Source organism: Dendronephthya gigantea, unplaced genomic scaffold (assembly GCF_004324835.1).
Source record: "Dendronephthya gigantea isolate DGI-Jeju-01 unplaced genomic scaffold, DenGig_1.0 000248F, whole genome shotgun sequence".
In the NCBI taxonomy this organism is placed as follows: domain Eukaryota; kingdom Metazoa; phylum Cnidaria; class Anthozoa; order Malacalcyonacea; family Nephtheidae; genus Dendronephthya; species Dendronephthya gigantea.
In genome coordinates, this window is record NW_021163258.1 from 1 (window position 1) to 116,094 (window position 116,094).

The 116,094-nt window shown below is 36.2% G+C and overlaps 10 protein-coding genes and 1 long non-coding RNA gene across 16 annotated transcripts; 7 read left to right on the forward strand and 4 right to left on the reverse strand.

Moving 5' to 3' along the window:
* Positions 1–25: 25 nt before the first annotated feature.
* LOC114540713 (abl interactor 1-like) lies at positions 26–7,913 on the forward strand. Of its 2 annotated transcripts, XM_028560838.1 has the most exons (6): positions 26–547; positions 5,309–5,471; positions 5,846–6,244; positions 6,679–6,735; positions 7,272–7,370; positions 7,470–7,912. In XM_028560838.1, the coding sequence occupies exons 1-6, from the start codon at positions 212–214 to the stop codon at positions 7,580–7,582; spliced, it is 1,167 nt and encodes a 388-aa protein (XP_028416639.1). In that variant the 5' UTR covers positions 26–211; the 3' UTR covers positions 7,583–7,912. The 2 variants fall into 2 exon arrangements, with proteins under 2 accessions (XP_028416639.1, XP_028416640.1); XM_028560839.1 differs by lacking the exon at positions 6,679–6,735 and having other exon boundaries at positions 7,470–7,913.
* A 752-nt stretch (positions 7,914–8,665) lies between these two features.
* On the forward strand, positions 8,666–14,369 carry LOC114540708 (endoplasmic reticulum junction formation protein lunapark-B-like). Its single transcript, XM_028560833.1, has 12 exons — positions 8,666–8,850; positions 8,973–9,014; positions 9,522–9,709; positions 10,134–10,192; positions 10,635–10,675; positions 10,914–10,997; positions 11,084–11,141; positions 11,576–11,740; positions 11,968–12,032; positions 12,612–12,720; positions 12,917–13,084; positions 13,244–14,369. The coding sequence occupies exons 1-12, from the start codon at positions 8,824–8,826 to the stop codon at positions 13,324–13,326; spliced, it is 1,089 nt and encodes a 362-aa protein (XP_028416634.1). The 5' UTR covers positions 8,666–8,823; the 3' UTR covers positions 13,327–14,369.
* Positions 14,370–14,443: 74 nt separating this feature from the next.
* LOC114540709 (INO80 complex subunit D-B-like) lies at positions 14,444–21,555 on the forward strand. The gene is given in 9 exon segments (XM_028560834.1): positions 14,444–14,884; positions 15,106–15,431; positions 15,606–15,931; positions 17,041–17,083; positions 17,086–17,139; positions 17,579–17,809; positions 18,582–18,697; positions 19,141–19,274; positions 20,106–21,555. Coding segments are annotated over 8 exon segments (2,463 nt in total). The 5' UTR covers positions 14,444–14,884; positions 15,106–15,162; the 3' UTR covers positions 21,396–21,555.
* A 772-nt stretch (positions 21,556–22,327) lies between these two features.
* Positions 22,328–47,496, forward strand: LOC114540700. Of its 4 annotated transcripts, none has more exons than XM_028560826.1 (17): positions 22,328–22,439; positions 23,301–23,545; positions 23,993–24,122; positions 24,389–24,587; positions 24,689–25,030; positions 25,312–25,473; positions 25,599–25,831; positions 26,028–26,369; positions 27,126–27,219; positions 27,353–27,483; positions 27,624–27,699; positions 27,958–28,041; positions 28,284–28,338; positions 28,469–28,546; positions 28,771–28,845; positions 29,379–29,486; positions 47,409–47,496. In XM_028560826.1, exons 1-16 carry the CDS (start codon positions 22,388–22,390, stop codon positions 29,442–29,444), a joined length of 2,364 nt encoding a protein of 787 aa, XP_028416627.1. In that variant the 5' UTR covers positions 22,328–22,387; the 3' UTR covers positions 29,445–29,486; positions 47,409–47,496. The 4 variants fall into 4 exon arrangements, with proteins under 4 accessions (XP_028416627.1, XP_028416626.1, XP_028416628.1 ...); XM_028560825.1 differs by lacking the exon at positions 47,409–47,496 and adding an exon at positions 31,555–31,630; XM_028560827.1 differs by lacking the exon at positions 47,409–47,496 and having other exon boundaries at positions 28,284–28,308; positions 29,379–30,018.
* On the reverse strand, positions 31,650–36,690 carry LOC114540701. The gene is made up of 3 exons (XR_003689097.1): positions 36,592–36,690; positions 31,909–32,148; positions 31,650–31,728 (listed from the first exon to the last, which is right to left on the reverse strand). It is a non-coding gene; the product is annotated as an uncharacterized LOC114540701 (long non-coding RNA).
* Positions 47,497–47,569: 73 nt separating the features above from the next.
* LOC114540699 (metabotropic glutamate receptor 7-like) lies at positions 47,570–51,643 on the reverse strand. The gene has a single exon (XM_028560822.1). The coding sequence runs from the start codon at positions 51,045–51,047 to the stop codon at positions 47,688–47,690; it is 3,360 nt and encodes a 1,119-aa protein (XP_028416623.1). The 5' UTR covers positions 51,048–51,643; the 3' UTR covers positions 47,570–47,687.
* A 1,495-nt stretch (positions 51,644–53,138) lies between these two features.
* On the forward strand, positions 53,139–58,224 carry LOC114540718 (ras-related protein Rab-18-B-like). Its single transcript, XM_028560845.1, has 8 exons — positions 53,139–53,668; positions 54,335–54,500; positions 55,341–55,396; positions 55,644–55,705; positions 56,253–56,325; positions 56,531–56,649; positions 56,985–57,110; positions 57,664–58,224. The coding sequence occupies exons 2-8, from the start codon at positions 54,433–54,435 to the stop codon at positions 57,778–57,780; spliced, it is 621 nt and encodes a 206-aa protein (XP_028416646.1). The 5' UTR covers positions 53,139–53,668; positions 54,335–54,432; the 3' UTR covers positions 57,781–58,224.
* Positions 58,225–58,893: 669 nt separating this feature from the next.
* LOC114540707 (steryl-sulfatase-like) lies at positions 58,894–62,650 on the forward strand. Its single transcript, XM_028560832.1, has 3 exons — positions 58,894–59,343; positions 60,556–61,260; positions 61,680–62,650. Exons 1-3 carry the CDS (start codon positions 58,938–58,940, stop codon positions 62,291–62,293), a joined length of 1,725 nt encoding a protein of 574 aa, XP_028416633.1. The 5' UTR covers positions 58,894–58,937; the 3' UTR covers positions 62,294–62,650.
* Positions 62,651–63,335: 685 nt separating this feature from the next.
* On the forward strand, positions 63,336–68,115 carry LOC114540705 (RNA 3'-terminal phosphate cyclase-like). The gene is made up of 11 exons (XM_028560831.1): positions 63,336–63,726; positions 63,960–64,132; positions 64,428–64,669; positions 65,072–65,210; positions 65,500–65,558; positions 66,057–66,198; positions 66,352–66,476; positions 66,572–66,630; positions 66,826–66,920; positions 67,093–67,197; positions 67,523–68,115. Exons 1-11 carry the CDS (start codon positions 63,438–63,440, stop codon positions 67,610–67,612), a joined length of 1,518 nt encoding a protein of 505 aa, XP_028416632.1. The 5' UTR covers positions 63,336–63,437; the 3' UTR covers positions 67,613–68,115.
* A 21,835-nt stretch (positions 68,116–89,950) lies between these two features.
* On the reverse strand, positions 89,951–100,083 carry LOC114540704. The gene is made up of 17 exons (XM_028560830.1): positions 99,979–100,083; positions 98,910–99,003; positions 98,109–98,262; positions 97,691–97,812; positions 96,860–97,068; positions 96,473–96,665; positions 96,041–96,135; positions 95,682–95,754; positions 95,351–95,575; positions 95,166–95,204; positions 94,546–94,671; positions 92,722–92,767; positions 92,508–92,515; positions 92,314–92,355; positions 91,713–91,785; positions 90,555–90,779; positions 89,951–90,264 (listed from the first exon to the last, which is right to left on the reverse strand). The coding sequence occupies exons 2-17, from the start codon at positions 98,979–98,981 to the stop codon at positions 89,951–89,953; spliced, it is 2,016 nt and encodes a 671-aa protein (XP_028416631.1). The 5' UTR covers positions 98,982–99,003; positions 99,979–100,083.
* A 5,436-nt stretch (positions 100,084–105,519) lies between these two features.
* Positions 105,520–115,234, reverse strand: LOC114540714 (ankyrin repeat domain-containing protein 13C-B-like). Of its 2 annotated transcripts, XM_028560841.1 has the most exons (20): positions 114,022–115,234; positions 111,577–111,981; positions 110,223–110,264; positions 109,992–110,096; positions 109,674–109,759; positions 109,307–109,352; positions 109,113–109,179; positions 108,913–108,995; positions 108,554–108,615; positions 108,210–108,256; positions 107,934–108,018; positions 107,503–107,570; positions 107,225–107,264; positions 107,063–107,116; positions 106,822–106,901; positions 106,682–106,751; positions 106,412–106,440; positions 106,063–106,163; positions 105,760–105,863; positions 105,520–105,572 (listed from the first exon to the last, which is right to left on the reverse strand). In XM_028560841.1, the coding sequence occupies exons 2-20, from the start codon at positions 111,695–111,697 to the stop codon at positions 105,543–105,545; spliced, it is 1,320 nt and encodes a 439-aa protein (XP_028416642.1). In that variant the 5' UTR covers positions 111,698–111,981; positions 114,022–115,234; the 3' UTR covers positions 105,520–105,542. The 2 variants fall into 2 exon arrangements, with proteins under 2 accessions (XP_028416642.1, XP_028416641.1); XM_028560840.1 differs by lacking the exon at positions 114,022–115,234 and having other exon boundaries at positions 111,577–112,144.
* Between the last annotated feature and the right edge of the window lie 860 nt (positions 115,235–116,094).

The window sequence follows — 116,094 nt, forward strand, 5'->3', positions numbered from 1 at the left end:
ATGGATTTTTCTTGCATAATTAATTTTGACTCTCTTTTGTCACATTGTTCGATTTATCATTGACTAAATTCTGAAAAATTGACGAAAGTCACGGGACGTTCTTTTATCAATTTGGGGATTGCATGGGATAACTCGTGTACACACCCAGGGTACACACGAATCCTTCGAAGTTCGAGCACCAAAAGTCCAAAACAACATCAAACCATCAAACATGGAGGAAGTGAACAGAAATATTGCAACAATTTTTGAACAGAACATTCCAAGTGGCAAGAAAGCTCTTCAAGATAGCCATAAAAATCTTGCTGAAATCGCCGATTATTGTGAGCGACAATATATATCGGTGAATAATACGTACAAAAGCAACGATAAGACGAAAGCTTTGGAAGAAACACGAGCAGTTTTTGCCGAGACGAAACAGTATGCGACACAATCTTTGGCCAGTGTCGCTTATCAGATTCATGCGCTCGCCGCAAGTGTCCTCGATTTGCTTGATAATCAAGCAAGTCAACTTAGTCAAATGAATTCTGATATCAGCTATATTTCCAATGTAAGTTTTTTCCAGTTTTGACGATTGCTTATTTATCATTAGAATTGAAATCTCATTCGAATTTCGATTGAACACCCGATTTTATAATACTCCTGATCATGAGTCCTGAATTAATCTCTGACTAGAAATTTTTTAAATTTATTTTATAGCAGTACGTTTTAGTGCGATACGAGCAACATTCAATACACATTACTAAAAAGCCAATAAATATGAAGCAACACAGCAGCTTTATTTGCATAATGTACAGTTGAATCACTTAAATGAGTTGATATGAATATGATAGTATGGTATAGCAAATATTGTACCTCACAACAACTTTTCCAATCATAGAACTTGTTTTATACCATGTGACCATGCAAATACCATGCCCTGGACAGCTTGTACCCTGGCTGTTTTCATTGGATATGGTATTCACTTAAATATTTACCATGCTGAGCAGAGTATTTTAAAAACTTTTGAATATTTCTCGGCATACTCAGTCCATTAATGTCTAAATTTATCAGTAAAAATGACAGAATCTGCAGTTCAACGGAAAGTAACCAAAGTCAAACAAGAAATAAATTAATATTAAACAATACTTAGGATGTGGCAAAAACTGCCATATTAGCTTCAGTATAATATACTAGTTATATTAGACCTTGTTCTTGGGACCTACTGTGCTATAGGTGAATTGTAGATCTGGATGAAAAGAGGAAAAAAATTACCACAGGTGGTAAGAGCATACTAAAATTAGTACAATTGGCATTTACATTTGGAGATGTGTAACTATATGTGATAATTTGTATATATACAAATTTTGCCAACTTTACATAAATATATTTTCCGTAATTTAAGACACTTATGCACAAGGCTATTAAAAGACCACATTAGGTATATTCCTCACCAGATGATTTTCAATATTCCTTCATTTCCTTGGTCTTTAGAGACCTAAAAGTTAAAACTGGTTTTTCAGATAAAAATTAGATGACATACCAACTATTGCCACTTTCCTTTATACAGTAAAAACAGCCACACCCGTCCTATTGTATTTTGGTACAGACAAATTACTGGTATTTTAGGGTGTTTAAAGAACTTTGCATTCAAGTATATCATCTGACTATTACATCTGACTAGCATGGGAAATGCAGTTTCACTGCTCTATTCCTAATGAAATACTCTATTTCAATTTAAAATATGATCGGTCTGATCATTTTGAAAAGCACGCTATGACATTCTTGCAAAATGCAATTTAAACCACTGAATGTCAGATGAAATATTAATACAAAAAAACCCTTCCATTTTACCTCTTATCCTCAGATACATATTTTTGATAATACCAACATGATGGTTCTGAACCCTATTAAATTGTCTGTTAATAGAACAGTGATACAACTAATGTCACCTCACTCTTCATGCAATAATCAAAACTTATATAGGGATTGTGATTATGTTAGGTAACAATGTCAATCTAAATCTAAATTAATGTAATGCAGTGTAACCAAGGGACAGTGTGGCAGTTATAAATGTGGTATTTAACTGCATAAGACTGGTTTTAAGTACCATTTCCCCCTAATTCTTGTTGAATTCGTTGTACTCCCCCCCCCACCCCTCTTACATAGGCTATAATAAATGTTGAGTGATCTCCAATACATCAATGGAAATCCAATCAATTGGATTGATTTAGGATTGTCTTTACACTAACCATGAGCTGTAGTATGAACATTTATAATTTGGATTTTATTTCCCCCTTTTTGCAATTTTATATTTATATTGGTCTCTGGAAGATAATGTTAACTTTTAAGAACTAATGACAGTGTCTACAGGGTAATAAAACACAATATGCAACGTCCTGCATTAATTGTTTTAAGACAATGCAATTATGAATACTGAAGTATGCAATTACTTTCACGCATCTCATTTTTTAAGAAAACGGGTGTACATACTTCATTATTTTATGTCACTTGGCACTCAAATCTTAGACCACACACCGATTTGAATTGTTAGATAAAACAAAAACTTCGGGATGTTGAAAAAAAAAAGAATAATAAATCGCGTGACCTGCGAATGTTTTAAATAAGGTATGCTAATTGCTGCAATACTTATAGCAATTAAAAGTGTTGCAGATTTGGCAAGATTGTATCCTTATCGTAGTTGTATTCTTGGGTTTCATGTGACGTCATAATTCCAATAGGGTCATCTCGAAATCGAGACACAGGAAATTGGAGTGAGTTAATTGTTCACTGTACGTGTTGCCTTTGTGGCAAATATACGCAATTTCGTATCATTTGCTCACTCCTCTTCAGCATAAAGGTCGAAGCAATTAAGGTTGACCCTACTCAAATCACTTTGAATACAATACGTGGAACCCACTAATTCAATCTTCTTTGGAAGCCCCTTTCCAGTCTCTCGCGCAGATTTGTCAAAATATCTGTCTGACAACATTATGAGAATTAATGGCAAGCTATGCGAATGGTTTTCCAGATTTATCCTATGATCAAGCTTTTGTAAAACCATGAGCGATCCCTCTGCAAATTAAGCCAAAGACGTGAAGACGTGTTATCTAAGAATGATTTAACAATAGTTTTGAAGATAAAGATCATACAAACTAGCAAAATTGTTAAAAATCAAACAAATACTGACCGTTTAAAGAACTCTTACATTATTCCGTCAATTACTGTCATAAAAAATGCAAATTTAATGACACGTTTTGAGGTTATTAGGAGACAAATCAAAGTCTGAACATAAATTGTAGATCATACACATGCACGCAAATGTGATCAAAATAATTTCGTGACACAAAATACTTTTCATATTCAGGATTATAATTCGGATTTTATGTTCAAATTTTTATTATTGTTATTGGTCTCCGGAAGATAACGTTAACTTTTATGAACTAATGACTGCAGTGTCTAAAGGGAAATGAAACACAATACGCAACGTTCTGCACTGATGGTTTAAAGTCAGTTCAATTATACATCTCATTTTTTCTGAAAAAGAGTGAGTATCAGTACTTCATCATTTTATATCACTTGACACTAAAATGATAAATCTAGGACACTTTAGACCACACCGATTTGTATTGTGAGGTAAAACAAAACCTTTCGATAAAGCACAACTTTAAGATGTTGAATAAAAATAAATCGCGTGACCTGCGAATGTTTTAATAAGGTATGCTAATTGCTACAATTTTTCTAGCAATTGAGACCAGAAAATGTGAGTGTTGCGGATTTGGCAAGATTGTACGTGTTATCTAAAATTTTCGTGTCAAATGAGGTGTAACAACTGCCTAAAATAGACAAAAACATTTCTCGACGTTTCGACCTTCCGTCCGGAACGAAGGCTTTTGGGTTGAAATATGGAGAAGTGTTTTTGCCCATTTGCCCATACCACATTTGTTTGTTCTGGTTATATTGGTACTTATCTAAGAATCGTTTAACTGTAGTTTTGAAGATTAAGACCATCTAAAGTGGCAAAATAAATCAAAATCTAACATTAAGAACTGACAGTTTTAAAAACTCTGATATTCGTCACCAAAAGTGCAAATTTAATGACACGTTTTTGAGCTATTTAGGAAACAGACCTGTATGTCTGAACGTAAACAAATGTGACACAAAATTATTTTAGCATTCAGATACCTCTGACTGAATAATAATGAATACTCTTTCTGCATGTTGCGAACGTTTAATTGTGTTTAGTATCGTGTATACAGCATTACGCATATAGCTTCACAGGGGGGTGGAGGGCGGTGAGGGACAAGGGGTCAATAGACAAATTAGGCATTAGCCATATATCAATATTGTACATATATCAATATGTTCCCCCTCAATCAACGTTCGATTGACGCCCATGAATTAAGGTAACATAGTCGATGCTTTTAGTTAGCCGGGTTCTAATACATGTTAAGTACATGTACAGTAGTTTATTCCTGACTCTTGATTTTGTCCTTAATATTATTTGACATATAAGTATCTACGGGGGTTAAAAATGGAAATACCACATGTTTCATGAGGGACCCATGTGGTATTAAATAGTTATCAGTACTAAAATTAAAGATTACAATTATTTAGAAAAACTTAGCTTCTTTCCGCGCCTAAGTGCGCATATGAGCAATTAAAACTTATAAAGAATATTTTTTTATGAATGTAAAGGAAAGTAAATTCTTCTGTATTCAATACTCAAGCCCCTTTCAATGTCTACTCGCACGATCCAATTTTGTTGTATCCACTTCACTTTTGACGTATGAAATATAGTCGGCAATTGATGAAACTGTTGTGCATTGATATACATTAATTACATTAATATACAGCTGATATACATTACAAGACAACAGACTATAGCCCCGTTTACACTACAGTCAATTTATTGGCACGGCGCGTACCCATACCCAATTTTATTAGTGTTTAGGCTATCAATACAAAGGCCGGGCACGGGTACCCATTTTAACCGTGCCGTGCCGATAAATTGAGTGTAGTGTAAACGGGGCTTATAAAACATCCATCAGAATTGAATTGGATCGTGCGAAGAGACCGTTACATTGCACTTGATTTATTGGCATGGCAAGGCTAAAATGGGACTATAAAACATCTATCAGAAGTGAATTGGCCATATTGTGAACAGACCTAACAAATATTACATGCACGATATACTTTTGACTTTCCCTTTTGGCACGCTGTTCTTTTTTCTTTACTTTTTTTCATGTTATTAAAATGCTATAGGTTTTTTTTGGGGCTCGACTGTTATTTGTGCTTTCCCACTATGCTATAAAAAGTAACATCCATTTAGGTCGTTCATGTGCACAAGGAAAAAGTAGCCCGTAGAGAGATCGGTGTCCTGGCATCAAGCAAGAACACAACACGAGGACACAAAATAATCGCTCCTTCACAGAGAGAACAACCCAAACGTTACCAAAGACAGCCGATTGACTACAATGCACTAGATGCAGTCGGTAGGTGGAATGTCTGACTACAATGCACGAGATGCAGGCGGTAGAAAGAAGATCATCTTGTGGTATAGTGTCTAGCGGAAATTGACAAGGACGCTTACATGTAAACAATATGAACTTATTTGTCAGTAATCTAGCAACCCTGTTTTATATAGGTCTATATTGCTAAAGTCAGAGTTTCCACAATAAAGAAATTTCCTTAAAAATGAGAGAGAGAGGGAGGGAGCAGTGTTGGATATATCATGCTATCTTTCAAAAGTTCTTTGTCTCTCTCATTGTCATTCTATCACCCTATGAGGACAGTCAAATGTAAATAGGTTGTGGAAACCGTGCTAAAGATTTAAAATTGAGCGTTATTTTTATTCATTCTATTTGAGGTCACGGTTCCAAGTCTGCTACAGCAGAACCAAAGCGGAATCCGTCTGTACGTAGCAATCAACGATCAACGGCTGTACCCAACACGCCTACAGCACCTCCCACCGCACCAAAGGCGGTTACTACAGGCACTCTTCGAGTTCGAACTAAGAACCAACCACCCCCAAGTGCACCCCCACCCCCACCTGAAGTTCCAAAAATCCCAAATGGGGGATACCCCCCTCCCTCTTTGCCAAATGTTGCCCCACCCCCGCCACCCATGATAAACCCACCAGGCTCCCCTGTTGACTTGCCACCACCACCCCCTCCAATACCTGCAGATTTAGAACCTATGTCACCAGGTCCACCACCACCTCCCCCTATGACGCTTGATGTGGATGGTAATCAAAATGCTTTGCATGGTAATGATTTAATTATGTTTTGGCGATGAATGATCGGGATTACCGGTAATGCCAATACTCTGACCTGAAATTATATTACGCTCACTATATACATCTGTACGATTTACTGATAGACAGTTGATCCGTACTTTCTTTAGTTGAAACAATAGATTAAAGCAGATATTTCATTACTTTCTGCCAACTATATAGTTGTTAGTTTGGGTAAACACCAACGTCAGATTGAAATTTAACAACTTATGTATTCATTCAATTAATCTACACTAAACCTAACAATCTTCGCGTAAGTATTCTCTTGATATATATCACTAGTGCTCTGACGGTTTCGTGTATCGTGAATAATCGCATCAACTAACTCAATAATCGCATCAACTAACAAACGTCAACTAACAATCGTACGTATATGCATTCACTCCCGTGTTACAATTTTTTTCCAGAGTTCCTTCCACCACCGCCTAGTCCTTTCGCAAATCAGGGAGAGCCGAGTAGCTCAGGTTTGATACAATTAATCAGCTGACGCCTAAAATTAGGCTGAATAATCCCTGTTTCCTCACTTTTACCCTTCATTCTTGTTGTACTATTACTCTTTCTATTCGTGGGATATATTGATATTTACAAATATTATATATAGATCTGATCCAGACCCTTCGATTACATTGACATAATACACAATTCCCACCAAAGCCCCGTTTACACTACATTCAATTTATCAGCACGGCACGGCTAAGAATATACTATGTATGATAATATCTAACATCTAAACCACCTACATGCATCTATGCAATTCATCTCTAATTATCGAATAAACCTATTTTTCATTTTTTCATTCAATTAACAAAGAACCATAATTGATTAATTTAGTGCCTCTAGGGTCATTTTCTATATGTTCTTTGTCACCATTGTTTTGCGTATTTCATTCTCTGAAATCTTTAATTCACGAGTGCTTTGCAAAGTTTCTCTGATGTATTTTCAGAGCAACTTGATTGGAAAACTAAACTTAGTCGATTAAATTGGAATTATTTTGTCGCAGGTGAATTCAGTCCATTACCACCGCCACCCCCACCGATGCCCGATGCAGATCCTGCGCCTGCCCTCCCGGCTTGGGTTCCTGAAAACTACGAGGAAAAAGGTGGAGTATATATGGATAGTTGTATCAATCCCTGTGTGAAAATAGGGACGATAAGTACATCAATGTTCTCAACAGTATATGCTTTTATCTCGTATATAGTTGTCAGTATTTATGATTACGAAGCAACCAGGGACGATGAATTGTCATTCAAAGAAGGGGAAATAATCTATGTGTTGAAGAAAATAGCGATGGATGGTATGAGGGAGTCTTAGATGGCATGACTGGGCTATTTCCAGGAAATTATGTGGAAATTACCCTATAAACGGTTGCAGTCATTCTATAATTATGCTCTAAATTAAATTCAATCTTTGTTTTAATGAACATGTTATCTATCAATCCACTAAACTCTTAAACTTGGCTGTAAATGCTGACTGAAGCGTAATACTTGTAATGTGATTTTGCATGATTTTTTATGTGAATTCTAGCTAATATACGAATTAGATTCAGAGTTGAGTTATGATGTTATAAAGCTATGAGTTAGATGTCATATGTATAGTTTCAATAAATTCTTTAGACAATTACTATATAGACTTTATATAGTGATTAAACCCAAGTTTAAACCTACCTTGCTGCCTATAGATAGTACCTTCGCAGTGCAATATTTGTCGAAATATCCTAAGCGAAAGTCTAAAGTAATGCTCACTACGAAACAAAAATGTACCAACACCCAATAGGCAATACGATTAAACCAGGAAGACTTTAAATGGAAATGCTATAGCAGGCCGGCAGACATAAGAAACTTTGTTTAAAAAGGTCTTTCAAACAAATTTAAAAATTTGAGGACTGGGAAGGCTTTGCAGGCCTGCTGCCGAAAGAGTTCTCGCTATACGATCTATAGCTGCGCAGAGCTTTGTTCAATATGAAGAAACATACACCAAGAGAAGGGTGGACACCAGCATTACGTTTGGCTGACTGTTGCAATATTTTGAACTATACTGCAGGGGTCGGTTGTATCAAGCCCGTTTAGCTTATACGGTGAATAAGTTCAAAATAAATGTTTTTGACCTTAATACAAAGATACTGTTTACAACTGAGGCCAGAACAGGCGTCTTGTTTAATTTTGACTTACCCACCGTTTAAGCTTAACGGGCTTGATACAACCGGGCCCAGCACTATACTGGTCCATATCCTGGTATATTCGACATTCACTAGGTTTTACCGTGTCAGTCTGTTTTTATTATATGGCTTTTTACTTTTTAAAACGGTTTGTACTTTGGTTGATTCTAGACTTCTAGTTTTCAATTTTTTCCCTGTGGAAAATGCCTGCGAACAGGCGGTAGCAACTGGTGCCGGAAATTGGATTATTGGAAATCTCAGGAAATGTGCAACATGGCGAATATTAGCGTCAAGAAGTGAAAGATCAAAGTGATATTAAATTTGAAAACAATGCTCGGACAGACAGGAATATACCCGTTTGGACATATTAATCTGTGATCGAGGTTTTAGCCAAATAATGGGTGCCATTCTCAAACGATGGAGGGTAAGTTAGAGTTTTTTTCAGTAAAATAGATTAAGCAGATCTACATTTGGTGATTTGGAGTGTGGCAGTGCTTGTGCTAAATTTTTAATCGTGTTTTTCACGTACCCTGTATTTGCTCACAGCGTGAGGAATCTGCTGAAAAAGAATTGGAGTCTTTGCAAGAGGTATTCCGATGCAATTGGTGAATTTGAATAAATATCTTTATTAACTTATATTGTAATATTTTGCTGATCTGTCATGAAGATGTCAGCCACTTGTCCATTAGTTCCCTTTCATCAAGTGTTTGCTTTGCTAAAATTATAAAATCATTCAGAAAAGACCTCTGCATGGTTTAATCGATATTTAAGAAGGCTGCTTCGAAACCAAATAGTATTTACTCATACTGAGTCATGCAGTATCATACACAGTAGTCTTTGTTTAGAGGCTTATTGTATGACTGGGACAATTTTTAACAAGTCTGTTTTGCCTTTGATAATACTGTAGGGCCTATAGCAAACAATGTGTAATGTAATATGCATAGAGAATGATATTTAATTTTAGCACATTTAAACTATAGATTCCTTTCATTTTCATTACTCGTTACTCAATATGTTATATGGGAAGTATATTGAGACTTTGACTATGTTGTTACCATCAATGTTGTTACATACTAACTATTCAATTGTTTATAGCAACTCCACAAACTCGAGTCTGCCAGACAAAAAGATGAACAGTTCTATCAACGATTCATTGGTCGTCTAATGTTTTACTCCATTATGCTGTACATTGTATCAGCTGTGGTTATGTATTTCTACTATTTTCCAAAGCAGTGGAAAGACAGAATTACAAGAATTCTCCCATTATTGATTTTCCCCCTAATGTATGTGCAAGTAAATGCAATCTTGAGTATAACTATTATTAAACAATGTGGCTTGCACTTGATATTCTAAAAGGCTAAAGACAGGGAGAAATATAGATTATAAATCTATATATCTTGTGTTTCAAATCGAAGGTGCCCTAAATATAAACCACATTAGTGGTGTCCTTGCAGCTTTGCATGGCAGTCAAACTATCCCTATACATATTTTTAGCTGCCCTTTTTATTAAGTGCCCCTTGAGATTGGTGCCTCCAATCTGTGGATGCTTCCTACATAAAAAAAGATAAACTAGATGTACACATTAATCTGTAGCCTGCATGGCAGGCGGTAATCCTATGCTGCTCTTTGGTCATACCAAATTAGCCAATTTGTGAAAAAACAACATCTTAAACTGGCCTCATACATGTTGGTCTGTTGTTTTCTTAGAATTTATGGAGTAAGGAGAACACTTATGTATGTGTTTAGTACAAGGAAAAAGAAAAATGGTTTGTTAACAAATTATGCATTTATAGTATAATATATCATAATCATATTTTTGTCTGCAAGGATGCATTTATTTGTATTTCATTGTAATATGATCAGGGCCATCCTCAGGATATTTTACAGGGGGGGTGTAAGGTGATCTAAACCGACTGATTGACGGACTTGTACCGACTACACTCTGGATGAAACTTTGTCAAGTTTATATTGGATCAGTCTATAGTATCAAAAATATTTTTGTCTGCCGACTAAAATAGCAATTTTACCGACTAAACCTAGGAATAAACTTTCTGGGGGGGTGTGACACCCCCCTAAACCCCCCCGTAGCTCCGGGCCTGAATATGATACTATGAATTATTGATAGGTAAATGTGCTTACTCATGATATGCATTAGAATATGCATACACTTTCTTATGTCAATGCAGTGATGTTGTTTTTTTCTTATAGCACAAAAGCTTGAAGAACTTCGATCTAAAAAGCAAAAAATTGTGAGTACACCACACTTTCCTTTCTCTACATACATATGCCTGAATAATTTTTAAAAGCTGACTCACACATACACAATTGTGAGCAATTACAATCATTGCCCACAATATCTTTTGAATTGATTAGCAACATGAAGAGAGAGACAGGAAGTACCATTTTAACCCCAATTTCATCTATAACTATTATATATAGATTGTCATTTTAAATATTGTTGTTCATCTCAATTTCATTGTTCTTAAGATTGAAGATGTAAAGGAAAAAGAAACCTACAAAAAAGCAAAAGAAATACTAGAGAAGTTTGACCCTGAAAACAGTCTTGTGAAGGTTAGTTAAATATTGTTCTATATATAGTGTTCATCAATGTCAATGTTAAATAATAACACAATATATGGTATGCTCTCATCCTGTAGAACGATGCTAAGCAAGACACCAATAACGGAAAAATGCCTTGTGTCACTCCAGGCACTGGTAAGAAGCATGCATAGAATTATATTATCAAATTCTAAATGAATTGAGCAATTTTTCTAAATAGCAGACCCAGTGTCATTCTTGAGGAGGTATGTAAATGCATACAAATATGTCACTTTAGGTCTTTTCCACCACAATCAAAGACTCTATTATTTAGATTTGATTATTTGTACTTATTCATTGCCAAAGGTGAGGTGAATATTGCTGAAATTATGAAGTCAGATGATTATTAGGTGATAATCATGCAGAGGTTGCTTGACCAATCAGTGCCTGCAATTTCCAATAATTTCTTTTGTAATTATACCAAAATGGGTTAACATCACGTTGTGTACATAGAGCATCCACTGGCCATTAATAACTATGTTTTGAATAAAATGCATAAAATTAATATGTTGTTTAAGCATAAAATATATATATATACTTTTCTATCATAGAAGTTAGACAACGAAATGTTCCCAGAGCTATGTCGACACCCAACTCGTCATTTTCTCAAAAACCAGTTCCCTTTTCTGCAACACCTAAAGTACAAATGATGTCCCCACTGCGAGGAATGAGTCCTGCAATGCAAAGGCAATTCTTCATCAATAACATGCCTCCTGGTACGTTTCTAAACCCAAAATAATCTAATAGTGAGAACTAGCACTATGAGACACAATACTGTCTCCTTAGCCCAGCATGTCCTCCGTTAATATCAGAAACTGAAAGAATTCTTTAATTTCCTTAGGTAGATTAGAAATTTAAAGTATTTGCTTATTGCGTGGTAAAAATAGATACAGTAGATCCGTTACAGGAATCCATTTTGAATATTTATGTGCATACTTCGTAGGAACTCCTCCTGGTCCACCACAGCCTATACCAGTTTTACCAAAAGAAAGAACGATGGCTGATAAGGTAGTTATGAGAAGTAACCGATTCTACAATTCGTTGACTAGCCTATCCCTCAAATCCAGAAGTTATGTTATCAGGAAGAAATAAAATGATGCATAATACACTAGCAAAAAAAGATTCAAAGACTTACAGTCGTCCAATAATTTTGTCGATACTACCTGATGATACTACCTGCCTGATGCCCATGCAGTTAAAACCATGTCGTATAAGTCTTTAAGAAAACAGCATTAAATTCGAATAACTAAAAAGGTGTACGACATCAAGTTTTCGTGTTCAAACATCTTTCCAATGATCTTAATACTCATTATTTGTGCTAATCTGGACTCTGCTTACGCGGTAGTGAATAAAAGTGGTGGCTATATATGTATTCTTTGTTTGCATGCATTACAATTTTACTTCAAATCTGCTTTTCAAGAGAAAAAACTAAGTTGTTCTACTTTTCTTGTTTATTTCTTAATTAACTTCTTACCATGTTTTGAGAGATCAACTAAGATGTTACTAATTGCAAACCACCTATATATTTATACAACTTTGCATATATTCCTATATAGTAAGTGTAAAAGTATATTCTGATTGAATTAGTTCGTAGACTACCTCGTTGGCGACGGGCCCAGCAATCGTTACGCTTTAATATGTAAAGCATGTCACTCGCATAATGGAATGGCGCTGAAAGAAGGCTTTGAATATACAAGTAAGAATTTACGTTGCTGTGTATACGATTCACAACGGTTGAAAGTCTCTCGCATCGTGACTATCCGAGTTACAAAAACATTCTAACACCACATGTTAGTAACTTAACGTAATCCTAATCACTCGACTTTTTGCGTTTTAAATTAGTCTTATGAAAACATAGAGACTTTTAAAGTAGACTTTTTCTCATCCCATAGCATTCCGTTGCTGCTATTGTTACCAACTGAATGAAGCGAAAAAACAACGTCCTTCAGCTCCACCACTGGAGGGATTTTCTACTCCAGAACGAAAATTTTCCACAGATGATACAACTATAAATGAAGAACCCTACCATGAGACAGAAAATGTTGAAGAAACGATAGAAGGTAAAAAAGGTCATTTTCTGTGTATTAGTACTGCAGTGCAGTGCAAAAAAGTCTTTTATTCAACACGTTTTTGATTTTTCGTCTCCAATAAACTCCTTTTCCAAAGAAGACATTATATTATAAAAAAAGTGTATTTTAAACATCGCAATGCATTTTCAGATAACTCTGATAAGACCCTCCCGGAATCTTGCTCTGAAGGAAAAGAAGCGGAGAATATCCAAGCAGTCCAAGAAAACCTTTAATATTCATGCTGTTAAAAATCCTCAACGTTGCCGTAACACTAGCTTCAATTACAATCTTAATCGCGCCGAAAAATTGTCGTGCCATAGGAGATTCGAGAGAGAAATTGCACAATAAACATTTCAGATTTTCAGTCAGTTATTGATATTATGATCTGCTAAGAAAAAAAGTCAATGTTCTGTTTTGCGAAACAAAAGGAAATTTCACAATGACCGTCAACCATGTTAATTTCCTAGGCTATAACAGCAGCACTTAGCAGTATGAGATTGAACGACTTCTGCTTCCTGATCCTTTTTTTATATACTAGTAGAAGCGAATTATAACTCAGAAGACAGTGGTGTTGGTAAAGGTCTAGGCCCGCCCAATTTCAGGGAATTATCTGTAAGAGGAAGCCCTGTTGGTTTCTTTAGCCATTTGGCATGGACTTTCTTTCGCCTTTGCAAAAGTAACTCTATGGACAGAAAGTCGAAGTTTTGTCGTTATCGACTATATTTCGTCATAATTTGGAATACTGGGGCCGGTTGTATGAAAGCCGGATTGCGCTATCCACCAGATAGCGATTTTTTACCCGTTCTAGAAAATTTCCAGCTTTTAATGGAACCAACAATTATTAAAGAGGATCCTCAATTTATGAATACTAAGATTTAATCAAACAACGGGCGATTTTGAGGGGGTTAAAAAACCACTATCCGTTGGATACCTCTGCTCGATTACATGATATATAGATATAGAGAGGCGGTCTTGACTTTCTGACGTGTACACATTGTGTGGTGTTAGTCAATGTTTTTTATTATTTTATGTTTAATTTTAAGATATGTGTATTCGAACATATTGAACTGGTTGTGAAAGATTTCCAGAAACTTTAATATGGGTACGACCCAAAAAGATTCACATTATGTTCTTAGACTTTATTTATTTCACGAATAAATTATAGTATATTATCAATAAATATATTTCAAACTTCTGATTTCAAAATCGGACGTGAATATATTGAAAAAATGACATACAATATTTTTTCGCAATTAATATTCACTGTATCATGGGCCAACGAACCAATCAGATGCTTGTATTTGTGTTGTTATGCCTCGCCCCAGCGTCCGCGTTGTATGTCACGTTCGCACTTCGTTCTGCCGGTTCGCGATTGACTAAAAATGCCAGTGTTTATTTCGCAGATTAACCTCGAAATCTCCCCAAATTTCTTCTGAAATCTGCTCCAACAATAAGAGCGTATTTTTTCCGATTCAAACGCATCGCTTCTGATATATTGTCGACGCATAGTTGCAATGCCTCTGCGAAGAAGGGCGATTTATGCGGCCGTAGTTTGTTGTCATTCAATACTATGCGTGCTTGCCCCAAAACGGGGAGTACAGCGCTCGGGTGTGATTCTTGAGCGCTTGTAGGCCGTGTAGACAATGCAAGCGCGGTAACCGAGTGAGCAGGTAGCCTTCTAGGCATTTTCACAACAAAACCTCGCTCATTTCTTCGAGGGAAAACGAATATGGGCGAATACTCGAACGAAAACAATAACTTAGGGGAAGAAATGAAGCTAAAACTATAAAAGTAAGTGAAGTATTTGTCATGTATTTGGCCTAATTTAATATCTATATGCATGGCTTGACCGCTCGCTTCGAGACAAACCACGCAAGCGATAACCAGCTGTTGAAGGGGATTTTTCACAAAGTTTCTTTTAAATTAAGGAATCCTAGTCGTTTCTTTTACGTTCCTGAACGATATTTTGTATTCATCAGTGTTTCTACAAGTATTATGTGATTAAATTTTAGACAGAGTCGCCCGATGGTTCGTGGGTTTCCACGTAATAGCATATTTAAGACATTGCAATGGCGTCGTCAACTAAGAACGAAAAAATCGAGAAAGAACGGCCAACAACGATGTTTGAGGGCAAAAATATCCACTCGTCGCCAGTGGACGGCAAGTTGTTATGTAGCTTTAGCGAGAAGACGTGTATGCAACGGCGTTTGAATCATTATGCTTTCTGTATTCGTCACGTCTTGGAGGATAAAAATTCCCCCTTCAAACAGTGCAATTTTGTCGCAAAATATAATGGACAACGATGCACAAATGCCATTCCATTGAAAGAGGATCGAATGTGAGTTTCATTGCAAACGTTTGGCCTATTTTGGTCCCAAATTTGTCGCATGAAATTTCATATAAAATGTGTTTTATACAATGTGTATATATCGTGTGTTCCTTTTATAAAGGACATCTGTTATCAGAATGATAGTTATTAAAAGTATTTCTCATTCGCTTCATTCTTGTTTAGATATTGCAATAGTCATCTGCAAGTATTAGGGCTAGTCCCGAAAAAAAGTCGAAAGAAAAAAGCCAGCGAGCAGAGCTTAAACACGGCCAAACCAAATCCAAAGCCTTCAACAGCGGAAATTTTACTGCCAAGTCATTGTGCCTCACAAAATATTTTATCAAAGCGGGGTGAAGGGGCCATTGGATGTAATGAAACTTCAAGACATTCATCAGAACATCGAGCTTCTAAGAAAGTTGAATTATTGACAACTAATCCGCTGTTGTCCAAGCTTGTTAGCACCTATTCTCAAGCCAATTTTCAGAAACGAAATTTGCTTCCATTCTATGGTAAGAAATATAGATTTTCATAATCAATATGATATAAAACAGAACAGATTTTTCATGTAAATTGCATATAATGTGAATTCAACCCAGAGTCGGAAGCTGTAGGAATCTGGTACTGTAATAGAAATTTAATACTGCATTTTTGAGAATATTTTTGAACAATCTAAAGGCAATCAGTCAGATGATTCAGGTTTTTAAGGAACATCACATGTATAACAGCTATATATATGGGATGAGCTTTAAAGGCTATTTGGGAATATAATCTATAAATTGGATTGTATAAACCTTTATTGTGCAGCCTGCTTAATGTGAATTACCTTAAAATATTTGGCCAATGCGCAGCACAGACAACCAAAGTTCTGTTTAATAAATCAGTACCATGTACCAGAATCTCAAGTGTGGACAGAAAATTGGAGTGTGTTCACATATTTGTATGTCTATACAGTATAAACTAAAAGTATGGTGCTATATCACCCAAAGAATGTTTATAAAAACCCATCAAATGATTCCCTGGTATCATACAAGCTTGTACTAATAGTATTTCCAGGGGTCGGTTGTTCGAAAGGCGTTTAGCTTAAATGGCGGATAAGCCAAAGTTTAAAAATACTCTCATACATCTTGCGAATGACTGAACCTGCATCTTATGCATTTAATATGTACTTCCATTGACAATTAAACTATTCACATTGAAATATTTCAGCTCAGTTGTTCAATAAATAGATAATTTGGTTTTCCATTTTGAACTTATCCACCGTTTAAGCTAAACGCCTTTCGAACAACCGGCCCCAGCACCCTAAAAGTCATCATGACACTAGGCAATTGTGACAAGTTTTGTATTTATTGGTGTCCTTTTAAAAAACTAAAAAAAAACTAAATTTACTGAAAAAATAAAATAATGGTTAAAGTGATAAACAGTGCTTTTAAAGGAAATTGGAAGGTAAACAAAAATTAATTACAAGGCATTTTCGTACAATTACAGTACATCCACTTTGGTCTTCCTGTGTTAGGCTCTGTGTGTTAATAGGGATGTTCAGGTTTCCATGCCTACAATGAAGACTGCAGGTGTCCTCATTATATTTAAGTACATTTTATATGTGTTTTTCCAATCAAAGGTATATCTAGTTCAGATGAAAATGAATCTGATGATAATGATGACATTTACAATTAAAGAAGAGGCAACTAAAAACTTGCACAGCCTCAGAAACTGAAAGGTAAATTTAAGATTTTTTTCTGTAAAAGTTAGTTATTGGCAGGACTGCAAAGTGGGTAATCTGGGGTATGGTCTTACCTGAAGATTTGAAAACTTTTAAACTATCAATCAGTATTAAATGCAAAACATTTGCATACCGGAAGGTATTAGTGTTTTCATTGTCTGAAATGCATAGAAATTAAACTGTGAGAAGAAAAACAAGATGAGATGAAAAATATTTGCAATGTGATCCAAAGAACACATTTTGACTTGTTTTTTAATCATTCAAAATATGTAAGCATCAAGGACACACTTAGATGGCCCTATTCCCATTGTTATATTATGTTAACCTTACAGGATTTGTCTATTTGCATATATATGTCATTTTATTTACTTGTGTAATATGGTATATATCCAGTACAAGGTGTTTGTTAATGAATTATGTTTATTGGTCTTTTCAGTTCAAGCAAAAAGCATTTAGCAGATGTCAAACAAAATTCCAGATCGGCTAAACTGCAACGATTACGCAAACAGTTACATGCAGAACTTCTGGGTGTAAGAAAAACAATCATTTCTCACAACAAAGATGTAAAGCAGTCTGATGAAGCCCTTCGTTTACTAATGACAGCAGTTAAAACCAACCCAGCTCTAACAACGTCAGCAATCCACAATGAAAACATTTATGTGATGAGGTGAGACAGTTATATTTTCCCCTTATCATTACAAAATTAGTAAATCAATAAATCAATAATCAATAAATATATATCCTAACAATTTATATTTTAGCTATTTCTGAAACAATTTGCTTGCAAACTAAAATAAACCCTACTACATGATATATTACTGTTATCTCCAACTTATCTAATTCTCCAGAAACAATGCCCTAACCCTTGAATTAAATTTAAAGCCCTTTGTCAATGAAATAATACCAAAAGTCAATACAATATAACAAAAACTTCAATGTCTTCAAATACTAATGAATATTTTGCCTGGTGATTTACGCCCTCCCTTAAAAATACAGTTGGACAGTGATGAGAATGAAGGATTTTTTTTGTGTGGCCTTACATATACATCTTTTGGGAAGATGCTTTTGGCTAAGAAATAAAACATATGCCACGTATATTAATCAATATTCTGAGTTGAAAAATATTAACAAAAGCCACCTCATCACAGTTAACAAATACATCAGCTATGTTAACAAAAACATTACGAAATATGATCAACATGCATGCTTGGTTGTTATGCGACCTTTTATTTTATGTCACGTTTTCTGAAAACAACCGGAAAATTTTAACAAGTTATGAAAATTTTTTGGTGCAGAATTCTTTGAGAAATATTTGGATTGTTGGATATAAATCTTTTTTGACAGTCTTCATCATATCACGTATTTCATCTATCGCGTGCTGTATGTATGTTGTTATCAAACGCTTTCGAACTTGTGATAACCGTTCTTTTGCTTCTTAGAAAACGTAAACGATCTACTTCAGCAAGACAAGATTTCGTGACTTGCACAGCTCAAGTACCAGGAAAAATGAAATGTGAACGACGCTCAATTCCTTACACGAAGTTTTGCTATCAACGTATCCTTGAATTAAGTCTTTTTTAAGAGTCGTGAAGCAATTTCGGTCGTAGCTAGGAATGATTTGTGCTATAGATATACACACGGCTGTATCCGATTATGTGTGGAAATTTTGTATGCATGTAAAAAGCATCGAAACAGATGTACAAGCCCAAATAAACCAGCTTCATCTGATAACAAGGGGTAAGAGTGGCTGTAATCCTCATATCCTTTCCCGTGGGGTCAAGAAGGGTCAGATTTTCAGACATAAGGTTTGTCCGAGATATCAAATACTGGTCTTGTTTTGTTCAAAAATCCTGCTTCCCTCGTCAAATACCTCTCCTGAGAAATCCCCAGTAATATTTTAAGGAAGTGTTTAATTGTGATGAAAATATACTTCCCAATACTACCCTAAAATTTACAATAAACAATTTTTACTCCTTATTTGACTTAACTTCTTTGAAGACATATTGAAAGACGAAAAACAGCAATTGTTTCAACATTGTACCGCCGATATCTCGCCGACGTCTAAATGTGCGCGAACCATATTAGATCTTCTTCACGATAGACCACTATGTCGCGAACATTCAACAGGACAGGTTAGTTTATCTTATTTTGGTCATTCATTCTAATGGTGAAAAAAAGTATAAACCATGCAAGTATACTTTATTATACCAATATAGAGAAATTATAGTTATTAGTGCACGTTTTGTAGACTTAATATTCTTACTAGGTTATGATATTCTCACTCCCTGCATGTTCCCTTTTAATGTTTTACATGTCCTGTTTTTATGCCCTCATTCACTCTCTCACATATCTATATTTTCTTTCTTTCTTCATAAATGTCAATCAAACTATTGTTATTCTCTTATTGTCCCAGCTAAATGAGCTAAATATGGTTATTACTGTTATGGCGTACAAAATTGCGAATATTATTACATCGGTCTTCTCCGTATAATCAGCAGCTCTATACTGCCATGGAAATTTTGGCTAAATATATATATACATACTGACATGTTTTTTTGAGGTTTGCTGACATCTCACAGGTTGCTGTAAATATATTTTTCTTCTATTCATGACCATCATAGAACTGTATGCATGGACCTATTATATTACTTTATACTTCTATAAATACACTGCAGTTCCATGCACTTATAGGCTTAGGCTAAACCTTGACTTTCTCATGAGCCAAACGCATTGAAAACAAAAGATAACAAGCAATAATGCATCGTTATCAATTCTTTTTATTAATGCGTTCGGCGCATGAGGAGTGTGACGTTTCACCTAGGCCCTTATTAACCTAATAGGTTTATCTCTTGAAGTTTGCATTTTTGGCATCTCTAGCCAGATACAAAGTATTTTCTCGGTCTGATTTGGCATTGGATTTATCCTTCCTGTCAATTTTTTTATAATCCTGTCTTTCTTTGAAGGTCGCGAGTCATCCGATGGCGCCGCCGGAACACGCAATTATTCCCCCGGTGCAAATACCTGTTCCAAAACCAGCAAAGAAACCAAGGAAAAAGCCACAAGTAAAGGCCGCCCCAGCTCCAAAACCTGCAAAATCAAGTCGTAAAAGCACGAAAAAAGATTCCAACAAGGCTGGCAAATCTGAGAGGAGCAAGAAAGGGAATAGTCAACCAGTATCTGGTAAAGTTAAACAGGAGCTTGTGCTTAACCGTACAGTGAAAGACTTAAATTTCCAGAAATCGATCTTTCCCACGGAAAGCTTAGAAAGAGATCAACAGCTGTCGATATACCCTATAAATGGGACCATCAAGTTAGAGCAGCTATCTTCGAACAAGAACGACATGTTTGATAATGACAGTTATAAGGATGAAGAAATGTTTGACGAAAATGAAATGGATGTAGACGATGGCCTAGATAACGATGATTTATCAGAAGATCTTGGTGATATTACCCCGACGGGATTACTGCGGGAGACCGTATTGAAACTGCCACCTGAAAGCCCTGACCCAATAGTTAGTTCACACACACAAACCCGTGTCTCGCCTGTCGAAGCCTTTTCTTTAAACTCTATTAACGAAGGCAGTTTTCACAAACCTATCGTTAGTGGCAACAGGATAGAGCTTCCGAGAAAGGATGGTCTATGCACAAACGATATTTCAACAAGAGTGAATCCTGTCCTACGACCTTCGCGTACTACTGTCATCACGTTACCAAAATACTCGAGTGCACATGCCGTTCCCTTAACGAGACAAATCTCCCCTGGGATAAACACGGACTACAACGCGTTCAAGCCGATCGGGCCGGCCGGTATTAAGTCAGAAGTTGGTACAAAGAAATCAGACCCCCGACCCATCGATGTAAACCACGGACTTCAGTTATTCCCGTTATCCTTCGACCCAGTTTTGAATTCATCAGTAGCGTGGGGCGGCGGGGGAAAACTTTTGCTAAACAACAGAGCACGACCTTTGTTACTGACCTCTCATCAAATGAACCCTATAACGTTTTCTCCACCCTCCTTATCCCCGCATGTCTCGCCTCAAATCGCGCTGGGAACGGCCTTTAATTTTGATCGGCCCACCGTGTTACAGCACTCGAATAGTCCCTCTCCAACATTGAGCCCCTTCAGCGCCCACTTACCAAATTCTCCGCACGGTAAGCTGGTCCCACGAACGTTGCGTTTGGAAAGTCGAGGTAGTTCAAATTCCAGCGACATTCACGATCCGTTTTTTGGTACGTCATTTGACAAGCCGTGAAGGTGTTGTAACGCATTTTTTTAAAGATTCCCTATAGATGTTAAGTATCATCTCTAAACTGCGACAAATTAGATTGTACATAGTTTTAGACAAATTCTTCTTGTATGCAGTATTAGAAGGTAAAATGTAAAACAATTTACAATAAATATTCTGTCAAATATTTGTGCAGTTACCTGAGATTGGACGGCTATATGATAATGGACAAGAGCAATTAAATAAAGATTACTTAGTATTGATAACGAGTAAATAAAGGTTCACACAAACGAGCCGACAATGACAGGCTTGCTTTCGGCTACAAAATATACAGCAATACAAGCTTATAATATCAAAGCAATCATTTGCATTCAGTTCCTATTAATGTTGTAAAGTTGTATGGGTAAAGACCATTGTCATGAATAAACCATAATACTTTACCATTGTCATTGAGATGAATAGGTTTATTTTTTAGGTAAAAGCCGAAAATGTAAGTCCCAAAAAAGACACTTGAACGGCAGTTTCAAATACTTCGTTAGAAAAATTTGCGAATCTCGTAGTATTCCTACTAAGGGGTGAAATCAATTACCAGACAATTCGCTTGTGACCAACAGGGCGTAGTTAAACTACACTTTACCGTACAGTTTTTTCGCACGAATGCATTTTTTAGCCCACAGAAAACAGGATTTTTATTTAAATTAATTAGGCAAGCTATGCATGTGTTTAAAATAGGTTTTTCAGTCATGAATACAATACCGGTAGTACGCAGATTAGGTGATCAGTTGGATTTTGTGATGGCTATAAAATATAATTGCCAAGAACACAATAGCTGAAACCCCAAAAGGACAATAAATAATCCTCTCCTTAGACAAGTGTGTTGTAGGGAAAAGCGATTTGTTGTCATCACTTATTATACGGTATGTATGTTATGTAAATCCAGCCTCATTTTAAAACTTGCCGGCAAACAATAATCTTCCTTGAATGTGCTTCGCTTGGTTCGAGAGCGTCCATCTACAATAATGGCAGAGTGGAAAAGTCGATTTCTGTCTCGCCTTTCTGGGAAGAAAATTAGTAAGTTAATTTTCAAAATGCTGTTTGTTGAGTTTCAATTATTTGCATGCATTCAAGCATGTTTTAACCACCACTTTCTTAACTTGCATCACTAGCGTGCTGTGAATACTTTACTTTAGAGGTTTACATACCAACTTGCTGGGGCAGCTTATTAACTATCTCAACTAAAGCTTTAACATTCGATATGCTATAATCCCCACCTAAGCAAAATTAGGCGATGGCAGATCGACAAAGCCAAAGGCAAAGGATAATTTCTTGGCATACGGCCCAAATGCTCGCAGTCCGGCCAAGACTGCATTTATACAATTTCAAGTTAGGTCAAGCAGTACCGTATTGAGGCAAAGAACTATCTTTATCAATATATAAAAACGAACGAAATATTGAGAGTAATGAAAAGTGGGTTTTTCTTTGGGCGATTATCCAGTCGAGCGTCATGCATGTATCTCCGGCGTCCCGGCTTTAACCTGTCTTTGCCGTTGTAAACTGATGTTCCCGCCAATAGAAAATAACTGTACTAGCCATTAAAGTGGCTCCCTACAGTAAGTTAGTATACAATTTTATTACGCAACAAATCAGATTCGCGTTCGGTCAGTAATTTGCAATGGTGTCGCTGAAATTATTTGGACTTTCAAATCCCCATTGAAGACTTAAATGCATTAGAGCCCAAAGGAATTTTTCAAAATATTTTTCAGCCGGTTAACCAGGATAACTTCCCTTAGCACGTTTTCTCGTAGTCGAACCCAGTTACCCAGAGTCGGCGAAAAGAAACTACTCGTCGGCAAAAGCAGCAATAAGAGAGCATTTGCGGGAAGCATTTACTAATATGCAGACTTTTTTATGCCGAATTACTGAATTTTATAGAAGATGAGACCGAAGGTGTTTGTTTTGAAAAAACAGCCACAGTGTACAGTGACAGCGTCATCATAGATGCGATACCTCAAAAAACAACATTGGTTGATGAAAATGACAATTATGTGAGGAAAAATACCAAAATAATCCAGGTGGAAACACAAGAGAAGCATCTGACCCGGCAAGAAGTGGTACATATGCTAAAATCTCGCTTCAAAGATGATCTTAGCCAATATCAAACTCGCAAAGATCAAATAGTGAGCAAAAATCCAGTTTTATGATACTCGTTAAGTATAACCATGCATTGTTTCTAATAAGGGCGTACACACTTGCAATTTTTGCTGCATGCGAATTTTAGTGCGATCATAAACAATCAAAGGGAATTCTTGCCTTTGATTGTCTATGCTGCGATTTACTTCTTTTGGCGGATGCAAGAAAGTGAATAGTTATGTTCTGTACATATACGTGCCATATAGATTCGTGCTCTAATCTGAACATCCGTAACTTGTCCACTCGATCACATCTACCAAATAGAAAATAACACCTAAAATCAAGTAGAAAACGATGAACTGTCGCACGAAAAGTAGGAAACGACAATGTCGAGACTAAACTAGTCGCACATGCGCATAAAATGACATTTCATGCAAAGCCCGCCCGTTGTTACATGTTATGCCGATTATACTTTATACCACAATATTTTTCAGTCTATTGATGATGTTTGCTCGGAGCCTTCGAGGTCGCCGAAGTTCACAGCAAGGAATCGTTATGGATATTATCCACAAAGCCCCGATACTTCTCATCCAGCCTTGCCAAGAAAAGTAGATAGCAAATCAGGTAATGTACCAACATAAAAATTCCATCATGAACGATTAATATAACTGAGCATGATTCTAAGTAATGATTAGTCAACAAATTTTTTCACGAATTTTGCCCATTCAAACTCCACTGTTATCTGATGAATGCGAATTCCAGAATTGTGCACGCATCCACATACCAATGTATAACGTTCCAGTATAACTATAGTTAAACGACAACTAGCTACCTTTTTATATAACGGACGTCTGTTTCATTTCATCAAGTTTCTACTGAATATTATGCAGGTACCATCTGGCTACAATGTGGGGAAGAAATCAAACAGGTGAAATTGCCTGAGGATGCAGCCACACTGGGCCACATCAAGCTATTGTTTCAAGACAATTTCCATTCCGAGTTGAAGAATTACGCTTTTAGTGCTGATCGCGGCATTTTACTTATCAGAGATCCTTTCACTCGAGCTTTTAAAGAGTTGAATGACGTTAGGTACAGGGACTGCTTTGTTTATTTATCTTTTATATATTAGTTTCAACGTATAGATGTGCGATGGCACTAATAAGCCACATTTAACTGTTTCAAATCAACAGGCATGTCCACCCAGGAAGTCATCTAAAACTACTAGCCCCAAAGAAAAAACCTTGTCGGAGTCCAGACCACGGCAAACTTAACAGTAGCTTCACTTATGACGAACGCAGACGATCCAGAAGTTTCAATTCATCAGAAATCGATGCCCTCTCTAAAGCAATTACACAAAAAGGAATATCACGCACAAGAGCAGGGAGCTATTCATTTCATGGAACCACGAAATCTGGATATATCGCGACTCCCAAACGTCATATAGTGTCTAGTACACCGAAGGATAAACATACGAGTGTTGTTCCTGCTAAAAATTTTCCAAATGATGTGTCAAGACCAAGCCCACTAAACAGGTGAGTATTATATTTTTAAATGTGTCATAAACCTAACCACGAAGGCTGCTCCAAACACGCACGAAGTATTTCTTTTTCAAAATCGTACAGGCTTTGTCTATCGCATGCAATTATACTGACTGCAAAGTATTTTAAAATATCAATAATGAAACATTTTATCAATAATAAAATATTTTTACAGGGTAAACTTACTGGTATTCGATTGTCCGACTGCTAGCTTCTCATTTAAGGGGATATACTTTATTTTAATATATTTGCTCTACGGCGATTTTTGTCTACAGGACAAAAAGCCCAGTTCCATTTTCACCGAGTTATGGTAAAGCTTGGCAAACTTTTACCCATAACGAAATGTCTCCCACATGCCATTCGAATGTTGGTTCGCCTACCCCAAAATCGATGCCGAATGGGGTGGTATCAAGGCTTGACAGTAACGAAGTCAGAAAGTAAGTACAAATTAAATCATTATAGACAAAATACATCAAAGTTACACGCTTATCGATATTTAATCGAAACCTAAAATTTATAGCTTCATGAAATTCAAAGCAGCATGAAATATTGACATTTTAAGGCCATCAAGAGGTGCTGCAGAAGCGCATCCGAACAGTCTTGCAGGTCTTCCGGAAGAAGCGTTAAGAACAGATAGTGTTAGTGACGTGACAAGTTATGACAATTCAATGGACTCGCTTGATGCTCCATTCAGGCCAGCCTACATCTCTTCTAGTTCTACCAACAAAATAAGATCTGCTAGTGACTCTGGAACGGAATCTATAATTGCTGTAAATTGTGGAAGAAGTTCTATAGGTATGTCATTCACTTTCCTGGAGTGTTTCATATTCCTTCCATTAAAAAAGAGCATGTTTAAGTAAAACAGCAAATACAGGGCTACGAGTTAAGCCACAGCATCAAATCTGAATGAGAGACACCATTGGGAAACGTTCTAATATATGAATTAGATTAGAGCTTCAGTAATAGGTCTTTTACTTTGCATAAATTTCAGAACCAAATACGAATCCACCTCATCCGAGTTTGATTTCAAGCAAAGAAACAGTGGGAGTTCTTTCTCCTTCGAAAGAGTATAAGGAAAAAGAGCAAGAATGTTCTACGGCAGAGTCGCCGAGGAGATCAATTGTTAGACCAAGAGTTTGGGTGGATACATCACACCGTGCAAGAGATGAATCAATTAGGGTGAAGTCCACATATCTCCGGAAAGATGTCAAGCAACTGAGGTTAAAGTTGAAGGAATTGCGCAGTCAACATGAATACAATTCTCACATCTTTCATTCCATGATTTCCAAGACAGGAAAGCGAATCACCCAGGCTATTGAAACTGTTGTGTCAAGTACGTCGATTTTTTGTATTGAAGTCTGTTGATTCGGTAGACTAAAGATTGATCTTGAGATTATTAAATGTTGTTTTGATTCGTTCCTATGATGGGGAGGGAAGGGAGGATCAACGGAAAGAGATTTTACAAGATAGCGATGTATAGAACTCTGTCAATGCCCTGTCCTGTCCTGTCCTGTCCTGTTTTGTCGTATCCTCTCCTGTCCTGTCCTGTCCTGTTTTGTCCTGTCCTGTTTTGTCGTGTCGTGTCGTGTCCTGTCCTGTCCTGTCCTGTCCTGTCCTGTCCTGTCCTGTCCTGTCCTGTCCTGTCCTGTCCTGTCCTGTCCTGTCCTGTCCTGTCCTGTCCTGTCCTGTCCTGTCCTGTCCTGTCCTGTCCTGTCCTGTCCTGTCCTGTCCTGTCCTGTCCTGTCCTGTCCTGTCCTGTCCTGTCCTGTCCTGTCCTGTCCTGTCCTGTCCTGTCCTGTCCTGTCCTGTCCTGTCCTGTCCTGTCCTGTCCTGTCCTGTCCTGTCCTGTCCTGTCCTGTCCTGTCCTGTCCTGTCCTGTCCTGTCCTGTCCTGTCCTGTCCTGTCCTGTCCTGTCCTGTCCTGTCCTGTCCTGTCCTGTCCTGTCCTGTCCTGTCCTGTCCTGTCCCGCTTGAAAGGGCCTGGACGTGATAAAGATACACTCTAAACATCTTTAAATTGGTAATAAGTGGTAGCAGCAAAACAATCTGTGGTATATTATAATGACAAATCAATCTCTTGTTGTTTAAAGATTCACAAAAGAACTCTAATATTCAACGACAAAAAATGCGAGATGAAGAAAGTGCATATCAAAGACGCAGCGATAATGCTGAAAAAACTATGAGGTTAGTTTGCACGATTGCTGAACCTCGTTTTCGGTAGCCTACAATGACGTCGCGCGTTGAGATAACAATGATGGAGATAGTGAAATCGTCAATGAAAAACTGATTATGAAATTCATATTCTTTATACTCGCAGACGTCTGGAGAATGAGATTGAGATGTTGCGAGAAGCAGCGGTCAATTATAAATCAAGTACAAGACAAAGTGAACTCGATGAAATTCATGCCTCCCTTGAAAATTTGAACCGATCAATTGCTTCCTTAAAGTGTAAGATACAATCATAATTCACTTCACCTATACGAAATAAGGGCGTAGGACGGCAGGAGTTCGAGTTGTGAACTAATATTCAGTGATAGAATTCAATTCAGTCTATCGGTCAAATATATTAATTTGTTTTTTTATATCAGCTGATTTTGAAAGCCTCAATAAAGATGCAAGGGGCGTAATGACCGCGGAAAAACATTCCTTATTTGAAGAAGAGAGGTAAATAATTATAATGAGAAATGATTACAAGAAATTGAGACGATTTTTCCACGATAATTTACACTGGATATCACTAATGTCAGCAGCATATGGATCCGATTATTATGATCATATCAGATAGCCGAATGAGATTCAGAAATTTTCTTAATTAAAAAAGTGCGTGATCCTCGTGCACTCATGCATGCGTGATCTGTGAAGAAGAATAATTCTACCTCGTAGGAATAAAAAGCATTTTATGGTAATTTTTTCTTTCCATAGATTTTTCAAAGAGGAGCCCCTGCGTTTAGGTCAACTTGTGAACCGCTCCCGCCATGCCATTGGTAACCTTCTATCATTACAAAAGTAAGAACACGTGGCTTTATGGTGTGAACTAACAGATTTAATTGTTCTGCCTTGGGTGTAATTTATTCGCATTTTATGATTGCAATAGGAAGTAACCGAACTTCTGAGTGCATGCAAAGGATTTTTTATGGTCAACTAGCATCACAATTGTATAGAGTTACTTAAACATCTTCCCCAACAATTGTATATAGTCACTTGAAGATCTTCCCCAGCACATTCATCGAGATACTCTCTTCTTATAGGCTGGCGCAACAGGACGCAAACAAGGTACCCAGAACTGGAAATAGCTGTCCTGTTGTAAGTATATATTAATGTTTCCCGCACCATTTCTCCACAAGCTCACACAGGACTGGAGAAAAGTATTTTATCTCTTAATTAGTCGCATATACGCTGTTTGCAATTCATTTCCCGGCATTCTTTGCTATAGGTTTTAAAGAGTCCGATGAAGGAAACAGATACAATAAAACGTAATGGGAGTTACAGGCCGGGCGCCGTTGTTACTCAGGTATATATATTTGTATTGCATTCTATAGAGAAATCAGCCTAAATATTCCCAGCTTTTCAGGTGTGCTTGCTGGAGCCGACCTGCATAATCGCTTCCCTTCTCAATTATCTATACTGCGTCACAAATCGTCCCTTGTGCCCGGGGAAAGCTGAGGCCTAGTCAGACGTAATTCATAAAATCCTATATTTATCCGGTTTGTCAATGTCGTATATGTCCTGACACAGATATCTCACAAAACCAAAGTTGAATATGGCGGAGCAAGAACAACTGCTGCGTATAATCAAAACAACGGTTCTCAGGTTTGTGTGAAAAAGATTATAGTCATTTTTTATTTCCGTTTTATTTATCACTGATGCCGAAGGAGAGTTTAGTCTGCCCATACGGGCAAATATTTTTATCAAACTGACCACAGTTTGAAAATTCGCGGACCGATTTGTAAATTCCGCAAATTGGGTGAAAAGTCGTCACTTTTTATTCGACTGCGTGCATTCCTTCGTTGCATTTAAGGAATATTCATCATTCAATTCGACTTCCTCATCATCATTCAATTCGACAAAGCAAGTTTCTGTTTGGCCAAATAGACGGTTTGGCTAATCTTTTAAGCATGTTTTGACCGCAACCAGCGACCTACGTCACAACGCAGACGTTTGCCTTTCGTTGGTAATATTTGTGAAAGTAACTGTAAGAAGTTAGTTCCTCCTCTACAGATGCATGTATCGATAACGAATATTTTAAGCAGAAAATGTTTTTTGCAAATTGTAGCGCGTTTAGGTAAGCCGACTTTCCACTCTATCGTTTCTCAAGTGTAAAACCAATCTTTTTCGTTTTTCAGGCAAGCGTTGCTAAAACGAAGGTTCGTTTCAGTGATTCCGCAGAATGCAGAACTTATCGTCAATAATATTCACAGCTGCGTTCTATATCACATAGGTCCAACTTAAGGGTAAGTTTGAACCAGATAGTTTACCCAGGGAGTTGGTACAAAAGAGTTACTTAACCCTCGTGAATTAACATGCATTCCGTAAATCTTGGGTAAAAACAGGCGGATAGGAAGAGGGCGAGGTTCCGATCACAATGTCCGAAGTCATAACTCTCCTGTTTGTAGCCCATCCAGTTTCAGTAAAGTAGACTTTCAACTACATGTAAGCTCAGAAAACATCCAAATAGACGTTGCCATCAATTGGGTTGCGCTACATATATGCAAAACCTGCTTTAACAGGGACTAATTGGTACACTATACAACAAATCATGGTTCAAACTAAACGGTCTACATGCGAGGGTTAAGAAAATATGTATAGGCTCACGGTATATTCAACTAACTGACTGACCTAGAGAATAGCTGGCATGGCATGGCAAAGGAGTCTGAACATAGAACTTTGTAAACGATGCTTTATTTATGCTTTAACTTATACACAAGAACGCTCTACGGCCACTTTTGTTTTAACTTAGGACAAATAAATATCTCGTGTATAAGGAATATATATATATACAAGGAATAAAATTAAAATATCTCTTTTTTGCATGGTTGAATATTAAAGCTATGTTGCGCGATTCAATGGCCAATGTAAACGCACTGTTATACGGCGCAATTTTTCATGCTACTTGCAATTTACAATTCCACTTTTCAGAGATGTAAATATGGCAAATACGAAACTTTTGTGTTAATCGCTGTTTATTACACTCTATGCACGTTTCTCTCATTTACATTTGAAGACTCTTCATGCAGTAATTTACATCTCTTAAAGGCAGAGTTCAATTATCTACAAGTTAATTGCAAAAAAAATTGCACTGTGCACAGGGCCTTAAAAAAGCGAATATTAAATAATGTTATACAACCAGAAACTGACTTTTCACCAGACTGTTTGCGATGGAAATAACCCAACTTTAAACACTGTTCTATAAGACTGGCTCCTCGATCATCGTTGAGTCCGTTGAAGCATTGTTTTGAAATACCATTGCTTGTCGCAGGACTTACGGAAACGCATATGCATGAATGCGGTTTTTGAGCTCCATTAAATTTGAACTCCGCTTTAAGGTATATCTTAAACGCGCAACCATCTGCTAACGCTGTTTTTCAGTGCAATTGCAACAAAAGAGAATAGCGTAGAAGTTCAATATCATTGTTCTTTAAATCTAGAACGTTTCCACTTGGTTTTTCAATTTTTTCCTAGCTGGCGTGCAATGTCCGTTGTGGCACGTACAGAACACAAACGTCGAGTTACTGCTGATATTAAAATCCATACATTTTGAAACAGATACGTTATTCCAACATCCTCTTTCTTGGATTTCCAGTTTCGTTCCGTTTTTTCTCCATAAGCTGAAGCATCCAAATGCGCTGCAAGACCTTTTGCCACCAACTTTTCCATTCCTGTAGTAATCGCATTCTGAAATAGCAAGCATGCAAACATCACGTTGGGAGGAAGTACAATATATACGTGCAGCGACGTCGAGTAATAGCAATTGACCGCTCAAAGCTGTAACCTTTAATTACTGTAGGTAGGTTGTAACCTATTGGGCCCTACCCAAGTCAGAAAATGCATTTCAATCAAACTGCAAGTAGATTTTCTGAGTCAGAGTCTAAAAGAAGCAACAAACCATCTAAATAATCGCGCGACCAGACTAAGGTATAATTGAAAGGAAGAAGAACATAGTCAACATTTTACTCAACAGTCTTCAATTATTATAGAGAAACGACTAGCAAAAAACTGACCGACTATAAGCGCTCACAGGGAGAACAAATTTAGAACTTCGTATATTGTCATGGCTAGCGCAGAAAACAATTTCTCTGACTGAGAGAACGCAGCTGGTGGCTATAATAGCTTTGGGGGTTTATAAATTTGATACTAAAAACTAGTCTAATATGACTCGAATTTGAATATGAATTGAATTTGCATGCCAACAATGTACATACCAACACTTTCGGTTTTGATTATTAGTGGCTGTGATCTGTTTGATGTCAGAGAGCCTCGATAGGATGTTACGTCAATAACATATGTTGTATTCACGGATAGGTGATCAAACGTGAAGAGTCGTGCATTAGACCGTAATAATCTCAACCGCCGACCCGTCCTTCCTGGTGTATAGGCCGTGAGACGTATCCATCGATTTAGCTCTGTTGGCAGAAGTATCGTTTATATAACCTGTAACTTTGCCCTTGACCAAGCTAGCTATTTTCAATGATGGAACTATAAAAAAGGGGTGATAAATTATTGTTTTCAACATTGTATCCGTCACAGATAAGAGCTGAGAAACTTTAGAATTGCAATCTCAACTCTCTACTGAAATTGACTCTATACGTCTCTGTATTTCTTCATAAATAATTAAACTTTTCTAGCGCATGCGCCGTAACAGATCAGTGCACTTACCTGGTAAATAAGGCTTAGAAGGTAAACCATTACTGTTACAGAATTCAGATGTGCAACATTTTAAAGTAAAAATCCCAGGAGGCATGTTACAAAAAAGCTTTTGCCAACCAATTTTTTCGGTGCAGCCATATGTAACGTTTCCTCCAATGGTATGATTAAAACATGAATGTATCGTGTAGCAATTGTCTAGGGTGACATCGTCACAATACGCTCCAGAGCATCTACAGTGCAGAGGGGTGACTAAAATGAAATTCACATGTTATTGTTATCATAATGACTTTAAATTACGATCTCCCTTATATCTCTCTAATATCCGGCCTTCTTTGATGTTTTTACACTGATTACGTATGTTGGGAGCCCCGATGTGTCCCAATATGGTTGACCTCTGGAAAAAGTCATGTGAATTCCCGCAATGAATCAAACTTCCAACCACGGTTACGTAATTAGCATGAAATGCGGCAGCGTTTTTTATCATATCTCTTGGCAAACAACATGCTTTCCTTTGTTTTTGTCTCGAAAGCGATCTTTCCCGGACGCTTCTCCCAGACATGCATGTCGTATTTAATAGTCAATCAAACATTTAATTACCGTTATCGCTTTGTGGCTATCAAATTTTTGCTAACGAATTTATCGGAAATCATATGCATATTTGATATTTTATCTCTTTGGCGCAACATTTGTGATTTTTGCTGTTGTTGGGTGAAATTTCCTGTGATAAGTGCTTCCTCTTATTCTCAAAAGTCAAAACCAGTCGACACCATGAATTTCCGGGTCGACATTGTGCTTGACAATGAGCCCAAATTGCTAAACAGTTTGAGGTATCATTGAATTTCTCACACAAAAACAAACCCAGTCGAACATTTTTCTCAAATTAAAATCGTAACATCAGAAGCCGGCCTAACACATTTTGGACTGATGCGTTAGAAGTAATCTATAAATTGCAATGCCAATAAACCCTATCAGTCATGATTTGTGTCACGTGTTATATATTCGCCATTTTTACGTCATTTTTACGTCCCTTCAAGGGGCTATAAACTTGTGCCATGATCTTGTGTTCTGACCTGGAAACGGAGGTCGTGAAAAAACCAGACCGCTCGAAATTTTCATATTTATGTTACCTTATTTCACTGATGATGATTTTAAATCAACCGGCGCCCTTGCATTAAAGTGCAGAATTTTTTTAACTATTGATTCTTGTTACAAAATCCCAACTTTATGGAGTTTAATTTGTATAACAAATTTGTCCTGATTGAAAAAGGCTAAAATAAATTTACCCTAATCCCAGCTTCGATAGAATAATCTAGAAATCGTCTTGGATTGGCAATTAATTTAATGTTTCACATACATTCAACTTGACAAATGACAAACAACGCCCATGCATGCAACTCAATTTTCATCTCTTGTTATTTTAATTATTTATCGCTTTGAAGTTTGAACGCATACGTTTTCTAATTATTTTGTAATTACACCGCCCCATAGTCAATCGTGGGAAGTCGATCGTGCTGATGTCAATATGTTTTGCTGATGTTTTTAACTTCGATGGAATATTCCGTTATCTCGTCGTGCATGTGAAACGAAACATCTGCATGAGACATCCAGCTGCATGAACGTCACTTGAGACAGCTGACGAGCTTTTATCCCGAAATTTAGAGCTAGATCTTGGCTGACATTATGTATCTAAATCCTAGTCGCGACGTATGTCGCCGACCGTCATGCAGTTAACGCGTCGGTTGCCAGAGACGAAAGAATATATTCTAAATGTGCTCTATCGGGTATGAAACGAATCTGTGGCTGCACTATGCAACGCGCTCTTTATACATACTAATTTTTTTTACAAATGTCATAGATATATTTGAAGAGAAACAATTTCCTCACTTTTTGGAAACTATACTAATCGCGTTCTGATTTATATCATGATGATCCTCCATTGACGATGTTCTGCGAAATCAGAACCAGATTTTGCAGTATCATCGCTATATAACCTATAGCTAGCTATTGCATGGCGCCTTGTTGTAGTTGAAGCCATTGCAATATTGGATCATTTTTTTTGGAAATTAATTGCTTTAAATCTCATTAGTAAATCTCGTCAGGTAAATTGTATGCGCAGGATATTTGTTCTACGGATGTTTCTGATGCATGCAATGCATGGCGTCGAGTGGCAGACTGGCAGTGCCAGTGGCAGTGGTTTGAACTCTTTCCACTTGATATATAACATCTTACTAAAAGCATATATATAACATTTATGTTTTATAACTTCTTCTTTCCAGCGCGTCCTCGATCGTTGGCTCTAGTGCATGATGAAAAAAGCGGCATATATATAAGAAAACTCACACGACGTTTTAAAAAACCGATCCGCTCTGAATATATTCTGCCAGTCTCTATATAAAGATACGTTGCTTGGCTTGACGGCTGCCGCTCTGCAAGTTCACAAAACAATATAAAAACTGAGCATGCAAGCGTTATAGTTCGTGAGTTCCTGCCAAAATATATTGAGCATAAGTCAATTTAATTTTCGTTTTAGTGAGATTCGAAGACTATATATACATATTTATTTGATATGTTATATATGCATGATGACAACAAGAATAATTTTCAAGGTTGGTTCGTGAACGGTTACTGCATGAATTAAACGTTTACTTTTAGCGATGATTGATGTATTGTATAGTGTAATTCATGCACCAACTTGTTGCAATATTATATGTACTGAAGTAGCCTAATATAGGGCTTTTGCGAAGCCGAAGAACATAAGAAGCGCTATATTAAGTTTAGTTTCAAATATATTATAGTTCGCAGTTAGTTCGCAGACCGATCAAAATATCAAAACAGGAAACACAAACATTTAGACTTTTATTGTTTCACTTAAAAGGCGGTCCTACTGGGTTTTTAAACAAAATTGGCCAAGATCTTTTATCGATGAACGCCGGGAAGAAATTTTATAGTCGTGTTGATTTGGAATTAAATAGAAAGTGCACCGCCCTTTGGTTCGAGTATATAAATATGTACGCATAAAATATAATTTTCACTAAAGAATATAACTCTATGCCTATGGGAAGCCGAAATTAATCTTTTAAAAAGAGAATAACTGACAATGAACCATGATTTAAACGTATATTCCGAGAAAATGGTACTGCAGTATATATAACCTTTATTGAATCCTTAATCATGAATATGATTTCAGCCTTTAGGTGAAGTTTTTCTATCCCACATGCATTAAACCCGTGCATGCGCATTGTGCACATATATATATTAAACATAATAAACTTTAAACTTTAAACATATATACATAGATTTATATATCGTATTCAAAAGCTTAATTGTTTATCTCTGTCTTTAGCTTCCTTTTTTCTCTCATAGAGAAACAATCTGTATATAATCGGTGCGATAAACTCTCAAATAAACGCAATATTTTCAGTCGAAACTCAAAAGTGTAAGAAACTGTGCAAACCGTGTATATTTGCGTATTAATATCAGAGACGACCAGGAACTTATATAGATCAAAATGCGTCCAAGTAATTGTGTGGTCATTTGTATTTACACTATGGATAACCACAAACCGATAAGCCAAAGAACGCACCCGTATTGTGTTCAGGTTTTCGAGGATCAGTTGGTTATACGTCACGTACATTTGCGACAGAAAAAAAACGGAACTAAATCAAAGATTCTTCAGTTCTATATCATTCTAATTTACATTCATTGCGGCTCTTTTGCCAGCCTAAGTGACGAAGAGAAAATTTTGTAAAAGAGAATGCTAGAAAAATCTCCGACTAAAATTTTCCGCCTGATATAGAGTTGATATTGATGGGAGTTGGTTCATTAGTATATTTGATTGAAACAATGATATATGCATGCTAACCGGCGTAAACAAGAAGTTATGCGGAACCGAGAATGCCTTATACATACGCCAATGTGCGATAAAATCTACAGCATATGTTGCACTGTGGCAGACAATAATTGCCTTAAGACAAGAAGTACGCCATGAATTACAATAGATCCCAAGTCCATGAGCCGCGCCCTTTGTTCGCTTTCACGTAAACGTCGACGTTAAGTTTGAAAACGTTCCCCAATTTTGTTCAATGTGAAAATGAAATATCACAATTTCTTGACTCTTTTGCGCAGTGGTATTGTCTATATATTGTGATATCCTAATGCTTTCACTCCAAATTATAGTCCAGCATATGTAATTAAGTTCTGTCGATCGCGAAAAGCTAATGTAGTTACATTAATCTCCTTTTTATAATATGCTCAAGGTCGATTTGTATAGAAGTGATGAAGGATTTTACACGGAAATCCCATGATCGTGATGCTGATGGCTATATCTACAGGGCTCAATAGTTTTGCTCCTTGTGTAGCTATGTTTACATAATTTCATTGAACAATTTGCGAAGTGAAATTTTATCTCTTAGACTATGTATCCTGGGGATGCATCCCGAGAATTTTTAAATGCGAAAATCGGTTACGCTAGGAATATAAAAGAATCCTACATATTTGGTATCGAAATTCCCAATCTATACGCGAAAATTCTGAATGAGGTCATAACAAGTTGGTCTGGTAGGCTAATAGCTTACGAAATTAACTTCGCCAAACAATTCATCACGCGATTCAGTAAACAGCACGCAATCAACCCTAATCTGTTTAACAAATGCAACATGTGGCTGTAACGTACGAAGATATTTAAATTGTTACCTTTTCTAGCCCAAACAAGAATGAGCGCCAAGCAGAGTAACTTCATCTTGCGATTTGACCTGGAAAATAGAATTTTCTTGTACATGCGTTGTATCCCAGCCGACGTGTTTGTGTGACCCTTCCGGGCGTGCGCCCGCCTTTTATGCTATTTTGCTTATCCGGTGGCTTGCATGTTTGCTCCCTCTTGAGTGGGCATCATGTCGTGGAAGGAACAATTAATCCCGCTAATATCCGCTACCCTGTTTTGCCTGATACGCATGCGGTGACTATTTTGAGCACATAACATGAGGGCGTATATCATAGCTAAGCTAAGCTACACAAGTCAGCCAGTTAAGCATATTAGGGCTGCTTTCCACTGTCGCGTTTTTTGTACGTACGTATAAGTTTAAAACCTTCTATAAGTTGTTATATAATTGATATTATGCCAGAAAAAACATACCAAATCTTCAACCGAATTCAACCCTACGCATCTATTCAATCGTGGATTTTTAAAGTATCATTCAAATGATTTTAAACTTTTACGTGCGTTTATAGGTATAGCTATGTGCAAAAAACGCGACAGTAGAAGGCAGCCGTAATATCGGATAAGGGCAAAAAACTGTAATGTGATATAGACCTATTACGCTGCGTATGTGAAAAAAAACGTATAGTCTACGGCATTTAAAGTATATATGCATGCTATTGGACTCAGCCGACAAGCTATTCAAATCACGATAAATATGGCTAACTTGAACTTAAACTATATATATATATATATATATATATATATATATATATATATATATATATATATATATATATATATATATATATATACACATGTCTTTTTTACACACCGTACCCACGCATGTCAATCTCAAATGCATGTTATATCCTCACTATACGATACAATGTGCGCAATCACTTTTGGTTTAAAATGTGGTTGTTATGGTCATTATAACAATTTTGCGTCAATGAATGGTAAATTTTTTATAAATTACTCAATTGTCTGCGATATGACTTTTGTTAACTGGTTCATTTCCTGCGGGAGGAATGGGCTCCGCCTCCTCTGTCTTGTGTTTTGAATAATTTTGAGAAATTTTGGCATATTCCGCCTGTCCGACATTCCACCACAGCACGGAGGTCTCAACTCTCAACTTTTGCGGAGCAATGCCAAGTATATTCGAGCAGTCGAGCTTTTACATAATTACATTGATTGCAATTTAATATAGGATTCGATAATCTGTTTCCCCTCGGCCCAAATGGATATATATGCAACTGCTTAGTGAACATATAGCGAAAAGTAGCTAGAACACTAAACAATAATTTGATTACGAATATATATGATTACAAAAATATATCATTACGAATCTATTATCAAAGCATCATCAGACAGACTCAATAGATATATAAAAGTGATAAGTTACCAATGTGATTTATGTCAGTATATCACAACTTCTTATTCCTTTTCGTAACTCGCTCATAAAAACAATTCCTTTCTTGATCGATGCGTTATTGTGATGAAAAGTAGCGTATCTTTCAGTCAGGGTTACGCACTCGCGGGGCTGACAGAAACAACTAGGCTACAGCCTACAGGGCATAACTTGAAGTGGAAAATGGTTTTGATGGGGGTTGGAGGCGTGGACAAGCTAGACCTAGAACTATATACGTAGTTTAAAAAAAAGAGCGACATATATCTGCATGTTGCATATGACTGTTGCTTTCAATCTGTCTTGTTGTAATGAATTTAATTTTTGTGTTGTTCGTGGTTATCACGCAGGCTGCGTGCCGGATCGAAATTATTGTGACTGAACGAGCGACTTCTCGTTCGGAGAAGCTAAAACGCCTCAAACTCAGTCCCTTTTCTTTTAGAAACACAATATGTATTCAATTATTTCAGTTCTATCTAGTTTGTCATAGAATGTTTTCTAGACGGATTTCAGTGTCGTGTTTTGTACGTACTATACATGGCAATTGCTGATTAATAGAAAGGCAGAAGTATATACATTCATGAGTTAATCTTAAATTCAGAACACACTTTTGACATTACTTCCTTGGCATATACACCTTGTGGTGATTTATTCTGCCCGAATCACCCGACATTCGCCATTGTGCGTACAAAAACGCGACGGTGGAATTGCCATATTCCCGCAAATAGTAAAAACACGTTTTCTTGCAAGTTTTGAAACATAACAAGAAAATCTTGAAGTGTATTTTCAAATTTTACGTCGTATCTAGACGTCCTGTGAATGCGGAATTCGTGCATCGCTCGGAACTGTAACCGCGCAAAATAGTCTGAAACCACTTATCTGATAAAAACAAATCAAGTCAATACAGACCGCCGTAGATTTTCGTATGCTTTTTATATTGCATTGCTTATGCCTGAAATTAGCTACATAGCCTCACAGGGAATTTTTATAGTGAGAATGGTGGACTTTAGATCTATAGGCTATATTGACTAGTTGTGCGGAAAGATCGCGCGCAAACGGGTTAGACGCGGCGAATGCTTTTGTCCTTATGATAATGGGGTCGTACCGAACAAATTAATAATTATGAAGTGATTTGTTCAAGCTTACGTCTATAAAGACAGAGGAAATTACACACTATTAAGGACAAAGTAGTAAGTAATTTCAGAATTCAAAATTTAGGCCTACTTTGGAATTGCGCTTTTTTAATGCGATATTTTTCAATCCTTATTTTTTTTTCTATTCCTTATTTCTATATTATCCCACGTTACTATTGACGGAGTATTGTCATATGGTGATAACTAAATGTTATGGACTGTAGCTAATAGCTTTTAATGTATCTGCTAATTAGTTTTAACACTAGTCAAAACAAGACTTCGAATTAACAAGGGGACAGACTGTACAAGGTCAAAATATTATCACAATGTAGTCTGTCTGATAAAGATAAATCTGGAGTGTCGATGATTGACTGAATTTGTTTCACATTCGATGCTCCATGGAAAAATCAAAAGGAATTTAAATATTTAAACACGAAATACTGACTGCACACAAGATTTTACTTGTCCCACCCATACCTATAATCCCCTCACAATGAACCAGACAATTCACTATATTTTGTTTGTGTATGCAAGGTTATATTGACGTTCTTACTGCCTGGCTATATAAAGTAAACAACAGGACGTATTACCACCATCCCACGACTGATCTCACATGCACTCACCTTGGAGCACCGATGACAACCATAAGGAGAGCTGAATGAGAGCTTATGAATGCTTAACCTTATTGAATTATAATCCACTCGTAATTGTAGACAAATCTACTTCTTAACGTTAACTTGGTCTCATAGTTTGACCCACCCACAAGGCACAAAGAATGGAGTCGTCGTAAAAAACGTTCAGTCGAACTTTCTTATGTTATTGCATGCATGCAAACGTTCATGCGTCATTTCCCCTTATGTTGTCATGCAGCCCATGACACATGTTTGAATTTTCATGCAACGCTCGTATCAAACGAAATGACATAAAACTGAGTACAACTCATTTCATATATAGTCGCTCTCTGTATAATGAAGAACTCTGTCATAAATGATAAATGCATAAATGAAGTATATATCATTCAATTTTCTATTGTTTGAATTGCATTCGAGGCGAATCACGTGATGTATGAACTAAGCCTTAGACTCGAAACTCAGAAGAACACTCCTTTACACCGACTCTCTATAGCTGGTAACCGTCTTCGGCTCAGATTATATAGCTTTTGTTTTTCAATTGTATATATTGGTTAACATGTTCCTTAAAAAAAAGGCACGGTGACCTCCATTTTTTTACGTGCATTATAACTGTTTTACAGACTAACAGACAAAGACAGACTAACGGGATTATATAGTAAAGTCATAAAAAACTTTAATATCATGTTCAGAAATTTCAAAACTTTCGTTACACGAAGTCACGCAAGATACTATATACTATGGAAACAATATTCACAACAAGAAAACTTGCGATAATGCAATTGTGCACATGCGTTAGTTACTGGTCCACTGGTTCTATGAATCTGTGTATATAACGTATTGTGTCCTATTGTCCCACTCTCATTAGTTGTCATTCTTCCCTAATCAGATAATTTTAAAGTAAACATACGGTACCCGAACGCATGCTTTAACGTATTTTGCTTACCGAATTGAATCAATTCTGTCCAAAAGTGCCTCACGCCGAGTGAGACTGCATGGTATCTGAGCTTCCCTTTACTCCGTTGCACATGCATGTGCAAATTGCTTTTACATTTAATGATTATTTCGCATGTTGAGGCTGGTTTCCAGAAAGTGCATGGAATTCTTTTATCGAACCAAAATTTTTGCTCAGTTTTCTTTCCAATCGGGATTCCTTGCAATCAAGCGGATACTCTTGATCAATCACAACTGAAAAAAACCAAGCAAAAATACTCTTTCGATCGAAAAGTTCCGCCTAGTGGAAATTTAACCGTCTTTATATAAACACCAAAATTAATGGTAATAGGATTCATAGATTTCTACCCGCAAAGGCTTTTAAAGGCAATATATAGGCGGTAAAGTGCAGTTCAATCATTGTATTTGTGGCTATGTCTTCAAATATAAGAAATTCATCTGATTCCACGGGCGCTATTTCATGGCGAAATGCGAAAAATTTCGCCTGTTTCTTTTGAATTGTGCATGGCCACTTGAATAAATTAAGTCTGCTTGATTTCAGAAGGAGCCAGCGAAATACTGCGCATTTCCGGCTGAGAGATAGCACCCGTGGAACCAGGGCTTTAGTACAGTGGAAAGCGGCTAAGCTTCGTAAATTCACCACACACGTTGCTACTATTACCTATTATTATTTGATTTTTCATTGCCATTTTTTATATCATGCACTGTTATTTTGAATGCGTTGTTGATGAAACGGATTAGCCCTGACCCTGCACGTATTAAGTGCAGTACTCACTCATATGGCTGGCTCTAGTGCATTCAAACAGCGCATTACATTGTTATAATTTATATGATATATAAATATTATTTATACCCTGGCATTTGGTTTGATAAATATCTACGCTACGGTAAAAATTATGTGCATACGCCGGAGGAAAGCATCCCACAATCAAGTTCCTAGCAAGTTTAAGCGATCGTTACAGTTGAAAAACAGGCATTAATTTTACATTTTATTAAAGGCGTCACGGCTTTTTTGAGTATATTAACAAATCCGGAATCAATTTGCCAAGGAAGCAGCTGAATTATTACCATCCCTTTGTTAGCCGGTTCCATCAGATGACTTCTGCTAACTTTTAACTTTTGATTCACACCTGAATGTATTTTACAGTTAGAGAATAGAGTGGTTTGAGTAGAATAAAGAAATTTTTAAACAGATCTTGGGCTCATTTCGAGTTTGGAACTGCTTTTGCTTAATTTGACACGTTTACATCGATTGTTGCATGTGTTCGTGATCAATAAAGAGAGAAAGATTCCGACGACAGACGAAACATTTCATATTAAAGCACGGATGACAATTAAAATTGAACCGGCGCCGCTTATGAAGCGTCATAAAAATCAGGTTTAACTAAAAAACGCGAGTTTAAAATATTAAATGGATATTACTGAAACGGATATTCACGGAGTTTTGAAGAGCTCTTGAGATTCTATTCAGGGAAGTTTTAATTGCCAAGCCCGACATGCATGCTACTTTCATTGTGCTTGGTATATAACATATTTATGAAGTGAAAAAAAAACACTTCTCGACGTTTCGACCTAATAAGGGCCTTTATCAGGAGAGTTCGCATGAAATGTCGAAGTGTTTTTGTCTATTTTAGGCAGTTGTTATTCCACATTTACTGCCACGCTGCTCCTTGGTTATATCGGAACGTGACAGCTAAAGTTTATAGCGCTGGCTGCTTTTTATATTGGATATCAGAACAATTAAAATTCTGCCTTTGATAAAGGAATGCGCACACGACGCGTCTTTAGTGGGCAGACAGACAAAGAAGAAAAAAATCAAAATGATTTTGTGTTCAGTGTTCTGTGGTAAAAATCAGTCGGCAAAAATCCTTTAGCTAATATAAACACCGCATACTGAGAAATTTCTAGTCCGCCGACCATGCCTGTAAAAATCGACCGAATTAAAAGAAATCAAAATCGCGTTGGGTGCGCTTTGTTTTAGATGGTTCCTGACATATGATATCACTTAAAACAGTTTAAATAAGGTTTACTGTTTTTCAATGAAGATGGGAAAAACCACTGGCCTGCATGTTCTTCAATGGAAACTGTTATTTGAATGGCCGCGAGCAATTCAATAAAATTGATTCATATATTCACATTTCAATTATTGAAATTTAAACATAAACAACCAATTAAAATAAATGTTTCTCGAAAAGGAAATGGCCCATTAGAAATCTAACTCGATTATTTTCCTTGGCTTAATAGAAAACAAAGGGCACGTTTTCACACGATGTGACGTTACTTAGAATTTGCCGACGGTGTTGAGTTAAATCAAACAGTGCCTGAAGGTTGTTTATACTTATAGTTTTGAAACTGAATGCAATTAAAATTGTTTAAGGGGGCTTAACTAGTCAACTTAGCGGTAAAGCTTATGTTCATTTAAAAATATTGAAAAAAATATTTCATGCATGCCGTGTTGAACTAAGCGAGATGATCCGAATCTAAACATATATGCCTGCGTAAGGCTTATCTTTTTCACTTAAGGTAGTTTTGTGATAAAAAAATGAAGTTGTAACTAGTATACCGAAAAGGTATATATTTTGATCAGCAAAAGCCAACTGTGACAACGCTCAAGGTTATTATTGGAAATTATAAATACTGCAAGCCGATTTCACAAGCGCACAAAATCAATCCTCTGGCTCAGTGTTCAATGTCTTTCAGTGAGACCTGATTAGAATCTGCTGGTACAATATAACCGAGTGCATACTGTACCTAATTTTAGTGTGCAGTGACAACCAATTTGTGCAGAGATAAAGTAGAATATGCAGTGATAAAATGAGAAATGTGCAGTGATAAATGGTATTTTCTCATGCAACAGACCTCACACTGCTGAGATGGATTCGTCGGTAATAGTCATTTGTCACCCAAAATGCTGGAAATCAAGTCATAGGGACTCAAAAATACAGAAAATTTTCTGTAGGAGGTCTTACAGACCCCTGTTTCCTGTTTGAACCATATTTATCATGTGTCCCCCCCCCTCTACTATACCTGCTGTGATGTGCAGTGATAAAAAATTCTTAAAATTAGCTATGACCAACTGTTATACCCGATCACATTTCTTACATCAGTATAGCTAGAGAGTAAAGTTAGGTTGCTAACGTTGGTCACCCACTGAACTATACTCCCTATTTGAAACAGGTGAAATATATATTGACGTGGCCAAAATTGCTGATACGGCGGCCATAGAACATGGGGACATGCATTGCCCAAAACGACTTGATCATAATCGTTGCTTTTGTCCGGTTAGCTATAGCTTGTTTGTCCTTCCGTTTAAAACACTAAAGAGATTAGGGAATTTAGCTTGTAGGTACACCGCGTAAGCATTTAATACTGCATTTTATTTCATTTTTTATGCAGTATTAAATACTTACGTGGTGTACTTACTTACTTACAAGCTAAATTACTTATCGACTGTCACCATGCAAACATACAAGAATATTACGGAAGAGATTACTCTTCACATAAAATCTGCTTTCTTTAGTCATGTAAAACATTCATGTGAAATTGATGTTTGGAAGAGTTCAATTTTTCCGATTTACACAGACCAATCGATATTTTTAGCACGATGCTGTTTATAGGTTAAATGTGACAACTCTAACTGCATGGTGTCATGAACCATCGTCTATCCCACCCACGATGTGTGTCTCTTAATTATCATATCCGCTTCACACGATCGATTTTGAATTGACGGAAGCCATACATGCATTCCGACAAATATGCGTGCGATTTCCAGAATACGGTTCTGTACACCGATTTAGGAATAAGAACAACGTGGATTTATAATCATGACGTGAATGGTGAATAAAAATTGCGATATTTATCACAATCTAAGAAAAACAAATTCCGAAGAATTAAGCCATCTTGAAAACAAGATATGAATTAAAGAAGAAAGGTGAAATTGTATGTGAATTTTTTACCTTGAATTGAATTTGAAAACTTACACATAAATTTGGTTTACTTTTTACGTTAACTGCCTTTGGAGCGACATCGGCTCAGTTGCATCTGCATGTATATGCGTGCACATATACACACAAATCGTTGGACTCGTTACCAGGAATCGTTGTCCATAATTGCCTTGCGGAAAGTCAACCGGTGTCTGCCACACCTTGCCATATATTAAATATTGATAGAGAGCAGGAAATTTTGGGGTCAATTGCTCTCATCCATCTCTCGGGTATAATAAACCGGCTTCACACGCATTTTCTGGCAAACATGCTCGTTTATAATTACCCGGTACGCCGCTAAGTACATGCAGAAAAGGGGAAATAAACAGGAAAATCCCTGACGGACTATTTTTGCCAAAAACATGTATAACAACTGATTACGTAGAATAGCTCGGTCAACTTGAAATATTTTTTTTAAAACGAGAATATATTAAGGATTTTCTGAAAAGAAGTGCATGAAGTGTAGAGCTTAGAGCTAAGAATCTAATTTGAGAATTTCACTATAAACAAGAAGAGCGGAAATTATAAGTTTCGACCAGCTGTTATGCGACCGACAGATATTATAGTCTGTGATGATTATAGATATTTGGACGTGTTATAATTGATTATAGATATTTGGATGTGTTATCAGACTAAAAAAATAATCAAGCCTGACCACAAAGACTAAGTCTAAGTGACGGCAGCTTGATTTGTTTTTTTAGTCTACCAAAAATAAATATATAACCAGTGTTTACGCGTGTATTTCATATACATGCCTCGTCAGTTCACTGAACACTGAACAGTATATTATAATAAGACGAACTGAAATACCCAGCCTTAGTAATTAAATGCATGCGAAGTCAAACCAAATCCTATTATAAAGGATATAACTTCTTACGTATATACCTTTCATAATATTCTTGTGGCAGGTACAGATTAGATTATACTATAGTCTATATATGCTAGGTATTTAACAAGTTCTCGCACATTATCTCTACCACATGCACTCCCTGTCATATCATTTCCAAACAGACCATCCAGTAGACCAGAACCATAGACAAGTCAATGTTCATGCAAGTCAATGCTCTTAAAAAGTAACGCTTAGCTGTATCCAATTATAACGTTACGTACGCGCTACTATTTCATATTAACTATTTCGTAACCAATTGGTATTTCACGATGGTATTTCACCTTGACTGAAGCTTTAATTTTGATAGTTTTTCCTAAATCTCTCATCGATAAGCGAGAACAACACTTCTGCATGTGTCACACTCAATGAATTAGTCAGAATTAATGCATGAGCTTTGAAATCTGCATAGTTTTCATATATCGCCGATATTCAGCAATCTATTATCAGTGCCCAATTGGGTGAATTGGTTGGTGACGACAAAATTGGTTCCATGTGAAAATATCAAAGCAGTATATTTTTCAGTGATAACCGGCAATGGTATATAGTCGCCGCGCGATGATTGCGCGATATATGATAAATAGGCTTTAGAATTCCGGCATTCTTGCCGGAAAATAGATACTGAAATAATGACTTGAACCGAAAAACAAGAGAATTGATAAACAGGCTGAATATTTTACACTTGTAGTTGGTTTAGCACGAGTTATATATTTTTACATAAATTTCTTCGTGAATGATTTGAATTTATACTTAGGTCACATAAGTGTTTTGCTAGGTTATTTTCCAAGCACGCAATTATAAGTCTTCGTGTTTTGAACAGACCTTGGCGTTCCGAGCAGACCTACGAATGTTTGGTTTTCCGTTGTAGACAAAGCGTGGGAACGTTTGAACTCCTAATTAAGTTCATCTTGACCTAGAGAGATCTCGTTTTAAAATTCTTGTTCCTTGCCAATTGCTAAATAAAATAATTCAAGGATTCGGAAAATATCGGGCCCTTGGAAAACATTTTTTGATTTATTTCACTGAATCAAGAGAATCAAGTCACGGTTTGACGAACGATGCAACTCGTTTGCTTGAAATGGGCCAAAAAGAGAGTGTGGGTAAGTAGACACTCTAAATGGGGCAAGCAAGTGGTAAGCTGCAATAAACTCAACTAACCACAACAACCTTAGGGGGACGCTGCAGAAATGAGGCCATTATTAGAGATTATTAGAAACAATTAGTTTGCGCGCCCGCTGATTATTAAACATGTATCGGTCTTGGAAACCTCGTTCATGCACATCGGGAAAGTTCCTGTCGACATAACTCTTTAAATTCTTGCAGAGTGGAGCGGAGCTTCGGGGTCTAGACTTGACATATACAGAATGCCGACTCAAACAAAAATTTATTGAACATGAATAAATAATTGTATTTCTCTTTTTAAAGAATTATGTTTCCAGCAAAGTTATTAAAATGTTGAATATCTTTTGTTAATAAAGTTTTTAATTTTAAATTCTGTAATCATAAATAAAACCCAGAAAGTCCCAGATATCATTTTTGGTTGAAATATAACGCTCTATCGCAGACAGCTTACATTTAAATAATAGTAATAATGATAAAAATAAAAATAACAATAATAAGCTGCACCAAACAGCCACTATAGTGTTAGGAACCTAGTTTTAATTATCGTCTGTAGCTAATATAACTTATAACTTATAACTATATGAGTTTAATTTACATCTAAATTTATATTTCAAGAAAATTGCAAACAAGATGGCCGCGTACATGTACGCCGGAACCGTGGTATCTTAAATTTTAATCGTCATCATTATTTGTTTCTTCAGAAAATTGATTGTTTTCACAGACTATACGAGCACTGAAATATTTGCATCGGCCTCACGGATGACTGTAGCCAGTATCGAGAACAACTGAACATGCGATTGGAGAACGTTATTCTTCGAATTATTTACCGTACGAGAATCACTTCGTACCGTACGAATACGATAGTCATGCATATTTATTTTTTCATCAACAATCAGTCAGGTGCCCTTACTACATCGGCGCACTCTGATCATGAACAATGCATCACGATTGTGAAAGGCGTCAACCAGCCAACCAACCAGCTACAATACAGTTTCTCTGTCATATCCATCTCTTTGACTGAGCGTTATGGGTTTAGTTACACCATCATGTTTCAAATTGAATTGTAAGAAATCATTTTCTGTCCTCTCTGGTTCGTCAGTTCTTTCACCAAATGGACTCGTGTCAAAAATCGTTAGCTCTCCATTATTCGAAACCTCAGATGATTTGTCTGAAATGTTTCCACGTTTTGGGGATATATCACTATTTTGGACCCGTAAATCTTTCAACAAATTAGTCAATTCATCGTTTTCATCTGCGGCCATATTGCCATCTGGTAGTTTGTTCGGTCTCTTTTGGGCGCTACCTCTTATAGTATGAGTTTTAGTATTTGTTTCATCATCTAAGATTACCTCGAAATCGCCAGTAGTCCTGAAGACTGGTGATTCGGTATTCGTGACGTTGTTGTATTTACCTTCATGTATGCAGAAATCATTACTATCCTGTTCCGCCTCTAATTTAACAATGATTGGAGGAATTTCTAAGCCTTTCCCTAAATCAATTGTGTTCACAAGATCAGTGACTGCAAAGAAACTAGTTTGTGTCCCCTTAGAAAAAAATTTTCGCGAACGGTTAGCAGTGGAAGCCTGGTAATGTCTTGTGGACATTACATCGAAGCTCTGCGAACGTTTTCTTTTAAAGTCATCAGTGTCGACGCTCAAAAACTGATCATTGGAAGGATTCGCTGTTCGAAATGTTACAGAGGAACCACGCCTGAGCGATGTCGCGGAGCTTGACACGTTACCATTGGGGACACCGAATGAATAGCGGCGGACTTCCGCTTCGAATTCTTCCTTCCTGTTCAGGTGCGCACGGAAGAGCAGGACGAAAACTTTAGGACCAAATAACGGCACTAAGATCATTAAACTGGAGATGATCATTGCAAAGCAGTTGATTTTCACATCGTATTCAAGCGAAGCGCCGTATTGTGCACACATGAAAACGACCCAAACGATATTGAATGTGAACATGCTCAAACCGATGTGCCGAACCTCGTTAAAATTCTTCGGCAATTTACGACCTTTGACGGCCAGAACCGTGCACACGACACTCAGGAATATCAGTAAAAGGTGAGAGCCGCTGTACCAATATTTATTGAAATCACACACCAGATACCGTTTGGTCGGACGTATTGTTACTGTTTTTACCCCGGGCGGGTTCACGCCCACCCAGAGCAAGCAGTACGTCAGCTCCGCAAACGTCAGCGCAATTGTCAACACGATTTGGTATTTATTCTTCAGAAGCCAACGCCTTTGGTTCTTGAACTCGAAGAGCATAACAATTCGCAGAGTTCGGAATAACATCGCAGAAAGGGCCAAGGCGCAACCGATGCAAAACATCATTTGACTTATGATACATTTAAATGATGTCGGCTTACCTGCAAACGCAAACGGCACAAGAAACGTGAGGAAAAGACCAATACCCAGCAGCAGACTTAGCTCCCTGTTGGACGATTTTACAACGGGCGTGTTAACAAATCGCGCAAACAACATGGCGACAAACATTAGAATGAACACAGATATTAATGCCATAATCACGATAGAAATCGTCCAAAAGCTGTGCCAATCCAGGTATTCGAGGGGAACAAAGACACACGCGGTTTGGTTTTCGTTTGGCGTGTGGTTTTCGGGACAAAGGACGCATTTTGACGTCCCGGTTCTGTTACTTATAGTTCCAACATGACATCGTTGACAGGTCCAGCAACACTGCGGATCAGTTTTCGACGCGAGTTTATACCACCCTGCGCGGCATGGAACGGAGCAAACCCCATTAGGGGGTTGTCTAAGTTTTGTATTCCACCAAATCCTCTTAAAATCTTCAATTTCCAGATATTCTCCATTCCATATTCCGACATTTTTTACCGACAAACCAGGACGAATGTTCACTAAATTGAATTTGCCAGTCACATCCCCGTTTTCATCAAACGTGATGTTTTCACCATCGTATTTCTGAAACGTCATTTCTCGCAATGTTTCCAGCAACTTTTTTGGGCTTAGCGAAGAAATGTGTTTCTTCTCGTGGAACTTTCGAAGTCCATTCGCTACAGCAAACACGGCGTTGATAATACTACTGACATAATGAAACCTTGTGAAATTTTGTCTCTTCAAGTGCTGTTTTTCAATATTGCAGAACTTCTCCGCTTTTCTTGAATACAGGAAAGTTCTATTCCCATACCTATGATCACTTTTTGGCAGTACGCAATTAAATATATGCTCCCAAGTTTCGTTAAACCACGGGTTCCAATAATTTTTGTTCGGCTTCAAATTAAGAAAATAATCTTCAAATCTCTTTACCTTCTTGTATTGATGTGCCAAGCCCAGTGCTCCAGCGATGACCTTTGAGAATTTCAAATCATTAATGGCTCTCGACCATGAATCACTCGCTATCAACGTTTTGTTCAGATGACCAACGTGTAACATCGCAAGGAGCATCGTTTTAACGTCAGGCTCGGGAAGTAAAATCACAACAATTTCTATGTTCGTTTTCGAATTCAAGCTTCTGACAATAGATTTTGCATCTTCCAAGTTAACATGGAATGGCACCAAGTGCTCGTAGGCAATGCAAATTCCCTTGCGTTTAGCTGATGACGTAAAAGAGTCCGCTAACGGCCGCCCGTAATCTCCGTCCGAAACCAAAATTCCCACATACTTCCAAGAAAACGTTTCGAACATTGCAACAAGACCCTCCACCTGATACGTATCAGGAGGAACAGTGCGGAGGAAGGAAGGAAAACGCATTTTTTCGCTGAGATATCTCGAAGTGGAAGCAAAACCGATTTGAGGAATGTTGAAAGCACTTAATACTCTATTGACAGCAACTGTTATCTCGCTGTTTCCAGCACCCACGACGGCTATCAAACTATTACTTGATTGTTTGTAGTCGCGTGTAGAATACGATAACGTTGAGTCGTTACTGTCATTCATGTACTTGTTATTTCTTTCAGCATATACCGTTGCCTCGAAGACGATGTCAAGCGTGTGGCGCTGCGCGACAATGACAGAATTACAAGTGTCCCGTATTTCATATCCAAGCGTGATTCCTTCCGGAAGCAATTTTCTATGCTTAACCTCTCGCAGGGCGAAAATAATAGCTTCCACTAGCATAATACCGTCAACATATATTCCTGAGCACAGCCCTGCTTTAGAAATGTGAATTGGCAGCATTGCCCCAAGTTTAAAGTCTCCATTTAATCTGGCGATTTGTCGACGGCGACGTTGTAGAATCTTGTCGCGAGGCTGTGACGAATATTCTTTCGGTTTTCTATTGTGAGGATCTGGCGTGTAACCTTGTACCGTAGCACGCAAACACACTATAGCCACGAAAACAATCCAGACTTTTTTCATCCTCTTTAGTACGAGAGCGCGTTAATTAGGATAAATATAGCCCTTTTCGAGGCCCTTTTCACCGACCAAATTTATACAAGTTTATAGTCGTCCGAAATAGAACAAGACACGCTTTGAAACGCCAGATGTATATAGACCCCTACGATCAAACTCATTATAGCCATAATATACGTCAACTGTTTAGTGATTAATATGTCACTGTGTTTATAATTAAGCGATATGAAATAAGATAACGTGTCTGTGTTTTGAAACTGTACCGCGGGCATGTGGTTTAATATCTGTCAATTACACGATTTTTTCAGTTTTGCAGGCTTACAGAGCCGAGTTACCCTGTAAAAGGCTGCAATACATTCAGTCTCAAGGAATTTTGTCAAGTCTCAAGAAACCTTTGACAATTAATGACAGTGTCAGTATGTTAATTATGTCAGCATATCACATCAGCTAATGTTAGTATATAGTTGTAGCCTGCGTGCACTGAGAGACTGCACGCAGGCTAATATAGTTGATGTTGAAAATTGAAATTTAACAACAGTTCTTGAAAAAAAACCTAACATGGATGAGGATATTCAGAATAATTATATTTCTGTTCATAATTCAAAACTTTTCTCTTCACCCTCGATAAATGATTAGATTTAGAAATACAGTGGGACTTCCACAGTTCCACAGGTAATATAGTCATTATTTTATTTTCGAATTTTCTACAGGAAATAACGGCTTGAAACAGCTTGGGTGCTAATCTATTGTGAATTTTTTCGGGATTCTTAAAAACGAATTAAGCGTTGGTGATTTATTATCAGTTCCACGTCACTAATCTCGGTTGAATTTGCCTCGTGTCATTTAAGGCCTGCTTAGTTGTTGATTTTGTAATACCTTTGCAGAGAATAATGGGATCTACTGGAAAAACCGAAAACTGCATATCAGCAGGCAAGACAAAACCTACATGTAGTCATTAATAAAAGATATCATTCATTCTTCAAAAACATGTTTACCTAATATTAATACAGGGGAAGACAAATACAAATACAGCTTTATTCACCTGAATGCGGTGAGCACGTCAATAAGTTTAGTACTCTCAGCGGGAAAGATACGTAATTAAGGTGGTTTTGCCCCCAACATGCGGCTAGATTGTCCTTGGTTGCATAATTTATGATGCTGGTTGAAAACTGCAGTTTGAGCAAAGAATAGTCAAACGTAATTTCATTGGAATGATTTCGATTTCTCTCCACGATTTGTCAGGCTCTATCACACACAGCTAGATTACAAACAATTCACGAGTTTTTTACTGAATGCTGCACTTTTTAGCTTTTCAACATTGACAAGACAAACTGATAATTCAACAATTCTGACGATTCATGAAACATTGAATTGCCAATTATTGACATTATATCTGTGTAATAGCATGATTGCCTCAATTTCCATTGTCATAGTAGGTTGATTAATAACTGGTTTACCTAATTAGAATTCATCTTACTCAAATTGAAAGGTCTTATTAGAACTAAGTTTAATTTACTCATATTGACCAATCAAACTTACAACTATAATCATTTATAAACTTATGTACTGTGTACAGTTCTTAACTCTTGCATATTTTTTTCCAGTTTCCTTGGTGCCAAAATTGGCGATCCTGTATACCGCAAGGTATTACCCACTGATTACTCCCCCCCCCCAACTCCCAATGATGGCTCTGATCGACTTTTAGTTTTGTACAAATTCAATGAATTTAAATAGCAACTGTTCAGCCGCTCAATACTAAATGGCTCGATTTATCTTTTTATGTGATGAATTGTGAACAAGCTGCTGCCCTTTCTAAAGTTAATCTTTTCATGTCATGAATTATCAAATGCATGAATGTTACTTCCCAGTGGCAGTGCTCATTCACTAATATTTAATTCGCTTATACTGATTGTATTTAAAAGATTTACAACCGTTAACCTGTTATAGGAACGGAAAATGACGATCTTAGGAACTCCATTTTTTTGTATGCTTTACGTTATTCAAATATGAAAATGAAGAGAATTTATTTCAACCCTTCATCGTGCGCACTTGAAAAACGGGCCGTATTTACAATTGAGGATAAATTGGATCGACTTCACACTTTCGGTATCTTGTAATGGGTATGGATGTTGATCGACTGAATAAATAATGTTAAGATTAGATGTAGCTCGAGCGAAACAGAACCGCAATGAAATGAGAACCTTAAGAAAAAACGTAACTTTTATCTTTACACAATATTGTTGCAGACATAACAACCGACCCAAAAACATAAATAACGTCCCACAAAACTGATTAGCATCCTAAGTAACATGCTTGTTTAACTTATCTAAGAGATCATTAATCTTTAATTTAATTGAATACACGTCTGTGAAAAACTTCCATAAAGACTGTCAATTACTCCTTATCATTTCTTTGATCCTCGTAAAGACGTCATCAATTATCAATACATTTCTGAGTGGCCACTCCTCAGTCGCGAAATACATCCTCGAATCCAGGCCTTTTCCGCATTGTTGAACGTAGTACTTGGAGGACCTGGGTATGATGAGATCGCCGAATAAAAGCCATGTATGTTGGCAGCGATTGGCTTAGACTTAGATATTGAAAGCGTGCTTGGTTCATGGGATCGGGTAAGCAACAGTGTATGGCCAGTCTCCTACGGCTACAGGCTTGTATATATCAGTGATTAGGCTGGGGGAGTGCCTAGCTTCAGCCTTCAGCTACTGACTCGTGTAATCGCCCATAGTGTACCTAAGAAAAAGTGAAAAGTTAACGGCTATCATTGCGGCAGCATGGTCCAGTATTCAAGGTTGTCCAGATATGTCATCAGAACATATATTTTTCCTGGGTACGAAGATAAGATGTTGTTCAATTCAATACATAGCTATAATACGAACTTTTAATTTTTAAAGTGGGGACGATAAAGCAAAAATTTGAGATGTTATAATGAGGTTACGCGGTAACCAAGCGGATATAGCGAGGCATGAGCACGCAAGGAAGCCAATAGCGTATTTAACGCCAGCAAGAGAAGTAGTCCACGAGTTGGAAAAAAAATTTTTTCGGGTCACGGTGCACCCCGGCCTTTCAAACGCAAAGCACGGTTAGGTTACCTCCACTGAACAGTTGGTTTAGTGTGATAAGGTGCAGACTTCGGGTGGTATGATCGGGTGGTATATGAACATTCAAAGAGATGTAAAATAACGCTGCTGTTCAGAGTTCAGAGGAAGAAATTCGCGTCACAACCACCCATTCCTTTCACCCATGTTTGATTCGAACTGTTCCTCTTTGTATTTTAGATTATGTGAAGTAAACTTGGCTTCTTACTCCGCTGGTAATTCGTGGATTCAAGATGACGTAATTTTGGCATTCCAAAAAAACAACAACAAAACAAAAGATGGATGCTGATGTTTTGGCTACTTTAAAGATTTTAATCATAGGAGAAAGTGGTGTCGGAAAATCCAGGTTATTTAAGATTATTATTCTTGGTTGTGGATTTTATTGGTTATTAGATTGTCCCGGTATTCCTATTTAATAGAATTGATAATTTTACCAAAATGTAAACGTATTCACACCAGTTGTGTGAATAGAAATTTTCATTTTGGCATGTGTTTCCAAGTATAAGTATTAACTGGATGTACTATATATATTTTACCGTACATCCAACTGATATAAAACATCCAACTGTTATAAAGGGCAATGAAACTTAGAAATTAGTGTACATGCTACATATAACGAAGAAATTAGTGTACATACTATAATATAAATTATAACGCACGGTATCGTGTACATGCCACATACCTTGTTGGGATTGTTCAGAATTGTTGGGTATAAATATTATCATGTATAAATATTTTATTGCTTTTGAATTGAAGCATTAGATAAGTGAGACAAACTGTTGAAGAGTAGTTATCTTTCAGTGGTGCTGGGAGTAGATTTTAGATTTTAGAAGCTGGTAGTAAGAGTGGAAATCCTGGGCCTTGACCCCTCAAAAAATTTCTAACAGCACCCCTGTTATCTTTCAGAAACGTTATACACTCTAGCTATATGAGTATATTTCTCTTCCACTTTTTGCTATTGCAGTTATATATATACTCTTCTATTTGAGTTCCATTTTTTGCTATTTCAGTTATATACTCTTCTATTTGAGTATAAAAGTGTGGAGAAATTATCCTCTGACTTTGCATGTAAAACACATGGGTCTAGAATCTATCCTCTTTGCAAACATCAAACAGCTAGCAATGGTTTGGGCTATCCTATTAGTTTGAGAGCCATGACATACCTGATTGAACTATTTTTATTTAGCTTACTCCTACGATTTGTGGATGATACCTTTGACCCAGATTTAGGAGCCACTATCGGTAAGGATCAAGCACTATATATTAGCTCATTTGATTTTTCATTGTTGGCAATGAGACATTCGCAGCAGCAATTCTCATTTCCCTTAGCTCCCTTCAACCAGGAAGATCCCCTCCCAACTTTGACAGCACCATAAATTAACCAATTAATCATACATTTGTAAATTCTAAAAGTGTGAAATACTACTTAAATAGACAATATTTATGTCCATACAAGAATATTACATAACTCTATTAAATATCTTAACAGGAGTAGATTTCAAAATCAAGACTATTACAATAGATGATAACAGAGTGAAACTAGCTATTTGGGTTTGTATTGTTTTGCATTTTACTTTAGTCAATGCACCAAATAGTAAATCACAGCCAGCAGTTATATATGCATAAGCAGGCTTCTTAAAGAAATGATTGAGTTCTGCAGTCCTCAGATATTGTCCCTCATTTAGTAGTGGGAGAGCTTGAATAAAAAAGACAAGCATTATGAAGTTTAAAATGATATGTAAATACAGTTCTAACAAGATAATAAAGAGAAGTGATAATGTGTACAAATGATTTGGGGGCTGATTATTGTCTCCCATGATATAATACCATTTGCATCTTTTTAAATATTTCTAGCACTAAAAAAGAGACTGCAGCTTAATTAACATTAAAATTACATAGTTAGCCTAACTTGCCTGAAGCTTTTTGCTGTCCAAATAATCACTGTTTGTGGATAGATCATTCTCTAGCAGTGGAAAAAATAGCAGGCCACAGGAAATTTTTAAAGAATTTTTTCGTCAGAAAGATAAAAGAGGAAGGAAGGAGAAAGAAAGAAAGGCACCTCTGCTACTGGATTCTACCAAAATTCCTTATCATTTAGGATACTGCAGGACAAGAAAGGTTTAGAACTTTAACCCCTAGCTATTATCGTGGTGCACAAGGGTGTATATTAGGTAAGATTGAAACACTTTATTGATCTTAGTATTACCTTGGTAAATATATTGATAATAATAGTTACTCTGACAACTGCATAGCAGTATTTTTTCAGTGTGTTTCTAATATAAGTTGAGTGTTTTTGCCAAATTATGTTGTGAGCATATCAGTCAAAAATTTTTTCCAAAATTTTCCTGGCAAATGTGATTTTACTCTCATCTTTAGTGTACGATACAAGCAACCGAGACTCGTTTAACAAGTTAGAAGAATGGTTGAATGAAGTTGAAGTATATTCTACAAAACGTGACATTATCAAAATGCTAGTAGGAAATAAAATAGACAAGGTAAGCACGTAGAGTAGAGTATTACTATATACTCTACCTCAGACTACCTGTATAATTGCTATTGGAACTAAGTGTTAGTTTAGATCCAAATTTTCCACGATGTAGAATTTGGAGTGTTGTGTTCGAATAGTGTATGCAATAGTCAATATAATCCAACTATACGCACATGAACCGGGAAATCGTGGGATATGATGATGGTCCCCCCATAATACCCACTGCTCTCTGTACAGCGGTATAGTACCTGTTCCTGTGACAGGATAAACGTAATATCTTATCTCAGTTTGTTTATTAAACTATGCATTGTCAAAGGTTGCTATTTCTTTCAACGAATACAGGATAATCGTGAAGTTGATCGCCAAGAAGGAATGACGTTTGCAAGAAGGAACAAAATGTTATTTATAGAATGCAGTGCAAAGACAAAAGACGGTGTACAGTACGCATTTGAAGAGCTTGTCGAAAAGGTCAGTTTCTTGAATTATGAAAATATTGTTACTACACTTACTGTACTGTATGAAAATCGCAGAACATACTATACTTAGGTCGCATTACAGTAATAGTAGAAATTCAGTTCCTGAAGAGCGAACACTTTAGAAATTACGAAATCGTTCATAATGGTGGACTCATCTTCGTATTTTTTCAATGGTGATCCAGAATCATGTCAAATGCACCATTAAAGGCTAGTTTCCACTCAGGAAAAATCTCCTTTGGATCGGAACAGGAAAATTTCCTTTGTCGGTGAGTTATCAGGCGGCGTTTATACAAAGGAAACTTTCCTGTCTTGTCCTGTCCGATCCAAAGGAGAAATCTTCTGAGTGGAAACTGGCCTTAAGGCTTGAGTTAACAAACCGTAAATTTTGCAGTTAGCTATATGGTAATAATTATATATATCGTTCATCGTTGTTCGCCTTGCAAACGTACACGATTATTAGAGATAACTTTTGTTGCCATCCGCCTCTTTTTCAATCATTGCTCTGCCGGTTCTTTATATCTCAATTCTGACGTGTGTTTTTTAAGATAATCCAAACACCGGGATTATGGGAGAAAGACAGCCAGACGTCAGGAAGTGTTGATCTATCGAACACTGGTAGTTCAGTCGTGCAGGGGTGTAGTGGATATTGTTCTCTGACGTAATTTATTGATAATATATAACCCAATTTTATGCAAAAATATTAACCAATACCAGATACGCCCCTCTTCCCTGGATTTGTGCCTGAGTTGGCGAATGGCACATTTCAATGTTGGATAGTCATATAAATATAGATAGGTGGGATATTCAATGCATTTTGTGCAATATAATTTATATTAATATGCAACTAAAAACTAATTAGTGGTATCAGTGCTGGCTGGGCAGGGTTTCTCAAGGTGTTTTTTCTTCCTGTAGTCTTCAACCAAAAAGTTTCCGCGATTGCGAACGCTTGCAAATTTAAAACTGTGTAGACCTTCCTATCGACCTAAAAGTACATTTATTGTTGATCGCCTATTTCGAGTGGCTATTTTGTAGTATGTTTATAATTGTAAACTCAAAAAGATCTGAGTTATAGAATATCGGTAGAGTGTAATGTAATATCTGTACAGAAATATATCATTAAAATTTTGTCTTAGTTTTAACTTTCCACGTTGAATTTAATTTTCGCCTGTGAGCTCGCTGTTTTTTTCTTTTCGTCATCCATGCATCATGGAATCATGACACAGCTAGGTCTTGTGGCTTATGTAGTCATCATGATTCATGAATAGCCAAATAAATGTATCGACAGAGTCGTATGCAGAAATTTACTTTTATCATATTTTTATTTGTATCATGCATTATTGGAATATCCAGCTGTATTTCTTGCTATATCTTGTTATGTGTTTTAATATCTAATCAGTATTTAATGCCCGAAGTTACGACGTATAGTAGGTAGTCTAGTTACATTACTTCTATACGAAATTTAATGCCGGCAGTTAGATTGATCATAGTTAACTATGGATTGATTGATTTCATATGAACTCCCAAGCGGTGAGGGAATATGATAGTCTTGATTGAGGAAATTATATTGTGCTGGGCGAGTTTCGCGGCCACTTGATAATTGTGTAAGAAATGTTATTGTAAATGGCTACTGAAGTTGATCGAGAAATTTTATCATTGCAGCAGATAAACCATTATTCGCTATGCAGTCAAATGCTATAAATAAACTGTAATTTGATACGTCGATATTTATTAGCGATGCCGCATGGCTATTGCGCAAGTTGCCTGAACTGCCTATAATTACTTGAAACCGTCTGGCAGCATTTGTATTTAATGGTCCAGTATGATTCAAAATCATACGTTTCGAATTCTTTCTTTATTGCTTTTACTGAGCCATGGTTTGGTGTCAGCAGGGCTTACTCCGGATGCCGTGAGGCCGAATTTCGTGGTATTTTTGGTAGATGATTTGGGTATTGGTGATATTGGTTGTTTTGGTAATGACACAATTAAAACACCGAACATTGATAATCTCGCATCACACGGGGCGAAATTGAATCATAATTTGGCGCCGGAGTCGATGTGTACACCAAGCCGTGCAGCAACGCTGACTGGTCGCTATGCAGTTCGTTCAGGAATGGGTTCAGGGCCAGGAGAAACCAGAGTATTCTTGAACATAGCAACGTCCGGAGGGTTGCAAAATAACGAAACAACGATCGCCGAAGTTTTGCAGGAATCTGGTTATAAAACAGGTAAAATTAAGGCATATGAATTAGGGATACAGGAATTCTATAAAATGCAGAGCAAATAGAATATTGTGCAAGGATTGACGTATACACAAAGCTGATCAATAGGGACGCAGTCTGGAATCTCGTTTGTGATTTGACGAGGTGATTCTATTTTAATTATTGCTTCCGCGAACAATTGTCGTCGCCGTGCACTAAAACTGGAGTCTGGGGCGGTGCTAGCGCCGGTAGTGCAGAGAGAGTGCAGGCTGCTGCTCAGGCACCACCCCAGCGTGAGCGCGGGTATATATATATATATATATATATATAAATATATATATATATATATATATATATATATATATATATATATTTAATATATATATATATATATATATATATATATATATATATATATATATATATATATATATATATATATATACACCCATTTGCAAAAACGTTGGCCCCAGATAGATAGATAGATAGATACTCGAAGTCTAATTAGAATTGCATATGTTGTGTAATATGATTGAAATCCCATGCAAATGTAATCATATGCAATTCTAATTAGACTTCGAGTATCTATCTATCTATCTATCTGCGGCCAACGTTTCTGCAAATGGGTGTATATATATATATATATATATATATATATATATATATATATATATTAATATATATATTGCATTCACTGTTACACGCTTATATTTCAAACTTTTAAGTTTACAAAATCAATTTAAACTTATTTATTTATTATTTATTATTACAATAGTCCCTCGCTAACCCGAACTCCCAAGGGGAAAGAAAAATTGTTCGAGTTATTGGGGGTTCGAGTTAACCGGAGTTGGTGTCAGATTATGTTTATTATAAGTAATACAATAAGATATAAAGTCCAATCGAATCATTCTTCAAGAGATATCATGCCTGCCAATATGAATGGTCACCGAGAGTGGACGACGTTTTTAAATTAAAAAGATCGAAAGAATACAAAAGGAACTAAAAAGCTAGATCAATAACGACCGTGGCACTACAGAAAATCTTTTGATTTATGACCGATTAACTTGTTGTTATTTCGATAGTTTCCAGTTGTCAAAATGCTATCTTCCCACATTTTAAAGTTTGTTGATCTATGATTCGAAACCAAAGTTCGAGTTAACCGGATATATTCGATTCAATATTCTTCACATACTCAATTTTTTTATGATTCAACGTTTTATCTGTTGTCTTATATTGTAGGTATGATTGGTAAATGGCACCTGGGATTGAACTGTATGGACGACAAAGATGGCTGCCATCACCCAATGAACAATGGATTTGATGAATTTTACGGATTACCTTTGACAAATATCCGTGCTGCTTGTGGTTCAAAAGAAGACGGTTCTAGGTTAACAGATTACATAAAGAAACTTGTAAAACCGCTTATGATAGCCAATGTAATATTTTGGATAGCTTTAATGTGGATTGGGTTTCTTTCCAGAAAAATGGCGTTTCTGCTATTCATTTTTTCATTCTTGATTCTATCCCTTCCAGTTCTATTTGGCAACTTAATTTTTACCCAGTTTATTTGTGTACTAATGCGAGGATTCGAGGTTGTCGAACAGCCACTTATTTTGGAAAACCTAACACTCAGGTTCACAGACGAAGCGAAACGGTTCATTACCACGAACAAAGCCAAACCATTTTTTCTTTTTATGTCCTACGCCAAAGTCCACACGTCGCTATTCACATCCCCACGGTTCAAAGGCCACAGTGTTCATGGTCGCTATGGTGACAATGTCGAAGAAATGGATTGGAGTGTAGGAGAGATCATTTCAAGTCTTAAAAAGGAAAATGTGTTGGATAATACATTTGTGTATTTCACATCGGATCATGGACCTTTTCTCGAAGAGAATGTTGATACTGGAGAATATTGTGGTGGGTCGAAGGGACGTTACAGAGGAGGTAAGTATGAATTGCGTGATTTTTGAGAGATAATCTCCTCACTAAACAATGTTGATAACAAATATATTTTCGTTCACTATTCCTCTTAATGCACGCAATTAGGTACAGAATTATTCTCTTATTCACAACCTATTTTTCAATGAAATGCTAGAACCTGGTTGTGAAATTGAGACGTAACTCTTTAAAAGGTCCTCGAGAAGGATGGTGATAGCTCAGTTCTTGACTGAGTTTCTCCTTCAGGTTGTTGTTAGCCCAGCCGTGTTTTTCAAATGCGCCAGGCTTGATAATAGGGTTCAAATATTTCTTCCACAACCTAATATAATTCTTCTCTCACTCATTGATGTCTCTTGTAACCAAATTATAACTTGTAGCATTATAACTGTAAATTAATAATGGAATGCTTGTTTCATTACTCTCAGGAAAAGGCCAAAGTTGGGAAGGAGGTATCCGCGTACCCACGCTCGCCATGTGGAAAGATCACATACCTGAAGGAATCACAATCAACGAACCAACAAACACAATGGATATCTTCACAACCATGATTCAGATTGCTGGTAGCAACATTCCTACCGACAGAATCATTGACAGCAAAAACATCCTTCCTTTGTTAAAGCAAGAAGAACTGGTATCACCCCACCAATTTATGTATCACTATTGTGGTACTGCCGTTCATGCGGTGAGATATAGGCCACAGACGGGAGATGTGACTTGGAAGGCACACTTCATTACACCAAACTGGGATCCGGGTACGGAAGGTTGCCAATCAACATTCGTGACATGTCTATGTTTTGGTGAGCATGTAACCCACCATAATCCTCCACTGCTTTATGATATTACTAATGACCCTTACGAGACACAGCCGCTCGACACTGCGCAATATCAAGACGTCGTCACAACGATCAAGGAAGCGATGGAAAAGCACATGCAGGGAGTTAAGGTAGTTCCAAGGCAGTTGGGTTTCCCGAATGCATGGTGGAGCCCACGTCGTCAACCTTGTTGTAATTTTCCGTACTGTTCATGTGTTGAATCTTGATTGATCTTCAGCAGAAAAGTCCTTAATGATTATAACTGTGATTAGTACTCTAGATGCAGACATGCATAATGATTATTCTTTTTCTAATTTAATACGTTTTCTTCATGTGTTGAATCTTGACTCATCTTTAGCAGAAATATTGAAGTCCTTGGTGATTATAACTGTGATTAGTACTCTAGATGCAGACATGCATAATGATTATTCTTTTTCTAATTTAATACGTTTTGTTCATGTGTTGAATCTTGATTCATCTTTAGCAGAAATATTGAAGTCCTTGGTGATTATAATCAGTGGCGTAGCCAGCCTGACGATTTAGTCATGCTATGCAAATTTTTCATTATTATCATTATTCATTTCTTCAGAAATACATTGTTTTCACAGTCAATGAACACCAAAATATTAGCATAGCATGACTAAATTGTCGGGCTGGCTACGCCACTGATTATAATTGTGATTAGTACTCTAGATGCAGACATAATTATTATTTTTCTAATTTAGTACGTAAGCTAATTAATAAAAGCCTCGCTGTTAGTGTCATTTTACTTCATTAGGATAAATATAATTTGATGGTGGCCCACAACTGACAAGTGACACGACGTCACACTTTTTGAAGCAAGTACACTCTCTTTAAACCTGAGGCCTGCGTCATATAAATAGACCTATTCCTAGGCCTGCTCCGTAGAAATAGGACTGCTCCATAGAAGTAGGCCTGCTCCAAAAGAAACGGGCTGCTCCTTTGAAGTAGGCCTTCTCCATAGAAATAGGCCTGTCCATGGAAGTAGGTCTGGCTCAACCTTGTCAGTACGAGGCCATTAATTGTCGTCACCCCTAGACGAACCATTTGTGGGATCACTAGTTCACTGCGACTGCACGAGGTTTCTTAATACTCGAAATAAATGCATTATTCTCTATGTATTGATGACCACAAAAAGTGTTAGAAAGTCAGACACAGGAAGTACTGGTATTACTGACTTTTTACTATATTACCAACAAACATACTAGTGCCCATTGCCCAAGATTCTAATGGTTGGAACTCGGAATTCAATATGGCGGCCAATTTGAAACTTCTGTGAGGAGTCCCTTCCAGTGGTCCCTTCTTCTTTAGCCGCTTGTGACATCTTATAAACGATTTTCCGAAGTTGTCATGAGTTTTCGAAGATGTTTAACCTACTCATTATTCTCGAACGAAGGTTTTAAATTTAATTTTTCCCCAAATGTGTTCAGGAAAAATAATCGCATTTATCTTCGTAAATTTGCTGCACAATACGAGCCAAAAGAACCACCAAAGACGAAGAAAGCAGCGACATTTTACGAACGTTTAGGAGTGTTACCCACTGCGACTCAAAGCGAAATCAAGAATGCCTACTATGATCTTGCATTAAAATATCACCCTGATACAAGTGATGGTGCACAGGCTGAAGCGATTTTTAGAGGTACAATATATGTTGAAGTACACTGTATGCTATCGTAAATGGTAATACGACTCTATGACTAGTTCAAGTAATTTTCATTGATACATATTTGTCGTTGAATAATACGCTTTGTGGGCATTCTGGCGCAAGCAACGTTGTCGTAGGTGTGAATCGCCTACATACTGTAGGTGTTTAATTGTGGGTTCAATTTATTTGCAATATAAAGCCAATAACGCCTGGTAAATATTTTGCAGATGTTACTGAAGCATATGGAGTGCTTGGAAATGTAGAGACAAGAAAGTTTTATGACCAAGAAATTGGTTCATACTTTATGCTACGAGGGTCTTCTAAGAAAGAGACCATACGTCCAGTTTGGAGATTAATTGACGAGCGGATTGTGAACATTGATGCAAGAAAAATCAAACAGGTTTGTTGGACGTATAACCCTCAGTTTCACACCCTCTTTTCTATTATCCCCTTGCACACTGTGCATGCAACCTTAAATTACCTATCAGTCCTATCTTTCCATAGCATTATGGTATAATAGTGTATAACACATTAAAAGAGTGCATATCAGTATATGTAATTATATTTAGTGGGTAGTATTTAACTCATTTTTTGTCCCAAAATTTATCTGTTGAAGATATTGTATATCAACATATTTGTATGTGGGATATAATTGCCTTCCATGTTTACTTGATTTTTTTTTTCAATTTTACCAGGGGAAGTCCTTTATCTGTCATGTTGCATCATTAGCCAGTATTTTGGGTGTGCCAGTTCGAGTGACAAATGTCTGTAGAAATTCGCTAATCCGTGGAATCCCAGCCAATGAAATGCGAGCTTTGATGTTACTCAGACAGATATGTAATGGCACATTATCGGGTTCCACTGGATCAACAACTCTTACTTTCTTACCTTCCGACCTCCAGTCTGGACGCTACTACATTGATGCCTACCAGTTTGGGTAACAAAATGTTTTGTTGTCTAATGAAGAATAATGCTGAGCCATGATGTAATGCATTAGAATATTATTAACAAGGAACATTATATTTTAAGACCTTATATATTATAACAAATGCATGAATAAGTACATAGGAAATGAATGAATCTAACTACTTTAGAGGAAAACAATTTCTAGTTGCTCATCAGCAATTAGAAGCAGTTGATCCACTGAGGTGCTGGCAACACCAAAGCTCAGATGCTGCATAGACACAAGAATGGCTGCTGCTTTTAAGGTAGCAGTCATTTTTGTGAGGTGCTTAAAGCACACAGAGGATCATTTACATGATACTGTACTCGCCCCTCAATACCTATCAACATTAGGTGTAGATTGATTTTGATTCTGTGAATCTTCTATATTTCCCAGAAATGTTAGTGATCTTATTCCTTATGCAATACCTTCCTTGATGTTTGTACCAGACCCCCATATTGGGCGCAGCAATGTCCTGTTTCTAAGTGGACCAACATATACTTATGATGGCTTGCATATTGATCATATAACAAAGGTAAAGTACTGTTGATTTTTTGTCATATGCATCTAGAAAAATGAGAACCAACAGAACTAGAGTTTCCAGCAGTCTGTCTCTCAAATATCTTGTACCGGTACAAATTCACTGAAATCATGCATTTAAGAATAATTTTGATATTTATATAAGGCCCATTAATACATAAGTACAGGGTGGATTTCTAAGTTGAGAAGTATTATATTGTGGTGAACCAGTATCATGTGTGGCTGTAGCTGGTCTCAGATTAATTTGTCAAAAATTTAGCAAGTATTTTCTGTTTTCGCACCAGGTATATCAGCCAATTATGAATCAGTTTGGAATATCATTTAATATTGAAGTAAAGAAAAGGTAAAAATTAACAGGTGTTTTAAAAATGAGAATGTCCATGCACACATATTGTCCATTCCCTGTATATCACTTTCATCGAATCAGTATTTTTGTAAAGATTGAACTGGAATTTTGTTCAATTTACTCCATATTATCCCGGCTTTGAGGTTTAATTTAGGTTTCGAACTTGCAAAACCAGCAATGCCTGCTTCTGCATGGTTTTGTGTGAAAGTAATATAAAATTCCATTTGAAATTCCTTCCACTTTTGAGGTGAAACCTGTAATGGAAAGTGCTTGCATATATAGATTGAAATTGAAGTTAATAAGGTCATGGCAACCAGGTGTACAGTGTATACCACCCCTATTATCACTACTTAGGCACACTGGAGTGTTGAGACATTGGAACCAACCAACATATGTAGTGATTGCCTTCATTATTTAAACCAGTGTAACAGTGATCAATGCATCTATGTAGACAATAATCCTGCTGACACCTACAATTGTTTCTACTCTATATAGAGGATATTTGCCCTATGGAAGAGGCAGTGTTGTGGTCAGATCAAATCCTGTTGAGTATATTAATAGCATAAAAATGACTGATCCCGGTGTTGTGACAAGGATCACAGGTCGAGCATTTGTTGCTGGTGACAAACCTATCAAGGTATCTCTCTATAGTCATTATGATCTACTTTATTTGCAGTCATGTATCATTAATAACTAGTGCATTACATGTTGACATAAGTTACCAACCAAGTAATCAGATTGTATAATTCACTAAAGAGATTTATATACTTGGTTTCATCTCTTCATATAGATAGCCCAGATAATGGCAAAAAAAGCTCAGGTGTCCCTGAAGCAAATATTCACTGACATTCCGATCATGATAGACTCTGTCCGCGAATCCAATAGCAGATCGGAGGGAATGGGTCAAGGGATTTTGTGAGTGAATGCAAGTGGTGAATTCATGAATTGGCATTAAGAGTTGAGCAGAGATGTTCTATGTTACATTTATGCCTCCCTTTGTCAATCTTCAGAATCGTAGCCGAAACTTCAACGTCATGTGTTTTTTCTGGTTCAGGATTGTGGAAAAAAGGTGCAGTAAAGTCTTATAACTGCATAATCCTTATGCAATTGCATTAAACTTTGATTTTAACTAAGTGTATGTTGCATGAATATATCATATCCTAGCTGAAATTTTAACTGAATTAACGTGAACTGCATGTATGTAATAATATATCCTAGTTGAAATTGTCTATTTTTAAAATCAACTGTGATAATACCATCGTAGGCGTCGGAACAGAAAGTGTTGTGGAGATCGCAATGAAAGAACTTATGGATAACATAAATTCAGGAGGTTGTGTGGACAGTTGGATGCAAGATCAGGTACGATGACTTCTCTATGATTGTCTATAACTTTTAATTATACCAGTTTATAAGTGTGCATGCATGCACGATAACAAGTGTATATATTAGTCGCAGGCAATTTTTAGATTTAAATAAATCCCAAGATTAGATTTAACCTTTCCCGTTATAGCTAAAATATTTATGCATTTAGGTCATTGTTCCAATGGCTCTGGCGAAAGGAAATTCTGTGGTCAAGACAGGACCTTTAACGTCAAAGACTAAGGCTGCACTGAGAGCTCTTAGGGAAATAACCAAGGTACAATATGTGTTGTTAGGATGCGATATTCAACAAATCATTTTGATCATACACACGTTCTAATAAAGTCATCGTCTAGCTCAGTTGAAGAAATTTGTTTTGCAAGTATTTCCGCGAAGAACGTAAGTACGTTCTGATGATTCACTCGTCTTACAAACAAATGCGCATGCATGTTTGACACGAGAATGAAGCCTCTATTTAGTGCCCTGGCTGATGATAACATGAAATCCAAATCTATAAATCCAAACCTACATGTAGGGAGAAATTTTGCATGCATGCGTACACTGCAAATATCACCATCCACTTCTTCTTTTTCATTTTGCAGGTTCGTTTTAAAATAATCAAAGAGAAATCAACACCGGAGATAAATCTCATTAAATGTAAAGGGATTGGTTACACAAACCTGTATATTTAAACAACGCGTCTACCTGCAAAGGTAAACCTGGACACAGGCATAGGCATAGCGACATGAAACGTGCATAATAGTCATCTTTGTTCTCGTTCATGCAATTTTGAGCGTCATATAAATATAAAGAAGCTGTAGAACGAGACAAACTCCGAATAAAATCCCAAGGTCGAGTTCTTCAAACACAAAAGACACAAATTTCTGGTGATATTTCAACTTCATGCAAAATTTATCATTATCATGTACATGTGAGGGAAACTGACATAAACGGTGGCACTTTAATACTTTGTAATCGACTACTGTATAATTGTTTTTAACAAGCATCCAATGAAAATTCATAATATTTACAGTGTATATTTCAACTTTCTTGTGATTATTATCACAACTATAGGACCTTTTGCATTTGGATATTTCGAAACTAAATAAAACTTCGCTCACGCCATTCGGTGCATGTCAAATATTTAATATCAACTTCATATAACAACTAGTAATTTATTGTAAATAATTATAGATACCGTAATCGACTAGTTATAATGATGTTGGGTATATTATATATATATATTTAATGATAATAAAGATTATGTGATTTTACTGTCTTTTTTACTTCTTTTTGATAATTTTGCTGCCCTTTTTACAATATTAAACTGCACGAGAACCTTCCGTATAATCACTGTAGTTAAAAAAACATAAAATTATTTGCTCGAAAATTTCGGCGATCCATATATTTCATTTAACAAGTTTGTGACACAAAAGTGTCATTAAACTGGAAAAAACAGTGCATATTTCATATTTAACTAGTGTTTACAAAATGAGGCTGTTTGGATGATAATGAAGCTTAATGAGGTTTATCATCTCATCTATTGCTTGAATTGCATTCGACGCGACCAAAATGTGACGTATAATCTAGGCCTAACAAACGATTGACTGATTTTATTGTTATAGGATTTTTATATTACAAAAGCTTTCATTTCTGATGTCAATCATTTCCTGCTCAGGAGAAAGAATTAATCATATTATTTAAAATAATAAGATTATCCAATCAGAAGCATTGTTGAGCTGTCAGGATGGGTATGTCTGCCAATAGCTTGGCTTTATTTTCATCATGAGAAGCAAGCAAAATGACGTGTCAGCTCAGATTCAAATTTGACGCCAGATTGCTTGTAGATTACTGGATATAAACTAGTCAAATTAACATAATCTTTTGTTTTCTCTGTTTAAAACAAACAAAGGCCTGCCAACTGACAATGTTAGGCTAATTTGTATTTAATCTACCAACCCTGTTTGAGCCTCGAGGTATCATTTGAGCAGTGGGCTTCACAGGATAAAGACAAGTCAATTTTATGCTCAATATTTCGTCTGAAATATACCTATCAACTATCCCGTCTTTCTACAGAAAAAAATTTAGTATCTTTGACGGGCTGTCGTTGGTGTAAGAGCAGGTAATATGCCCTTTTTCTTCACGATTATCTGCTTGCTTTATTGAGAGATTTGGGCGAATGTTTCGCCACGTGGCCACGTTCACCTCGTGTAATGCCCAAAGATCGAGGTGTACTTATAACACTGACGTTGCTTTTAATATTCATTTCACACAGGATTCTGACGATTTGAAGCCAAGCTAGACGATGAAGTTCGTGAACAAGAAATTGATGACCGATGAATTGTGGCTGAAATGGCTCAAGATAACTCGCCTTTGAAGAGAGAGCACGACTAGCTTTTTCTCGGAGCTTATTGGTGAAATGAAAAAGGTAATATATGCGCTAAAATCTGTGAACTTATGGGCGTTTTATGTTGCGCAGTATAGCTGCATCGTATAGCCGCTAACCTTCGATTTAGAACAAATTATACCTTTCAATTAAGTTCTGAAAGCTTTGCAAGAAACTAATAATTGCCCTCTATTCTTTTCAGGTAGAGTTTTGAGCTAAAGTGAAACTAAAAGAAATGCCGTGGGCAAGAAATTCGCCATCCATAACGGCTGAAATTGCCCGAGATGATTCGCGTTTAAGGAGACAGCAAGTCCAAAGCTGCTCGTCTGCAATAATTGCTAAAATGAACAGGTACACGTCTATTTGTGTCTTATTTGATTCCCCTTTAACGAGGATGGGAGAAGTTGAAATGTTGCTTGAGCCTTGATCGGTTTCTGTGTCCTCGTCATCGAGTGCTATATTAACTGAATATTGCATGTTTATTGAAATTACCGTCTATAACAAGCATTACCTTTGTTATTTCAGGTAGAGATTGAGCGAGTCAAAGCCATTTGAAACGACGATTAACCTGTTCAGATTAAAATGTAAGTATGAAGCAATTGAGCATTTTAGATGTAGAGCGAACAATATAGGGAGCTTAAGATTTCTAATATATTAGTAATATAATTCATAAATGGCAAGAGAAGAAGCAATTGAAATTCTGCAGCTTCGAGGTGTTCTATAGGCGTCGTTTAGGATGTATTATACATGTATGCACAGTGACAACGAACGTGCACAATCGCAAATTTCGTTTGCAAAGCATATGAATACGTGCATGAGGGAAGAGTATATATAATATATCTAACCCCTCAACAATTTCAATAAATCAAACTTTGTCCTTTGTATTGTTAACCTTCCCGAGGGCATGGTATTAAGTCTTAGCAGATATCTTAGCATCATAGCATGATTTAGTGTTCCAGAGCAAAAGATTTGTATTCATCCTGTTTCTCTATAAGGATAGCTTGTTTTGTCGCCTTAGAGTTTTAAAAATGCTCGGCGAATAAAGAAAAACTTGGCATGTCTATATATGATTTTTAAGAACACTGCATGCCTATAAATTGGTCAGCAGAATGAAATTTATTTTTTGGACGAAAAAGTTTCAGGCGGCGTTTCATTAAAATGTTTTAAAACGGTGTAGAGGAGTTTTTTGCAATGCTTAAATGAAGTTGTTTTGCCTTGTCGTCATGCACGCTTCCCCTTCAAATTTCAATCAATGCATGGCGTTACGATTTTTATTCTTTTGTTTTCCCTCGTATGTTGAGAAACCAAGTTTCTTATTTTTATCTTTCATTCTATTTAAGGTTGATGAAATATAAATCACTCACCTCCCTGAAGCTATAACCATGCAACGAACCAAAACGACGCCAAGCCGACGTCAAGCCAAAACTACGCGAAACGACGCCAAACGACACAATACGATACAACGTCGAACAGCAGCGTGAATCGGCAATGTCCCAGACATCGTTAAAGGTTAGAGTAGCCTGGTGGTCAAAAAATGTGCATGCTAGGGTTAGGTGATTTGCACGAAAAATAGTCTACGCACAATTCTTCTGCAAAGCAGAAGTTCATTGTTCGTCGTATTAAGGACACGATTTTTTATAAACATAACGTTATAATTCAGTTACCTATAGTGACCACCAGGAACATAATTAATGCATGATGCATGTGTATATGTGAGTAACAATTCGGTGTAGGATCCGGCTTTGCGCTTAAGAGCTGCTCCCTGCGCTTAGGGCTACGCGCTAAGGTTTAGGTTGATAAGTTAAATGTTCAAACTAGGATTATACGTCACAACTTTTAAACATGAATTTTCATATACGAAATGGCTTAAAAAGCCATACACAATTACACACGAACATAAATCACAGCCTCAAATGGCAAACATAATCCCATAGGTTCATACTTTGTTCCATCTCTCGGGACACTATTCTTATATAAAGGTATCTGTGCTTAGAATTTCAATAATAGATAATTTCATAATCACTATAGAAACAAACACTGTTTTTTACATACACATACAAATTGTAGCCTCGAATGGCAAACATAATCCCATACTAATAGGTTCTTACTTTTTCTTTGTTCTATCTCTCGTAACGCTATAATTATTGTTAACCTGCTAAGTCTTATAGTCTTATAGGTAATTTGTGTAATATTATAAAACAAACACTGTTTTGTCGTACATACACACATTTACAATTTATAGCCTCGAATGGCAAACATAATCCCATAGGCATAGATTCTTGCTTTTTCCTTTGTTCCATCTCTCGAAACACTATTTTTAGGTAATTTGTGGCTCCAACTGTAGATTGCAATATTAAAACATTAAATAAAACAAACACTGTTTTGTACAGTATATACAAATTATAGCCTCAAATGGCAAACATAATCCCATAGGTTCATACTTTGTTCCATCTCTCGGAACGCTATTCTTAGGTAATTTGCTGCTCCGAATGTAGATTGTAATATTATAAAACAAGCACTGTTTTGTACATACACATACAAACTATATAGCCTCAAATGGCAAACATAATCCCGTAGGTTCTAGCTTTTTCCTTGTTCCATCTCTCGGAACGCTATTCTTAGGTAATTTGTTGCTCCGAATGTAGATTGTAATATTATAAAACAAGCACTGTTTTGTACATACACATACAAACTATATAGCCTCAAATGGCAAACATAATCCCGTAGGTTCTAGCTTTTTCCTTTTTCCATCTCTCTGAACGCTATATTCTTAGGTAATTTGTTGCTCCGAATGTAGATTGTAATATTATAAAACAAGCACTGTTTTGTACATACACATACAAACTATATAGCCTCAAATGGCAAACATAATCCCGTAGGTTCTTGCTATTTTCTTTGTTCCATCTCTCGGAACGCTATTGGCTCCAAATGTACATTGTATAATATTATAAAACAAACACTGTTTTGCACACAAAAACATATAAATTATAGCCTCTAAAATGGCAAACATAATCCCATAGGTTCTTTCTTTTTTTCCCATCTCTCGAAACACTATTCTTAGGTAATTAGTGGATCCAAATGTAGATGAAATATTATAAAACGAACACTGTTTTGTGCATATACACATACAAATTATAGCCTCAAATGGCACTGAAGCATAATCCCTTAGGTTCTTACTTATCTTGTTCCATCTCTTGGAACGCTTTTCTCAAGTAATTTCTGGCTTATCTGGATGCAGGTCGTAATATTATGAGACAAACACGTGCACACATATACAAATTATAGCCTCAAATGGCAAACATAATCCCATAGGTTCTTACTTTGTTTCGTCTTTTTCTCTCTTTCTCTGACTCTGTTAACTTAAGAGGGGGTTGTGCATGCATGTTGGTGTCAGATTAAGAGACAACATTGGCAGTGGCATTGTAACTTTATTATTTTTCCAAGGTCTCTGTGAGACTTCAATCATTTAGCATCGTCGGGCAGTGCTTATGAAAAGAAAAGCGCCACTTTTTGTCTGCACTGTTTGACCTTGCTGAGTGGTTCGAAGTGTTAGCAGGTATCTTGGGATATTTAATAACGTTGCAGTGTTATTTTCATTGCTGTTCCTATAAGGGCAGTTTGCTTTGGCTATATATATGCCTTGGCTCTAAAATGTTTAATCAGTTTTTCAGAGAAAAATATTTGTATACTCAGTGCTGTTTCTCTATATGTATAAAGACAGCTTGCTTTGGCTATATGTCTTATATAGCTATGAAAATTATTTTTACTTTGACTTAGAAAGTCAAATTTCTCATTAACATATTTTTTCGAATGCTGTTTCTATAAGAACAGTGTGCTCTGGCTTTATGCCTAAGCTCAAAAAATGTGCAGTGAATTATTGTGCTGCTACTTTTAATGTACGGGCAGCTCACTTCAGCTATACGCCGAAGTTTTATAAATGCATGAAAAAAATCATTGAAATAAAAGCTGCACTTTTTCTCAACTAAAAATAAACGGTTAGGAACACTGCCTATGATTTGTCAGCAGAATAATTTTAGTTTTTGGACGGACAGGGCTTGCATCAAAATGTCCTTGAATTTGTTAATTTGTATACTCTACCAGAATATAAGTAAGTTCTGAGATTGGGTTTGGTGGATAAGTCCTTATAGAATGAAATATACACGATCACTTGCATACACATATAGATTAATGCATCATATACATACATGCATTCAAGTTTTATTATAGTCAATACTTTACAATAGTTTGTCTTGAATATTAAGAATCATATGATACAGCATAACGTTTATCTTCCACATTTTATATAGTAAATCATATTGACAAAACGTAATCTGCATTCCGCACTGTTTTTCTGTAAATTTGAATGTTTATAGATTAATCGTAAGAACTTTGTAATCTCTCTTTAAATATAATACTCTTTATATGTAAATATGTTGTGTCCCATGCAGTTAATGTCTTCGTATATTACTGATATAACATACAAAGAAAACACACATGCTATATGACTTATATGTAACACATGCATGCATATAGTACTAAATTCATGAAAATAGGACACGAATTATCCATCTTCCTTTCTTGATTTCAATAACTAAAAACACACACTTTGTAACACATGGTCATAGAATGCATTTTTAGTAAAATCTAAACTTTGTATACCTTGTTTGATTTCGGCTTTCGGTGAGGGTTTTTCTCCAGGCACTCTGGTTTCCCTCGTAATCAAAACAGTGTCCGTGTGTTCGGAACCGCGTTTATGGTTGGTTTTCCATTTAAAATTGAACTTCATGAATAAAAGCAAAACGTGTCGTGTTGCATTTATTTACCTTTTGTATCCTGTATACTTGCTCACCTCACGTAAGCTCTATTTGATATAAATTTGGAAATGTTTTCGCAACCCAACAGACGTTTTATTTTTGGAAAGCCCTTATTCCTTAAAATATGAAGTGAACATAAATAAATGGAATCTGACTGTACACACGGTTACTGGGTTCAATTCCCTGTGCACTGTAGCTATATGTTCTCCTTCGCGGTAAAAGCTTCTTCTTCCGGCAACAAAGCCAAGCTAAGATTCATGCATCATTCGACTAATTTCACTTGACAAGAGAATGAAGATTTCAAAAGTATCCAATCTCAGCGCAATGTAGTTCATCAACAAAAATTGCCCAGTATTGTTGCTTGATGAACAATTCCGCCTGATTGAAGACGCGTTGTGTATAGTTCTGAATGCATAAGTTCTGAATGCATAAGGCGAAATAATGTTACCATAATTTTCAAAATGTAGGAGTGAATACCTTCTCAACATGATCATTCTCAAATAGTTCAAAATTTGTATAATTAATTCGAATAATTATAGAAATAACCATTTTTTGCTAAAATTATTTCCCATTGGCAGTGCATGGAACTATCCTGTGACCAATAGATCATAATTTCGTTTTTCCGCAATCTAGAATCCTTGCTGTCTTAATCCTTACGAATAAAACTCTTTAACTATTAGTAGGTAAATTATTTTTTATTTCAGTCAGAATAACGTGAGGCTTTATATATAACAAAGTTATTCAGTGCATTCAGTGCATGATGCAATATATACTTACGTGTGATGTATGCGATGAAAGACTTATATAGAAGTGTGATAAAACTCGATGAAAATCTTAATTCTTTCGAACTTCCTTTCGCAAATCACATCCAATGCAGAGTTTTAGAAATTAAACTATTTAAACTTGAGGTACTAAAACTTGTCTAAAATATTCAATTATTCCGATCATGTCGATCGACAAACGACCCATTTCGGAAAACTTTGGCTGCTAACGACCTAAGGCTAAGAAAGTAGGAAATGAATGTGTTCGTTTTTGCAGACGAAACTAGGAATTTATATGAACATATACAACGAGCTCATGCATACGAAAACATTATTTGAAAAAACTTAGGAGATGCATTCATACTATAAGGGCAATTTTTAAAATAATGGTCCCAAAATGCAGGCTAATTAATCCCGCTAAAAAAGTAAAACCGAATCGTAAAACTTGGGAAACTTTTCTCGACCTAATTGCAATTTGAACGAACAATTGTGGAATGGAAAAGCACGCAAAACAAAATGGTTTGGCAACATTGAAATCTGAAAATAAAAGTAGGCTAAAATCAAAATTTAGTAATAAATCCTGCTAGAAAATCTCTTCTTTTCAACAAAGAAAAACCATGGATAAAAAAGGACTACGCTAATACAATTGCTAGTAATTAATACAACGGCTTTGATTATTAACCATGAAAAATGAAGAATTAGTGGCACAATAGCAAATATTCATTCTTGTCAAAATCGTAAGTCTTGGCACTTTATTACTGGATTTAAGGTGGTCCAATACCCCTAAAAGATGTTCTTTAATTTTAAAAATATTTAAAAAATTTTCATGCCATATTGAAAGCCAAGTTGCTTCGAGCCAATTTTTTTTAGAGGTCAACTATGAAAATTTAATCAAGTTAGTTTTATTACTTTTTTAGTTATCGTGCGCGAAGGTAATTAAGGGGGATGAGAATTTTAGTTTGCTAAGAAAAGCGACGAAAGACGTTTTGCATGCATATATTCATAAATTTTAGAGAACAATACAATGGAACAATGAAAGAATACAGGGTGTCTCAAAAAAACCGAAAACTATTGAAATCACCTATAACAATGTAATTGTTGGAGTTTGAATGCCTAAGCACTCTGTTGGGATAATATCACAATAAACACTCGTTGTTCCGCGGTCAGCTGTACCATGGCCATTTTCTTTCGAAGCAATAGCAAGGCTAATTTAAATTTAAATATATTCGCAATTTAAATTTTTCGTATTCAGCGTATAAGTTGTAAATCCCCACGGGCTAAAATTCGTGAACTCGGCGTTTAAATTTCAAAAATGAGTGATTTCAATAGTTTTAGTTTTTTAGACACCCCAGCCATTCGACCCCTTTTGTTTTCTCGGGGTAAAAACGTTTTGTTTAATCCTCGCGTTATTTGTAATTTTTTGGGAAAAAATATTCAGGATCGGTTAGCTAGGATACATTTGAAATACATCCCTTGAAATTTTCAAAAACAGAATAAATCATGATCTTTTTGTATTGGTCAACTTTAAAATAAATATCAATTATTAAAACTTCAAAACTTATGGAAAAAAGATGAGTAAATAAAATTTCAAAAAAAGGCCATATTATGCCTAATATTAAACTTGACCACATTTAGAAAAAATTAGATGTTATGGTTCCCATATAACGCACGTATGCAATCAGGCCATATTATGCCTAATATTAAACTTGACCACATTTAGAAAAAATTAGATGTTATGGTTCCCATATAACGCACGTATCCAATCAATTTGGTGCAGCTTGACAATCCTATGTAGTCTGTCAACCAAACCTACAAGATCCTAAAAACTAAAGAGACTAGTCTTAGTAACTATTTGAAACCATTTTCAACATTTTAATACAATAATTTTAGAAATTTTCAAAATTCGTCAATTTTGGCCAATGGATAGATAAGAGGATACCCCGAAATTAGAGAATTTTTCAATGTTCCAAAGACCAGCCAACTACCTTCTAAAATCAAAAAGATTATTAGTCTTCGTAAATATTTGAATCCATTTTCAGCATTTTATGTATTTTAATAAATTTTCGAGGATGGTCAATTTAGTCCTAATCTCGTTCCCAGGGCATTTTACCTTGATTTTGGGTTGGGGTAAAAGGCCCTAGGATCAGCCAGCCGCTTCTTATTTCTGATTGGTTAAATGGTTTTTCCTAATTTATTTGAAATTTTTGTAAATCGTCAATTTCCGTCGAAATCGTAAGAGGCACCCTTACCATTTTGGCCTAAATTGACGTATTTTTCAATGTTCCAAAAACACAAAAATATATGCTCTAAAACCAAAGATATTAGTCTTATAGTAAATATCTGAAACCATTTTCAACATTTTAATATATTTTTAGAAATTTTCTAAAATCGCCAATTTTGGCCAATGGAGAATACTTGAAAAACAACATTTACGCGAAAGGGTAACCTTCATTAAACACTTTGAAATAATATTAATGGCGGAGATCTGGTGGTCTTGTGGCCGGGAAATAAGCGTAGGTTTGAATCAGTGTTGCCAGCTGTAATTTTGTTGCAAAAAAGCTGCGGGTACGCGGGTATCACCCGTGAGGAAGGTTTGCTTTGAATGAGGTTTGTGAGGAAGGTTCAAAGTTGAACATTTAATTGATCACGTGCATGTACCAAAAAACCAAATATTCCTTATGCTGGCTGCCACTTGACTCAGTGACGTAACGTAATTTTGAGAAAAGTTCGCAAAGCTTGAAATACTACCGGAGGAAGGTTGAACTCTTTTTGCAACTTTGTCCTAAAATATCCCCAGATCTGGTAAAAAAAATTCTGATATTACCTGCCCATAGTAGCCACCTACGAAGGCATTTTTTCTGTATTTCTATTAGGCTTTATATAAGACATGCCTTCAGAGGAGCCTATGTCCATAGTTCTCAAAAAAAATTATCAAGATTTAAAAAAAAAGAAAAAATGTAATTTCTTCCAAAAATTGCTTTAAATGTTTCCTAAAACCACAGTTATTAGAATATACATGGTTTGGAGGCAAGATAAAAGTACAATGCAACTCATTAACTATGTTATTGTCCAGGTTTTTGCAAAAAATGGTTCCTTGTTCGTCACATGTCTATTGTATTTTTGCCCAACTAACCAATAGCAATGGCTTGGCTTAGCTCCTCAACCGTGACTTGAACAACATGTTAATTCAGATCTTACTATTGGTTTATTTGTTCAAAATACAATAGACACGTGACGAGTAAGGAACAACTTTTTGCATAAATGTTCCCCGACATAGATAATGAGTTCTATTGTTCTTTTATGTAGTCTCCAAACCATGTATATTCTATTAACTGTGCTAAAACTAATCTTTTTAGTTTTTTAGCATATTTGGTTGGTGTTTGGAACATTGAAAATGTCGTCAATTTTCGTTAAAATGGTATGGGCTCTCACAATCAGTGCATTGCGCAATGTCATATATATTAAGCCTTCGACTCTTGGAGTCATACCCAATCATATAATTACACTGTATTGACAAATTACCAAAACGCTTCTCGCGCAATTTTGGTCAATCTATGACCCACTGCGTTGTTTGGTCTCTGCTAGGAACTCGTACTGCTTGCAACCATTAACGGGGCGCTGCGGGTTTTTGTATGATAACAAAAAATGGTACCAACACATGATCTGGAAGTCTAGTGGTTAAGGCAACGGCCCTACCAGGGTTGTAAGATTACGTTCGAGTCTTCCATGCGAAAGGTTCGAATTTTTCCACCGAAATTACTACTTAATTTAAAATTCTTCGAATAGGTTTAGGTCAAATAAAAAACAATAGGTCAAAGAATTTTAAATTAATAGTGATATCGGTGGGAAAAAACGAACCTTTCCCATGCAGGATTCGAACCTACGCATACAACCTGGTAGGCAGTAGCCTTAACCACTGGGTCACCAGGTTAAATATCGATAGATTACGGTGGCCGAGTGGTTAAGACCACGGCCTACCACGATGTAAGCGTAGGTTCGAGCCCGATATGGGAAAGGTTCGTTTTTTCCCACCGAAATTACTATTTAATTTAAAATTCTTCTAAAAGGATCAGGTCATATAAAGAACAATAGCTTTCGACAAATGATGTGGTGGTCTAGTGGTTAAGGCGTTCGTCTCTCAATCCGAAGACAAACGTTTCAACTCCTGGCAATGCACGAAAATTAACCTTAAAATTTTCGGTGTGATTTGGAAGATTTAAAACAGTCAAAAGACTCCTCGGTCTTTCCAAAAGACTGTAAATTGAAAAAAATTGAAATAAAAAAAATTGAAAAAAATTCTTGCGTTCAAAAGTACTTGAAAATTGAAAAAAGAGCACAAGTAAAAAAAATTTAAAAACGTGTGTCTTCTAAAAACACTGAAAATTAAAGAAGTGAGAAAAAAAAACCTCAAAACAAATTTAAAAACTCCCGCTTTTAAAAAACTCATGTTTACTTACGCTAATTTTTTTTCACGAAAATTTGACAGGGTGATTTTCTCGAGAGTGAAAAAATTTAATTTTTTTCACTTTTTTGAAATTCTCTTAGATTTTTTTTTGACGCGGAAGTATTTTGTCTTGGGCTACCTGTGTCTGTCTTGGGCTACCTGTGTCTGGCTTGACACAGTAGCCCAAGACAAAATACTTCCGCGTCAAAAAAAAAATCTAAGAGAATTTCAAAAAAGTGAAAAAAATTAAATTTTTTCACTCTCGAGAAAATCACCCTGTCAAATTTTCGTGAAAAAAAATCAAGTTGAGTAAACATGAGTTTTTTAAAAGCGGGAAATTTTTAAATTTTTTTCTGACTTTTTTAATTTTCAGTCTTTTCAGAAGACACATGTTTTTAAATTTTTTTTTACTTCTGCTTTTTTTCAATTTTTAAGTACTTTTAAACGCGAGAATTTTTCTTTAGTTTTTTTTATTTCAAACTTTTTTCAATTTACAGTCTTTCCGAAAGGCCGAGAAGTCTTTTAACTGTTTTAAATCTTCCAAATCACACCGAAAATTTTAAGGTTAATTTTCGTGCATTGCCAGGAGTTGAAACGTTTGTCTTCGGATTGAGAGACGAACGCAACTCGTGCATTGCCAGGAGTTGAAACGTGCATTGCCAGGAGTTGAAACGTTTGTCTTCGGATTGAGAGACGAACGCCTTAACCACTAGACCACCACATTATTTGTCGAAAGCTATTGTTCTTTATTTGACCCAATCCTTTTCAAAGAATTTTAAATTAATAGTGATATCGGTGGGAAAAAACGAACCTTTCCCATGCAGGATTCGAACCTACGCATACAACCTGGTAGGCAGTAGCCTTAACCACTGGGCCACCAGGTTAAATATCGATAGATTACGGTGGCTGAGTGGTTAAGACCACGGCCTTCCACGTTGTAAGCGTAGGTTCGAGCCCGGCATGGGAAAGGTTCGATTTTTCCCACCGAAATTACTATTTAATTTAAAATTCTTCTAAAAGGATCAGGTCAAATAAAGAACAATAGCTTTCGACAAATGATGTGGTGGTCTAGTGGTTAAGGCGTTCGTCTCTCAATCCGAAGACAAACGTTTCAACTCCTGGCAATGCACGAAAATTAACCTTAAAATTTTCGGTGTGATTTGGAAGATTTAAAACAGTCAAAAGACTCCTCGGCCTTTCCAAAATACTGTAAATTGAAAAAAATTGAAATAAAAAAAATTGAAAAAAATTCTTGCGTTCAAAAGTACTTGAAAATTGAAAAAAAGCACAAGTGAAAAAAGATTAAAAACGTGTGTCTTCTAAAAACACTGAAAATGAAAGAAGTAAGAAAAAAAACTTAAAACAAATTTAAAAATTTCCCGCTTTTAAAAAACTCATGTTTACTTACGCTAATTTTTTTTCACGAAAATTTGACAGGGTGATTTTCTCGAGAGTGAAAAAATTTAATTTTTTTCACTTTTTTGAAATTCTCTTAGATTTTTTTTTGACGCGGAAGTATTTTGTCTTGGGCTACCTGTGTCTTTCTTGGGCTACCTGTGTCTGGCTTGACACAGGTAGCCCAAGACAAAATACTTCCGCGTCAAAAAAAAATCTAAGAGAATTTCAAAAAAGTGAAAAAAATTAAATTTTTTCACTCTCGAGAAAATCACCCTGTCAAATTTTCGTGAAAAAAAATTAAGGTAAGTAAACATGAGGTTTTTAAAAGCGGGAAATTTTTAAATTTGTTTTGAATTTTTTTTTCTTACTTTTTTAATTTTCAGTCTTTTTAATTAGGAGACACACGTTTTTAAAATTTTTTTACTCGTTCTCTTTTTTCAATTTTCAAGTACTTTTGAACGCAAGAATTTTTTTTCAATTTTTTTTATTTCAATTTTTTTCAATTTAAAGTCTTTTGGAAAGGCCGAGGAGTCTTTTAGCTGTTTTAAAGCGTCGAAATCACACCGAAATTTTTTAGGTTAATTTTTGTGCATTGCCAGGAGTTGAAACGTTTGTCTTCGGATTGAGAGACGAACGCCTTAACCACTAGACCACCAAATCATTTGTCGAAAACTATTGTTCTTTGTTTGACCTAATCCTTTTCGAAGAATTTATTAAATAGTAATTTCGGTGAGAAAAATCGAACCTTTCCCATGCAGGATTCGAACTTACGCTTACAACTTGGTAGGCCGTAGCCTTAACCACTGGGCCACCGGATCGTGTGTTGGTACCCACCTTACAATATGTATATTTATATTAAATTAATGAAAATTAAAAGTCAGAAAAAAAACTTCAAAAAAATTTTTAAATTTCCTTAAAAGTTTACTAACTTTGACAGGGTTATTATCCCGAGACTGAAAATATTTTTTCACTTTTTTGAAATTCTCTTTGATTTTTTTGGGGGAGTTAATATACACTTACTATAGTGAGTTTTGTTTTCCCAAGAGTCTGAATGTTTTCCGAGACGAAGCGGAGGGAAACATTGAGACTCGAGGAAAAACAAAACTCACTATTTCCCGAGGTGTAGCGAACATTAAGTGTTTTGTTATATAGGAACAAAAATATACATGTTAAACGACAATTTGATTTCAAAAAACTTTGTTATGACAATATGCGGGCAACAATTTTTCACTTGTTTCCCTGGCGGGAAACATTGCATTTATTTAAAGTCACGTGACTACGAATGAACCAATCACATTTAAAATACACAGCACCTGTATAACAATGACATTTATTTGTGTCGCAGACACAGATGGCTCACGATATCACACATTTTCGGGTAAAATTAAAAATATTTTGAAGGAAATGCAATTGTCTTGGGCAACTGTGTTGCGGTGACACAGTAGCTCAAGACTAAATACTCCTGATCCTTAAAAAAATTAAGAGAATTTCAAAAAAGTGAAAAAATGTAAATTTCTTCGGTCTCGAGAAAATAACGCTTTCAAATTTTCGTGAAAAAAAATTTTAAGGAAAGTAAAAATAAATTTTTTAGAAGCTTGAAATTTCTCATTTTATTTTAATTTTTTTCCCGAGGTGCTTTGATTTTCGGTCTAGTTAGGGGAGAGACGTTTGGAGACACATTTTAATTTATATTTCTTTCCGTTTCACATTTGAAGCCAAGATTTTCAAATTTTTTCTTCCAGATTTCTTTTAGCTTACAGTCTTTCCTAAAGACCTGTGAGTCTTTTAACATTTTTAAACTTCCAAATCATACCGAAATGTTTCAGGCTCATTTTTTTGCATTCCCACGGCTTGAAACATTTGTCCTTGGATTGAAAGACCAAGGTCTTAACCACTAGACCACCACGGCTTTTGTCGAAAGTGATTTTTCTTTATTTAACCTAATCCTTTTTCGAAGAATTTGATTCAATTAAATAGTAATGGAGGATTAATCTACGCTTACAACCTGGAGGGCCGTAGCCTTAACCACTTGTTCTTTATTTGAATGAAATGATAATTCGGTGCCGGTGGGGAAAATCGAAGCGTTGTCGGAATTCGAACCTACGGCTTAGCAGCTGGAAGAACCCAGCCTCAACCACTAGGCCATCAGATCTAGAAGTGGTGGTGAAGTCAACAACTTTTTCTTATTTTATCCTATTCTTTTTGAGGAATTTTAAATTAACTAAATAGTAAATTCGATTAGAAAAATCAAATCTTTCCGACGGAGGATTGAAACCTACGCTGGTACTCAATTAAATTAAATATTGGGTGCGAAGTGGTCGGATACGAGAGTCAGTTTGGTAATAAAGTGGTTGGATAATAAAACACTGCGTATACTATTTTCAGCATTTTAACACATTTTTAGACATTTTTGAAAATCATCTTTTTTGAAATAAATGGTAAGAGGTACCCCTTATATTGATATTTAGGATCTGCGGCTTTTCAATGTTCCAAAAACAAACCAAATTACTAGTGGTGTGACCAGCCCGACAATTTAGTTATGCTATGCTAATAATTTGGTGTTCATTGACTGTGAAAACAATGAATTTCGAAAGAAATGAATAATGATAATAACATAAAATTTGCATAACATGACTAAATCGTCAGGCTGGCCACGCCACTGCAAATTGCTCAAAAACTAAAGAGATTAGTCTTAGAAAATATTTGAGCCATTTGAAGGTATTTAAGACATTTTAAAAATTAAGAGGTACCCCTTATCATTTTGGCGTAATTGATGATCAATGCCCAAAAACATGCAAACCAAAGATATGCTCAAAAACTAAAGAGATTAGTTTTAGTACATGTTTGAAGTCATTTTCAGGATTCTAATACATTTTAAAAAGTTTTCAAAATCGTCAATTTTGGCCAAAATGCTAAGAGTAGCCTACCCTTATCATTTTGGCCAAAATTGGCGAATGTTTCTAATGTTACAAAAACAAGGCAAATACGCTCAAAAACCAAAGGGATTATGGTCTTATAGTATAATATTTATGGTATGTATAGTATATTAGCTATAGGAAGTATTTTAAGAAATTTCAAAAATCGTCAATTTTGGCCAAAATGGTAATTTAGCTACTAAATGTAAAAATTTTTCGTCATATAGTTTGCAATTATTTCCTTTTTCTATACCTCTGATAACGCACCCCCCAATACTGGAAAAATTACCAAAACTGCATGCTGGTTGTTTTAGATTAAACCGCTTATGTCTGTACGTGTTGCATAAAATGTATAACTGAAGTTATAATTTTTAAAATATTTTGCACATTGATAAAGCTGGCCAGATGAAATAGCAGAATTGTGTCATTCAATATATTCTTTGAGGTATCAATTAGTAAATTTAGGGTTGGAAAGATTTAATTTATTATTACTTCTCTATGAGTGTGAATGCACAGACGTGCTTTAAGTGAAAAGTAGAGGTCGTCGCAAAATAGGAGAAGATATGACTCCCGAGAACTGTCGTTGTCGACAAATGAACAGTAGGCTGATTTAATTTGAGGATGGGAACCCGAACGTGAAAGACGACCTGGAAATGGCGATGAACGTAATGCGCCCATTTATATGCTAATTCTTCGCCATTTTCACGTCGGTCCAATTTATCCGGGAGACTTTTTGATCGTTTCAGCTTTAGAGGGATCCCTATGAATAAAAATTTCACCGGCTTGGGGCACTAGAACACAATCACCACATCATAGTTTATAATCACATACTAAAATTTGGGGTGAGCCGACGAATGCTTAAATTAATATAGCATTGCCCTTCCATAACTCTTTGATAACCCTGTAATAATTTATACTCTATATAATATATATGTGTATAATATCCTATATATACAAAGAGTGGCTTTTAACATGTGTATTGGTCTATTGGAAGTACTACAGGAAGTCGCAAATGGAACCGTATACTTCATTAGGTGCATGTTGATTGATTGTATTACAAATATATGGTGAGAGCATAGTCAATTGGTATCTATGTAGAAGGTAAGAACTGAATGGTTTTATTGGTTTTTTGTTGAAACTTGATTCATGGCGACATTCTCATGACGACACGTTTCTCTAGTTGTATATATAGAGCACGATATAATTATATTGATAATTGATTATGATTTTGCGTCTTACCTATATTATACTAATAATGTACAGCATGATCAGTCCACAAGACTGAAACGAGGCCATGACGCCCATATACTTCCCATAATTATTATAAATAAAACTGAGCGATTTTCTTGTACATCAGGAACATTACTCCTCGAATTAACGGGTTTAAATTACCTTGCTTAAAAATTATGAACAGCTGCACAATATATTACTGCAAGACCAAACATTCAATTTCAGTCCTATATATTGCAGTATAAAAGGTCTTAAATTTGCCCTCTCGTATTTTTTGGAAGGAGGAAAAGCCATAATCTAATTTTAGGTAGAACTTTTAAGCATGTAATTTCTAAAATTCCACCGAAAACATTCATTTATCTCTTGTTCCAACTGCATGAGTTGAGGAAAAAATCTGAAACAAGGTCATTACACCCGATGTCGTGTAACAAAACGTCCTATGCTCTTAAACCATAAACTGAATTACAGATATAGGATATTGTTATATTGTTATATTGTTACATCTGGCATAAGCCTTTAAACCTAAGAACTGTCTTTAACTCAATGCTGCATCAGCCTGCATGGTTATTAACCGTTATTTCGGACATGATCGGCGCCGTCTTAGCCACATGCATTGACATTTATTATGTTCATTCCTGATTATACTGGAAGTACACAAATCTCGTTACAGCCAGGGCCGTAACGAATGCATGGGTGATGTTTCGATAAAATGATTATATATTATGAATATTTATATAACCACTCATTATTAGTTCGGTATTAGCCACTTATGCAGGCCCTGTAATCAGCCTGTATATTACTTATACTTATATTTACAGGCCCTGTGCGCCTCATTGGCCCAATAGGCCTAGATGATGATGATGAATTCTTATCCGGCTAAGTTATTGGAAGATCTGCACAACACATAGCTTGGCTTAACTCAAACAAATCTGGGAGTTAGTCTGAGTCAAGTAAAACGAGAAAACAAAAGAAATATCTAAATAAAAACCTTAAGGTGCAGTAATCTGGTCGAAGAAACGATCACGCCCAGCTCTTACACAAACTTTTCAGTACAAACAATGGATTCATGCATGGCATGGTGAAGAAACTGTTCAATATACAGGGTGTATCAAAAAAAACGCAACCACTTAATATTCTAAAATTCATATTGTTCATAAGCTCAATAGATTTTATGCCCCTGGGATTTTAAAATGGCTTCTAATCGTACAGTTCAACTGCTAATAGTCAAATCAGCTAAACTAATAATGGTGCAGCTAACAACCGAACAACGAGTTTTTATTGTCGTGCATGATAACTTGAATGCTAACTGTCGACCTTGTAAAATAAATTGTAAATAAAATTTTACTCGTTAGATACTTTCAATTCAGCTCGTTGGTTTACCCACCCGACTTTGTTTACCGACGATTGTGCCGCTAGAATATGATTACAAGCTTTCTCGCATTCCAGGGGCCAAACGTCTTTTGTGTTGTAGAACAAAGAGGATATTCATGAATATTAAGTGGTTGCGTTTTTTTTGATACACCCTGTATATAATCACCTCATGAAATCAGGGAACCATCATACTGTCAAAATTTCAACACGCAAAATTTCCAAAGATTTGTGCACGATGTCGATGCTGTCTTAACAGTTCACCGGAAATTCACTAAAACCACACTACAGGGTGTATCAGAAAAAACTAGAAGATTTTAAAATGTCCAAAAAACTATCATTTTATCAAAATATCTCAAAAATATATATACGTCTAAGTATTTCAGCATCTTCTGGCTTATCTAACAGTAAAAGCTATCAGAAAAATTAACCTAAAAAAGCGGGAGAACGGTTTGTAAAAGCCTCATTTTTAACCGCTTGCGCAAAGAAAATGAGAGGTTCAAAATCCAAATTCATTTAAAGAGATGAAAGTTTGGACCCTTTTGTGCAATGTATCAAAATTTCAGAAAATTTGATAAACATTAAGTCCGCCGTGAAACGTTTCAAAATTGGACTTTTTCCGTTTTCTCCGCTCTCGCGTAACCTTTTTTCATGCAAGAACGATTAAATGCATGAGTGACGGTTCGAATGACGTACTTAAACATAACAAACAATGAATGCTCTTGTTTCATTGTTTTATTTAACAAAGAGTTCTGGTAATTACACCTGGAGAATGCAAAAGATGTCCTGTTTAGGAATTGCTAGCTTATTTTTCATATCAAACATTAAAAACAGTGCCAAGGCCGCAGTTTACACCACAGCAAAGAGCTTTTTTGGTAACTGAATACCACCGTAGTCATGGGAGTGTAACAAGAGTGCTCGAAAGGTTTCGGGAGGAGTATCCTGACGTACGCTGTCCATCACATGGTACAGTTTACAACAATGTTGCTAAATACCGTACAAACGGGTCAAGCTGTAATCTCAACCGGAAAAGATCAGGACGTCGAAGAACTGCGAGGTCTCAAGAAAACATTGAAGCTGTACGAAATGCGATTGAAAATCAGCAGCCAAATGGAGCGAGAATTAGCGCTCGGCGAAAAGGTCTTGGTTTATCTTCACCCATACCAGATGATACGACGACATCAACTGCTTGCAGGAGATTACCAGCGGCGAGAAAGGTTTTGCCAGTGGCTCATGAACAGACCAGCACGATTTCTTCAGGACGTACTCATTGGTGACGAAGCTGGATTTGCCTTAAATGCCTCTCTTAACACCCATAATATCAGAGAGTACTGCGCTCGTGGTGAACGACCGTTGCACTTTCAGTATGAGCGAAATGATGAACGTCACAAGGTTACTGTTTGGGTCGGATTGATTGGTAATGGATCTGTCATTGGTCCTTTTTTGAGCGCTTGGAACAATTATTTGGAAACCGATTTATTGCTTTAAATCGTGCGGTAGAATGGCCACCGCGATCTTCCGATTTGACTCCTTTGGATTTTTTCCTTTGGGGTTACCTAAAGTCGAAGGTTTATGTCACACCACCGGCAAACTTGGAAGACCTTGAAGCAAGAATTCAACATGAGATGGATATCCTAAGACAGGACAGGCAAATGGTTTGGCGTGCTGTTTTTAGTATGATAAGTAGGGCAGAAGTTTGCGTGCAAAGAAATGGAGGACATGTTGAAAACTAACAACAAATTTTGTAAACTCTGCTCTTGTTTGCAATTGTGTACTGTTTGACTTTTTGTGTAGTTTAATTTTAACAATAGCATTATTAGATACAACATCAATGTAAGGTATAACAATAGCATTGTAAGTACGTCATTCAAACCATCAATCATGCATGTAATCATTCTTGCATGAAAAAAGGTTACGCGAGAGCGGAGTAAACGGAAAAAAGGACAATTTTGAAACGTTTCACGGCGGACTTAATGTTTATCAAATTTTCTGAAATTTTGATACATTGCACAAAAGAGTCCAAACTTTCATCTCTTTAAATGAACTTGGATTTTGAACTTCTCATTTTCTTTGCGCAAGAGATTAAAAATGAGGCTTTTACAAACCGTTTTCCTGCTTTTTTAGGTTAATTTTTCTGATAGTTTTTACTGTTAGATAAGCCAGGAGATGCTAAAATACTTAGAAGTAAATACATTTTTGATATATTTTGATAAAATGATAGTTTTTTGGACGTTTTAAAATCTTCTAGTTTTTTCTGATACACCCTGTATAACGGGCCAGTACTCGTGAAACACTCTCCTGTTGAGCATTGATTAAGTTGGTAGGATTTTATCATACAGTATATTTAATTAATAACAAGTTAAATTATTTACGGGTTATGAATTTTCCAATGTCAATGACCATGCAAAGTAGCCCCGGGGCGCTGGTGCCAATTCTTCAATAACAGTTAAAACAAGTATAGGTAAATTAGCTTGTAGGTAAACCAGGAAGATAAGTTGATACTGCAAAGACTTTTAGGCAATGTGTCTGTAATCGGCTGTAATGAGACGGAAGTTGCCTAAAATATCTCATGCATGGGTATACGAAGCATATCAAATAAGTGAACCATTAATTAAGTAGAACACAAAGTTTGTTCCCTTTGGAAGTTAAAATGCATTCTAAGCTCTGTAATAAAAAAGAACATGGAATTAGTTCAATTGGTTCAAACACTTTCGCATTAATTAACAACGTGTTGTTGATTGTAGACAATGGGAATTGTCAAATTCCAGCGCGATTAACTTTGAATTTCAACGGTGTCAGTTCAGTTTTTTTTTTACTCACCCTGTATAATAAAATTGCTTAACATCAAATGATTGCAAATAGTATTTCTTCCAAGAATATCCCCGGAATCTCCCTCTCCGGTAGTAACCAATTTCTATCAGTTCTAAATACATGTCTGGTATTGTCTGCCCATAGAATATAGACGACGAGCATGGCATAAAAACGCCACACGCGAGTTAATACAGCTTTGCATAGCATGTGGTCCCGCGATAGCGTCAACGTTGTCATTCTTTTATCCCCTTCAAATTAATGAGGCACTTTCACGGCAACTGCAACAGCTGTTCAGTTCATTACTTTCATAGTTTATATGGAACTGCATGCAATATCAGCCAGATGTTTGAGGTTCTTAGCAAAATTGAAACGTTTTGTATGATTATTTCAAAGTCCTGGCAGCACAATTAATTTCTCGTAGCTTATTTCTAGCAAAATAATTGACTAGCGACGTCGAACAAACTGCGGCGTAGATCGTAAACCCCCTAATATTCCGTTGAATTATATACATGCAGTGCTGTCAGTGCTTAAACATACTTGTCATAAGTCAAACCAATTAACCTATGAAAGTTTCAATATACCAATGAAAGACAAGTTCGCGCAAAATCAACTTTGTTTGATCACAAGTGAAAAGATTGGAACGGGTTTTACATCTTCTGAGTCAAATTATTAACCGGTGGGAGATTGGCTTCCAGCAATATTGAATTAATTAAAAAGCCCCATAACTATGGAAAAAACGTGGAAAGCCGCCATCTTGGGACTCTAAACGTCGCTGGATATGCGACGCTCTGAATGAGTATATGATATATAATAGGATTATGATGTTCTGAGTTTGCTAAAAACTAAAAACCCTTTGAATAAAATTAGTTTTTAAGCTAATTACATGCATAGTTTAGCTGAATGTCACACATAATAATAAACTTCAACTTCATTGGGAGTGAAATTGGCACTGCCAGCCAATAGTGCTCGGGTATTACTGTAGCCAGATGGAGCACGGTAGGTGTAACCAATAGCTGCATGTGAATTTCTGTTCTTGTTAGCATTGTTTGAGATATATAGATCATGTCCGCCACCAAACGTTGGCCCATATGTCGGGTTTGTGTAAATTGCAAGATGACTGTATCTGTAGACTGCTGATCTAAATGGACTCAAGTTGTCTTTGTTGCGCAGAGAGAAAATGTAGTTGCTCGAGCTTGATCGGTAACCGTCACTGGACCCTAAAATTACAATTAAGCTCATTACAGCGAGGTTTGGTAGTCCATGATAAAAATATTAAATATAAGAGAGCTAATTTATTCCAATTGTGGGTGTCCACCTGGAATAATTTTGAACTACATTCATTGCTTCAAGCTGTTCAAACGCCCTCGGGTGCCACCCATTGATTCGCGGAAGATCAGGAAGCACAGTATGGAAGAGTGGGGTTAAAATAATATAATCATCTTACAACACTCTGTCAACGTTCCCTGTTTCAGAACCTCGTAACATATTTTTATGTCATAAAACTTACCACCCCATTGATAGGTTGAGTATCCACCGAAGATATAATTCCCAACTTTAACCAAAGTTATTGTTTTCCCTCTATTGTCGCATCGTGCATGAAATACACGCGAATCCCAGCCATCCAGTGAAGTTCTCCAACAGCATATTAGCGTATTGAAAGAAAACCATTGTTTCAACAGATTAAGGAAACTTCCAGGTTGACCTTTCAGGACTGTGGAAGCCAGAATATCACCTAATCGTGAAAGGCAGAAATCTAAGGCTTGTACCGTGTGTCCCCTTAAAAAATACCCTCTATTGAAATCATTTTTTTGCTGTTAAGGGTACTTTTTTAGAGACACATACATTGTACGTATAGTTGCATGTTGATATCAGAAACTTCAGAAAACGAATATCCTAATTATGCAAGAGCATTAAAAACTGGCGAACAGTCATTAAGCTTTATAACGCTACACGAATTATTGTTGAATCGTCATCAAACGATCAAGCATGCATTTGCATTAGTGTAACATTAGCCGTACGTCATTAAACAAAGGGGAATTAGAAGACAGATGTTTGCTCAGTACTAAAGGTAGGGAAGGATAGTAACTCATACCAATAGTTAGAGAGCAAATTCTCAAATGTCAATGCTATAGGAGCCAGATGGCTGTATTTTTCATTGCTTAATATATTATATATCATAACAGATATATTGTTTCCATTCGTTTAATCGCGATTTATTAAATTTATTGATCGGTATTTTAAAAACCAAATCTCACATATGACGACGTTTAATTACACTTCAAGCATTATCTGTTATATAGCTATGGCTATATATAATATAATTATAATCAACTTGAAATTAAATAATGAAACGTCGTAATGGGTAAGGTCTATTTTAATTCTCTTCATTATACTGGGTGTATATAAAAAAAAATGCAACCACTCAGTGTTCATATATGTTCGCTTCGTAAGGATCGTAAGATCGTAGGCCCTTGGGAATTATAAGGTTGCGCTTTTTTTATACACCCTGTAGTTTAATGTATAGGTTAATTTTGCCAGTCCTGGTAATTCAACCCTTACAATTCCAGTATGCGCCTGCGATTACAGTCATTACAGTCATTACACTGAAGAACTTTTGAAAAATTAGATCTATTGCAGAAATAAAAATCCATGTATAAATACATACGCGAATACACGAGACGTATCTTTCCATCCAAGGTTTGATTGAACCTGTCAAATTTGCTCTCTATGTCGATTATCTTAAAATATAATGCAAAATTGATAGATAATAGAGATAGGAATCGATAATTCAGCTCATTATTGCACTGCGTGCGTTAACTATTTTCCTTTATTACCAACTACGTTATTTGTATAACACATGCATCCACCTTTTACACAGATCACTCCTTGTTGCTCAGAGTAGTTTAATTATATCTGTTCATTTACAGTTTTCGTGGTTTTATTTAACAGCCAACTATAATTGCATATTTATAATTAAGAGTATAAACCTAAAGTAAGGGTATTCGCAAAGTATACAAAATATATTGTTGTAGAACTTACATATTTTTCACTGAAGAGTTTTTCGGATAAGGGAAATTATACCAAGAGCCCGCGGACCGAATTCTACTTATAACCGTCATCAACATATAGGTGCAGTAACAGATAAGTTCCGAATATAAAAATTGTGTCCGGATTGGCGATTATTTACTACACTATAAATCTATAATTATAACACTTTTAAAAATTGTTTTTCGATAAAAAAATAATAAAATATTGCATGCAGATACCTCGTTGCTCTTGGCGTTGATTTGTCTTTGCAAGTTCGAAACCTGCAATTAATGCAAATAATTGGATGCAAAAATTATGAAAGGAAATCAAAGACAATGCCATTCCATTTTTTAAAAATATATTTATATATATAATATTTCTCTTCCAAAAATTCCAAATAATCAATAATCTCTTCCAAACCAGTTTAGTTCACCTCTTGTGCTAAATAAAAAATTAAAAAATATACCCGATAAGCTTATATTTATATGCACTATCACATATAAATGAGGTTGCCCCGAAGCAGAACGAAAAAGTTGAAAGGCTTGAATCTTTATCTTTCTATCTACTTGGTGGTTCAGACGCTTGCCTTCAGATTCATACCCCTACTTTTCTTAATTTTTACAATATACAAATATTTCAAACCAAACCTTGAGCAGAACGAGCGTTTCTTAATTCATTTTCTAATTGCAAAATCTGTCAATTAAAAGGTCAAGTGATTGATTTAAAAAAAATGTCATTCTGTGTACAAAAAATTGTTTGATGCTTTATCACGTCCTGTGTATGAGCCGCTCCGTATAAGCTCAGGAACAGGCGTAGGAACTAGGGGGGTGGGTGGGGGACGTCCCCCGCAACTTTCATTGTTATGGAGATAAGTACTCTTTCTGCACGACTAACATTTTTACGAAGTTTCTACGAAAGATATATTATATAGCTTATCGGAATGAATGTGATAAAAAAATTGTCAAAACTGCACATCCCGCTGCAGAGTGGGGCTTTTTTCCAAAAATTTCTGGTTTGTCGCGTGCCCCGTATTACCTACGGGAAATACCACTAACGGAATGTTTAGCTAGTAGAAAAATTATTTTCTTGACAGTAATTTCTTGTATAAACTAGGGATCCAAGGATAGCGCAAAGTTTTGATGTCCTGTAATACCTAAGCAACACGTTTTCCCAACATAAACATTTTGACTTATGCCAGTAAAAATATAATGAACCAGGTTAAACATTAATCAAAAGGAAATTACTCAAAGTACTCAAGTTACGTTAGTCGCGGATACCGGTATTGTCACTATTAAATTATAATTTTAGTTGCGCATGTAAACCGGGCGCGATTTTCTCAGTTTAGTCTCTTTTCTTCGTCAAACAACTGTGACTACATTCACTACATTTATATGATGGCAACAATTTATCCGTCATTTCATAAGAATAGCCAAAATAGTTGCGTTGTAAATAATGTAAAAAAACCGGTGCATATTATGTCTATGATGTGGATACTTCGACGCGTAAATCGATACAAAACAATATACTTATAATCAATACTGTATACCGCCAAAATGATTTGATTACTGCACAATGCCCGTTTTGTATAGTATCATTTATGTACTGTATGCAGAATACAAGGTATCGACTTGCTATCGACAAAATATATATTTGTCATTCGTGTAAGAGATTAGAGATCTATCAATACATAAACAACACAGCGTCGTTTCTTCCTAACCTCTTATGAAGCTCTATTTATGGAATAAACCTTCCAAATTATATTTGTGTCGAATTGAATGCTCGTATTTCATAACATAAGTTCATAAATTGCGTAGATTCTCAAAGAATTGCACGATTTTTACGCCCGGAATGTTTTGAAGCAATGCTCGTCGCTCCTCGTTTCTTTACATCGTGAATAATGTTGAAGGCTCGACGGCACATGCGCAGTTGCGACGTATAGGAAAAAAATCGGGTGTTCCGGGGGCAAATCTGCGCAAATCCCTTTGAAACAAAACCCAAACCGCGGAAAAGCAATGCTTCAAAATTTACAGTAACGGTCAAAATTCCTCAATATTTTGGTGAACTTAGCAAAAGGGATGTAGAGAATTAATAAATAAAGCAAGTTAAACTGATTTAAAAACTTTAAATTACTGATCATATACAAAAAGGTACTATACGCATAAATCAATCTACCCCCCGTAAAGTTTACACTATGACTGACTGTCTGACTGACTGACTGACTGACTGACTGACTGACTGACTGACTGACTGACTGACTGACTGACTGACTGTCTGACTGACTGACTGACTGACTGACTGACTGTCTGACTGACTTACTGACTCGTTTGAATTTTCGCCACTCATCACAATACTGCAAAGTTTCTCAAACTTTGCACTAAAAAGTGCCATTGAGTACCTGAGCCCCCCCCCAACTTTTATAACCTTGCTTCTATCCCTTGCGGCGAGGTAAGTTTCACCTTTCCTTTTCTTACCTTACGCTGATCCGCTACTCTTCGCCAAGCATCTCGTGATCTTAAATAAAGTCGATCCGTGTCTTTTCTGAAGGCAAGTAGTCCGGTTATATCAGGTAATGGTTTATCACTTGGAACGACAGCAACCTGAGATGTTCAAACATGACTAATTATTAAAATAACAATAAGTTATATTCGTAGTTTTATACCGTTCACAGTTGGATGTTCGTAGTGTGGTTTAAATAACAAGTTTTTCATGGTCTTTTTTTTATTTCCATCCTGATATTTAGCGCACCGAATTTCCTAGTCCGAATTTCAAAAATAATTGCAAATGCAAAAGAGCATTTCATAGAGCGCGTAGAAGCCGCATATTATTTCGCCATGTTAATTGAACTTCAGATTGCATGAAGCCGCATGACTGCACGCAAATATAGAAGTATTCTATTTCAACAATCACCTTGACATGCTAAAATTATTCCAAATAGAGTATTTTTTTGCGGACCCTGTATTTACCATTTCCTTTGACTTTCATGATCAAAATACATTATTTTAGGAGCCTGAATACACACAGTAGGAATATTTTAATATTCCAAGCGTTGAGCTACTTTGGGTATTACCTAATCAATCGACATAGTACATACCCCATCATTCAAAAGCACTGTTTGTTGGTTACACCGCCCCTAAAAATATAAATGTTAGCTACAGATGAATTAATAATTATAGGGAATTAGTGTTAAAACAATTTTCTATAGAATTTTTATTCAAATAATATAAGTGAAATTGTTTGTGCAGTCGAGGTCTACAACGACGTTTGTGAAAAAAATACCTTGACTGGAGTAGGGTTTCCATTTATCAGTTTAAACCATTCAGGTTGATCATTGTCTCCTTGTTTTTGAAATTCCATACATTTTTTCCAGACATTTTTGGGAATGGCAGTCCTTACCCAAAACCAGACGTGAACATTTTTTAGAACAGTTCCACCGTTAAAAGCTTGGCATTCGTCTGAACAGTAATCTTTTGCACCGCCATATGGCCCAAAACAAGCACAGCACTGTAATTGCAATTTATTGATTGCAAGACAAAACATTAATAAGATTAGTTTATGGAAAACTATAGCTCATTCGACTTCCTTTCCTTATATATTTCCGGAGATTTACCTTGCCTTTATCACATCCAACGAAGGAAGTTGAATTATACGCTGTACCCGAGACTGGTCCATTTGCACTGTAGCTAAAATTATAGATGTCGCCAATTTCTCGTTATACACGTTCAAAATTACTATATAACTTTTTATCTAAAAACATCAGCATAGCTAAAAAGAGCGAGTGTGGTTAGAGTTTAGAATAATAAATTCTGCGAATAGGTGAGAGTAAAAGAGTTAGTGGCATTTCATTCCCTCTCCGAATTAAGACTCTAAAACCCTTTAGCAATTATATACTACATCAAAAGTATGACAAAACCTTATAATAATTAATCAATACCCTTTCGTATATTGACTCATAATATATTCCTATACCTGAATGCACCAAAATAGTCTACTTGAATTGGAAGATCACGGATGTAAGCAAATCCAAGACGACATGGGCTTTGTAGACAAGAGTTCATGCTTGCCTGAATAAAAATTAGCATGAAATGAAAAATTTTTTCTAAATTTTGTATGAACCTACTGCTCGACCTGTTTCTTCTATATTCATGTATATGGTGTAACAGAAAAGGCGCGCTATTTCTATTAAGTACTTAATTTCATAAACTACATTAGTAAAGCGAACAATATTGATACTAATAAAGAAACAAGAGAAAATCGAACCGGCAAAATAAGCCATGTTTAATAGTCATGTGATTTTGTAACATGGACAACCTTTTTGACAACGACTATAAAGATATATTTAGGCAGTTACGCCTCCATACACGCATTCTTCGCGCATTAAAATCAGTAACTGAAACATACCCAACCGAATTTGGTTGCTGCATGGTACGGGACACCAAATTTAGCGCAACGAAAGTTCGTAGTAACAATCTTCTCCGTCATTAGGTCTTTCACATGAGCAATATCCCCAATGCCAGGCGAGTTAGCATCGCATCCTTTCTCTGCCATTAACATAAGGTTCTTTAGAGGTCGCTTGCTGTTCAATCTGTATGACCTATAATATATATATGATATGGTAAACAATTACTTCTTTTGTTTTTAGTAATATGAAATTTTGAAATTATGAAATATATTCAATAATTATTTAATATCTTGTATAAACGAGTTCTTGCCATTTTGGTCAGCGTTACACCGACTTATCATGCATGAAACAAAATAAATACGTCATAATTGTTTGAAACTTCTTACCAATGTGCTTTTGTATCTTTAAATTCCGCACTTGATGATACCTGAACCCGGATGTCTAAAATTGGAGTATTTCCTAGAACACTTGACCAGCGCGGTGAATCGAATGGATCTACTGGTTTATTAGTAGACGGAACATTCCACGTGACAGAAGAATTTTGGTAACCAAATAGGATGAAACCTCCCCCATCGGTAGTCATGTCGCACCATACCTATTGTTAGTCAAAAATATAATCATACTTTAATTTGATTAACCCAATACATTAGTTTGTCTTGAATATGCGATGATAAATTTAGATTCAGTCCTATATATTAGTTCTACATAATTTGCAATGTTGAATTCGCGTAAGTACGCCAAATCAAATTCGCGTCAAATTCCCAAATGTGCAAAACATACTGGATTATTTCGGAATATCCAAGTTATAGCCTGCATGAGTATACTCATGCTCAGGATAGGCCTCTCAGAAAGACCTTAATAGAGAACAGATTGTGATTTACAACATAATGGTTCGTGTAAATAGCAATCTCCAAATATCTCCAAATGATTTTTCAAAAGGTACTATTGTGTTTATCAGGAACGTTTATACTATAAAATGTCAAATTTCACGCCTTGTATTTTTGTCGTTAAGTCCAATTCCATGCTAATGTCGAACGAAATTTGTCATCCAGGCATGTGAGACAGATATATCAATATACATGCACCCCGCCCCAAATTAAGCTTCTAGCTACAGCCTTGCTAACGAAATTTAAATTTCTAGGAAGTGTTCTAAAGTCAAATACATCATACAACAAAGATTGGTAGAATGTATGTTAATTAAACAAGTTATTTCTAACCTTCTTTGGAGTCGCCTCATTTAAATGAATCCAATAGAAACCATCTTTTGCATTGAACCTTTTATTCAAAATATCTGCGCAATCATAACTTGGGTTGATAAATTCTCCGAGAGTCATCGAACCTTGAAAGTCAAAACAGAGTCAACTTTCTGAATACTGCCCGGCTCCTCTCCAGGCCTTTCTTGGTTTCGGTAAATGGATATTTTTAAATTGCTTCCCATTATTCCCCATTATTACGCTTTACTCAATTGCAAGCTTCCATTACCCCCCTCTGCAGTTGGTGCGAGGCAGCCCTCGATACCTTTTGGGTTTCGAATTTTGGGTTGTTTCCACTTCCTATTTATAGATACCCGTATGCGTTCTCTCGTAAAACGAGAATTCAACTCACCCCACTTATACGACTGTTGTTATTTCTTACCGTCTGTACTTTTCCATTTGAACACTCCTTTTACTTGGGAGCAAATAAAAAGACTGTCTTCATCTTCACGGTTTTTCACCAGTTTTAGTTTACCGTGATTGGTTTTATTGCATAACCCAGGGTCATATCCGGTTACAATGTCTACCGCGTCATTCTAAATAATTTTATAATGAATAAATATCGCAAAGTGCTAGCGTAATGTAAAAGTTCATAAAACGTTTATAACTAAATTCATGCTATTGGCCCTACGAAGAATATAGGTTCCATATTCTTACTTAGTTCTCACTGAACCCAGACTGAAATTTTAATTCGTAATCACAACTTCAAAATATGTAGCGAACAACCCACAGCTTATAAATACATAGAGGCAATGGTGCTCAATTGCCGGTGAATTACAATCAATTGATAGATATATTTGTGAAATGAGTCTAACTATTACACATCTGTAATTCTCCACAAAGATCTCATGAATTAGTAATTCATATCCCTTTGATACACTTTAGTCGATATAGTTTAGTATATTCATAAGTCATAACTTAGTTACACACGCGCAATCTATTCATTTCACAAGCACATTAAACTCGCGGTACTACGTACTCGCCATCGTAAATACCCTACTAGTACATATATAGAAAGACCTGAAAATATCTAAAAATACAAAGTCATTGATTCAGAGAAATATTTTGAGCTCCAGTGGTGTACGTATTCCAAACAGCTGCGCGCGTTCATGCGCGAACATATATCGATTAAAAAATACAACATAGCTATAGACCTAGTTCAAATATTTATTTGTATATATACCTCTGATAAAGCACCCGCCAATATTGGTAAAATTACCAAAACTGATGGTAAACACCAAAGAGCAAAACGCATTTCTTTAATTAAGATTGAAAATCTGAAAAATAAAATGACTTTTAGTTCATTTCAAAATAGGAATATGCGCAGTAGATATATTGTAGATGCTATAGCCACCTCAACATATAATTATTTTATTAACTTCGGAAACCAAGTTATAGTAAATCAAGGTGAATTTATGAAACAAAGCTTTTTTATATAGATTAAACTACAGATCGCTGTACGTGTTGCACAGAATCTATAGTTATTATTTTTAAAATCGCAATATATTTTGCACATTTAAAAGCCTTGAAAAAGCCTAATAAAATGGCAGAATTATATATCATTCAATATGAAGAGCTACTCGTTGAGATATTCCTTAGTAATTTTGAGGTTGGAGAGATTTGAACTTCTCCGTGCACACCGTACTGAAAAAGCGCGATACTTGATACATACTATGGTACTGCTGCAGTCAAGACTTAAGAGCATTCTCCGGTCGTCATTGGGCGAAGGGGACTCAAATTTGGGGCATGCTGACAGCATCGGCCATTGCCCATGCATCATAACTCTTTGATTTAAGGTTTATTTATCATAAGTGCAATATACCTGCCTATGTGGTGCAATATATAAATGAAATTTTCAGTTTTTAATTAGTCACAGCCGATCGATGACCACGCCAATTTATCAACAAAATTAACGCACTAGCACAAAAGTCCCCACTTTAACTTTCTTTGCTGCAACGGCTCTCCCTTAAATCACCCAGCATACGGTAAAAATATTTCCCAAAGTTGCTATAGGTATAGTGTAGGTTTCTTTTAATTTCTTATTATACATATGTGTATATGTGAAATTCAATACATTCATATTTTAGATCGTTTAAAAACTGTCTTGAACAGTCAATATTTACCAATTGATAAATTCGCTGTATAAGATGGATTTTAGCAAATACTACTATGAATAACTATATGTAAAATAGGAAAACACATTCATAGTGATAAATGAATATTAATTGGATATACAAAGATATTCCTAATACCTTCACTTTAAATTTGACCAAAGCTCTCTGCAGTTTCCAAATAACTTCGTGTCTGAGAGTTTGATGCTTAACACCTGTACTTATCATTATATCGGACGTACCAGGAAGTCCGAAAATGAAACCGTATACTTCATTAGGTGCATGGTGATAGATCCTGCATTATAAATATATAGTGACAGTATATCTAATGATGGTATGTAGGAAATAATATGAGCAGCATAACAAATAATGAGCAGCTGGAGTTTTTTTTGAGGGAGAAAAATCGAATATTTTCGGTGGAACTGTTAAGTGCAACTAATTAAAATTCCATCCGAAACTAAATGTTCTCTCCCTCTTGAGTTTAAGAAAAATTCTCTGAGACAAGGTCATGACCTCTGCTGTCGTATACTTCCTGTAATCAAAAAATCAAAACGTATGTTTTCTATATATGTTCAATGCTTTTGAACAGTATGTTGAATACTTGGACTGAATCATATATATGCCTGAGGATATTGTTGCATCTTGCGAAAAAATACCCAGTTAATTAAATAAGATTATACAGTCTGATCCACTAACTATCTTGGCTGGTAACGCTGTTGCAAATCATGTGGGATTTGTCACTTTACGCTGAGACAAAGGTGATGGGTAGAAGCTTTAAAGTGCCCCTGACACAAAATGCGATTTTTGCACCATGGAAAGTACGCATTTGTCCGAGTGTTATGGTGAAAGAATTTTTCGATTTTAAAAAAAGGAACAAATTTTAGAGCCTCTTGAATCGATATATTTTTGAACCCATGGCCGTCGTAACAGAAGACTGGGACTAGCGATTTTCGTGACGTCACGCAAGTGAGTCGCTGCAAACTCACAGTGTATTTCCTAGGGTTCTATGCTGTTTTTAATACACATTATTTCAAATCACGTCGACCGCAGGATTCAATTTTTATACTAGGTATCAGGATTAAGGTTAAATGTTATACGTTGCATCGTCGGAAGAGAAGATGCTGAAGAATAAGGGTATTTGAAGCGCGATTTGAAGCGCGCATGCTATGATGAGTCGCGATGACGACTCAGAATTGTACCCGCTTTAGCATGTGGTGAAAAGCCTCTAGATGACAATGAATAGACAGAAGCCTACCAAAAGCAAAAGGCACAGAAAGATCTCATAACAAACTGCGTGTAATGTATGAAATGCCAGACGGGTTATATATAGCGAATAGTCATCACAGTTTCGACCTATAGTCGCGACATGCCGAATTTGTAATACACTGATTTTGACCGTGATCATGCAGTGTGTTGTCTTTTGTCTTTATACGTGTAAAATGCGAAACCGATCGATCTCCTCACGAAGCGAAATGTCTGTTTATACTTTTACAGATATAAATGTACGGAGTCACTTATATGAGACCAAGACGCGAATTTAAAATACGTAACTTTACACCATAGTTCTTTGTTATTTACGTACGGGCATATATTAAATCCTCACTGAAACTATATTTAATATCGGGTATGTTATTATGTTTATAGCTACAAAAAAACTTTTAAAATGTGCGTTCACGTAATGAGACAGGTTTCTGCGTCATGCGCATAAAACTCTCAACGATAGACATAAGTTAGTATGCTTATACAGAATATAGCTGAACATAGTTATATCTCAAAAGCACTCAAAAGCCGACTCACTTGTATGACGTCAAAAATTACCCTCGTTCCAGTTTCCTTATAACACGGACATGTACCACTGGAAACCCCAAATTTGAGGCTTTCAAACGGCTCTAAAATTGCGACGTTTTGATGAAATCGAAAAATTCTTTCAGCGAAATACTCGGACACACGAGTCCTTTACACAGTGTAAAAATCGCATTTTGTGTCAGGGGCACTTTAACACATTCGTTCAATTAGCTAAACATATAGTCCAACATTATAGTGTATTACTCCAATATTCACGGGAAAGGCTTCTATAGACAACAAGAGGAAGGGTTGTGAATAACTCAGTGCTGGTTATTCCGAAAATGCTTTATTCATGATTGTTTGTGTTAATCAGACGTATTTACAACACTAGGCGCGCGCAATTGTTGTTGATGATGAATAAGGAACATCGTGTTGAACTTGTCTCAACACGAAGTTAGGAAACAACCGCCACTTGGGTCTTGACAATATTCATTCCTTATGAGTTGCATGGGGATTACACGAAATGCACAATATCGCGTTTCACTTTCTGCCATGCAGGGTCGTAACGAATGGATGATGATTTTCGGCAAAATGACATTTGTAGGCAAATTAGACAATTTTAATTGATTGTGATTTTAAAGTATACTTTAATTGATAAACGACAGCGCGTCTCTGAAAAATAGAATTCTTCCTTTCAACTGAAAGGATTTTATTACGTTGAGTTCTTCAACTTACTGTATTTAACCACTCAGCTCAGTGCAACCTATCTGCTGACTGCAATACTGGAAGATCTGCACAACGGACAGCTTCGTTAAACTGGAACCTAACATTAAAACGTTCATATATAGATCATAAAGTTTCCAGTTTTTCTTCAGCAAATTTCACGCTTTGCTGCGGTCCTTGTCTCGGCCAAAGTCTATTTGGGGGTGTTCAGAAATGTTTGACCACCTCCATAATTTACCGACTTTTGGGCCTCAATTTATGAGTCAAACACGTAACACCATGTAGGTCGTACTTCGAAGAGCCCCCAGCACTGCTGGGAGACGTGAAGTTGCGAAACGCAAGAAGTTCGTGAAAAAATCAGAGAAAACTTCTTTTAACTGGAAAATGTTTTTTATTGTCTTTATAAAATTAGAGTTCTTGCTAAATTACACCTCAGGCATTTGTTTTCATGGAAACCTCAAGTAAAACCGGAAAACTCGCAAGAAATATCTAAATAAAAAGTTAGGAAGGAAATATATCTAAAATCTCAAATATTCCTAAGCCCTTCTGAATAATTTCAATCCTGATTACTTAGCTGACAAACTTTTCAGCTTCCGTGGAAAAGGATATTTTTGAAACTTCCAGATTACCAGTTTTTTGTTGCAACCCACACAATACCAACACGCAATGGTTTGACATAATGTTTAGGATCACATAAGTGAAGTCTGCAAAAAGGCTGGCCAGAGAGTGGGAGTGATCATGAGATTACGTAACATGATTCCGACAGTAGCCAAATTACAATTGTATAATGCGGCAATCCTACCTTACCTTACGTATTGCAGTGTGATCTGGCACCATTGTAGGGGAAGTGATACACGAAAGATAGAACGTGTACAGGAAAGAGCGTTAAGAGCAGCGTATTGTGACTGGAATGTTTCTTATAAGCGGTTATTAGAATGGGCTAAGCTACCAACCTTGTTAACTCGCATTGCGCAATGCGCAAGCGAGTTCTTAAAATGGGAAGCGTTCTTAATATTTTTATGGTCGAGAATTTCGCGACCCGCAAGGTGCGATAAGGTGGGCTGACCTGCAAGCCACGAGCTACGCAGGCGTGGTTGCTAAGCTAACGTGCATGCTGCACTGCTGAGTGCATTCGTTCATGACGTTCATCGTTTTCTTGTGGACAAGACGATAAAAATTCAAGATATTTCGAAATGTGGCTTCCAAGTGCCATATTCATCTTAAAGCTTATCTTCTCTGACACTTAAATAAAGTTATTATTATTATTATATTATTATTATAATATTATGAATCTTTTGTAAATACCAGTGGATATGAAAACTCGGTACATAAATTCGACGCTTTATATGCCTTTGTTATTGTTTACGCAATCTTTTACTCGATACAAACAATGAATTTATGGCATGGTGAAGCAACTGTTCAATATTATCACCTCGTGCAATCACACAACCATACTCTCAAAATATTAACATTAAGCAAAAATTGTGCATGATTTTCGTTTCTGTCTCAACACAGCCTCGTACCCAGGCGCTTTAATAGTAAAATATATACGTTGCCTTCAGTTATTGTATAGAGGTCAGCTGAAAAAAGGCAAGCGCGCGCCGCGCGGGGCTGCTTGGGATGTCAAAATTGAAACCACACAATTTTACGTCATGGATGGCTACAAAATAGTGAACGGTATACAGTGTGTGTGTAGAAAAAAGTGTATATGATATTCTTCTTTAGCACAAATTTTTTTTTAGCACAAGTACAATAGATCGTTGGCCTCTGGGAATTTAAAATGATTTTAATCGTACGGTTGAACTATCTGCGCTGAGCTAAAAGCGCAAGTTCCCCCAATGTGCGGCGACGTTTTTCGAGTTTTTTTTACGCGTGATATTTGAATATTCAACATTCTGAATCTTCAACATGTTGAATAATTGGTGCACGAGTGCATATTTCCCACACGTGTACGTGAGTGAATTCCTGCAGTAAAACAGCTAATAAACATATGCAAATTTGCATATGCATATCAGCTCGTCATTGTCGGCTTCGATAAATAAAAATCTTTTTTTGCAGTTTTGAAACGAACAGTGATGCAGAAGCACATATTAAACTAAAACAGCGGATTAAAGTACAACCCAGTGTTACTGTGTTAGCGCCGTCCCCAAGATAACTTTGAAAAACTGGCCCCTGCCGGGCCCTGGAGGTTTGAGTCGCGCACTAAGTCTGGTGCATGCAGATGTATATCTGACACCTCGCAAAAAAACGTCAGCGCAAGAAAGAAACTTCGTGAGTTAAAGGCATAAAGCCCCGAGAGGTCCTCAGTTCAGCTGCCCGTGCGCGCGAGAGGACATAACCAGACCAAAATAACTGACTCGTTTACGAAGTCATTAAGCACAATATCGTGCTGATGTTTGATTACTTTTTTTAGATATGTACTAATACAGTGTACATTTTTTGCACTGTGTACCTTTATGATTTATATAATAACCTATAAACTACTCTATACAAGCTATACTAAACAAGTTTGTATCGAATTTTAGCAATAGCCTTCAAATAACTACCCAAGAAAAACTGATTATTAAACTTATTGATAACAAAGGTGAATTCCCAAAGGTAAGGTTTTACCCCCCTGTAGGCTTCCCCAAATATCAGAGTCTTTCATAACTCATCAAATTACACATACAGGACAGGCTATCGCTCGCAGTGAAACTGACATCGTACAAAATGCGAAATTCAATCGTTCGTTTTCGTTACGTCGACTAATATGGGCTGGGGTTACGATTAAAAAATTTAATTGTGTCGCGTATCTCAATTCGGCAATATCCATGCACTCTAGTCTGAGCTGAAATACCGCGAACAAATAGTACACTGTAGACGCATGTACCTTCAATCAAATTTGGAAATACCTAAACCTGGTTTCAAACACTCGCAGACAGTCTGCGACTTCTATTGTCGGTGGTAACTGATGTCCAAAATGTTTTGTCCATCGAAAAAGAAATTCCTACCTACATTGGTCACTAACAATGGATCGCAGAGCACCGCAGACTGTCTGCAAGTGTTGAAAACAATGCTTTAAATTGACGGCACATGAAAACGTGATTCCACTTCATCGTTGATCCCATCGTAGAAAAATATTGTCGCACTGGAATTTCTGTACACCAAGCGATAAATAACATGGGACCATTTTTTTATTGATTTGGATAATTGATTCTTTAAAGATCTGGGAATCGGTGGGGATCTTCCTACATGATAACAAACTGTACTTAGAATACTCGCACTCAAATTTAACCTAAACTGGGGTTTTTTTCCACCTACGTAACACATCCCGGTTAAAATAATTAATCATTTTTCTAGTTAAAAATGCTAAAAAGATTTGTATGTGTTCAAATATATTAATAATTAAAGCTCGTATCTTTTTTATGCACTTACCTTAAAGTCTCTAGGTATGAAGTATCTCGAGGCAGGGATACTTATATCGGCGTCAAATTTTTGAAATGTGACCCTGGCCACAATCGTAGGCAGAACGGGGATTTCTAGTGAAAAATATATTTAAAACTTTTAAACTAGATGAAGTATTTAGAAAATGATGCCAAATGCAACAATGCAACAATGCAAACCCACAAGAGGACAGCACAAGAAAATTAGATGTATTTTCTTCACATCGCTTCTATGTTTGATTTTACAGACCCCAATATGTTATCAATCGTGGAAAAATAACGCGTAAAAACTTACCAACTCGGACAGGAAAACCAGGCGGTAATTTCATCGACACAAATTCCTTCAATTTATCGAAATGTTTAAAAGGAGCTATAACCTCAAGAACATTCAGTAAACTGAAAAAAAAGAAGAAAAATATTATAACTGTGATACATTTAACAATGATACCATGAGCTCGAGTCGTAGCTAAATGATATATTATTATTTTAATATATGTATATACTATTTCAAAAACTATGGCCCATTCAAACGGTCGATTGTGCACATACGCCAAATAGGAATTGCATAGGAAAATTGTATCCTGTAAATGAGTTTTCAGTTTGTCCTGTTTTGAAGATACTAAAGTTTTACAAGTTGAACTTACGGTTCCAATTGGAGAGGAAAGTCTTCGTTCTGAGAAACATAAGTTACGTGTTAAAAGGTAAACTCTATATAGTTTGCACACAAACACACAAGCCCCTTCTCTAATTGAATTAAACATACATTCACACACCCCTGTCTATCAAAGCCCCAAAGAGTCTTGCAACAACCGTAAAATTACGTCTGTAAAAGTCCCTCCTAAATTGGGGGCAAAGGGATGTACGTGCACGCATGTATGGTGTAGAATAGGTGATCTAAATACCGAAAATCATACCATTGCCACAGTAGCTTTTATTGTTTTCTTATCTTCCTTAACCGTCAGACTTCGACCTAAAGTTGGAACGCTGAAAAAACAAACATGATTAACGTCTTGGTTGGAGTCGCCCAACACGTGCATGATATGCATTTACTTACTTCTCTGTTTCAGAGTTTATATATGACTCCCACGTGCAGCTCTCTACTTTTGGTGGAACCAAAGATTTTTTTCGCTTTATCTACACAAAAGCACATCATTATTTTATTAAACAAGTGTGAACTATTAGCTACATTCGGCATCGTTAAATACCGTAATATATTTATGTAGACACTGGATTTTATACAACGAAATCAATTATCCTTTTTTAAACGTTCCTTTATTATTCAAGGTCATTCTTACCTCAGGAACAGCATCCATGGTTGTCGACCCTTTACTAATACTTTCTAAGACAGCCTGCAGAGAAATACTTGTGTTTTGTAAAAGCTCGAGAGCGCAGTAACATTCAGATTTTTCGGCGTGATACAGTAGCAACTCATTTCAAGGAGCTACAGTATACTGTACCTTGTTCTTTACAATATCCTCCTGAGTAAGATGCTCTCGCCTAAAAAACAAAATATCGTGACAGGAGACGTGACTAAATAACTGCACAAAATGGTAGTGCAAATAGCTTTAGAAATTGCAAATAAATGTCTTAAAGGTAGCTACTTTACAAATGAAAAATTGCCTGATTAAATACGAGAACGTTTAAATAAAACCATAGCCCATAACGTTTAAATAAAACCATAGCTTTTTGTCTTCAACTTTTTTTTGCATGGAAAAATCTCGTTTTCCGAACAAACCTTTTTCTGGTAACAAGAATCATTCCGTTCACATCATAAACATTGGCAACATAAGTTCCAATATTTTCCTAAAGGCCAAAATATAAAATTGCACATGTTTGGATTCTAAAAATCTACAATAGCGTTTCTTTTAAAAATTTATTGATTTCACTAAGAAAAAATATTTGACAGACAATTCCGAAAATCGGCCATATTGTGCTGTCGTCATATAGTTATCACAGGTAGTCCCGTAGTGATTAGTGAAATTTTCAGCAATTCAACTGTATTTTTTTAAAAGCTAATCCCATCTAGTCTAATCTTTTAAAAGCTAACCTCATCTTTTAATTTTAAAAGCTAATCCCATCTACTAAAATCCAACCCTATGTCATTAGTTTTTTATCGCTTATAAAAACAAGAGCCTCCTTAAAAGGTTTTAAAACATTACGACTTACAATTTTGTCTTCTTTAAAAAACCAACCGTCTTGCGACCGTGAAAATGTTATCGGTTTCGTTGACATTGTGGCTGAAACTATGTCACTGAAACGGATGAAATGAAACTGCTGCTGAGTAAACCGGACGCTGAATTTCATATGCATGTCCATTCCGATGCTATCTAATCCATCATTAAGTAAAATGATTGAATATCCAAAAGCTCTAACTAACGTAGATTGGTCATTAGAAGTAAAATTTTAAAAAATAAAATAAAAATAAAAAATAACCAACCATACCAGCTCATTAAAAGGTCAACTTCTTCGTCTATCTCAGCATCACTTTCCTAAAAAAATTCCATACATGCACAAGACGCCTTTATAGTTGCGAGCAAAGTGCGCGCGCTTAGCTAGTAGATTAACCACTAATTTGGGCTACTGATATCATAAATGGGCGGGACGGACAGTCATACCCTTTGTGATTAAAAAAATATATATAAATCTCAAGCATGACAAACATGCTTGTAAATACTAAGCATTTTTGGTTTTCATTTGTCACAAATTCTTGACATTGTATTATGCCATACATACAGATAAGCGTTACAACATGCAGGAAGTAATCTGCTCAAGTTGAGCGTCTTTACCTGATCTTGCATTCGCTGGAAAACCTTCTTTTCGTTGTCAAGTATAGCAAACGATTTTTTACCTAATAAATATAAAGAATGATATACCATGAAAATATGTTACTAGGCTATCCATGTTTTACCGCATTAAAACACAGTACAGCACATGTATACAAATTTGTGTAACCTTCACTAAATTGCGCCAGAATGATCACAGATTCTTAAATTTACATTTTTTTGACTAAAAACGTATAAACTCAAGCATAGAGCAGGTTCAAAACAGTGTATTGTTTGATATATTCTTTCTTTTTTATGCAATCCTGACGTGCAGTGTGATTAGAATCTTTCTTGGATGTAGTAGCTGCTACAACATAACAAACCTTCTGCCTCGCCATTAAAGATTATACTTATATCACCACGTTGCCATTTCATGTCTGCAAAGTCAATAAGTGTGCTATCTAACCTGAAAAAAATAAATTTTGAAGAATCAATAGTGAGGTCCATAGGTTGTGTTAAAATATGGATAAAACAATGTAATATACTACAGGATTATGTTCATTTCTACAATATAATGCCTTACCTTATACAACAACCTTTCTTATAGATCTTGCATGTATCTGATGGCAATATTCTAGACACTAGTGGGACTATTAAATATAAAAGAGACTGAATAAATATTCAGAAGCAAATATATGCTGAAGGGTACCACTAAAGATTGTTAAGAATAAAGTATAAACATTATTCTTAAGAAAGCAAATTTTTATCAACACTCACTCCAACTCGAGAAATCCCATTTTAATTCAACGTAAAAATCTCCAAGCTAAAAGAAGAATGCTCAAATTTTGAGAAGGTGTGGCACAAAATGAATTGCATTAACTTTTTAGTCTTGTTGCTTAAAACATTAATGAGCAATTGGCATGATTAATTATTACAACTATTATGTAAACGACACACTGTTCTGAAAAAAGTTGCACAAAATACATTGACAACTGTTAAAGGAAAATAAAATGTTTATGACAGAATGCTATAAAAAGTTAGCACAATAAATAAAGTTTTCTATTAATTCAACTACTATATAACTAAACAAGTATTTTAGCAAGACAATTTACAGTAATTGATGTAAATTTGTAATAAACAGTACCCCTCGTAAAGCTTCTATTAGTTCTGGCCGATTCTTGTCCACACTCTGTTGATTTTGTTCTTTCATTTTTCTTAAGACAGCTTTGACTATAGTTACACAAAAAATACAAAAAGATAATCTCAATGAAGATCAATATATAGGTAACTAATTCATCAACTAATAAAGCTGATGTGGATTGCAAACATGTCCAAAGCACATTAATTACACAAAGCAAGGTCCATATCAATAGCACTGCACATGTATATGACATCTTGATGCCATATGATAAAGACCTTTACCTACAGTGTGCCCAATCTATAGTTTAGTTTAGTTTCATACCTATTGATCTGCTTCCCCAGCTAATAGCTTCAGCAAGTGGACTCCATCCAGCTTCATTTTTCACCTTGATTGGAGCATTTTTTTCAAGAAGCAGGAACACACATTCTGTAACACAAAATATTGTCATTTCCTTAGCAGAATCATGTATACCATAAACCAAACAAGTAGCTTTTGTATTACTTTTCATATTCAACCTGCCCCTAGAATGCACAATTACATATGAAAACCTACCCTTGTGGCCAAGCATGATTGCAAGGTGCAGTGGAGTATTACCTTAAGATTAAAAAAAATGTATAAAGTGCTGTTATATTATTGTTATAATATTACATACAATATCTGTAAATAAATTGACAGAAAACATGACCTTATGTATATTTCATTCCTTTGACTATATTTATATTTTATTAACAATTAGATAGTAATTGTATTTAATGACTGTCACCTTTGTAACTCAACACAATATACATAATATGTACAGGTATTGCAGAAAAGAGAATCGTCTTTTATTGAAAGAAGGGCATGCAGTGCTTTCTGACAGACAGCCATTGTGCTTTGTTTAACTTAAATCATAGAGCAACATTTTGAAAGGAATTGAATCTATTTACATATGGTTTGACACATTTTGGGATGTTGCATCACTGAGACCCACCTGTTGTTGTATGTTTTATGGAGAATGCTAATAGCAGTGAAACATAATGCTATTACTTTTATAAAAATAGTTGATATAACAATCTTTGTTTTTTGGAGTTTTATTAAAAACCAAGTGTGAGAGGCAGCTAACAAGCTGAATTGTTCAGGACTTATTACAAGTTTAGTACACATTCAAATTATATATATATTAAAAATTATCATGATAGAGAGTTATTGTGGTAAACGATACTGGACAGGACTGTGTATATTAATATTACTTTTGAATATTCTATGAGTATTGACAGTATTGAACTGAACATATAAAGACCAGTTGGGACGAGTATATTTTTTTGTGACAGGTACAATTTAAATTGATCCTGGTTATTTGACAGGCCTCCACGCCTAGCCTAAAGTGTCAGAGGTTTAAAGACCAGAAACCAGCCTTATTTTTCATTATGAACAGAATAAATAATAAAACAGTCACAGATGAGACAATGAAAATCCCCTTTCCTAGAAGGATGTCTTATGTCCCACACATAAGTATATTATCTAGAAACTTTACTTGAAATCTTTAAGTTTTTTACCATTAGCCTTGACGAATGGAAATTAGTTTTTAGACCATTAGCAATGACGTTCAAACGTGGCATATCAGGCGTGAACAATGAGTGAATGAGAATTTACTCAACATATATTTGATATTTCAGATGTTGACATAATAAAATTGACCGGAAAGGGATTTTGTGTTAATCTCAAAATGAAATGTAAAAAGGATCGACAAGTACATAACGAATAATAATACCATTTAGAAAGAAATCACCGCAAATAATTTTGTAAAGACAGCTAAGTAATATGAAAAGGCAATTTGAATATATAAACATAAACATGATTACATGATTGATGATGATTCCTATGTTGGGCCTTGTCCTGAATAATATTAAGATGAAGATCTACTTACCGTAGCAGTCTCTTTGACCAATATCATGATCTCGTAATAGGCTTGAAACCTTTCTTAGATTGCCTTCAAAAACAGCTTTATGAAGGGGATATCGGTCGCAAGCACTATTTATTTCAGTCATTCTTTACGCCTTCATTTGTTGTTCTTCTCGTCTAGATTGTGTTGACCTCTAACACCGGCGGCGCTTGCGTTTCCTTCTGTGCTACCACTTGCAAATTTCATTCACCCCAGAAGCCGGGGGAGCCGGGCCTTACGGGGGATGTTTCATATGGGATATTTCGACTTTCGCACACGCCTTCCTTCGTGGGAGTGTCAACAGTGAGTGTCAATGATAGGTGTAGCGGAAGGGGATGAGATAGGATGAATTGTATTTGCTTACTTCGGTCATTAAAGGTACTTGTGTTGCTGAAAGAGAAACGTTCTCAATATTGATTTTTTTGACTCCGCGGTGTTGGCGGGTGTTCATGTGGTTTTTTTTTAGTTTTGGAATGTAGCAAATTATGCTTTTTGCTCCTTTCTCAAATATCTCGAGAATTTGATTTCACTGAATCGGAAGAAGATTTCACTGAATCGGGGATCGCACAAGTTTTGTGAAACTTCCGGACAATCATTCGGGAGGTTTTCGCAACAGTGTATATGATAGGTACAATGTTTTGTAGTTTTGTGTACAGTGGGTGGAAAATCTCTTACCTCTAAAAAACATGCCAAAAAATTGACAGTCTGCTAGTAGCTTGGAATTCTGCCTGAAGGAAACGTTTTCCACGATGCTAGCATACTGAAAATTCTGAAAGCACAAAATGTCGATTTGGGTAACATTATTAAATTTATTATACATAAAACATTCTCCCAATAGGGCTTTTCAGTATGTACTAACAAATGATAAAAATTATATTTCTATTTACTATTACGTTATTGGCTATACTATATTTGTAAAATATATTTACAATTAGAAGCAAGTCAGTCTTGGTTATATATTAAGGTCTGTTAATACTTCTACTAAGAGAAGTTTCCGTTAACATTGTTTTCTAACATATTTTTCATAAAGTGCTTCTTAGTTCTTAAATGTTTTAAGTGGACGTCGTAACCTCGGATTCGATCATTCGAAGTCAAAAAGCCCTGGGACGAGCTTGCATCGTCAAATGTCCATATTTAGACCAAAATTTAGACTAACTGGACTACTAAGCAATTAGTGACGTCACAATCGCAAGATTCCAATGTTTACACAATTGTTTACATTGCTTAGCAACAACAACACCACATCAATCACGGCGAGAACAAGGAGAATGTGCAGTATGGACGTTTTAGTTGAAAAAAGTGTTGAAACTGATTCAACAATAAATAAAAATTAAATTTTCTATTGTTGTTCACAAGAAAGAATATTTTTGGCGATAAAATAATGGTTGAAACTGGTTTATTTTCGGCGCGAACATTGACGGTCACTTTCCAATTTGCATCTGCCGTCAAATACAGTTTTGGCCTAAGAAGGTATGTACATTTGAATTTGTTGTTCGGTAGTGTTTAGCTCACTGACAAACTCAGTTTATGGTAGCAAAAAAAAGAAAAATGTTGAGGAATTGCTACATCGAGAGCCAGTTTTACTTGTGATTTTTTTAAATGTTTCACTCGATATATAAACTATATTAACTATATAAACCATAAATATAAACTGAGCTCATGCTTAAATAGAATTCATAGCAGATCACTTTTTTTCAGTTTTTGCATTTTCGACGCCTCCTTATTTTATTTTTTAATCCCTTTAATAATAACACATCGTCCATTTAAAACTTTGAGAACTTGCATGGAAGTAGTTTATTTGGCGATTTGCAACTAATGAATTTTGAAGCATCCAAAACATAACCAGTTTAATAAGAATCCTCAGTCAACTTTATATTAATATTAATCCATGCTTCATCTTATAACATAAAAAAATATTTATTTTTAAGCAGCGCTTCGAAAACCGCTAGATTATAGTAATGGATGGATGGATATCACTGATAATAACGATTGATCATGGACCACAAGAGAGTCGAATATCGAGGGCTTTCAGGGCAAGTGCAATGGTCATATATGTTTGGATTGAATAGAATGAATAGTACCATGAGAAGTTTACATGAGGTAACCTTTACCATTTCAACCTTATTTTGAATCCGTCAGGATATGAGGTATGTTTTCGCCTATCGAATTATTTATACTAAGCCTAAAGGCAGTATAAACCTGTTTCACACTTCTTCTTAGAATCACACTTCTTCCTGCAATTTCCTTTGTATGAGGACTGAGGTCACTTGCGCGCAAATTACACTTTGTTCGCTTTGTCAATCGGAAAAATATACAATGCATGGATTATAAAATTATACAATTCTACAATCCCCAATTCTTAGGAGCTAGTGTGAATCAGGTTCTTACGACCTAAACATTTAGACTTAATATAAAGCGGTAAGCACGTACCTTACATGAAGTGCTCCGTCCCCAGTTGCGCGTTTTTCATAGAACAGAGAACATGAAGGCTTTAGATATAGCATTGACGATCTGTGGCAGATTTTGGGTAAGTAAAAATAAATCAAATCGACTATAATTCCCAAATCAAAATACCCAAATAAGTAAACTATTAGTTATTTATTTCTAAAGAATATGGTTGTAAGTTTGAGCTGCAGTAATTTATTCTCATGCACTTACCCAGTTTCGACGATAGATATAGCAAGAGATCTGCCACGGGTGACGAAAAATATTAATATATATAAGATAATAATACATCGTATACGGACAGCCTAAGGCCTCAAGCGCGAAATAACCGCACTACCCGGACCCTCTAATTCCTCACAAAACACACATGACATTTACCTGATTTACATAAACCTTGTAGTCTCCAGACGCACACCCAGGAGTGTTGATAAACTCCATTAGGTTAGCATAGGACATATAACGTCAAGCGTAAACTAGTCAGAGCCCTCCATTCATCACCACACAAAAATGAACACATATAAACCCTGTAGTTTCCAGATGCAAACCCTGGAGTGTTGATAAACTCCATTAGGTTAAGTATAGGACCTAAGACCTCAAGCGTAATATACTCGCACTAGTCAGAACCCTCCATTCCTCACCAGATACACACACATGACATGCACATAAACCTTGTAGTATCAAGATGCACACCCTGGAGTGTTGATAAACTCCATTAGGTTAAGTATAGGACCTAAGACCTCAAGCGTAATATACTCCCACTAGTCAGAGCCCTCCATTCCTCAGCACACACACATGGCATGCACATAAACCTTGTAGTATCCAAATGCACACCCTGGAGTGTTGATAAACTCCATTAGGTTAAGTATAGGACCTAAGACCTCAAGCGTAATATACTCGCACTAGTCAGAGCCCTGCATTCCTCAGCACACACACATGGCATGCACATAAACCTTGTAGTATCGAAATGCACACCCTTGAGTGTTGATAAACTCCATTAGGTTAAATATAGGACCTAAGACCTCAAGCGTAATATACTCGCACTAGTCAGAGCCCTCCATTCCTCAGCACACACACATCGCATGCACATAAACCTTGTAGTATCTAGATGCACACCCTGGAGTGTTGATAAACTCCATTAGGTTAAGTATAGGACCTAAGACCTCAAGCGTAATATACTCGCACCAGTCAGAGCCCTCCATTCCTCGGCACACACACAAGGCATGCACATAAACCTTGTAGTATCGAAATGCACACCCTGGAGTGTTGATAAACTCCATTACGTTAAGTACAGGACCTAAGGCCTCAAGCGTAATATACTCGCACTAGTCAGAGCCCTGCATTCCACACCACACACACATGGCATGCACATAAACCCTGTAGTTTCCAGATGCAACCTGGAGTGTTGATAAACTCCATTAGGTTAAGTATAGGACCTAAGACCTCAAGCGTAATATACTCGCACTAGTCAGAGCCCGCCATTCCTTAGCACACACACATGGCATGCACATAAACCTTGTAGTATCCAAATGCACACCCTGGAGTGTTGATAAACTCCATTAGGTTAAGTACAGGACCTAAGGCCTCAAGCGTAATATACTCGCACTAGTCAGAGCCCTCCATTCCTCACCACACACACATGGCATGCACATAAACCTTGTAGTATCTAGATGCACACCCTGGAGTGTTGATAAACTCCATTAGGTTAAGTATAGGACCTAAGGCTCAAGCGTAATATACTCGCACTAGTCAGAGCCCTCATTCCTCACACACACATGGCATGCACATAAACTGTAGTTCCAGATGCACACCCTGGAGTGTTGATAAACTCCATTAGGTTAAGTACAGGACTTAAGGCCTCAAGCGTAATATACTCGCACTAGTCAGAGCCCTGCATTCCACACCACACACACATGGCATGCAAATAAACCCTGTAGTTTCCAGATGCAAATCCTGGAGTGTTGATAAACTCCATTAGGTTAAGTATAGGACCTAAGACCTCAAGCGTAATATACTCGCACTAGTCAGAGCCCGCCATTCCTCAGCACACACACATGGCAT

Bases quoted from the DNA above. Each gene is read 5' to 3' on its own strand.
- LOC114540713 (XM_028560838.1), top strand. From the start codon at position 212: ATGGAGGAAGTGAACAGAAATATTGCAACAATTTTTGAACAGAACATT. The intron at 6,245-6,678 runs GTAATGATTTAA...ATTTTTTTCCAG, and splicing joins TAATCAAAATGCTTTGCATG to AGTTCCTTCCACCACCGCCT. The intron at 6,736-7,271 runs GTTTGATACAAT...ATTTTGTCGCAG, and splicing joins GGGAGAGCCGAGTAGCTCAG to GTGAATTCAGTCCATTACCA.
- LOC114540708 (XM_028560833.1), top strand. From the start codon at position 8,824: ATGGGTGCCATTCTCAAACGATGGAGG. The intron at 9,710-10,133 runs GTATGTGCAAGT...TTGTTTTCTTAG, and splicing joins TTATTGATTTTCCCCCTAAT to AATTTATGGAGTAAGGAGAA. The intron at 12,033-12,611 runs GTAGTTATGAGA...TGATTGAATTAG, and splicing joins AAAGAACGATGGCTGATAAG to TTCGTAGACTACCTCGTTGG.
- LOC114540700 (XM_028560826.1), top strand. From the start codon at position 22,388: ATGGCAGAGTGGAAAAGTCGATTTCTGTCTCGCCTTTCTGGGAAGAAA. The intron at 26,370-27,125 runs GTACGTCGATTT...TGTTGTTTAAAG, and splicing joins TATTGAAACTGTTGTGTCAA to ATTCACAAAAGAACTCTAAT. The intron at 28,042-28,283 runs GTAAGAACACGT...CTCTTCTTATAG, and splicing joins AACCTTCTATCATTACAAAA to GCTGGCGCAACAGGACGCAA.
- LOC114540699 (XM_028560822.1), bottom strand. From the start codon at position 51,047: ATGAAAAAAGTCTGGATTGTTTTCGTGGCTATAGTGTGTTTGCGTGCT.
- LOC114540718 (XM_028560845.1), top strand. From the start codon at position 54,433: ATGGATGCTGATGTTTTGGCTACTTTAAAGATTTTAATCATAGGAGAA. The intron at 56,326-56,530 runs GTAAGATTGAAA...TCTCATCTTTAG, and splicing joins TGCACAAGGGTGTATATTAG to TGTACGATACAAGCAACCGA. The intron at 56,650-56,984 runs GTAAGCACGTAG...CAACGAATACAG, and splicing joins TAGGAAATAAAATAGACAAG to GATAATCGTGAAGTTGATCG.
- LOC114540707 (XM_028560832.1), top strand. From the start codon at position 58,938: ATGATTCAAAATCATACGTTTCGAATTCTTTCTTTATTGCTTTTACTG. The intron at 59,344-60,555 runs GTAAAATTAAGG...CTTATATTGTAG, and splicing joins GGAATCTGGTTATAAAACAG to GTATGATTGGTAAATGGCAC. The intron at 61,261-61,679 runs GTAAGTATGAAT...CATTACTCTCAG, and splicing joins GAAGGGACGTTACAGAGGAG to GAAAAGGCCAAAGTTGGGAA.
- LOC114540705 (XM_028560831.1), top strand. From the start codon at position 63,438: ATGAGTTTTCGAAGATGTTTAACCTACTCATTATTCTCGAACGAAGGT. The intron at 66,477-66,571 runs GTGAGTGAATGC...GTCAATCTTCAG, and splicing joins GGAATGGGTCAAGGGATTTT to AATCGTAGCCGAAACTTCAA. The intron at 66,921-67,092 runs GTACGATGACTT...TTATGCATTTAG, and splicing joins ACAGTTGGATGCAAGATCAG to GTCATTGTTCCAATGGCTCT.
- LOC114540704 (XM_028560830.1), bottom strand. From the start codon at position 98,981: ATGCGTTTTGCTCTTTGGTGTTTACCATCAGTTTTGGTAATTTTACCA. The intron at 97,069-97,690 runs GTTAGAAATAAC...GACTAACAATAG, and splicing joins ATGAGGCGACTCCAAAGAAG to GTATGGTGCGACATGACTAC. The intron at 90,780-91,712 runs GTATGTATTTAT...TTTCACGATTAG, and splicing joins GATACGTCTCGTGTATTCGC to GTGATATTCTGGCTTCCACA.
- LOC114540714 (XM_028560841.1), bottom strand. From the start codon at position 111,697: ATGACTGAAATAAATAGTGCTTGCGACCGATATCCCCTTCATAAAGCT. The intron at 110,265-111,576 runs GTAAGTAGATCT...TTTAATCTTAAG, and splicing joins TGGTCAAAGAGACTGCTACG to GTAATACTCCACTGCACCTT. The intron at 108,257-108,553 runs GTAAAGACGCTC...GAATTTTTTTAG, and splicing joins TCCAGCGAATGCAAGATCAG to GAAAGTGATGCTGAGATAGA.